Source organism: Hibiscus syriacus, unplaced genomic scaffold, assembly GCF_006381635.1.
Source record: "Hibiscus syriacus cultivar Baekdansim isolate YM2019G1 unplaced genomic scaffold, ASM638163v2 tig00009942_pilon, whole genome shotgun sequence".
In the NCBI taxonomy this organism is placed as follows: Eukaryota; Viridiplantae; Streptophyta; class Magnoliopsida; order Malvales; family Malvaceae; genus Hibiscus; species Hibiscus syriacus.
In genome coordinates this window covers 779,169-923,347 of record NW_024062205.1, presented here as the reverse complement: position 1 = coordinate 923,347, position 144,179 = coordinate 779,169, and the positions used below count along the sequence as shown (strand labels likewise).

The window sequence follows — 144,179 nt, the reverse complement described above, 5'->3', positions numbered from 1 at the left end:
ATATCATAATTATATATGTCATAGTTTATTAAATACATGTACATTGCAATGTTATTATGGATTGATAGTAGTGCATGTTCATGAATCTATTGTTATATGTTCATTTTATGCCTCACTAAGTCTGTGACTTAGCGTGTAAGTGATTTACACGTAGGTACCAAGAAACCAGAAGATCAGAATTAGGAGTGGCAATGAAAACATCACTACTAGAAGATCAGATCAGAAGTAATTGGCAAAGTATGTGTTTTGTTGTATTTAGTATGTTGGCATGTGAACAATTTGTTAATTACGAATGCTCTGATCGGTTTTGTATTGTTCTGGTCAAACTTTTGTAAGTTAACAACTTTTATTTTAATGAAAGTTCAAAATTTCCCTTGATTTTCTTTAAGAGTCAAAGTTTGAAAAGTCAATGTGACACATCAGACTCGTATCCGGGTCGGGTATGGGTTGGGGGTATTACACGATGGCACACAATAAATTGATGAATTTGATATCGTTGAGGCTCCTTTAGAGGGACAAGCCTTGGATATAGAGGGTGATGTCTGGGAGGCAACAGTTTCTCGTGGCCAAGCAATGTAGAATGCTCTACGAGTTTGGGCAAATCCACCAATATTCATGCAAGCAGAAAGTTCACAACCCCAGTGCCTCAATATCGTCATACAGTTGCAATGCATGAGATAAACTATGATGCCATGAGGAATCTTGATATTCTTGATATGTCATATATATGCCCAACCCACTAGGGGACCTAGGATGAAGGATCGACGGAGTTTGGAGTTGGGTCATAATTTGGGAGTAAGAAGGATGCACAACTAGCTGTGAAGGAGTTTTGTATCAAAGATCATATGGAATTCACTGTTGTGGAGTCTGACCAGAAGACATATTTTGTCAGATGTATTAACAATAATGTTGGCTGTAAGTGGAGGATAATTGTCTCATTCCTACAACGAAATATGTTGTGGGAAGTCACAAGGTTCCACAACCAAAACAGTTGCATGTTCATCTCCTTGACACAAGACCGCAAGCATTTAGACTCTGATGTCATATGTGCATACGTGAAGCTACTAGTGGAGAAAAATCCAAGATCCCGATATCAATGATTATGGCATCAATATAGAATACATTTGGTTATATTTCATCTTATTACAAGTCCTGGATAGTCAAACTCAAAGCTATGACACTACTGTACGGTGATTGGGATCAGTAGTACAATGAGCTGCAACATCTGTTGCACTTAATGGAATATTTCATCCCAGGAACCATTGTTCGCTCCTACACTTATCCTGCAACCACATTTAATGGACAAGTTATCCCTGGGTAAAGAGTTTTCAGAGGCTTGTTTTGGGCTTCCAAGTCACAAATTGAAGGCTTTTGTTACTGCAAACAGATGGTTCAGGTGGATGACACTTTTCTGTATGGCTTATACAAATACATCCTTATGATATCTGTTGCAGAATATGGTGACAAAAACATCTTCTCCATTGCCTTCGCTATTGTTAAAAATGAGTATGAGGAAAAGTGGAATTTCTTTTTGTCAAACTTGTGCTCCCATGTTGTTACCTAAGATGGGGTTTATATGATATCAGATTGTTCACCTGGGTTGTTGGCCATGATTGACATACATTATATTGCTTCAAATATTATGATGAGGTTCACATGCGTAACTTATGTAGTTTTACCTTTATTTTTTGGTATTGGTCTTCATTTAAAATTATTAAACTTACACCTAACTATTTTTTCAGGATACGCATTACTACAACTGAGCTTCCATGCAAGACTGGAAAATTTGAGAAAGTATGGAGAAAAGGTGTATAACTTTGTAGCTGAGATACCTCGGGAAAAATGGGCACATACATATGACAATCAAGGTCGACGTTATAGTCATATGACAATCAATATTACCGAGTGTATTAATTCAATGCTAAAATGGATTAGACATCTTCCAATGGTAAGTATTGTTCAGGAGACATACTTCAGATTGAGTAAAGTTTGGGCAGACAAATGTGCCCAGGTAGAAACAATGTTCAACAAATGTAGAAATTGGGCTCTATGGAGAAAACAATGACCAAAAATCAAACTCATGCAACATCAATGTATGTTCGTAACTTCACCAGACTGGAATCTGATTATATTGTCCAAACACTTGTTTGACCACTTAAGAGTGGGACTTATACTACTTATACTGATAATCTGAATAGAAGATGGTGTGATTATGGTCGATTTCAAGCCTTTAGATACCCATGTGCTAACGCGGTTGCTGCATGTGAATTTTAATACCCAAACTTTGACTAGTGACTAAAATGTAAAAAAGAAGAAAAATCGAGTAAACAATCTTGTAAAGGAGTTAACAAACAAACAAACAAACAAACATATATATGAATTTGTTCGTACACATAAACAAATCAAAAAGTTATGTTCATGCTCGTTTATTTAACTTAATAAACGAAAATTATACAAACAATTAATCAAATGCTTTGTTCATCTACCCCTATTTTATTTTCTCAATAAACACACCGAAGAAAATCAAACAAAACAAAAGAACTAAAGAGCAAATTATGAAATTCAAATTATATTACGATGATAGATTGTGGAGAGGTTCATATCAAACCCTCTAAAAGTAGAAGACAATAACGCTTAATAACAAAATAACCCTAAGACAGTCAATGTTCCTCAAACTGAAAAACCTACTGGTAAACCACAAAAAAGCATCAGGAACTATCGTAATATCAACATCTAATTTAAGAACTTCCTATCATTCAAACGCCCACTGGTTCTCCCTCCTAACCTCCTCCTCCTCCTCGGGGGTGAAATCGTTCTTGATGTTGAAGGTCTTGCGAATCTCCTCCGGCGTCTTCCCCTTTATCATGTCAGCCACAGTTTGGCAGGTCAAGTCCAACAAGCTCTTGATATTCAGATAGTTCGCAGCCTGCAAATCCCAATATCAAAATATTAGGAGATTTAGAACACATATAGAAAGTAAGCCGGACAAAATGAGCAATTAATCATCAAGATCAACAAGCCATTGTTATAGGGACGTGGATCTTCTGATACAAAGAAGAAAACAATACAAAGCAAACTTAATTCTATACGACAGTCTACGTTTCTAAATAAATAAATAAATTTTGAAGCTTCTGAATGATTTGTTTTACTCAATAAGATTATAAGATAGTAATAAACCATTTATTAATGAAATCTCCAGTCTCTCTGAATTCGATTGTTAATGTTCCCTAATTCTATCGTGAGAATAAATTCGAAAATCGCTATGGTAATCATGATTTCTGCTAACAGAGCAATAAACAGGACAATTAAACCCAACAGCCCAAAAGCAGTAAAACTAACAGCATTGTGATGATCAAATACATTGCTTGGGCATCAGCAAGAACAAGAGATCGTCAAAAGAGGGAGAAACTAACCAAGATGAGGTCAAAGAGGGTATTTTGGTCAACTTTGACAAAATCGGCATCCCATGCCCTGATTTCATCCTCGGAGTTGTTTTCCTTGGTGGCGGCTTCGACGTGCTTCCTGCAGTACTCAATGACCTTAGACAAGATCTTGCTGGTAACGTTCGGGAGAGGTATCGCGTTGTCGGCGCAGTCGTCTTCGATCATGTGTTTGATCGTCTGCGACTCAACCGCCACCGCTTCCTCCACCTCGAAGGTCTCGCCGTCGGAGCTCCTCAACATTATCTTCTTTGACGTCGACGCCATTATTTGTCCAAAAGATTCCTTCACTGGCGGTGATTGAAACCCTAACCGAGTATAAGGAGGAAAGAAAACGAATTGCAGAAGACGGCCGTAAAAGCCAAGTAGGATGATGATTTAACCATGATTGAAACCGTGGGAATTTGTAGAAGGATTCATGGCGCTGATACGGTGTCGTTTCCGATATAATATTCTGGAAAGGGTTTTCGTTTCGGATTTTATTAGAAGTGTTTTACTTAAAGTAAGATACTCTTTAAAATGCCCTTTTCTGAAACAAGTGAATAATTGGGCATGAACGTCATAATAGAAAGTTTTAAAAAGTGATAATTAAATTTATAATAAAAATATTTAATCTAATTATAAATATTTTATTATAAAAGTATCTTTTTAGTTCTAATTCGTTTTCTCTTTTTTTAATAATATAAGAAATATATCAAATTACGGTAAAAATATATAATTAGGAAAATATCTCATAATCATTAAAACAAAACTAGCAACTTAAGATCATATAGGAAGCATACAAGGAAATATTAAAAATCTAACCAAGAAACTCGAACAAAGATAAATACAAACAGATCTGATCGCATAGTCAAACGAACCACAAAAGATGATCAAATTATTGAAATACCATTGACAAACCACAAATCAGCTCGAGAGACGTGAAAAGTTATCCACGAACGCAAATCGAGAATCTAAATCCAATACGAGGGTCCAAAGCAGGGAAGATCAATGAGATATCAGATAATCGTCATCTTGATCAGTCATGACGATGTCAAATCAACCATTCGAAAAAAGATAAATGAAAAAAAGGCCAAACGATTGAAAAACATGTCAAAAAAATAAGAAAAACATGTCAAAAAGACAAATGAAAATGTGTGTCATTCAGGCAGACTTATTGAAAATAAAAAATTAAAGAAAATATAGATACAATATAAAAAGGAAAAAGACAATACAAAACACGGACGGTCGACAACCAACATTAATGAAAAAGAAAATAGATAAACACATATCGATGAGAGAAAACTAGTTTATTAATGTTAATTTAATTCTATGAATTATAAGTAAACATTCCTTTAGAGGAGTGATTAAAAATTGATTTAAATTCAAAATTAATCCGTACCGAAATACTTGAAAATTTTACGTATACAATTTAAAGTTGTATAATGGACAGAGATGGATGGATCTATGGGAGCAAATTCATACTGTCTGACGAAATTACAGAGCTGTTCTTTCATACATACAAGACAGCAAACCATACGTCCATAAAAGAGTACCTTTCACAGGCAACACATACATGGCAATTGCAATTGTCATTCTAACATGACCTAAACTTAGTATAACCCCGTACGTCATATTCATAGGAGACACTACTCGGGACCGAGGTCAACCGCTGGTGCTCATAGCTTCGAAACCGGTAGACCTGAGGCGGAAAACACGATGGATCAATGAAGATGAAAGTTATAGACTCGTACATCCTGACACCTGCAATGCTCGGAGGGTGATCATGTTTGGAAAATGGATATTACCTAATGCTTTTGCATTGACGATGCTTGGACATGCTGCAGGAGGTGGAGCGTTCTCGTTCAAGAATGGTTCGACTTGGTTCGGGTTACCCCAGACTGGATATCCTTTGATCTTGCCCTGTGATGCAGATACAGGAAGTGCGGCAATGCTTAGAACAGCGGTTATCGCGGATGAAAAGCACAATAACGAATTCTAACATCTTCGATCCTTTTTCCGAATGAAATGACAATCATATCTGAACTTGAATAAAGTTAGGAGCAAGTTATTACCAAGACATTTAGAGCGGCTAATGTTGCCATCCCCTCACGAGTCCACTGCATAAACACGAAGAAAAAGAAATTTACAATCCGATAGGCGAGTCCAGCCTGATATGTGAATCCTAGCAAACATTACCTTCGAAGCAGAAGCAATGTGTGGCACGACGACAGCGTTCTTTATCTCGGCAAGCCCGGGTTTCATGAAAGGTTCATCCTAATGCAACACCATTAATGAACAATTTATGTACTAACCCGAGGGTGGTTTTCATGTGGTTCGTTGATTCGAGATTCAAAAGTATGTAAGCTCACCTCAAAGACATCGAGTCCAACTCGGAACATCGGATTTTGCTTCAGATGCTCAACTAGAGCTACTTCATCTACCACAGGGCCCCTGCTACAATTCACAAGGATTGCTTCCTGCAAAAAATTTAATCCAATTCATATTTCCCTAAGAAAAAAAAATATATTTTTGACGTTAAAGACAAAGAGAAGCTCTTAGCCACCTTCTTCATTGTTGCAAGACTTTCTTTGTTAATCAAATGGTAGGTTGTTTTATCCAAGACCGGGTGAAGACTTATCTACAAAGGGAACCAATAGCAATCCCTCTTAATTTGCAGCAAAATCCAAACCTGGATTTGGAAACAACATTAAATGTTCTAAGCAAAGATAAGCCTACCACATCTGCCTCCCGAAGCACCTCGTCCATACTCGAAGCTCTTTTCCAGTAAACGGGTTGCTCGCCATTGCTTTTCAAGAACTCGCCATAAGCTGCAATGAGGAAGCATATAAGCTTCGCAACATACAAATCGAAAACTCAGCAGCTCGCACAAAATGTTCCAACGCATACCTGTGACGAACTTCTCTAGCCGCGTTGCTTGGTAAAGATCATAGTAAATCAAGTTCATTTTGAACCCTTCAACCTGTTATAAGATAGGAAAACAAAAATGACTCCCATTAATGCAGCAAAGTAAGACCAAAAGTAGAAGATGACATGAAAAAGATGCTCATCTACATCAAAAGCACACTAACCCAAATGATCATTTCTATCTATACATGAGGTTACCAAGATCAACGTGTTCAATAATTTTCGATAAATCATCTATTCTGAACAATGCATACGGAATCTGGTTCGTAATTTATTTAGTAAGCGATTACCATCATTCTGGCGTATGCAGATCCGATACGACCGGCTCCAATTACACCAACTGTCTGTCCTTTAAGCAAGTTTCCCACAAACCTGCAAGAAATACGAGTGGAATTGGACAAATATGATGTAAATGACGACTCGATTTCATCATATATGCTATAGACATTAAAGAAAACCGAAATATAAGGTATGTTAGAGGACATACAGATGAGGAAGCCATCCATCATATAAGCCAGCCCTCATGAACTCATCGGCTTCAACGATTCTTCTAGCAGCTGCCAAAGAAAGAGAAGCTGCTAGCTCTGCGGTTGTTTCTGTGAGTACCCCCTGCACCAAGTTAACAATAACATTAGTACAAACTTTGTAACTATTCCCCACGTGGTAAAAAGCTTCCATTACTGTTATGAACAAGAAAGGTGGATTAGTAACTATTTATGCTGCCAGTTTATTTATTGTTTTAGCATGTACAGAGCACAGTCTGACATATAATCGAACACATGGGGCTTAGCACTTACCAACGTCATGAAAACATACCCAAATATGATTCAACAAGCCTATCGAAAATCAGAGTACAAAGGGTAAGAGGATAAAGCCATTTGCAATGAAGAGTGTATGACTGTTTGTGATTGTTGTATAATTTTCATTTATTAAACTAAAAAAACGAGAATAAATAAAATTCTTACATTCATTTAATAACAAAGGTGTGTTCCATTTATATATATGTTCACAAACAGTATCTTATAAACTTGTTATCGATTTATTTATAACAATAAATGAACAACAGGTAAAATAAACAAGTGAACACGAACATAGTAGTAAAAATTTAAATGAGCACAAAGCACATCAAAAAATAAATAACCGAACACGAATATAACTGCATTCCTTCAAGCTATATTCATTTACATCCTATGAAAAGGGAACTTACAGGAGTATTGCCAACAGAAACACCATACTTGTTCGCAGCATTAACGTCAACATTGTTGTAACCAACAGCCATGTTACTAAAAGCTTTGCCTCCTGCTCTGCTTAAGGCCGCGAACAAAGTGTCCCCCCAGTCTTCAGTTAACTGTCCAATCCCCCATCACACTTATTGCCGATCAAAGCAATGATATCCTCAACGGACAGTATTGTTTTCTTCTCCGTACATATCTGGAAAAGGGGGAAAAACCGGGTTACATCAAGAACAGGGAAACAGAGATTTCACAAACGAAAACGGAGGATTTAGAGAAGAGAAGTTCATAATTACTTCGACACGGCAATCCTGCTGGATCAAGAGGTTGATCCATCGAGTTCCAGGCATGGGTTTTGTGCTGATAACTCTGTATTTCCCATTGGGGTTCCACACTTCAATCGAAACAGGCTTCGCCATTGAAAAACAGTGTGTAACTATTGTGTGAACATAAAACAGAGCAGGAAACTGAGCTTTTTAAATATCAGTTTACTCTGTTTCTTGCTTTTCATAGCGATGGTTCGGTATGGTGAGGAGCACTGGTTTAAAATGGTCAGCAATTGTGAAATCGAGAGATTTGTAACATTTGTTGAGTCTAAAGCGTTGATGTTGGGTGATAATCATGTAGCGCAAGATAGGAGTGTTGTTTTGTGGAACATGTGATTCTGATCCTTTTGGATATATGGATGGATTGGTTGGAGGCTGTGGTGAGTTTGGGATGATGCTTTGGTTTTGTGGTACAAGTTCATTGCTGACATGTCATCTGTTCAGGGATGACACGTAAGAGAAGCCTTTATCCAATTCTCAAATGACGGAAATAGCCTTTAATACAGTGGACAGAATTAGAGATGACCGATTGAGAGTGAAAACTAACTTATGGGATCTACTTCTTACACATTTCGGTATATTATATAATGAGAAATTTAATTTTTAAGAATAACATTTCTTTTTCAGTTTAATTTTTAACTAGATTTTATATAAATATTGCATATATTTAGGATTAAAGTGATAGTCATTTGGCACGAATCAACTTATTTTAGTGGTTAAAGTAATTGTTGTTGTTTTTAGAGATCACGGGTTCGACCACCGGTAGCTGCAGCAAAGTGTTTGAATGTTTATTGTCAAATAATTGAGAGTATTTAAAACAGATATTTTTTCATAATCACCTTATTTTAATAAAAAAATAAATCATTTGAGTTGCATAAAAATAGTTTATTTTCTGGTCTTAATAGTTGTTGTGTTAGGTAATTATAATTATCTAAATGATTATTATGGTTATAAATAAATAAAATATTAATAAATAATTATATTTTTTATTCATGTGTAATTTTAATTTGTCTATATTTTTTTATTAAGTTAATAAAAAAATGAGTGGGTATTTTATTGTTAGATGAGTTAAGGATAAATTATAAGATTTATCACTTTCATTTATGTTTTATACATTTTTCTTCATGAATTTAAAAAATTATAATATTTGATTATTTTCATTTAATTAAGATGTGGTCGTTAAAGATTTACTATGGTTAGACTTTTAAAGAATTGTTGATGCGACACAATAAATATATAAAATTAAAAATGATAAATTACACAAATTATCATTAATATTTGGATAAATATTTGTTTTCTCTAATGAAGTTTCAAAAAGTAACTAGTTAAACCCATTTTACAATATATGTCTAAGAACGATCCTAATCGATCGGGAAGTTCTACAGTGTGGCACCCCTAATATACGGCTAAAAAAAGGTGTTACTGGAATAACATAACCGGTAAAAAATGATCTAAAACATTATTATCTCTATCGATTTTGTTATTATTGGGTACTTTACCAAGCTTGATAATATATCCCGTAAAGCGCTACCTAACATTTTTTTTTCTATTGTATATATTACCAAACCCGGTAAAGCACCCAATAATAACAAAACCGATAGAAATAATAATGTTTCTGGTAATTTTTTTACCGATTTTGTTATTTAAATAATAACAAAACCAATAACGCATTTTTTTAATCGTATATTAAGATTGTCGCACGCCATCATTTCTCCAATCGATACGGAACTCACCAGCACAAAAAAAAAAAAAAAGTCAAAACATTACCAACTGTTGCTATTAAAGACAATTTGCAGTGTTTGGTATGTTTGGATTAATCATTTCCATCTGTAAAGCTTTGCATTCCACCCCTTTACGAGAAAGAGGGCATAAGTAACCGAAGAACACAACGGATGGTAAACGGACGATGTATGAGATGGTGGAAATGAACAGTTGTAAGTGTGTGCTAGCCTTCTAGGAATATGGTTTTAATTAAAATGAATATAGAAAGACTGTATTTTGAAGGAAACAGATTACAATTCATCATATTAGTCCACTTACATCTGTTGGGTTTATATAACCCAAACTCGTAACCAATTATTGACAAACCTAACAAAATAATCAAGCAACTAATTACAGATAATCGTCTAACATTCACCCTACTTCTTCAACCTTCTTGATTCTTAAGCAAGAAATACAATCATGGTGATAGTGAGTTGATACAAACATTACACTTGAACTGATTCTTGAATACATAAGTCGATTATCAAATCGAAAACAATGCACTTCTTCCATGCTTTCCAGTTTGTTTCATCTTCACTGTCCTCCATCACTTATTCGAACCTTGTTTTTATTAGAAGTAAGGTGGCTAAGCTACGAGCTCCCGGGTACAATCTAGAGTCTCTTGGACAAAAAAATACCGTGTTTTATCGAGTTAAGGAGGATAAGGTTGTTAAACTCTTACGCCCTCCCCTAGAATTTTCTATGATGAATACTTGACTATTAGACATTTAAGTTCCATACTACACCTCGGAGAAGAAGCAACAAACGATGAACAAACTTTTTTATTCTAAAGAAAATCTTCATCTAGAATTCCTCATAAACTCTTTTTCATTCACACAACCATATTTAATCACTCATATTTTTCTTGGAAGCAAGATTGTTAGGCTTTGAGCTTCTAGATGAATTTGAAGCTCGTTTTAAGCAAGAAACATCTTATTTTTATCTGAATAACAAAAAGTATGGCGGTTAAGCTATATATCTCTCCCCAGAATTTTCTTTTCCTCCATGAACACCTTTGAACTGGTGCGTAAACTGAGAACCAAATAGTGAATGCAGTAGCCAGTAATAATCGAAAGCATAAGCAGGAGTAGTGAAACCAGAGATGTATCAAGAACCATACCCAAACAATGAGCAAACAACGATCACTAAACCAACCATACCCAGGATAATGAAAAATAGCAAACTACCCTCAAAGTAACAGATGTAAGAAACACAAATTTAATATATCACAAATACACCATCTATCAACCATGATATTAACCACCAAACGTAGTACGGGTAGCACAAAGTACAACCGAAGAAATCAAGAACAGAATAGCATAGGCTCCAAATTCAATGATTTATAGCGTCAAAGCTACAGAACTAAACTCCAAGATCTCAACAAAAACTAATTAACTTAACAAAACCAATAGCGGCAGAGGTATATCATATTAAATTGAAGCAGCAGCGCAGGTTCAACAATCGAAAACTTTTCATATCAATATGTAGAATCTGAATCAACAGTAATCGAGGAAACAAAAAAGGTTAACTTGTGACAACAATAATAGAAAAAAAAAGGCGTAGACACGCAATTGAAGTCCATCACTGATGGAGAAAGTATCACCAGGGCTGTCGGAGACAAGGACATCGACGACGTTTGATGATCGGAACATGCATCAGTACCAAAGGAAATAAACAGTGACACGTGTGAGACTTGCAATAAAGGAAGCGTCTATTTTGGACTGAGGAGGAGGCAACGAAGGAAAATTTACTGAGATTGAGGAACCCGATCGAAAAAAATGGAATGTCAACAGCAAAAAAAAGAAAACATCAGTATCTTTGGCTGAAGATCTCGAGATAGTATTTTGTTTAGTTTTATGCAAAAACCTGTAATAGATCTCCTAGTCATCAAGCAGGTTGCCCAATCAGCATCACAGTAAGCTGATAGTTGACAATTACCCTTTCTTTTCAACAAGATTCCTCTTCCAGGATCCTTTTTTAATGTATCTAATGATTCTATAAGTAGCTTCCAAATGGGACTTCTTCGGTTGTTACATGAATTGACTTAAATAATGCACCCCATAGGTGATATCAGGCTTGTATGAGTCAAGTATATCAACCTTCCAATCAACCTCTGAAATACTCCCTTTTTTGTTTCCAGCAGTTCATCATCACAAGTGTTGTCTTCACTGTTTTGCTGTATCACTTCATCATAATCCTTTGTGGTTAAGTTCACATTTTCATGACAGGTTTGGCCCTTGCTAAACCAGTGTCTTGTATAAGTTCTAAAGTATACTTTCTCTGGTTTAATATGATTCCTTCGTCAGATCTTAAAACCTCAAGACCAAGAGAGTATTTCAACTCCCCAAGGTCTTTCATTCTGAAATTGCAATTCAGGATGTGCTTTAGTTCTTCAATCATTGACAGATCATTCCCGGTCAATAGTAGGTCATCCACATAGATCAACAACACAACAATCTTTGAACCAATCTTCTTAGTAAATAAAGAATAATCAAATCTACCATGCACATAACCTACTGCTAGCAAAGCTTCTGTGAGTTTCATATTCCATTGCCTAGATGCATGTTTTAGGCCATAAATGGATTTTTGCTATAAACACATGATTTTCCCCCTTACTGCAAAACCCCTCGGGTAAGGTCATGTAAACTTCTTCCTTAAGGTCACCTTGAAGGAAGACATTATAGACATCCATTTGCATAACAGGCCATCCATACAAAGCAGCAAGAGAAAGAACAGTTCTGACAGTAACAGGTTTGGCAGTTGGGGAAAAAGTATCAACATAGTTCACTCCTTCCCTCTGATTATAACCCTTAGAAACCAACCATGCTTTGAACCTTTCAACTTCACCAGAAGCTTTATACTTAATTTTATAGACCCACTTGCAGACAATAGGTGACTTCCCTTGAGGCAAAGTCACAACAGTCCAAGTGCTATTTGACTCCAATGCTTGAATTTCTTCTTTCATGACCTAGACCCATAAAGAATTTTTGATGGCTTTAGAATAAGTGGAAGGCTCAAGGTGAAGAGAAGTGGAAGAAATGAAAGCTTGTGTGTGTGATGGAAGATGGGAATAAGAAAGAAAAGATGAAACAGGATAGGGGCATGAAGAGTACTGGCAAGAAGCAACAAAATCATTCTACCAATGAGGAGGAATTCTAACTCTAGTGGAATTTTTTAAGACACTTCTGGTTGTGAAGGAAACTAACCAGGAATTTCTGTTGAAGCAGAAGGATCTGAACTAGAAGTAGAAAATAAAATGGGTGGAGAACTAGATTCTGAAACAGGGGGAACAGTAGAATCTGGAAGAACATGGATAGAAGGAATATAATCATCAGATAAAGTGACTGATGAAGGATTTAAAACCAAGAAATCAGATTCTGGAATATGTGAATGAGAAGGGAAGAACTTAGTGTGTAGAAGAAAAAGAAGAGTGAAATGGAAACACAGTTTCATTGAATTTAACATCTCTATTGACAAAAAAAGATTTAGAAATGAGACTAAAAAGAAGATAGCCTTTTTGAGTTGTAGAATACCCTAGAAAAACATAAGGGATAACTTTAGGTGAGAATTTATCAGAATAACGGGGTAGACCGGTAGAGTAGCAAAACACAAACATCCAAAGGTTTTTAAATGAGTAGGTGAGGGAGGTTTATGAAAGAAAACTTCAAAAGGACTCTTCCAAGCTAAAACAGAACAAGGAATTCTGTTTATAAGGTAGCATGCTGTCAAAACACTTTCACCCCAAAATTTAAGGGGAACTTGGGAATGAAACCTAAGAGCTCTAGCAATTTCTAAAAGATGGCGATGTTTCCTTTCAGCAACTCCATTTTGCTATGGAGTATCTACACAAGAACTTCGATGAACAATTCCTAAGGAAGAAAAAAGAGGAGACAAACAGAACTGAAGAATTCAGAACCATTATCACTTCTAACTATTTTAATAGTGGTACTATTTTGAGTTTGAATAAAGAGAAAGAACTTTTTTAATGTTAAAATTGTATCAGACTTAAGCTTCAACAGAAATACCCATGTCATCCTAGAAAAATAATCAACAACAGTTAGAAAGAATCTCTACCCACTGTAAGTAGAAATCCTATAGGGTCCCCAAAGGTCCATATGGATAAGATGAAAGGGAGTATCAGCTCTAGAGGAACTCTTAGGAAAGGGCAATCTACATTGCTTAGCTAAAGGACATCCTGAGCAACTATGAATTAAATCAGCATCAACATTAGAAACAAACAAAGATGGAATTTTGTTAATAGTAGAAAGAGATGCATGGCCCAAACGAGCATGCCAATCAATGGTTTTATTAGAAGCAACAGAAGTCATATAAGTCGTGCTAGTAATATCAGACTTAGGACTATCAACAGAAATAGTAGACAAACCAGAAGCAGAACAAGATGACTGTAAAAAAATAAAGACCCCTTGTCTTCCTACCAATCCCCTTCATCATGCCACTTGAGAGATCCTGTAAAAGGCAAAAGTCAGGGTAGAAAACAACAGCACAATTATGCTCAGAAGCTAATTTTGAAACAGATAACATGTTATGTTTAAAATGTGGAACATAAATAACATGTTATGTTTAAAATGTGGAACATAAATAACATTATGAAGAACAAAATCAGAATTAAAGGTAAAGGAACCAGTATGTGTAATGGGAACAGTCTTACCATTGGGCAAGTGGACAAATCGAGACTCAAAAGCACATGAAATAGGATTTTGCAAACATTGGAGACCGGAGAGCACATGGTCCGTTACACCAGTATCAAGGATCCAAGGGACAGAAACAGAAGCAGGACAACTTCGAAACACCATACCTGCAAGATTAGCAGCAGCATCAGTAGGTGGCCCACGATTTAGAAGGTCCAAAACCTGATTGTACTGCTCAGCAGTGAGCATGGAGTAGAAACAGGAGAGGTCGAAACACAATCTGGACTAGGAGATGAATGAACAGACCCATCAACACCATCAGAATTGACCACCAAAGCAGCCTGAAAAGAAGAACCCTTAACGTTTTGTGAATTTGAAGTCAGCAGGGTAACCAATTAAACGATAGCACTGCTCACGTTTATAGCCCCGAACATTACAATAGTCACAGACGCCATTAAACCTACCATGGCGAGAAGATGAGGAAGAATACAGAGCAGTCGAATCCAAAACAGGTGTGAGCCCAGAAGCACCGGACAAGAAAAGCCTCTGAGATTCTTCCTGAACAATAAGGGAATACGCCTGATTGACAGTTGAAAGTGGCTGCATAATCAAGATCTGGCTACGCAAGGCCGAATAAGTCTCATTCAGTCCCACTAGGAACTGAAACAAACGCTGCTGCAAAACATGCGGAAGATTATGTTGAGAATTCGCACAGTCACTGTCATAACCATTTTTTTTAAACAATTAATTTATATTTTAAAAACAATTATGAATTTTTATTTTGGAAAAATAGGTGATTTTGGATTAATTTGGATTAAATTGAAAGGAGTCGCCATCGATATTTGGATTAGGTAGGTCGAATACCTAAAAACGTCTTTTAAAAACAATTTTACAAAAAATAGTTTTTAGACAAAAATTAGTCTGCGTTTACCAAATATTTGATTTAAAAGGATTCGGGAGTCGGTTACGCCTGAGTTTTATTACTCTGAAGATAATGAATGAAGTGAATGATAACAAATGAGGGGAAGAGCTCTCTATTTATAGTTGAGGCCCTCAAGATCCAACGGTCTAGATAAAAGTACATCGACAGCTTACATTGAATCCTACCTTAACTAGAACTCTATCTCTAAGGTATTTGAATTCAAATAAAACATTATTCATAATTAAATCCTTAATTATTGGATAATAATATCCTTTCTAGAATCTTCCAAGGAACGGGCCAGGTCTGATGGTTCTAGGCAAGCCCAACACTCTGTATTATTTTTCTACAGAAATCTGCGCACACATGTCTCGGACCGAATCCACGAGCCTCGACAAAATTGCCCCCATCGAACATGTAACACCCTCGTCGCTTCTCTCGGACGCCTCAGACTTGATCCTTCATGAACTCGAGCCTTTACGGACTCGTAAGCATTCTTCAAGAACCAAGCTAACTCGTCATGCCCAACAAGCCCAAAGTCTGCGCAATAGAACCCCTTCTGTGAACCTTTGCGCCAATGTCCATGGACCCAAAAGTTTAGTCCGTGACAATCTCCCCCACTTGATCTAGCGACGCCCTCGTCGCTAGGTGAGAACACTTGGTCTTGATCACCTTGGACGCTTTATCAAAACACCTTGGCTTCCTCGCCTTGGTTAACACCGTCATGTCTTATCACCATCTAGCACACCGTGGCATTAATCTCGAAAGTAGGAAATCCATCCTACCCGTTTGCATTCACCCCAAACAAGGATACTTTTGATCCAGCGACAAAGAATTGGATAATCCGACAACATACAATACGACAACTCAGATTCGTCGGCAACACTCGCTTATCCTTAAAAACTCTGAAAGTCTTAGATGTCCCTTCCAACCTTTGATAACTCCGCAAAAAAGATGGTTAGGTCCTCGACCTATGCTCATCAACGATGGTGAATCAAACTCAACACTTGGACTTTGTTTGAGATGTCCCTCGATTTCCCTCAGCACATTTACTCTATGTGTCAGCCCTTCTTACTCCACGAAGTCTGGCAATCCATACACCAACACTTCTATCCGGAAGTCTGGTGTTTCTACTCGCATCGGCACTTCTTCCCTTGAAGTTCGGTGCGACTTCCACCCTCTTATATGAGTGGCAAGCTCTCGCTCATCATGTCTCTGGAAAGCTTGGACTCCATCAACCTCTTCTCGATTGTCTCTTCGATGGTAGTCCCCAAAATAATGTTCATCTCACTTAGAACCTCTTTGGAATTGACAGTCTTGCTCGCCCCCTTCGATGGTTCGGCTTTCAAACCAAGATTATCGGCATCCTTCTTTGACATGAATAAATCAGTTGCCCCTGTATCTACTAAGGCAACTCCCGATGGGTCGGTAACGTTGATGTTCACACACATCAACCCATTCTGCTTTCGGCCACTACTTGCCTTGGCAGAACTCAAGTTCATTGAGCCAAGTCTCGTAGCCTCACTGACCTTGTCTTTACCCATGTCCTTGGGTAACTCGATCCTGGGATTCTCCATCTTCTCGGACCACTCGACTTTATCCAGGCAAGCTTGCAACTCTTGTGGCCCCTTACTTCGGTGACCCTTCGTCTGCTCCTTTCTTGCCTTCGGTGTAAGGCACTTATTCGCTTTACTTGTGCCAACATCATACATGTCTTTTCTAGACATGTGTTCACCACTTGAACGATCAGTGCTCAAATACTTACAATTCGAACAAACTTCACTCGAACAAGCATCACTCGAAGAGCCTTGCTCCTCATCATTGTTGGACTGACCCTCATCTCAGATACTTTTGCCATTACCCCCGGCTTTCAACTTTGGCTTGGACATCTTCTTGACTCCAAGTTCTATGATGGACTCTGCGGCTATCAAGGCTTTAAACAACTCCTTGATTCCCCTTCTTTCCATCGTCGCCTTTGCTCATGGCTTCAATCCATCTGTGAAGGTAAAGAATGCATCTTCTTCAGTCAACTCTGAGACTTGGAGCATGAGTTCCTTGAACTCTCTCGCATACTCCTTCAACATCCCCTCATGTCTAAGATTCATCAACTTAGACCATTCGTCACTCTCGGCATGCACTGAGCTCGATTGCTCTTGAAATGTCTAGGACTCTTTTGGTTCTTTGCCAACTCCAGCTTCCACAACAACGGCTACCTCCTCGGCATCCTTGGCAATATTGGGTTTGGGCAACCCGTTCTTCTTTTGGTTCTGACTAACCTTGATAGAAGTAAACACCATTGAACCAAGCTTGGCAGGCTCGCTACTCTCGGCCTTGTCCTTTCCCTTAGACTGCTTGATTCGATTTGGGTATTCCCGCACTATGTGTAGACCTTTTCACCAGAAACACTCCAGTTGCTCTTGTTTCTTTAGCCTCGGCTTTCTTGCTTGGCCCTTGGCTTTCGCACCAAGCTTTACTTCATTGGTGCAATCTCGCACCTTGTGTTTTCCTCCACACTGGAAACACTTCAATGGCTCTCGCTTCTTTACCCTCGGCTTCCCAGCTTCGCCACTTGCATTGGCACCGAGCTTTTCTACATTTGGGCAACTCCTGGCCCTATGTGCTCCTTGACATATGAAACACTTCAGTGGATCTCGCTTGTTTATCCTCGGCTTTCCTGCCCCACTCGCATTCGCACCGAGCCTTTCTCCTGGCTTGACTGCTTTGACTCCCGCAATCGCACTATCTTTGGCTACTTCCCCTTCTGACTTGTCTTCTCCTCTGACAATGGCAGCAAGGCGATTCTTCTCGGGACATCCTCTTATCATGTGAGGACCATCACAGAAGTAGCATTTAAGAGGCTTACTACTCACCTTCTTCTTTGACACGGACTTGGCATTGCCATGATTCCCCGGTGGCTTTATCTGACCACGATCAGTCGATGCCACTTCTTGGCTACTCGAAGAGTTTTCTCTGACATCTATCCACTTTCCCTTGTCATGGTCTCCCCCATTTTCACCACTATCTTCGGGCATGGGTCTAGATGACTCATCATTGATTGGCTTGGCTCCTGCAAGCTCGCACCTTGACTCGGCTACAACTTCGGCTTCCGAACAACTCTGGGTATCACCTTGCTCACTGGCAAGCATCACCCCTGGTCTAAGTCCTTCGACGAAGGTATTACACACACCACCATCACTCATTGTTGTTTTGCACATGAGTATCTCACTCTTGAGCCCATCTATCTCTTCCCTCAATGTCATCAACTCAACCTTGAGCGCATTACTCATCTCTATCAACATCCAACCGTAGAGAATTTGAACCCATCCCTCATGGATTCTAACTATTCAATACGGGACTCCACAACTCGTTGGACCTCCTTGGCTTCTTCTGCGAAGCTCTCAAGGTTATTGATCCTCACCTTCAACGATCCTGGGGTAACTCCCACACTTTGTTTCTCTAGCTCAATCCCAACACCACGACTCTCCGAGCCATTCTTTGTGGGAACAACTCTTTTTTGTTGTACCATCTCGTTTCCTTTCCACAACCTGTCTGGAACACTCGTTGAATCCACAACGGCTTCCATCAACTCGTTAAAATGCTTCTTGTCACAAGACAAGCTTGGATCACTGTTGAATCCACAACACCTACACTCCGACTTGCTTTGACTCGCTTCCACCAACCACATACAAAACGATCGTTGTCTGCCTCCAACAATTCGCTCTATCACTTCTAGTAGCGGGGCTACGTTCTTCGGCTATGCAACACGCTCTGATACACCCCACAACGCCCAAAAACTGATATTAAATCGCTTACTCGTTGTCATAAATGGTATAACTTATAAATCGAATATAAAGTTAATTTATGATCCATTTATTAAATTGTTTAATTTGCTTCGAATTAATTAATTAGAGAAAATTTCTTAACTCGAAAAGAAATCTCGAAATTAGCAATCCTCCATTGGGAAAGTTAACTTGACTATTTCTTGTCAGTAAAAGAATATTCTCTACTCATTGATTTTAAAAAACACAAATCAAATATAAAATGAAAATCGATCTTTGCATAAAATAAATCGTTATTTAATAACATGCATCGCATTGTTCAACTTAAAATAAAAAGAATTAATTAGCAAAATAAAATCAATTTTATTTCAAGTTCACATTTGTTCGAACGTCGTATCGGATTACACCACTTCGATCAAACGATGTTTTTCACGCCCGTTCTACAAATATGTGTTCTTGAAAGCATTCAAATAAACGACATTAAACATATTAGTCATTAAAATGAGCATTTGAGATTGTTCAAAATATCAGTTCTAAAAAGTACATACATAAATATATGAAGATCAAAATATGTTAAATAAATATATACATAATCCTAAAAATTAAAATATATTATATGCATATAACTATTCGATATATAAAAAAAATCTAAATGTTTGGTAAGTATATATAATACACGAATGCATGTAGTAAAATGTATAAAATACATCACTATATACAGACTACAAAACATTAATTATATATATATATATATATATATATATATATATATATATATAAGTCATGGATATATTCAAATATATGTATATATGTAAAAAAAACCAAAATAAGAATATGGAATCCTTAAACGATACCACAAATAAAGGTAATTACAAATACATGGTAATTAAGAGGGCTAAAAGATATTAATAATAATTTGTAATTCTAAACTGCAAAATCAACAACAAACCGGGACAATAATCAAATATATCGAACAATAGATATACTAAAATGAAAATAAACCACAAAGCAATTTTCAGAATTAGAACAAAATACCATATTGTCATCATAAAAAAACCAAAATCAAATAATGCGAAAAAGAGGACTAAAGTGAATTGATAAAAAAACATACAATACCTAAACATGAATAAATTAAAGTAATATGGCTAAATATCAAATATAAGCATGATGGTTCACATAAGCAAGTGAGGATGGAATCAAAATTCTCAACAACTTATAAGCTCGAAATGAAAGAAAGTAAAAACTTCATTAATGATTGGAATGAAAAACTTACAAATTAGAGGGACCTACACTGCTATTATACCATTTCCAAAAAAGCAGCCCCTCTCCTTGGCAAAATGGCGTATTTTCACGTCCTGAATATATGTGAAACACACGACTAAAATGGCCCCAAAAATCATTTGCTTCCCTCCCTCTACAGCCCACGAGAGAAAAGAGAGAATAAACTCTCTCTATAACCTTAACTCTCAAACCCTAACTCTCTCACTCCCTTACGACAGCCGACAGACACAGAGCCTCTACAGTTGATCATCGGCCACCTTACTTCACAAAACGATGGCCTAAACGAACCCAGGAAAGGTAAACTCTCACCCTATCATCTATATTTTTTCTGTTTTTTCGTTTGAATGTTGCCCCGAAACATTCCCTTCAAATACTCTTTTCCTCTTTTTGTTTTTTTGGTTCCTCACTGAATCCTTCCTTTAATCTGGTTGCTCTGCTTTATTTGGTGAGAAGATGATATCTAGGTTGTAGGGCATGGCTCTCTGACTTGGTAGGATTAAATCTTGATTTTTCGGAATTTAATTTGGTTTTTTAAATGGGTTTTTGATTTTAGTAGATTTGTGATTGATGGGGTTGCTGTTTAATTGATTTTTCACTATAGATGACGATGGTGGCGTGGGAACAGTGGCTGGATCGTCGAAGTGGGCCGGAACAGTGGCGGCGACATGACTTTTCCTCTGCCGAGGCGACGACTGAGCTGATTAGGGTAAAAACCCTAATGTGTTGGGCCTTTTTGTTGGGATCGGGTCAGATCCAGTCATTGGGTCTTAACCGGGTCTGGGTCGGATCTGGATCTTGGGTCGGATCTTGTATTGGACTTTGTTCTTATGGGTTGTTGGTTGTAATTGGGCTTTTGGGGTGGGTTTACTTGTAATATATTGGGTCCACTTGGTAATATGGGCCTTCAAAATATGTAAAATAAAAATTAAATAAAAATAAAAATAATAATATATTATTAATAAATTAATAATATTTTTGTAGACCCGAAAAAAACGAGTGTCTACAGCTGTCCCTCTTTGCACATTCTTGTGTTAACAAGAATAGGGAAAAGACGAAAAAGACAACAAATTTTTGTATGGTTCTCATTTTTTTGGTTTAGAAAATGGATAGTGTTTTATGTTGGGGGACGACACGGCTCATAGTGATAAAGAGGTCTGGTCGTCTAAGGGTGACACGGTTCCTACATGATGAGGAGATCTAGTCGGTGGATGACACGGCTCATACGCGATGAGGACGACATACCATCTTTAAGAGGGTGATAACACGGTTCCTACATGATGAGGACGGTAGGTTATATAGGGTTGATGCGACTCCTGTAACATCTCAAACTACGTATTAGTGACTAAATTGTAAAATTTTAGAATTTAGGGATAAAAGTAGAATAGTTGAATAGTTCAATGATTTATTTCAAAATATTTCCTGAAAGTTGTTAGTAATTATCAAAGGAATTAAAGGGAAAAATGGTCATTTGGCAAAAAAGATATTTTCCCCCATTTATATGAATGATTCACGTAGGGTGGGGGAAGAGTTATCTACAAACTCTTCTTTCTTCTTCTTCTTCTTCTTCTTCTTCTTCCTCCTTCCGTATCTCCAAGCTCAAAGGTAAGTTTATGATTTCTTGATTATTTGTTAAATTAAAGGTTGGGTTTTGATCCTTAGATGATAATTAAGCTTAAGGAAAGCTTAATTTGTCTTAAAATCAAAGGATAAAGGAGTTAGAGAAGATTAAAGATTTTGAGTTCTTGAATGAAATCTTGGAATAGAGTTCATAATTAGGAATGAAAGTTAAATTGACTTGTCATAAGTGAAATTAAGAAGTATGAAGTGTTAGAATTGAATTTAGAACATGTGGAAAATTTGGTATGATTCTTAATTTTAAGAATCATAATGAGTTATGGAAGATAAAGATGGTTTATATGGATATAAGTTGGTTTAAGTAATGGTAGTTGAGTTTAATGGTATGATAGGGGCTTAAAATAGAAGAATTGAGTGAAGAGTTGATGATTTTTCGGGTTTAAACAGTAAAATTCTGGGTTTTACAGATTATGCAGAGGGTACATATACCCCTTGGGGGGTATCGATTCTCCCCTAAAGAAAAAATGGAATGTTTATTCATTAAACTAGCTTAAGTTATTAACATCAAGTTTAAGGTTTAGGCTTCTGATAATTGTTTTGAAAATTTTATTTATGTAGATATTGAGCCTAAACAAGTACATGAACAATCAAAGAATTAGGATCGAATCAAAGTAAGGCTAAGGTGAGTGCAATTTAATTGTACTTATGTTATTGAACATACATTGGCTTGCGATAAGCCAGTGACGGAGTTACTATGGTAAGAAGTGACTCCTAAAATGTTATATAATTAATGGAATTCTTATATGTGTATGAGTACATGAAAATAGGTATATGTTATTATATGTGATCATAAGAGAAATAAAATGAATACATGTATATGTATCTAGAGTAAGTGCATTTCTAGGGGTGATTTATGTGAATATATGTATATGAGAAGACATAAGAGTAAAATATAAGCAAATGTAACAAGAAGTGTGAAATGACATGATAAGTGATAAAACAGTGAGCCTATATGAATATATGATATGAATGTGATAAATGTGATGTATGTGATGCATATGAGAACAAGAGATGACAATGATTTACATGTCATATGAACACAAGAGAAGTGTTATAAGCTAAGTGGCATATGATTATGAAATCATATGAAAAATGAAATGTGCATGTGAATGTGTGAAATGATATAAATGATAATGCTCATGTTATGTGATATGAGAACTAGTGGTATAGTTGGCATGCCAAGAGTCGAGGGTTTACCTATGTTCTACGGGACATATGGACAGAATTACCTATGTCTTTCGAGACATATGAACAGTATACCTATGTTCTAAGGAACATATGGACAATTTACCTAGGTTCTTCGGAACCTATGGACAGTTGTCGAGGTTCTTTATGACCTCTGAATAGGTTCTTCGGGACATTTATACAAGCTGTGGTAACAGCATAGTGGTGCACAACCTCAATGTACTCACATACCTTAAGTTCTCAAAAGTATATATGGGTTAATGATTATTATAGAGATCATGATAATGATGGTATATGTGCATGTATACATTTTTTTTATATGAAATGTTTTATGGTTTTCATTATATGTTATATGTCTCACTAAGTCTATGACTTAGAGTGTGATTATTTCACACATAGGTTTGGAAAGCGAAAAAGAGAAGTAAAGAGGAACAAGACATGTTAGTTCTTCTTACCAAAGATCAGATCAGGAATGTAGTTGAATTACATGTATTTGGTTATATAAAATTTAGTTGGCATGTAATATAAAAAATTTGAATATGATATGCTCTGAACAAGTTTTGTAATGTTTTAAACGTATTTTTGTAAATGGTAAATGTATAGAGATGAACGTTTTAAATTTTAAGATAAACGTATTTTTGTAGCGGGGGAATCGGTTCCCTAACAGTAATCTGGAAAATTTTGGCATTTGGTACTGTAGCAGGGTATTGTTCATGGTATTGTTCTAAACACAATTCAACAATATATGATCGTATTTTCTTAATATAAGTTCAAATGTTCTATTATTTTGTAATAATAAAGGTTTTGAAATGTTAATGTGACATCTCGGACTCGTACCCGGGTCGGATACGGGTTGGGGTGTTACAGCTCCTACGTGATGAGGAGGTCTGGTCAGGGGATGACACGACTCATACGTGATGAAGAGTTCTGGCCATCTTTAGGAAGGGCGAAAACACGGTTCCTACGGAATGATGACGACTGGTTATCAGGGGTGACACTATTCCTATATGATGAGGAGGTCTAGTATGGGGATGACACGGTTCCTACGTGATGAGAACGGCTGGCCATCTTTAGGAATAATAAAACGGTTCCTACGTGATGAGAGCGGCTGGTTATCTAAGGGTGACATGGCTCCTACGTGATGAGGAGGTCTGGTCGGGGATGCCACGGCTCATACGTGATGAAGAGTTTTGGCCATCTTTAGGGAGGGTAGATAACATGGTTCCTACGTGATGAGGATAGCTTGTTATCTAAGGTTGACGCGGCTCCTACGTGATTAGGAGATCTGGTCGGTGGATGATACGGTTCCTACGTGATGAGGATGACATACCATATTTAGGGATAATGGTTTCAAGGGAAACCGACTCAAAGGTGATATTTCAAAAGAAACAGACTCAAAGATGATGATGTTTCAAAAGAAACAACTCAGATTTTTGTTTCAAAAGAAACGACTCGAAGAGGAGATCTTGCCTTCTGTAGATCTTCTGTGTCGGTCTTTGGTGTCTTGATGAGTATTGGTATTACAATTTGTTCACCTTATTCAATGTTGTTCATGTTTGAGTCAACAATGGCAAAAACCGATGGAAGACTTTAAGTGAATTAAGACGCGTTAGAGTGGACAACCAGACTCTAATGGTGCATCGATGTGGGAAGTATGTTTCTGTAAACATCAGCTTATTGTTTCGTATAGTGTGTGTGTATTTTTTATTGCTATTAATGTTACTACTATTTTTAAGCTTTTCTAGAGTTTTAGATTTATCATTTGAACTTTGGGAGTTGCAGGTGGGTGAAACTATCTGGAACTGATTTATTGCCTGGGGATGTTGTCTCCATTGGTCGCTCATCTGGTCAAAACGAAGAAGATAAGTTTGTTCCAGAAGACATGCTTATACTATTGGGAAGTGACATTGAGAATGAAGCCATTCTCACAGGCGAGTCTACTCCCCAATGGAAGGTGGATCTCTTCTTCTTAATTCCTTTATTTTTTCCCTATTTTGATATTCAATATTGATCCCTTAGTCATCTGGTATTTATGTTTAGTTGTGTAAAATCATTTTTTGTGGAAATTCAATTGTTGAATGTAAAGTTTCTGTCGTAGAACTAATTATATTTCTTTTTAATAGTCAGTATTGCAATCTTCTAAGTTTGACTTGAAAATTTTGTATTGTCTAAGCCTAGTTCTGCTTTTGCCTTTAAATGATTTCCCTATGTTTTTCGATTTTATTTTAGGTTTGTATGTATGTTGCACTTCATATGGGGTTGTTTTCTACATGAATTCTATCATAGAAGCTGACTAGAGAAAAACCTTGTTCAGTGGCATTTGAACAGTAACATTTTATCTGAGGTAAAACTTTTTTGCTAGGTTTCTATAGCAGACACCAATTATAAATGCTATTAACAGAGCAAGAAGTGATTTTCTATAATGTTTTATTCACATTTAAATGAATTGATTTTCATTGCCTTTTTCCAGGAGTTCTCTGGAGTCGTTGGGTTAAATGACAGTTCAGAATTAGAATCTGATATGACTAAAGTTCCTTCCCGCACAGTTGAGATTCTGGCTTCTTGTCATGCCTTGGTGTTTGTAGACAACAAGCTGGTACATGAATTTATTAAGCAAATATTGTAATTCCCTTTTTTTTCTTCTTCCTTGTAATTACTTTTTCGAATGCTATTTTATCTTCTCTATCTGATGATGAGTAGTTTTCTAAATTATGATCGGAGGTTATGATACGCCAGTATTTCTCGTCTAATGCCTAATTTGTGGGGGCAGTTTTTTCCACTGTTACAAAGAGGTTATGTAGTTGTGGAATGCTAACTGGATTGCAGGGTATTACGTATGTGATACATATTAAAAATTTTAGAACACCACAATATCAATGGAACTTATTACTTCTAAATTTGGCATTTATAAAAATCCTGCAATTTTTTACATTTTAGCTTTATGTTACTTTATATAACTATGCAATTCATTCTCATCAAGATTACGAGTTTTGATATATCTGCTCCTGGAGTGAGCATATTAAATGTCTTTGAGTGCCCTGTGTTAGATTCTCCTTTATGTCATCAATTACACTTAGGATTTTGGTTGAAGCAATGTGTATTTTTCGATTGTAAGTTACTTTAGTTTCACAAATGCTCGTAGGTCGGTGATCCTCTTGAGAAAGCTGCACTAAAAGCAATTGATTGGTTTGTTTGCCCTTGCTAATGACCCTGCAGCAGAAGTGCGGAAATTGGTGAATAGTTTCTGCTGTTATCTTTTATTTTTATTGTATTGATAATCTAATATTTTCCGTGGAATACTCCACTGTAAATATTTCCTAATTTTCCTTATAATTTATTATTGAAGCCTATAAAAGCTTGACATGTATTACTTATCATTTCTGATTTTTTGATTTGAGCACTTATTTTGAATGCATGCTAGAATCATAAATGTTTTGTCATCTAGTCTTCGATATTAATGGTTCTTTTTTTTCCTATCATGAGCTCTTTTGCGGAGTTTGTATCTAAAAATGTCGTTATAGATCTGACATTTTGTGGCGTTTGAATCCAAAAATGTCGCTATAGATCTGACCTTTTGCGGTGTTTGTATCCAAAAACGCCGCTATAAATCTGACCTTTTGCAGCGTTTATTCCAAAAACGTTGCTATAGATCTCAACCTTTTGCGACATTTTTCCAAAAACACCGCTATAGATCTGATCTTTTGCGACTTTTTTTTTCTTCCAAAAACGTCGCTATAGATCTCGACCTTTTGTGACGTTTGTTCAAAAAACGCCGCTAACTTTAGCGGCGCTGGTATGTCCGGAGCTTCTTGCGGCATTTTTCCTACCGTCGCAAGTGCTTTTAGCGGCGTTTTTATAGGACGAAAAAAAACGCCGCTAAAACTATGTTTTGTTGTAGTGTCTTAATGACATAAAAACGAATGTGACCGGATATTATGTTTTTAAAATTTAATAAGGAAAAACATTTTTTATAATGTAGTTCAATATTATTTTATAATATTATTTCTAATATTTTATTCTTTTAATATATTAATTACATCCAATAAAAATATGATATGTGCCATCATCTATAGAAAGCAATCCGTAATTACTTTTAGGATAAACTACATATTTAGTCAGTCACCTAACTATCACTTGAATTCCATTTTGGTCGCACAATTATTATTTTCTCAAAATCATACCTAAATTTCTTTTTTGCCACTTGCTGTTAAAAATTAATGGTAATGTTGACATGTCATCATAAAGTAATTGAGTGACCAAAATAAAATTAAAATGATAGTTGGGTGACAAAAATACATAATTTACCCTAACTTTTATAATACAAATATAGAAGGTACTCCTTAGTTTAACCTCAGTATACCAGAAAATCTTTCCACTTTGGAAGCAAAATAAGAATAATGTAAAGCTCCACATTTACAGAAGCTCTTAATGAACGATCAAGATTGCAGGTAGTTATGTTGTACGACCGTCAAATATAATGTTAAGGAAATTCGTTACCGGAAATATTTGTTTAACTCTTTAATTTTTATATGCACCATCCAAAAATTTTTCACATACTTAATGATAAAGGAAGTATTTATATTTTTTAGATATTAAGTTCGAATAATTATATTTATAAGGTGTGTATATCATCGATAATTAAAATAACTATTAGTAGATATTATTTTATAATCACTTTAAATTATTAAAAAATTATTCATGTTTATTTAAAACACGCTACTAAATCATTTAAAATTTGTTTATTATTTTGACTAAACAAGCAGCAGCCTGCACGTGTGCCAAGTCCCTGGGGAGGGAAAATTCTACAATGCGACACTCTTAATATACAATTAAAAAAATGTTATCAGTTTTTTTATTATTTAAATAACAAAATCGGTAAAAAAGTATCTAAAACATTATTATTTTTACCTAAAACATTAATGTTTTTTAACATTTTCGGTAAAATGTCCAACAATAACAAAACCAATAGAAAAAATAACAAAATCAATAGAAATAATAATATTTCTAGTAATTTTTTAGTAATATCTTTTTTTAACTGTATATTAAGACTGTCGCACGTGATCATTTCTCATGGAGGAGTGGGGAAATGCGAGGGTGTGTGTGTGAGGCAGGAGATGAGCCGTAGGGGTCCACAATCGTTATTTAAAATAAAATAAAAATTTGTATAAATTTTTTCAAATAGCATGAAATGATTGTAATATGGTATATATTCAAAAAAAAATTAAATTTATTGATAATGCACATGTTCTATTTATATAATTGTTTAAATTTAAAATTTATAAAAAAAAAAGAAAAAATAATCATGATTACACGATTAAAAAATGAGGCGTTAAAATTATTAGTCGTATAAACCAAACGATTTTGATAATAAAAGAAATATTATCATTAATTAATATCTCGAGTTTAAATATTAAAAATATCATACGTATAAACGTTTACCGAAGTGATAAAGATTTATCTAAATATTATACGTACTTAACTCATATTAATAAAAAAAATTACTGCAATCTCCCTTCACCTTTATCCCGGTAAATGAAGGGATCAAAATTGAAAATAGGGTTTAGACAATTTAGAAACTAAATATAGTTCACATTTTCAATTTTCTGTTAACCCCCTTGTTTTCTGCCTTCCAAAACTTTATCTTCAACTATTTCTCAAATCTCTCTGCCAAAATCTTCACCTTTTTAAAGCCTTGAACTTTCCAGGGAAGCCATGGAAAGGCTTCTGTACTCTTCTTCTCCGACCTCCTTGGAGATCTCTCTAAAGCCCTCTCCTTTTCTCTCTCGGCACGGCAGATTCGACTCTCCTAAACCCAGTTTCGTTACATCACTCACTCGGCCACAACTCAGGCGAATCATTTCAATTTCATGCAAAGCCGATAATAACCCGTCACATTTTTCTTATCCTCAATCCAATCCAATCAATGAATTGCCTTCACTCGGTCCTCATCGAGTCGACTCAGCAAATGGGCCAACACCCACTTCCAATTTTCTCAAGCTTATTGCAATTAAAGCTTCTGCACAAAGAAAGGTATGGCGTCTATGCAAGTTTTTAATAAAATTATTGCAATTGATTTTTCTCCTTCTGCATACCGATGAAAGAAAAGACTATAAATATTTGAGGAACTTTCAGTGGTTTGTTGGTCAACAATATATACTTCAATTCTGCCCAAGGATTCAGAAATTTTTGTTTAATTATAATATTGGAAATGTTTCTGCTTTAAATTCAAAGTTCGAATTAGTCAATACTCGGTTAAGGATTTCTAGTTATAGGGTTAAGAGATTGTATCAGAAAGTAAACTATCAACTGGGGAGTTTGGTGTTCAGTGGTTAAAAAGATGGAATCTTTTTTGAAGAAGAATGATTTGAGAGTGATTGCATGCCTTGCGGTAAAATGCAATTTAGCTGAGTTACATACCAGTATCTGTTCCATGTGATTTTTCCTCTGTTACTGTACTCTTTTGGAGTATTATTTTCATTTGCGGTGCTTAACTGAGCCAAAGAAAAAGTGAAGAATCCTAAACAGGGAATTGGATATTGAGTTTGTATTACCTCATTTTTGGGGTAAACTATGCACACATTTGCAAATTTCGTCCAATCATTTAAATAGATTAGAAGATTGGAGTGGATCTAGCTTTCGTAAGAGTTGACTATTTTTGCATCTTGTTAAATGAATCAGGTGTTGCCAACTTCATGATAAACCATAGAAGAGTTTTATATTGCTCATGTACAGCGGTATACGGAAGCCAGAAAAAGAAAAATGCATCCATGTTATTTGTGTAAAGCTTATCATACCATGACCAATTCGTCTAAAATTTTATTGCTGTTAGCATTACAACCACTGATACTGCTAGTGATTGAATTTTGAATCCTTAATCATTTGTAGAACTGAGAGAACTCATGCATTTGGAAATATTGATTCATCCACCGTTGCTGACTAGCGTGTATAATATGAATAGATGTAATTTGATCTTAACATCCCTGTCAAAGCAGGTATCCTATGGCAGTGGGACACTTTTGTTATGCGTTTTGTTACATTTAGCATAGCATTTTTCAGTTTATCAAGTATTAAGTTCTCAGAAATCTTTTCAGGCAATCACAGCTGGGACTTTTCTAGCACTCTCTTCCATTATCATGTTCTTAATCCAACCAATCTTTGCACCAGCAGCTTTTGAACCTTTCAAACTGGTGCTAAAGTCAGTGGAACTGCAGCTGCTGCAGTTGTGGAAAGAGTAATACGTGTCAAGTTACTTAGTAGCGCGGTGCCTGGTTTATTTGCCGGTTGCTTACACACCCTATCAGGGCCTGACCACCTTGCTGCTTTGGCTCCACTATCAATTGGCCGGACTCGAATGGAAAGCACTGCTGTTGGAGCTCTATGGGGTTGTGGCCACGATGCCAGTCAGGTTATTTTTGGTTTATTGTTTCTACTACTAAAGGATCGTCTCCACATTGAAATTATCCGGACTTGGGGTACAAGAGTAGTGGGCTTGACATTGCTTGTTATTGGGGCTATGGGTATAAAAGAAGCTTCAGAAGTTCCTACGCCTTGTGTTGCCTTAGAAAATGGCCAGTGCGATGTTAGCATTTACGAGGCACTTGAAAACCCTACAGTCGGGAAAAAGAACAGTTTTTCTACATTTGCTACCGGAATTGTTCACGGACTGCAGCCAGATGCACTAATGATGGTTTTGCCAGCACTCACTTTGCCATCTCGCCTGGATGGGGCCGCATTCCTTATTATGTTCTTGCTCGGAACCGTGGTAGCAATGGGAAGCTATACAGTGTTTATAGGCTCATGCAGCCAATCATTAAAGGATAGAGTTCCCAGAATTACTGAGATGCTTACATGGGCTTCTTCTCTTGTAGCCATTGCTCTCGGAGTAGCCATTATCGTAAGTCAATTTTTCGGATTTAGTCTCTATTGATCTGCCTGACCCGACAATCAAGACATTCACTCCAGCTTCTTTAGCACTTCATGAAGATGTTAGAAAGGATATTCGGATTTAATTTCAGCAATATTTCATCTGAGCAGTATCTTTGCCCCAGTTACCTTTCATTGCTTCCTTGTGAAACTGTTTCGAAACACTCTTCTATTACCATGGTTAGAATATCATATTTGTTAATCTTATAAGTTATACATATATTGCTTGAATGGTAAAGAACACTAACATGCGCATGTTAGATCCGCAACATCGGATGATCGCAGTTCATCAAATTTTATACGCAAAACACTACATATTCATATTCGAACACAGCTAAATTTAAAAATTAAATCACTTTAGTTTCATGAAAGCTGAATCTACATCTCAAGTCCCAATCCAAAAGAAGCCAGAGAGAGAGAGACAGAGAGATGATGTAACACGATTAAGCCATAGATCCACATGTTTAATACTCTGTCAACACCAACCTTATGACTCTGGGATAAGCAGGTAAGCCAGGTGATTCGGTTGCATCAATGATTTCTTAAAACAGAAGTTGGGATGCCGTGTCATCCTGAACAAATATTTATTTGGAATGCTGCGAGACACCGGTGTTACCATCTATACCATAATGTCACGGATTCATGCACTCGATGCCAGAAACAAAACCCTGCTCCCGGAGACTCGAAGTGATTATGGCTTCTGCTTTTTTTCAGTGTCGTAAAGCACACATGCGTCTGCTGCTGTCTTCATCTGAAGAAACAAACAATTACCAACCTTTCAAACCCAAATTGCCATTACAACAATGTCATAGGATATGCAGAATTAAATTTAAATCAATGCAAGTTTGATTAAGTTACAAGACATATATGGCTACCTGTATAATATTGATGATCTGCTTGATTGAGCATCCAAATAAACTTATGCCAACAAGAACTGAAAGAGGTGAACCCTCTTTCAGGGTAGTCACTACAACCTGAATCGAGAAAAAAATTAAGCAATAAGAAATCAAAATGCAAAGGAATCCGCTCTTCAAATGAGAAAGGAAGCATTACACGAGAACCCAGACTTACATCCATCAAATCTTCCGTATGGTTCTTTGAAATAAGAAATAAGGCTATATAAAGAACCTGTAAACTCATGATAACTTGATCAATTTACAAGTACCAAAAGCAAGGTACTGCAGAGGACAAAATGGGTTATATATTTATAATTACCTCACAAGCCACACAACAATAGCCCATAAACATCCGGTTCCCATAGTAAAGCTTGAAAAGCCAATTGGAGCTGTCTTTCACATCTTTATGACTAGCCTTACCCGCTAGAAATGAACTGCAAAATAAATATGAAGAGTTAACGACGAAAAACATAGCCTAGTAAAAAAAAGGGAAAGAAAGATGTATTTCAAGGAAAAAGAACTACCTGTACATCTGCAGCCAGTGGCTAGCAATATCTAGCGCTAGCAAAGACAAGAAAACCAAGCTAGGCCTGCAAGGAAATGTGACAGATATGGCATGACACAAGTATATTGGAATGCCAATATAAATACAAACGGATGAATGAAAGAAAGCTCACCTATACACTTGGGAAAGTATAACCAGTAGACAAGCAGTGCTAATCCTGAATTACAGAATTGAGAAGAATCACTAAGTAGACAACCATGTAATTCAAAATTTCTACTGGCATTATTTATGAAAAAAAAAGTAAAACATACATGAAGGTATCCTAAAAACTTAATGTCTATCACAGATAGAGAGACTGTGTGTACCTATCTGTTACCATGTCCAGAACAGCTCCAAATGTCGACGCTGAGCCAAGGAGAACGAAGAAAAAAATAAATCAGATTTTGTATATTAGCTATGCCGGTTCAACGTGGCATGCCTTCCTTTTAACATTCCACAAAGAATGACAAATGAAGTAATTAAGTTCCTCTATATGCTATATTTGACCCTAAATTTAGAAAGCATACATGCCACTTTCACATTATTGCTTGGACTGATTTCATAACTTCTAAAAATAAAAACGAGTACAAAGTATACCTTGGTCAAATTTTCGAGCACACCAACCATCCACAGCATCACAAACAAAGCTGCAATTCCAAATTTAGTCATATTCAAGCCAATAATTTCTCAAAAGGAGACAAAGCTTCGTATGTTAGATACAATTCCCACCTCAGAAAATAGAGGGCAGAAAAAAGCCTTTTGCTGGAAAAGCATATTGCAAAAGCATAGCAATTCAAGAGAATTCTTATATAACCTACAACCACAAAATTGAAAACACTTTAAAAAGTTCAAAACTTGAAAGAACCCAAGATTGAATTGGTCATGCACAGCCACCAAAAAGCTTTTAAACTCAAAACCCATTCAGAATTCAAAAGTTGAGAAGAAAAACCAACCAATAATATTGGGGATGTAATGGTAAACAGACAGATGGCTTGGTTTAGGCTTAGGTTTAGACTTGTTGGCCATTGGAATTTATCCGTAAGAATCAAACCTGCAAGAAAAAACAATGGGTTAAAAGAAATTGAGAGCAATAATTAGCTTAAATATGAAGAAATTGGATCTGGGTACGACCTGGAAGAGCAAATAGTTGAAGCTTTTTGGGTGAAGTGTGGATTTTTATTTAAGGAAAAAATACGAATCTGAAAACTGTGAAAGTCCTCACCTTTTGCAGCAAAAGCTTTGCCGAATATAATTTTTTTTTCACAGCCTTTGAACCGATTCCTTGCTTAGTTTTTGTTTAATCACAACTGCGAAAACAATAACCTTTAAGATTTACTTGCAGAATAATGAGATAATAAAATACGGTTCTTCGACTTCTTTCGTATCTGGCCCACTTGGGAAAGGATTATTCTGAGTAAATTACCTAAATAATCCTTCATCGATTCTTTGATTATTTTGTTATAACATTTTCTATAATTAGATAATGAAAGGTTCCAGTAAACACAGCAACCAATTATCGTAAAGTTGCACAAACCAAATTAATTCAGCAGTTAAACTGTTAAAAGAATTATTGTTATTCATAAAAGTTTCGAGTTTGAGCATCAATAGTTATAGGATGTTTTTTTATGATTTGAAGTTATTTTTAAGAATTTTTATATGTTATAAAATTATGAAACATATTCAAAAATTAAAACCATATACTCTAATTTTTAATTCATGTAAATGTTTGTTCAATTCATTTCTCTATTTTTGCTAATTTAATTACATCGTGATCATCCTTCATCCGTTCTGCATTCTCCAGGAATTTCGTTTTCCTAGGAAGCCAATGCCTCTATGCTACCTTTCTTGGCTGTTCTACAAACGGGACAAGAATCAAGAAAAACCGCGCAATCCTCGCAGGAACAGAGGTGCCTGCACGGGAGGAACAAAACGGACGACCGTCGATGATAGCAGCATCTGCAAACCATTCTTCTTTCTCCGTCGTCATCGGCGGCGACCGCCGGGAAAACCATGGCTCCTTTCTCCTCCTCCTCCTCCTCCTCCTCTTCGCATTCGCAGCAAGACGCTGCATCGTCGAAACGGCAAGAGGCCTGCTCTCGTAGCTCTTCGATCCGGTTGTTCAAAGAGAAAACCATCGCTTCGTTCTCGTGCGCCACTCTTTGCCGCGCCCGGCTCTCCATCTCCAGTCTCTTCAAAATATTTTCCAGCTCCATCGCTTTATTCCTCGCCTTCACAATCTCCTCGTCTTTTTCTCTAAGCAAAACGCAATCCCTCGATTCCATCTTCTTCACCAATACATCGAATTGTCGCTTCCTTTGCTCTTGCAGCAACAATCTCAGCCTCTCGTTCTGCAAAAACAAAAAAAAACACAAATCAGCAAAAGACAAGACCTTTACAAAGAAAGATTATTTTTATTATCATCATTTGCTAACCTGTGATTTGATGAACTGATCAATCTCGTTTTGGCTAAACATCATGGATTCAAGATCCTGATTTCTTTGCTGCTGGTTTTGAAGATACTGAAACTGCTGTTGCTGTTGTTGTTGTTGTTGCAGTTGTAAGTGATGTAACTGCTGAACACTTAAACCGTATTGATTGAAACCGCGGCCATTGTTGTCGATCAAATCCAAAGAACCGCACAAGGGAAAGCCGATGTTATCAGAATACAACTGCGCCTGTACAGCCATTCTTCTCCTCTATTTCTTCTTCTTCTTCAACAACAGAACAAAAAACAAACAACTTTTTCTTTTGATCCACAAATCTCTTCCTTCTGATCAAAGAAACTCTCAAACTCCCCAGTGGACATAAGAAAACAAAAAAGATGGTAAAGTGTGTTGGTGTGTATTTATAAGACACAGAGGGTTGTATATATATATATATATATATATATATATATATATATGAAGAAGAAAAAACTGGGATTTGATTTGGATTATAATTTAAGTACCGAGAGGGGGCTGATGTGAATCAGTTAAAATACGACTAAAAAATGATGTGATTAGTTAAATAGGTAACTGATTAAAAGTATTACCATAAATGTAATATGTTTTTACCGAAAATAATATTTGTGTTGATAATAATATTGGTAATAACTGGTAATATTATTATTGTATGTAAAATGCGTAAAAAAAATCGACTTTAACATAACTGGTTAATTACTAGAAACATTATTAACCATAATAACATAACAGATAGCGCTCATTTAACGTAATAGGTAGAGCCTTTCTAAAACTGATGGGGTCTTAGAAATCTGACGATAATAAAATAGGTTAATTACTTAATTTGTTATCAATATTATCAACATATTAGGAAACGCTTAAAATGTTACCAAAGTTTAAGTTGATAAAGACTTAGAAATCTGACAATAACAAAATAAGTTAATTACTGAAAACATTATTAACCATAATAACATAACAAGTAACGATTATTTAATGTAATAGGTAGCGCCTGTTTAAAGCTGATGAGGCCCTAGAAATCCGACGATAACAAAATAGGTTAATTATTTAATTGGTTTTCAATATTTTTAACATATTACCGTGTAAATTGTTAATTTATCTATTACTTTAAAGTAATAGGTTTCGAAATTATAAGTATCGATATTTGTACATTTACACATATTTTCATTATACCGGTAGAAACGTTTACCGTGTACTTTGTTAGTTTATCTATTACTTTAAAGTAATAGGTTTCGAAATTATAAGTATTGATATTTTATATATAAGTATCGACACTGTAACACCCTAATCTATCAGTTAAAATTTCATATGATATTTATTGAAGTGATCTAATTAAAATTTTGGTTATCAAGGAATTTTGAGAAGGTTGATGACTCTAAGTATAATTTTATCTTTCTTTGGATTTAAAGGACTCTAAAATTCAAGTGAATTCTATCCATCATATAGTGATGTGAATTTATTTATTATTATTATTTTATAATATGGAAAATGGAAAACCACATGTTTGAAAGATATTTTTGGGATGAATTGATTTTAATAAGAGGATTTAGAAGCAATCTGAATGACTTCAAATAAAAAAATTATTTCTTCCCTATCTTGACAGAGAGCATGAACCAGTGAGTTCACCGGGAATAATAGAGCAAACCAATCGATCAAAAACAGTGTAAACGAGAGCAAAGTTCGACGAAGCTTTTGGGTTTTGGTCCCGACGATCTGGGCCACCGTCGGGAAATTACATCGGTGAAATTGTTCTTAACAACTAGATGACCATCATACCTCGAAAGCAACACCATCCAACGGTAAAATCAAAGAACGAATAGTTTGAAGCTCATCGCATTCAATATTTTTTTTATAGATCTACAATCATATATCGTGAGTCTTGATCAATAGAGGCAAGATCCGTGACGAGAAGGGTGAGGCGAGTTTAATGGTGTACTTTGGGTCCCGAACGGCGATCAATGGCGTTAAGCTATATGGTGGTCATCGATATTTTGATTTTCAGTCGGCCATTTTCGTCCTATTTTCAAAACACTGGACGAAGAATGTTTAAGGGGGTGTTACTTGAATTATAATAAGGGTGTGTTTGGTTGGGGGAATGTGAGATTCCCATGGGAATGGAATCCACATTCCCCCGTTTGGTTGGCCGGTAATGTCATTCCTGGTAATCTTACATTACCAATAGTGAATTTTTGGGGTATATACCGGGAATGTCATTACCTCCCTTTCCTTAGGTATTGTTGGATTACAGCGTTTTGGACTAAAATGCCTTAAAAAAATTTTCTTTAAAAAATATTCTTATTCTGTCATGAATAATAAAAATTCTACGAAGGTTCAATTACAAAATTTATCCTTAAACTATTTTAGATTTACAAAAAAAAAGTCTATAATTAAATTTTATATGAAGTTCAGGGGTTAAAATAAAATTTTACCATTTTTAAACCTTATTTTGAATTTTGTAAAAAAAATATATAAATTTTATGAATTTAAATTTTTTAAAGAAATATATAAAATATTTTCAACTTGTTAAAAAAATAAATATATAATAAGGACAATTTGGTAAATATATATTCCAATAATCTTTTATTCCTTAATAAAACACGGTAATCTTACATTCCTACTAACCAACCAAACACAAAAACACACATTCCCAGTAATCCTATTCCCTGGTAATCTTTTATTCCCATTGGTAATCTTACATTCCATGAACCAAACGCACCCTAATGGTAAGGATCACGTGGGTTGTGGATAATGAATGAAGGATAAATTGCAGCTTCAGTCATCCATTTTGGTATGGTTTCAACTTTGTCCACTAGTTTTAATAAAATTTCACACAAGCAATGATGTTTAAATCAAATCGATTTAGTCCCTGATTTTAGTAATTAAAAATTTTATTGACTCTTAAAGTTTTTAGTTTTAACAATTAGGTCCCCAAATTATTAATTAGATTCTAATAAGTTATTTTTATGGCAAAGAAAATTATTTGAAGTCGTATTTGTACGGTGGATGGTTCGTGTTCGTGAGAAAAAGATTGGAAGCTAGAAATCAAGTTGGTGAGATTAAATTCAAGAGTCATATTTTGGGTTTGTTGACGTCCTGAGTCCGATTCTGAAGTCCGTATTGCCAAATTAGAATCTGGTAAGCTATTTTTCATTGATTAATCACCCGATTCGACCCGTTTTTCACAATTAAGCCCCGTTTTTGATGAAATTTCTATTGTTATGTATTTGAGGAATTATTGGAAGTTGAATTAAAGATCGAGGGTGTTCGTACGAAATTTATATGATCGATCAGTATGTCACAAAAATCAAGGTAATACTTTACTACCTCTTTATACTTTATGGAACATGTTGATTGGTAAATGCATGAATAGGATTGGCCACTTTGTGGAGTTAAATAAATTATACATTGTAATGTAGAAATTCGAATACTAATATAAGAGATTGAGGAATTGTTAGAATTAAATTACAAGTTTGTGATTAGTGATAAAGAAATCAGCTCTGGATTTGTAACTTATATTTTTATCATCAAGGTTAATGTAAGGTACTTGGATGAGAAATTGTGAGAATACTCTTGGTAGGGTAATTATGAAAATACCCTTATGTTGTAGGATGACAAGAATTATCCCTCGAAGTTGGTTAATAATGAAAACATATTGAAATATATTACGATGTGCATAAGAAATGATAGTTTTGTTTAGAAAATTTGGATAACTGATTTTTAATGCCAAAAAGGGTTTGCACAAGATGCTAGAAGTTTGTTAAGGAATAATTTCAAGATCAAAGAATGTTTGGGAAAGCAATTGACCATAGGATCTTTAAATTATAATTATTTTTGTTAAGAACTAATATCGAAATTATCTGGTTAGGAAATTATGAAAATGCCCCTGAGAGGTAAAATAGTCCGAGTTGACCCTGAATGAGAAAGTACTTTGAGGATTTGTACTTAACTGGATTAAATACGAATTTGATTGTTAAGATCCTGACTTAGTGCAGAAAATTCTTGATATTCTGTTGGTAAAAATCGGAGAAGGCACTTGACCCGAAAATATCCGAGTTTAGAGTAAATAATGAAGAACAATTTATCGGGTGCTCTTTTATCAGAATTGTTCGAAGGGACTGAAATAGATGATAAATTGGAATACTAAGACATGATGGAAGGAAATGATTGAAATGCATCTGTAGAATTACCCCTATAATGGAAATGACCCAATAATATCACCAAGCTCAGATTGATTCCTCGAGCTCTGAAATAAATGGAATAAAACTGAACACCAAAATTACCAAAATAACCTTATGGCCTAAACTAAGTAATATCTTGGATTAATTAAGGAATCCAAATAAGCATAGGTATTGGACTACCTTTAAAAGTAATGGAACACAATTTAAGTGAGTAGATCAACTCTAAAGATATGTCAATACCTGAATGGCATAGATATTATTGTAATGCGTGTTCGTCTTCTCAAGTTTAGCTCGATGATAAATTTTAGAAGTATTCAATTCAACTCAACTCTAGATCACATTCAGTACTAAGAATTGGACGTTTGCTCGACAAATCAACCACGAAGACCAAATTGAATGGAACAGAAGTACAACATGTATATGAAATTCAGGAACGTTTGAATTACTCTGGAAAATCCTGAAGTAACTGGAATAGACTTGAATGCTAAATAAATTAAGTAACCTCAAGGACTGAGGATTAAATAAGTGATTTGAATGGGTCTGGAAACGTTAATGAACATACATGATGTAATGTTCTTATAGAACATGCACTACAAATCAAGCACGTTAGCATTTCATGATATCGTGGAAGCGTGGAAATGAAATAAAGAGCATTAAAATATCTGTTAGTTTCCTTAAGATTTATTCAGCGATGATTTCGAAGATTATATATGGACTAGAATTTGTGGTATTAAAGTGTAAATACCATGTAAGGACATTGAATTGACCAGTCGATAAGCATTAATTCTGGGAGATATTCATCTGAAGTTGTTTGATAATGAAATCAATCGACATAGACTATAAATGTCCTGAATCTTCATTTCTTCCTTATCAACCCAAGTCATATTCTGAATAACTGATGATTCCGTCAGTTTTTGAATTCTTCTTATAGTGATTCTAAATTCACACATTCTATCAGTATACTGAGGATTTGTATGTCTCTGTCGGTTAAGATTATCCTGTACCTCTAAATAATATCCATAAACTCTGGTGTGTTCCCTAATTATATAAATATTTTATCTGATCATCGATCTGAATTCTGTTCTGATTTCTGATTTGGATTCTGTTCTGATATCTGATCTGAATTATGTTTTGATTTCTGATATCTCCGTTTACAGACGGAGAAATGTTTTATCTGGGGGCTTATTGTTAGAGGAAGATTATCTGCAGACTTCTCGGCTTTGTGCTTAGGGTCTAAATGGCATGTGCAGTTGGGTGTATGGTTCTGGGAAACATACATATTTTTTATGTGAACGAATGGGGGTATATATATATATGTGTTTTAAAAGAATCTGTATCTTTTTATTGGTTTTACGGGAACACACTAGATAACCTATTCTGATCTCTTGAACCTAGACATCCGAAAATATTCCCTGAACTAAACGTTTGATATCTGTTACTACCTGAAATATCCGTATGATCTCTGCTCAGCATAAAGATCTGTAGATGTCTGAACCGACAAGGAAATATATGTTTATATGTAAATGCATGTTCTTCAGCATCATCTGGTAGTTTTGTATTACTGAGCTTTCCGAAGCTCACTCTATTACTCAACATTACAGGTTAAAAGAATTGTACCAGTGCAACTATCGTCATCAGTATGGGAGTTCTTCCGGCGTTACTTCCAGAGAATGGTACATGTGATTAGGGGGCATGTAATTATATTTTGATTTATATACGAGTCTGAAAATCTATTTTATTTATGCATACTGATAAATCATTTTATAAGTTACATGTTTTAATAAAAGTTTTAAATTTTCCGTCATTTTTACAGTGAGTCGCTCCGGTGGCCCTAATGTGACACTCCAGACTGGATCGAGTTATCTGTATCGGTCTGAGAGGGTTACATTTAATGGTATCAGAGATTTGGTTTGAGTCAAAAAAAATTTATGATAGACCGACCGGTCGAATGTCAAAAGATGTCTGATCAGTACATACCCTTATACTACAATCGTACTTCTCTGAGCCGGAACTCCAAGGTTGAGTCACTATTTGTAACGAGCAAACCTAAGTTTTTATTCGTTAAGGTTCTACCTTTGCATAAAAGAATATTAGTAACGTCTATCTAAATTATGTAAAGTACTTCATGAGCCATGTGATAGTTACTCATTTGAGAAATTTCGAACCAACTCTAGAAATGAAATTGGGATATGTTACAGCTCTATGAGCCTATTTTCGTAACCAAGACTGGATTGATTCCACAAGGATAATTCTGTTCTGATTCTTTTATTGGAATGAGAGGGGGTTCTGATGAGAATGTATACTCAGCTGGTTAAGGATTAGTGAAGAACACGTATTTCTGTAAAAGCTACTTGAAGGTATGATAGAACAGATGGAAGTTTCATTTCTGTATTTCTGTGACTTGAATGAATTTCGAGGACGAAATTCTTTTAAGGATGGGAAAATTGTAACACCCCAATCTATTAGTTAAAATTTCATATGATATTTATTTAAGTGGTCTAATTAAAATTTTGGTTATCAAGGAATTTTGAGAAGGTTGATGACTCTAAGTATAATTTTACCTTTCTTTAGGTTTAGAGGACTCTAGAATTCACGTGAATTTTATCCATTATATAGTGATGTGAATTTGCTTATTATTATTATTTTATAATATGGAAAATGGAGAACCACATGTTTGAAATATATTTTTAGGATGAATTGGTTTTAATAAGAGGATTTAGAAGCAATCTGAATGACTTCAAATAAAAAAAAATTATTCCTTCCCTATCTTGACACAGAGCATGAACCAGCGAGTTCACCGGGAATAATAGAGCAAACCAATCGATCAAAAACAGTGTAAACTAGAGCAAAGTTCGATGAAGCTTTTGGGTTTTGGTCCCGACGATCTGGGCCACCGTCGGGAAATTCCATCGGTGAAATTTTTCTTAACAACTAGATGACCATCATACCTCGAAAGCAACACCATCCAACGGTGAAGGCAAAGAACGAAGAGGTTGAAGCTCATCGCATTCAATATTTTTCTTATAGATCTACAATCGTCTATCGTGAGTCTTGATCAATAGAGGCAAGATCCGTGACGAGGAGGGTGAGGCGAGTTTAATGGTGTACTTTGGGTCTCGAACGGCGATCATTGGCGTTAAGCGGCATGGTGGTCATCGGTATTTTGATTTTCAGTCGGCATTTTCGTCCTATTTTCAAAACACTGGACGAAGAGTGTTTAAGGGGGTGTTACTTGAATTATAATAATGGTAAAGATCACGTGGGTTTTTATAAAGGTGGATAATGAATGAAGAATAAATTGCAGCTTCAGTCATCCATTTTGGTATGGTTTCAACTTTGTCCTCTAGTTTTAATAAAATTTCACACAAGCAATGATAGTTTAAATCAAATCGATTTAGTCCATGATTTTAGTAATTAAAAAGTTTATTGACTCCTAAAGTTATTAGTTTTAACAATTAGATTCTAATAAGTTATTTTTATGGCAAAGAAAATTATTTGAAGTCGTATTTGTACGGTGGATGGTCAGTGTTCGTGAGAAAAAGATTGGAAGCTAGAAATCAAGTTGGTGAGATTAAATTCAAGAGTCATAATTTGGGTTTGTTGACGTCCTGAGTCCGATTCTGAAGTCTGTGTTACCAAATTAGAATCCGGTAAGCTATTTTTCATTGATTAATCACCCAATTCGATCCGTTTTTCACAATTAAGCCTCGTTTTTGATGAAATTTCTATTGTTATGTATTTGAGGAATTATTGGAAGTTGAATTAAAGATCGAGGGCGTTCGAATGAAATTTATATGATCGATCAGTATGACACGAAAATCAAGGTAATACTTTACTACCTCTTTATACTTTATGGAACATGTTGATATTGGTAAATACATGAATAGGATAATATTGGTCACTTTTGTGGAGTTGAATAAATTATACACTCGATATGAATGTGGTAGAAATTATGTAACTGAATACGGATCGAATGACTAATATAAGAGATTGAGGAATTGTTAGAATTAAATTACAAGTTTGCGATTGGTGATAAAGAATCAGCCCTGGATTTGTAACTTATATTTTATATCATCAAATGTTAAATGTTAAAGGTACTTGGATGAGAAATTATGAGAATACTCTGGTATGGTAAAATTACGAAAATACTCTTATGTTGTAGGATGACAAGAATTGTCCCTCGAAGTTGGTTAATAACTCTGAAAAGACATATTGATTCGATATAATTACAGATATGCATAAGAAATGATAGTTTTGTTTAGAAAATTTGGATAACTGATTTTTAATGCCAAAAAGGGTTTGCACAAGATGCTAGAAGTTTGTTAAGGAATAATTTCAAGATCAAAGAATGTTTGAGAAAGCAATTGACCATAGGATCTTTAAATTATAATTATTTTCGTTAAGAACTAATATCGAAATTATCTGGTTAGGAAATTATGAAAATTCCCCTGAGAGGTAAAATAGTCCGAGTTGACCCTGAATGAGAAAGTACTTTGAGGATTTGTATTTAACTAGATTAAGTACAAATTTGATTTTTAAGATCCTGACTTAGTGCAGAAAATTCTTGATATTCTGTTGGTAAAAATCGGAGAAGGCACTTGACCCGAAAATATCCGAGTTACGAGTAAATACCTAAAGAACAATTTATCGGGGTGCTCTTTTATCAGAATTGTTCGAAGGGACTGAAATAGATGATAAATTGGAATTAAATACTAAGACAGGATGGAAGGAAATGATTGAAATACATCGGACCTGTAGAATTACAAGAATACCCCTGTAATGGAAATGACCCAAGAATATCACCAAGCTCAGGAATGATTGGATATCCTCGAGCTCTGAAATGAATGGAATAAAACTGACCAAAATTACCAAAATAGCCTTATGGCCTAAACTAAGTAAATATCTTGGATTAATTAAGGAATCCAAATAAGCATAGGTATTGGACTACCTTTAAAAGTAATGGAACATAATTTAAGTGAGTATATCAACTCTAAAGCTATGTCAATACCTGAATGGCATAGATATTACTGTAATACGTGTTCGTCTTCTCAAGTTTGACTCGATGATAAATTTTAGAAGTATTCAACTCAACTCAACTCAACTCTAGATCGCATTCAGTACTAAGAATTGGACGTTTGTTTGACAAATCAACCACGAAGACCAAATTGAATGGAACAGAAGTACAACATGTATATGAAATTCAGGAACGTTTGAATTACTCTGGAAATCCCGAATTAACTAGAATAGACTTGAATGCTAAATAAATTAAGTAACCTCAAGGACTGAGGATTAAATAAGTGATTTGAATGGGTCTAGAAACGTTAATGAACATACATGATGTAATGTTCTTATAGAACATGTACTACAAATCAAGCACGTTAGCATTTCATGATATCGTGGAAGCGTGAAAATGAAATAAAGAGCATTGAAATATCTGTTAGTTTCTTTAAGATTTATTTAGCGATGATTTCGAAGATTATATATGGACTAGAATTTGTGGTATTAAAGTGTAAATACCGTGTAAGGACAATGAATTGACCAGTCGATAAGCATTAATTCTGGGAGATATTCATCTGAAGTTGTTTGATAATGAAATCAATCGACATAGACTGTAAATATCCTGAATCTTCATTTCTTCCTTATCAGCCCAAGTCATATTCTGAATAACTGATGATTCCGTCAGTTTTTGAACTCTTCCTATAGTGATTCTAAATTCCAACATTCTATCAGTATACTAAGGATTTGTGTGTCTCTGTCGGTTAAGATTATCTTGTACCTCTAAATAATATCCATAAACTCTGGTGTGTTCCCTAATTACATAAATATTTTATCTGATTATCGACCTAAATTCTGTTCTTATTTCTGATCTGGATTCTGTTATGATATCTGATCTGAATTCTGTTTTGATTTCTGATATTTTCGTTTACCGACGGAGAAATGTTTAATCTGGGGGTTTATTGTTAGAGGAAGATTATCTGCAGACTCCTCGGCTTTGTGCTCATGGTCTAAATGGCATGTGCAGTTGGGTGTATGATTCTGGGGAACATATACATTTTTGATGTGAACGAATGGGGGTATATATATATATATATGTTTTAAAAGAATCTGTATCTTTTTATTGGTTTTACGGGAACACACTAGATAACCTATTCTGATCTCTTGAACCTAGAGATTCGAAATATTTCCATGAACTAAACGTTTGATATCTGTTACCACCTGAAATATCCGTATGATCTCTGCTCAGCATAAAGATCTGTAGATGTCTGAACCGACAAGGAAATATATGTTTATATGTATCTGCATGTTCTTCAGCATCATCTGGTAATTTTGTATTACTGAGCTTTCCGAAGCTCACTCTATTACTCAACATTACAAGTTAAAAGAATTGTACCAGTGCAACTATCGTCATCAGTATGGGAGTTCTTCCGGCCTTACTTCCAAAGAATGGTACATGTGATTAGGGGCATGTAATTGTATTTTGATTTATATATGAGTCTGAAAATCTATTTTATTTATGCATACTGATAAATCATTTTATAAGTTACATGTTTTAATAAAAATTTTAAATTTTCTGCCATTTTTACAGTGGGTCGCTCCGGTGGCCCTAATGTGACACTCCAGACTGGATCGAGTTATCCGCATCAGTCTGAGGGGGTTACAGATACTCGAACATTTATGACTATTTTCATTATACGGTAGAAACATTTACCGTGTACATTGTTAGTTTACCTATTACTTTAAAGTAATAGGTTTCAAAATTATAAATATCGATACATTATATATGAGTATCGATACTTGGACATTTACGCCTATTTTCATTATACCGGTAGAAACGTTTACCGTGTACATTGTTAATTTACCTATTACTTTAAAGTAATAGGTTTCAAAATTATAAGTTTCAATACTCTATATACGTGTATCGATACATTTTGCGTGCAAATTGTTTGATAAATATACTCGAATAAAAGTATACATACCTATATAAAAGTATCGATACTTTTGTGTAAAGTATGGATACTTTCGAGACGTTTTTCTTTTTTTCATTTCTTTTAGATTCCTAAAGTACTGATTCTATGGTATATATACTTATAAATGTATTGATACTTTCAACAATTCCTGTAGCACTTTATTAGTTTTGTCAAATTTCAATATGTTATATTGTCATGTATCGATACATGTGTCTAAAGTATCGATATTTTATAGGCGCTATTATTGCAATTCTTTTAAATTCCTAAAGTACCGATACTTTAGTACATATACTTATAAAAGTATCGATACAAATTTCAACCATTACGACAACTCTTTACCGAATTTGTCAAATTTAAACATGTTATATTGTCATGTATCGATACATGTGTCTAAGGTATCGATACTTTATAGCTGCTATTATTGCAATTCTTTTAAATTCCTAAAATATTGATACTTTGGTACATATACTTATAAACGTATCGATACAAATTTCAACAATTCCGATAGCTCTTTACCGTTTTTGTCAAATTAAAATCGGTTTTGCCAAATCTCAACATTTTATATTGTCATGTATTAATACATGTGTGTAAGGTATCGATACTTTATAGCCACTATTATTATAATTCTTTTAAATTCCTACAGTACCGATACTTTGGTACATATACTTATAAACGTATCGATACAAATTTCAACAATTCTGGTAGCTCTTTACCAGTTTTGTCAAATTGAAACCGGTTTTGTCAATTTCCAATCGATTTTATTAAATTCGTTACCTGTTTTGTCAAATTGAAACCGAGTTTGTCAAATTTCAATATGTTATATTGTCATATATCAATACATGTGTGTAAAATATCAATATTTTATAATTTTGTAGGCGCTATTGCAATTCTTTTAAATTACTAAAGTACCGATACTTTTATACATATATTTATAAAGGTATCGGTAATGTATACTTTTAACCGGCTTTCTTCAATTTCTTATATATGATCCCAATTTTTTTAATATTTCTTTATGTTTTTCACCTGTAACATTATTACCAATCAATATTTTTTATGGCACTTAACCGATTTTGTTAAATATCTTATTAAATTTTCGATTATACTGTTTCTTAGCTGTATATTAGTTTGCGTTATGCTATTTTCTGCCATAATAATGATGCCGATGCCACGTAGGGGACGCGCTATGCATCCACGTACACATGCAGATTTTGTGACTACACCTACTGAGTCACAGATTTAGACCGGATTCCTTTTTTTATTATACTATTTTCTTTTTTATTATAAATTTTTGGGTAACCTACAAGTTTAATATCCCAATTATAACTATTGTTCCGTTTTGGTCATCATACTTTTTTTATTTCAAAATCATACTTTACATTATGTTTTGATTTCATTTTCATCGTCTACTATTACAAAATTAGTGGTGATGCTGCCTTGACACAGTAAGGTAATACTATATCATCATTGAAAAATTTCAAAAAAAATATCACATCTACCGTTCTATTAATTTTTTAATAGTTGGTGACCAAAATAAAATTAAAACATAATATTAAATATGATTTTAAAAATAGTATAATGACCAAAACATAATAAAAAAATACTTAGGACACATGTGGTTTACTCTCCTTTTTTAGTTTTATAAGATCATATTTGCTCCGAATTTACTTAATCAATTTATAATAAATACACATACAACGTACAAGCACATTTTCTCAAACTTAAAACTTTTAAAACAATAACAAAATCATTTAAGTTGTGAATCTAATTTCTACTATGATATACATATTACATAAATATAAGTGTATTTTCGTTCGTAATAATTAGCTTATAATAATGATTTTTAGTTCTCAATATTATTAAAATAAAATAAAAATAATTATTTTTTATAGATTCGTTTAATAAATGGGGATCATATAATTATATTGTAGGATTGAATTTTTATTCTATGGTTAAATTCAGTACATATCTTTAAAAAAAATAGCATATAATTCGTATACATGCGGAAAATAAATGCTGTTAGGTCAGTTATGGGACTCTATTAAACTTAATTGCCTCAAAAATCAAAGTAAACTTGAGAACGTGTTTAATAATTAAATTGGAATTAGGCGTGGGTTTAGATTTTTAAATTGTTTATTAAAATTAAACTGTTTAATTAGATTTTATAAAATAATATTTACATGCATATTTTAAAATTATTGAGATTTTATTGTTTAATCAATAATATTTGTTATTGTTGGTATAGAATATGAAAATTGAATATAGAATTAAATTAACAATTAAAATATATTTAGGTAAAATCTACGCTTAATAAAATCTAAATCACTATAAAACTATATCCAAATTGACATCTTATTTTGCTTAACAAATTTAAAATCTAACGATCATAAGTTTAACACAAATCACCCTATAATCAGGATAATTATATCATTTAACAATGAACGCTTAATCACCGTGCTACAGTCGTTGGTGCTCAAATCCGTGACTTCTAAAAATAACAACAATTCCTTTAATTATTGAGATAAGTTTAATCGTGCACATCTAATTCACACTTAATTCAAAAAACCAAATACAAAATGTAAAATAAAATTAAAATAATATATTATACAGAATAGGTTTTGATTGAGTAGATATTTGATTTAGAAGAGAGAATCTGAAACCGACTTGAATGGCAGAGGACTAATTGTTCATGGAAATGTAGAAAGAAAAAACGGATTGATTGGCATCCAGTATATTCAAACTTCTATCCCCCTACATCATCTGTCACTCCTTGTCTCTGCTACTCCTCCACATGCACCAATGGATCCTAAATCGCGGAAAATTTGTCCAATGAAAGAGAAAACAAACAAGAAAACTCCATGAAAAAATAAAGAATACACAGTTCCCAAGGGCAAATGCAAGCACTGCTACATTTACGTGTACGTGATTGAATACTGTTGAGGCAAAATCTTTAAAATGAAAGCGTTATTTCCGTCTGCGTTCGTGAAACAACGGTGACTGATGATGCTGAGACCAATGGGGATGGCCCCTCCATGTGAAAACTGCGTGGGAATTTCAAGATCCACTCTTTAAAGCAAAGGTTATTATTAGCTTGCTAACTTCACTTCATTCACCATAAAGACAAGATGGATTCCTTTTCTTTTTGGGTGTTTTGCAAATATCCAAACCCTATTTTCTCGTATCTGATCCCTGCAGCTTCCCAACTGCCACTTCTCTTTGTTTTTATATTTGCTTAATCAATGGTGATAATCAGTAATTTAAACAGTCGTTGGTTATTGGAATGGTGTAAAAGTGTCGTTTAATATGGTTGTTGTATGATTGTAATATCTGTAATGATCATAATAATATATATTTTGGATTGGAATAGTTGTATAATAATTTTATTTTCGATTAGTTTATTATTTTATCATAAAAATGAATTATATATAAATCAGATTAGGAGCTTTTACATAAAATATCGAGTGGGGAAACTTCCTAAAGATAGGTCAAGTCAAATGCGGATGTAGGACTTCAATTTTTAAATCGTTTAAGTGAGTTAAAAATCCGATCCAGTCCAACTCGTTGTGATCCCTATTTCTACGTGCCTTACTGCATTGACTCAATTACCCCCTTTAATTTCGCATCACCATTAGCTTATCCTGCACATGAATCGGTGAATGATTTAGAAAGTTGTTCTATTAATGGTAGACTTTGAAAGAGACGAGACTGTGAGTTCGAGGAGTTGTTGGTTTAGACCATCGAGGGCTGCTGCTGCACCGAGCTGAGCCCCGTCCCCTGCTGTGACCCACCGACGCATTTAAAAGTCGTATCTTGTGAATGAGTGGCACTTTCAATGACTCTCGTCACTTCTTTTTGCCCACAATTTGAGACTAAAAAAGGCTAATAATTAGACCATTCACTGCAAAAAAAAATAAAAAAGAACGGTCCTTTTGAGGACCACACACACCCCTACTGACCATCTCATTAAATTTTAGGAAACAAATAAATGAATAAATTCAAAGGAATGGGTTGGTTTTGTAAGATATGATATCAATAACTCCTCGAATTTGTTCATATGACACCAGCATGATTCATGCATGAACCGAAGATGATGGTAACGTTTTAACCATAGGCACACATCAACACCCAATTTACCAAGTACGAACATCTAGACATTTGTTCGTACATACGTCTATTTATCTATCTAACTAACTATATATATATATATAGGAACGATTGAGAGAATCGGAATAATAATCCTTTAAAATTTTAAATTATTATGTATTTTAATATTTTATTTATATTTTTTATTGACAATAAATTTTATTCCTAAAATTTTATAAATTTATTTCTCTCTAAAATTTTAAAAGTTTACCTTTAACATAAAATTTTGAGTTTATCCTAACGTAATATGCATGTATGTAAGAGGAGGATATTAAAGATGATATCTGGGTATGGTCTAGTGTTTACACTTCACAGCAAAACCTGCTGTATTTGTTGCTTTCTTCGTATGTGTTTGTGCAGCAATCATACATGCAACCTTCCAACAATTAACCATTAACAATATATAAATATATATACTGCTACACGTGGGATCTTGTGGAACTGCACAGCAAACATATATATATATTATATATTATTTATGCAATTATCCATGTTATAGGGTACATGATATATATATATAATAATTGGAAAGACTGGATCCACAATGTACACATTTGCAGAATGAGATGCATTATTGGAAGGCTATTATTGGATATTTCGACGAAAAAAACAATTAATATTAAATTTTATGAAGTCGGAGTCTTGTGAATAAAAAAATCTATAAAAGATGTTGCAGTTGCAGATGGGGAAATCCGAAGTAAATGAGCAGCTAGCAGTTAGTTTGTTTCAACCTTATTTTGTCTGGTTTCAGTTGGGGTGGCCATGTTCATCAAGGCAATAAATAAATGAGTAGTTAGTCATGTTTGATATCTTGAAATGTCCATCTTCATCGTCATCAAGGAGGAATAGAAAGAAAAATGCGAGTCATGCAAGATGTCAGCTGGGTTTCACATGGGAAACCGACACACGCAACTCAAGTTTAGACTCCCAAGCCCCTCGGCTCTGGTCCTTTTTCAATTCTGCTCTCAACATAAAGAAAAAAGAAATTATTGGCAGGAGTGATTCTCGTGAACTTTGACTGCACTATACGTGGATGACTCGTTCTCAACCGACAATAACACTCATCTCTTTGGTTTGGTTTTTTGCTGATCTGCTTTTTTTTTTTTTGCTTTCTAGATTTGACTGCACTATACGTGGATGACTGCAGGAGTGATGAGTGCTGGTATGGGGTGGGCAAATTCGGATATCGGACAGATCTGAAAATTTGAATATTCGTAAATTTTGGATACTTAAAATAGTGATTCATATTTGATCTAAAAAATTAATTTGACAAGATAATTAATTTTAAATTTTATGATTTAGTGTAACTTATTCGATACTTCTACTATATTATATATATATATAATCACTTGTACATAATAAATAATTAAATATCCTAATTTTTATTAGGTTAGAGCTTTAATAGGTTAATGAGTTATTCATTTAATGTGCTAAAAAGTATCTAAAATCTAAAAATCCATTATATTTTCGGATTTTTGAATAATCCGAAATTAAAATTTATCTGCCGTATTTGATCAGGTTATCTAATTTTTTTTTGGATATCTAATCTGAAGTATCTGAAAATCAAAAAACAAATCGGATATCTGAATTATTTGATCGAGTCATCGAATCAACAAATCAGATCGATCGAATCAAATCTTTTTGCAAACACCTAGTGCTTAGAGGGCATTTAGCGTAAATTATCGTTACAAAAAAATAATCTTTTCCGTAATTATATTTCTATGTTTGGTTCACGAAAAAGATTATTATCATGAAATAATTTCTGATAATAGTATTTTATTTGATTAAAACAGTATAAATATTATTAACTTCAAATTCTTATGTATTAGACAATTCCCACAACTTTGGACAAGAATATCCCTAGACTAATAAATTCTTCTTATAATGATCATTCTCAATTATTATTTTTTGTACTTTACTCAAAATTATAAACATAATGATAATATACAAAGAGTTTAATTTAGTCAAATATAAATGGATTTGAGTTTTTAAAATTATTTTATATTTTTAATATTCAACATATTCATTATTAGTAATTTTATGAGGTGAAAAATAATATTATTGTAAAAACATAGTTAATATCTAGCTTGAACTTATTAAAAAAACAGGTCCTATACATTGAAAAATAATATCTTTGTCCACCCAAAACCATAATATTATTTTTATATTATATTTTATATAAATAAATATGATACTTAATAAAATTATTTAAAAATGTAAGTATAATATACTAATTATGAATTAAATGTATTTTTTTCTGAAGTTAGATAATATAACGACTAAAATATTTTCATGAATTTTCATTAAAATATTTATAATTTAATATTAAAGTTTAACTTTTTAGAAAGAAAAAAAACATATAACACAATGATAATTTGATAAAATATGTATTGAATTAATTTTATATTCTTCTAGTTAAATATTATAATTTTATATTTCTAATAAACAAATCAAATAAAATAATACAATATTCTCGTAATAAGGCAAGAAAAGATTTAGATACAAAAAAATTCTCAAAATCTCTAAACTCAGAAATGTGTCCTTTAATTGCTGCATGATCTAAAAGCATGAGTTAAAAAGGGGTAACGTATTCAAAGGAAACCAACTACCCTTTGATCAGTCAACGTGGTGCTAAATTTATAATAGAAGTACATGAATCTGTGAAGCGGTATTCCAACGAAGATCGGGCCTTATTCTACTGCTAGATGAGTGGGGTTATCTCATAGAAAAAAACCTAATTTTTTTTATTGGTGTATCGCTCGTCTTTTATTTATTTCTTATTTTTTATCTTTATTGATCGATATGGTATTAGTTTTAATGTTGGTTATTGATTATTAATATTTTTATTGTCTTTTTATTTTTTATATCATATCTCTATTTTTTTGTTTTTAATTTTTAATAAATCTACCTATATAACACGTTCTCATTTATCTTTTATGACACATTTTCTTATATTTTTATCATATTTTTCGGTTGTTTGACACTTTTTCATTTATTTTGTTCATAAGGGTTGATTTGATATTGCCACGATTTATTAAGATGCCGCTTATCTAATATCTTGTTGATCTTTCCTGTTTTATTAGACCCTCGGATTGAATTTAAATACCCGATTTGCGTTAGTAGATAGCTTTTCACGTCGCTTGAGTTTGATTTGCGATTTGTATGTGGCCTTTCAATAGCTTGACCCCTTTTGTGATTCGTTTGCTGATACGATCAGATCTGTTTGTATCTATCTTTGTTCGAGTTTCTTGGTTAGATTTTTAATCTTTCTCTGTTTGATCCTTATGTGATCTTAAGTTGCTAGTTTTGTTTCAATATTTATAGAAAATTTTCCTAATTATGTAATTAAATTAAGATTGTTATTGTAAATCTTTGTTGTAATTTGAGATATTTTATATTTAGAATAAAATTGGTTAATTCCTTAAAAAAACCTTACTAGTTAGTGACTTATATAGGGAAATTGTTTCATTAAAATTCATGGGCTATTGGATCCAACGGACAAAAGAAACATTTTTCATTCAACAGTTTGGATCTAACCAAGTGGCCGTCCATTTCTCCGTTTGACGTTGGTAATCAAATTGTCAGAGGAAAAAGTGGCCGTCCATTTTGGTGAAGTCAGACGAGGGAGAGCACAAAAATGGGTGTTCTGGATCATGTTTCTGAACTGTTTCTGTTCTCATAGCAGTTCCAAGCTCAAGAACGAACGTAAGCAGCTGCAGGTATAAAAGCTGTCTCTTTGTTAGTAGATCAAGAAATTCACTGTTTCTGTTGTGTTTTTAAGTTTTTTTGTCCCTTTCTTCCAATTTGATTAGATTTAACTGGTTTGGGTGTCGGACCGGATCTACCCATCAGCATGCTAATATTTTATGTTTTTGATGGGTTTTTCTTTGTTGATCTAAGCGACAAAACTCCATAGGGACGTTTGTGGTTATCCGTTTTTGTCCATATCAAACCGACTGTAATAATAATTTTGTTTCTCAGACGATGGTAGAGATGGACGGCGAAGGATGCGAGCGCAAAGTGAAGAAATCAGTGGAAGGGATGAAAGGTGTGACGCAAGTGGACGTGGATCGCAAGACCAGCAAGCTGACGGTGGTCGAATACGTGGAGCCATCGAAGGTGGTGGCCGACGCCGTACGTGCCGTATGACTTGGTGGCTCACCCTTATGCCCCAGGGGATTACTACAAGGCGCCGCCGGGTGGATACATTCACTACGCACAGGACTCGCAGGTATAGTTGCAAACCAGACTGGAAAACTTTTGGAGATGATCTTCGCTTGAAAACTCAGTTTAAAATTTTTAAGTTTGATTCGAATTAGAAATTATGAATTAAAACTCATAAAATCTTTAAAAAAAAACTTGAAAAAAAATTAAACAAAACTCAAAGTAGAATTTAACATTAAATATATAAAAAATTATAGTGTACTCTTTTTAAAAAATAACACATTAATGTCAATATTATTAATAATTTATTTTATAAAATAAAATTTTAATTTATTATATTTTTGATTTATTCATATGATTTTTATGTCGAATATAAAATAATTTATTTTAACTTATTAATAATTCAAATCGTATTAATTCGAATTAAATATTTATCAAAATTTGATCGAATCAATTTTAAGAATTTTCGTCTCATTTATCGTATTCATCGCAGGAGAGATATCTGTCTGATTTACCGTCCTACTCGCAAGGGACGTTTCTGGCACGTGCGAGCTCGAGTGAAGATAGATACACCACTAGGGATGGCAAACGGGTATAGTTTCGTGGATTCCGCACCGCATCCGTTCCAATTGGAGTGGGGATGAGTATAATTTTAGCGTGTAGTGGGCGAGTGTGGATTTATAAAGTGATACCCATCGTGGGTGGTGGGCGGGTAATGGGTTTGAGACATTACCCGTCCCACATCCGCCCGCCCCGCATCCGCCTGCCCCACATCCGCCCGCCCAACTAAATATCTATTAAATTTTGGACCATAATGAATTTAGGTGTAATTTTAGAGACTAATTTATAAATTTTAATATTGTATAATATATAATATATAATTTAACCAAATATTAAGGATATTTAGTCTTTAATCTGGTCTTTAATTAGGGAAATATTCGGCTCTTTAATTAAACTCATAATCTCACTAACCATGTCACTTTCCATGTTCTTTAGCCCATGCTGCCCATACAAACACAAATTAGCCGTACTATAAGCATTAATATCAAAAGAAGCAGTTTCCATGTTCTTTAACCCTTCAAAACCCATATTAGGCGCATTATGAGCATTAACATCGAAAGCAACTCAACAATCCAACTCTGCGACTACATGCTCCCTACAATCTGTCTTCATAACATTCGTAGAGCCACTCCTCTGACAAATTGAAGCATGCGCTGCTATCCCATCACGAACTGTCTGGGAACCAACTCCAACATCCCATTAGTTTGCTGTCAGGCGAGTCTAGATGGATATGTCGCTAGTGGGTAGTGGGTGTGGGGATGGATTTGAAAATGTACTTGCGTGGGCGGGTGTGGATTTGAAAATTTGTACCCATCATGGGTGGTGGGCGGGTGGTCAATTGAAAAATATTAGGTGGGTATGGGGATGGGGGAGGGGTATCCGCACCCGACCCGCCCGTTTGTCATCCCTATACACCACCACTTGTTCTATTACGTGATTCGATTGAGACAAAGAAAAAAGAGAAAATATATTTGGTTGTAAATCTTTTATTTTTGATCTAATCTATGCTTTTTACTCGACTTATTTGGGATTGGGTGTTATAAGGTTAAGTATCTAAGTACTATATAGAGAGATTGTGCAATCAAAACACAAATTTTTACTTTAAATATATTCTAATCATTACTAATAAAACTATCTCGAACTTAACTTCCAACAAGATGATCACGTGCTTTTTTTAAAAAATCAATGTACTCAATTTACAATATTATTTTCCTCTATATTCCATTTTCATATTAGAAGTTTTAATATTACGATCAGGGCTGACTTAGAAGGAGTAATCGTCCCTTATAATTTTATAACCTTTAGTTTTTTTATGTCATAAAATTTCATATTCATCGTCGATTATGATTTAAATTTTATCTTGTTCAATTTTAAAAATATAATAAGATTTTTTAATGAAAAAATAAATTAAAAAAAGAATTTCTATTGAATATAAATACTTTATGATTAATAAATTTAAAGCCGAAATTCACCGCTAATTTCATCCATCCCGTTGTACGATAATATTTTATTTAATTAAAGATATTACGTAAGTTCAACTATATAAAGCCACAGCACTTTGATTTCTTATTTTCTGTCTTGGTCTTTTTTTTTTTCTTTTATTAACATACCGCAATACCGGCTTTAGTATTGGTTGGCGTCGTCAATATCTCGTATTTTTGTTATTTTTTTTTGTTTTTAACAATTTTACTTTTATAGCACGATTTTTTTTGCTTTCATAGTACGTTTTTTCTGTTTTTTGGTAAGTTTTTATTTTCTTTTTAAATCGTTTGTCGTTTATTTTCTCTCGGGGTTGAATTTAACGTCATCATGATTAATCAAGATGGTGCTCATTTGTTATCTTATTGATTTTTCCTATTTTATACCCTCGAATTAGATTTGGATATACAACATGTGATCGTAGATAATATTCTCGTGATATTTGGCTATGATTTACGTTTTGTCAGTGATTTTCAGTATTTTAAGTTCCCTATCGTGATTCATTTTCCATAGCACCCAGATCTGTTTGTATCTACCTATTGTTCGAGTTTTTTTGATGAGTTTTGGAACTCATCTATGTTTTTTATCGACTTATTTGGGATTGAGTGTTATAAGGTTTCTTTAAGTATCTAAGTAATAAGGATGGAGTGAGAGATCATACTTATAAGAATTTCAATTTCTTATATAATTTAAATATTTATTTATATTATATTAATAATCTAATATTTACCCGATATTAACCCGAACATGATGACTAAACTTGATCTTGAATCCAAACCATACCCGACCCAAAATTTAGTTTCTGTTCAAACATCTTTGTCTGAAATCGCCAGCAATAAAGACAAGAACAAGTCAACAGTTGAAATTCAGGATCTAAGAATGCTTGAATTACCCAACCTCAAACACACACTTTCCTTTCTGTTTTCGTTCCAACTCCAGCATTGTAGCATTAGCAAGGTAGACGAGGGATAATCTCTGGGGTCCGTTATCACTTACAGACTATAATTTTCGATTGAAGGACGGCCACTTCACTCTCGAGTAGGCAACCCCACAGCTAAAGAATGCTCATATGCAAAAGGCAAACTTCCTGTGCTTTGTCAATGCCATGCAAAACCGGAATAGGAAAGGCCGAAACCAATGCAAGCTAATTCATAGCTTCCTATGCGAATCACAAAGCATGACTGCAAGGAGTGGAACTTGTAACTCACCTGGTAAGGGCTCACACTTTCGAAACATCAAAGTTATTCCATCACTTATTCTGTCGTTCAGAAATAACAGAGCTCATATACCTTAGAAAGAAGAAAAACACCACAGAGAACAGCATCATTGATAGTAATTCCCGATGAATATCATACGTTGTGAGTAAGAAGATGGGATAAGGCGTTTAATTGAGCCAAGTTTTAACTTGATGGAAACCAGACCGTCTGTCACTACTCATAAATGCTACATATTATAAAAATCCAGAAGTTTCAGCTTCCCAAGTTTGTTGGCTTTAGACCATAAACTAAAAACACCCAAAACCCACCTCTAATAACCTATAAGTAGGGTTGAAAAAACAAAAAAAGAGAGCAGAAAATGAAAAAATAAAATAAAAAAAAAAGCAATGCAACCTGACTGAAGAAGGTTATGCATCCAAAGGAAACTGCTTGTTAGAACACAAATATGTACCCTCTTCCGCATGTTCATCAACCTGTTGTAGCTGGATGACACCTCGGAATAAAATAAATGTCAGTATCATAGCCAGAGCACATTCAAAAGCAGAGTTTTACACATTGTAATATTGTATGCAGCTGTATTCATTTTTGAAACAACCATGGATCATAGTATTCCGAATATTGCAAAAACAAGTGACCTCCCTATAAGTATGGTTATAAGGACTTGGACAAGTTAGACATTCGACAACAAATATACTGTTTTTCTCTATACCATAAACATAGCCAAGTAACATGAGAGAAAGAAAAACCATAAACATAAAGAATTTTAATTTTCAACATTTTACGTGGTTATAAAACGACGACTAAATATTCAAATAATGTTTCACCACTGATGCTGGTCTCTATATCGCAAGTAAAGTGTAAACTCCAATAACAAATACGAGTTATTAATTAGAATTACTGGATGGTTGACATACTTAGAACAATCATGGACGCTTATAATAGTAGCTAGCAATAAAAGTAACGATTTCATCAAAGACACAAGAAAAACTACTTCTAGCAGACCTAATAAAGTAGAAGAAGCACAAACTGTGCCAAAAAAGCTGTAGAATTGGAATTCAAAGTCAGAAATTAGTTAATCAAATAACCATAGTCAACATGCTAGTTACAATTGACAATAAAATATCGATAAACCAAATCAGGAATTAATGTTCCATCATCCAACATAAATTATATGAAGAAATAAAGATAAAGACTCCTAAATTTATACCTTTCCTCCTTTTAGCGCTAGAAGAATTGCCATTGGACCCTGCAATTCTAACCCCACCAGTAGAAAGTTCATTTGCTCCAGAGTTCTGATTCACCAAGCACTGAATATTGTCAAAGCCGCAACCATTAAATCCTTGTCCATTCAGCGCAGCAGCTTCTCCTGTTTTATCTTCTCCTCCAGGATTAAGGCAATACATCTGATCATTGCATTGCACATTGCAGGGATTCGTCGCATAAGCACCACCAGGCACATTCATCATGTTAACATTAGTTGCTGGTTTCTGATAAGGAAATGATCCAATCTCCCCTTCGATTCTTCCTCGAATATCAACAAGTAAACACTTAAGCCTCGCGACCTCAGCCTCCAATGCAGCCTGACCTTGTAATCTCTTCACCAGCTGCTGGTTCACAGTCCTCAATCTAACAACCTCGTCCTCCAAAGAGGCAGCTCGTGCCTTAACCTTCTCCCTATACTTCCTAACAGCTTCTCGATTACCTAACGGACGTTTCTTCGATTTCTTCTCCCTAGACTCGGCCGTATCATCAACAGCAACATTATCTTCACTTGAGGCAGGCACGATTTTGGTGTGAAAATGAAAACAGGTGTGCGTATGAGAGTTATCGGGGCCGGGTGGGTTGCAAGTGTGTGTATGGGTACAGGCATGGGAATCGTTGAATAATTCATCAAAGAAACTGTCCATCGAGCAACTGCTAGGAATATCACCTATGTTATTGCCGGAAATCATTTTTTGGTTCGAAAAATCAAGCTCCCCATCGTCCATCACAATACAAATCCCACTTAAATCTAGTGAGAAGAGATCAATTCACAATTTTGAACCTGACCCAATTAATAAACCGCGCTCAATTAGCAAGTAGCAATACCAAAGAAGCAAATTAAGGTATTTAAATATTCTAACAATTCTCACATAAATGCTTACACATACAACCAAATTAAAGCAATTCAGTAACGACCTAACACTGTTTTCAAAGAAATCATTGCAGTATATGAAAAAGAAAGTTCCCAATGGAAACGGATCAGACAATTATCAACGAAAAAATAGAGGAAGAGTCTTACTCGGGAAAAAGACCACAGCAAGTGGAACAACCTGAGACGACCCGAACAAGTCGATACAACTTGAGGCTCAACGGGAAATCAAAAGTACAAATACTCGGAAAAAGGGCATCGTTATCATATATTCGACGAACAGATTTGCTGGGAAAATAAGCGGTGGCTGTTTGTTTTAGAATAAAAAGCGTATGAATTAAGAAAAGATTCTTTATATTAATTTTTTTTTAATATTGCTGAAAAGGTCAGTGAAAAATGGTAGATTGATGATTTATGGCATTTTGAAGATTCCCAAAATGGACGTACCAGAACCAAAGTGGAAAACCAAGAGCCGCTTTGGTCTTGGTTTCAGAGATTCCAAGGTGATTCAACGGCTTCACTGCAAATTAACAAAAAAATAAGGGTCAAGTCTAAAAATATAATATTTTTTAGGTTATATTTTAAGGAATAAATTATGTGTTTAGTACTTAAACTATCAAATTTTTTTTTTCGTTTTAATATCTAAATTTTTATTTTTTTAAACTATACATAATATTTAGTTTTTTGTTTCATTTTAGTATCCATTAAAAACTTGACGTTAAGTTTAAAAAAAATTAAAAGTTAAGATACTAAACAGATCAAAATTGATAGTTTAGGTACTAGACGTGTTAAGTTTTTAACGGCGGGATTCTAAAATGAAACAAAAACTAAAAGTTTGGTATGATTTTGAAAAAAATTAAAAATTTAGATACTAAAATTAATCAAAATTGATAGTTTAAGTACTAAATATATACTTTACGTTATTTTGAGAGTTAATTGTCAGATTAATTATTTTAGTTTTATGTTTAAATATTTTTATTTGATTAAGTTAATGCGATTACAATGTAGTATATGTTATAAATACTCTCAACCATTTAACAATGAACGCTCAATCACCCTTCTGGCAGTTGTTGGTGCTCGAACTCATGACCTATAGGAACAACAATTATTTTTTTAACCACTAAATTAAATTGGTTTGTGCATGTTTAAATATTTTTATTCACTTGCATTTCAATCATTTATATTATTAATATATTAAATTTTAATCATTTATATCGATTATTATATTTTATTTATTGATCTTTCAATTCATATTAGTTTGATGACGTGACACGTTTATCAAAAGTGGTTAATTTTTAATTAATCATTAAATTTTAGATAAAAAACTAATTTAACCCTAAACTTTAAGTAAAATATCAATTTGACTTTTAAATTCAATCAAAATATTTCATTATCGACCGCCACTTATCGATTTCCAGTTGTCGTTAGTTGCCATCGAGTATCATCGTCGATGAATGTGAAACCTTAAAATTTACGATTCACTTCTTTTTGATATCTTGAACGTAGATTTTCTATTATTTCATTGTAGGTATAATTGTTAGTATTTAATTTATTTATCGACCAATTCAAATCAAATATTACAAAAGGTCTATTATGGAAGGACATAATGTTAAAGTTCTGAAGCTTAACCTTACATCTTTTTAAACCAACTAATAATTAATATTACCCCGTTGTATGTTAATAAAGAATGTTAAAGTGTTTTCTAAAATTATTATGTGATTTCGTTTATTCTTAATGCACTAAAATTCATAATTTTATAATGGAGAAAATATAACATTAATCTTCGAATAATTATTTTTTGATGATTTTAATTTCGTATAACTATTGATATCTAATTTGGTATTCTAATTATTGATATGTGATTAATCTAGATTGAATAGAACAAAGGTTTACTACGACATAATCCTTCCAAGTTAAATTTATCATTTTAAATTATATGTAAATTTATAATTTTGGATTATGGGTAAAAGGGACATGAGGAAGAGGGAACCTGGGCAGGTGTCCCTAGGGATGGGTATGAGTCGGGTTAGATCGGATTTTTGGTCCACCTGATCCGAGAATAAGGAATCCTCTACCATAGATATGACCCGATCCGATATATAACATAAAAACTCGACCCGACCAAAAATAATAATAATATTATTATTTTTATTCAATAAAAACAGTTACTTAATTGAAAAAAATAATATATAGAGAGATATTATTGTAATTGTTCCTAAATATATAAGGTAAAATTATATATTTTTTCGGGTCGGGTCGGATATTTTTTACCCTAAACCCAAACCCGACCTGAACATCACATTTTAAAAATCCAACTCGACCCGAACATGATTTTTTTAATAAAAAAACCCGGACCGATCGGGTCAGAACCCATTGAGTTCAGGTCCCATGCCCACCCCTAGGTGTCTCTCCTCTCCAGGCTCAAGAACTGCCCTGATTTATCGTATATGTAATATTTGTGTTACACATGAATATGTAATATTTGTGTTACGCATGAAACTATTTTGATAATAATTAAAATTTTAAGATAAAAATCAAATACAGAAATTATAAGTTTTAAAATGATTTCTTTAATTAACCTGTGCTTATTTTCTAATTGAAATATGGCTGTGTTTCTTAAATTAATATAGATAATTTCATATTTTTTTTGCTCATGATGATTCAAATTTCCAAACATTTATTTTTTTACAATTCTCCGGATTTTGGCAAATCTCAAAGATTTACTGTAGATTATCGATCAATTTATTTATTAAATACTTAACAGTTATGGTGGGAATATCATATCAATTTCTACATCATTTACAATTACAATGTGATGTACTTCTTATAAGATATTTTTTTGTCAAAAGATAAATTATAATAATTTAATTTGTAAATAATTTTAAATATTTGATATTTTTTACAGTTTTAGATTAAATTTGAATTAATTATTTGATTAATAAAAAATAGATTGAATTGAATAAAAATAAATAAATAAAATTATTTCTATTGATTTTGACTATGACTGATCAGATGAAGAATGTCTGACATAATTTTTATTTTAATTTATCAATAATTACATGTTTAAAAGAATTCAAACTCTACCTTATATGAAGGTGTACATGATTTTGATCATAATTTACAAGAATATTATGATTTTGGTCATAATTTACAAGAATATTATGATTTTGATCATAATTTACAAGATATCACATTATTCGAAGACGATGTTGTCGAATGAGCCTTTATAATCACATGCAAAAAATAAGATTATTTATAATATAAAATAATAAATTTTATCATAGGAACAATTCATCCGGTTCAATTTATTACATCGATAATGCCAGAATTCAAACTTTAGATGATATTTAAGATTTGTGTATACGAGTATTTTGATAAGCACAGAACATCACCTAAATGAATAAGATAAAAAGCTCAGAAATGACTTGCGTTTTATTCTAACCAGAGGGGCTTATGTTATATTATCAGAACTTGGTTTCGTTAATGGCACCTACTTATTCACCCCATGGCATATTTCTGGGTCCAGCTCCGAGCTGTCCATTCATACTTGCACTTGTCGGTTTTGAACATCCGAGCAATCTCCGGTACCAGCGGATCGTCCGGGTTTGGGTCCGTTAGCAGTGAACATATGGACAGTAAAACCTTAGAGATGGTGAGCGCAGGACTCCATTGTTCTTTGAGTATGTCTAAGCAGATATTGCCATTGCTGTTGATGTTCGGGTGGAAAACCTTGGTCTTGAAGGCAACCTGAATAATAGACCCGGATTTGATCATCGAAAGTCAATAACTTGGACTTGTTCGATTCAAGTACTAGAAATCGATGGTACCTTGGGAGGTTTAAAAGGATAATCAGGAGGGAAATGGATGGTCACGAGGAAAACACCACCGGCATACGGACTATCATTCGGACCCATGATGGTTGCTTGCCAATGGAACATATTCTCACCCACAGGACCTGCACACAACTAGTAATTTATCATGCAAACAAAGAATGTGCAGATATCGGATTTTGGTTTTATAACTCCAACCTGCGCTACACGAAGCTGGTGGATCCCTCTGCAAGTCCTTCAGCTCCTTCAGTATCCTTTTCGAGGCCATTAAGAAACGATAACTCAAGACAGGGAGAACGAAAACTGTAATGGAGGACAATGGCTTCTTTGGAGAACTTCAGGAGAGGGAAGATAGCTTATTTAATGGAGGAATTGCAAAGTGCTGGGAAAAAGAGGTGTGAAAATAGGTCCACCAATTCTTCCCATTTTGATCAAAGTGGGCACAGTACATATTCCATTGAAAAAAGGTTGGTATTCTATGGGCGTGGGAGTTGATATTGACCATCAGATGCTTAAAGCCACAAACAATGAATGGAGAAGATATTGTTGGCATCTCGTGTATACTTATAATTGACGTTTTTCAATATAAAGATTCCATGTCTAATTCTTCCTTCTCACTCCATCTGTAAAGAGAATCATTTGGCTCCATAATCACTTCAATTCATGTATCTATGCTGCCATTTTGACATTTTCCAGCAGAAAGACGCATCTCGAAGTTTGATACTATATTTTTAGCATGATTACATGAAATTCGTGAACCAACTAGACTAAAACCGAGGATCGTGAAACCGAAAGGAGGATGAAAGTAGCAAGATGAAGTAATCAGGTAAGCAAAAGCAAACCACAAATAATATTAGATGCTCCTTAAAAAAAGCACTAAAGATCAGATTACATCACAAAGATGCCAGAGGAAACAATCTGGTGGTTCTTACATATAGTTCATCTCCATGTTTCAGTTAATAGATCAACCATATGTAAAACCCAAATTCAAGACATAAAGGGCCATTAACATACAAATTTCAAAAAACAATCCCAGGAGAAAATGAAAAAGAAAGGGTACATATTTAGATGATTATAGAGAGTTACCTAGTTCAGTTAGTTCAGACTACATACCACAAAAGGAGGCTATTTTCTCAAGGTGAGAAAGATAATTGACATGGTGAGAGATAACAGATTTTTATGTGCCTAAATGGGTCACAGTATCCATCCCGGCATCCATAACTGTTTCCATGGAGTGAATCACAAAATCGAGCAGGCCTTTTGTGACTTTCTCTTCTTTTTCTTCTTCTGCTTCGGAGGCTGGAGAACCACTTTGATGGCTGCATCGAAGACCGCTTTCACATTCTGTTTTTTTTTTATTATTTTCAAGAAGCCATTAACATAAATCACTCCTGCGACTCGAAAACAAATAAATTTCCCAGATTGAAATGAACAATATTTATGTACCTGCTGTGTCTTTGAACTACACTCAATGTAAACAGGCGCTCCAATTAGCTTTCTCAACTCCTCCCCCTTTCAAAAGTAAAAGAAAATAGTCAAAATTAGGCTTCGATATTATCAAGCATCAACCAAAATGGCATTCATGAACAAACAGCTGCACGATGAGACAATGGATACCTGGGCTGTGGTGATGGGCGTGGCACCAGGGTGATCTATGAAGAACTGCTTATCTTCCCGAAGGTCTGCATAAAGAAATGTAACAGCTGTTGATAAATCATAGACTGCCAAATTTTAAGGAAAACTTAGCAGTTGTTGATGCCATATCTGCATAAAGAATCGAGTTACAGGTTGAAAAATGGATTGCTTCCTTGACCCCTAAAACCATAAACTTCCACTAGCAGTTGCTTCATTCCTTTGTTATTCATCTGCCATGGGATTTGTATTTTTTCCTTCCAAAATTTAAAATTATTCGTTCCTCCATGATGAATGATTCAAACAACAGTTTAACTAACTCAAGATGGTATGATAGACTATACAAAAGTAAAAGTGGGTGTACAATTTCAGTGAAAGAAAATAGACTAGGCCCCAGTTTAGAAATTTTGGGCTCATTTTATTTCCCATTTTCTTCAAACGTCTTCCTCTAATATGAGGAATATTATATTCAGTTCATATTCTAATTTTCTTATAGGTTTGGTTAACATCAACTTTCGTATAATTCCTGAAGAGTGGCTTAAAACCAGTAAATAGTGGTCCCAAACAGATTTTTCAGACATGAAACTTTAGTTTAAATCTTGCTTGGTCCCTGAGTTGGTAAGGGGTGGGACTCGGGAGGACATAAGAGCATCTAGATTATTCCATAGGCTTCTAATATATCGAAAAAGATTACATTTGACGATTCACTAGGAGAAACGATAGTTCTGCAGGACTAAGCTAGTATGTATCCCAAAACTTGTCCTATTAAAAGCATTCTTTCAAATGCATAAGAAAACATACTAATTTGAGGCAAAATCAGAATGGACATACTGGTTTCAACTTTCAAGTTTTTGCAACTACGGAGCTTTATCCTTACTTCAAACCATGTTAACAACCACTGCGGAAGACGAGAGTAACATCAACTATTTAGAAAGAAAGAAAAAAGACAGGAGGAATGTTTGGGTAAGGAAAGAAGTAATTGAACCGTAAAATATCTAATTGTTTGTTTTTTTAACAAGAAAACTGAGAATATGGCCATAGTTATAAAAGTTACGGTAGATTTATCAAGAAAAATCTAGCAACCAAAACACTATTATATTGAAAAGAAGTGCTACAATGGACTCGTTTTACGAGGCAGTGGTAAATACACAGGAGGAGTCATCTAAGGCACTACACTACTTCAACCTTACCTGTAACATATTACAGGAAAATAAAATAATACTGCATTAAGAATTTAAGAGCTGATTGAAAGGAACAGATCAAGCGACCTGAAAGTATAAAAAAAATTGGAGTAGAATCTAACCAAGCTTAGTCCCAACAAGAATAATTGGAACACCAGGTGCATAATGCCTCAACTCCGGGATCCACTGAGAGTTCGGAAAGAAGCGAATGCATTAGCAGGTCAAGCAATCGGAAGTATCTTATTCAAGAAACCCGATGAAAAGCCTCTAAATTCTAATAAATAATAATCTTACTTTCTTAGCAACATTTTCGTAGCTGGCTTTGCTAATGAGAGAGAATGCCAACAAGAAGACATCGGCTCCACGATAGCTCAAAGGTCTTAATCTATTGTAATCTTCCTGGCCTGTTACATGACCAAAAAATAAACAATATAGTCGAACCTACCACAATAAGCATTCGAAGATATTAATAAGGAGAATTTAGGGAATCGAAACCTACCAGCAGTATCCCACAATCCCAGATTAACAGTGTTCCCATCCACAACCACGTTTGCACTAAAGTTGTCGAAGACAGTCGGCACATAATCCTTTTTCACAAAACATGAAAATGTTATCATCATCTCCAAAAGTCATCTTTTTCCCCCTAGATTATAAATCACCAAAACACAAACAGGCAAAATAATAGGATAAACTGCAGAAGGCAGTAAAATTTCTGCAAATTTCTGAAACAATAAACCCTAAGAAACTGCTCACTTGAACACAATTTATGAAGAATGGTTCAATTATTCGGTAGGACATTCTGTATCGAATTTAAGATTCCAAAGATAAGTATAATCAAAGCTAAAAAATAAACAAATACCCAATAAAGAAAGCAACTTCCTTAAAAGTCACATTGACCACAAAAAACCAGTGTAGTTTATGACTGGTAGCCACGAACATCGAGGAAACAAAAAAGGGGAAACCTCCATGAAAAATCAAAGTAAAGGGTCTTCGACTTTCTTTCGATTCCCCATATTTTCCCAGGGACCAAACAAAAAAGGGAAAGTTTTTATTTTTTATTTTTTGAACTTACAGTTGGGAAGGTATTGCTGGTGTAGGAGATGAGCATGCAAGTCTTGCCGACGGCACCGTCACCAACGGTGACGCATTTGATGAACCTCGAAGCACTCATTTTGCGCCACGCGAAACCGGAAAAAGTGAAGTGATTTCACAGCTGTTCCCCTCCCTCCGCCCCTCGGCTATCCTTTTCTTTAATTATTGTCCAAAACAGTAGAGAAAATCAAAGCAAAATCTAGTTACTGTTGTTGAGGAACAACATTTTTTTTCTTGGTTTATGCTGGATTTTGAGAGAAAGAAATGGAGAAGAAGACGAAGAAACGGAGTTCTAAGTAAAACTGGAAGACATCAAGACATAGTCCGAAAGGATGAGAGAGAATAATTAGGGGAAAGGAGAGTAAAGACAGCTCTTTGACAGCTATCTGCGTACATTTACAACTTGAATATATTTTCCATAAAACAAAAATTTTACTATTTATTAATTTCTTTCCTTAAAAAAACATATATTTGAAGGTGTTTTTTATATAAATTAAATTAAAAATTTTGAGAATAAATCAATAAAAGTATATATTTATTAATTCGAATATAGATTTAAAATCATACGAAAATTCAGTTAATAATAAATTTTTGTCCCTCTATTAAAAATTACTTTTGATTATATTATTTCTTTAATGATAATGACTGATGACTTATTTAAAGAATTTGAGGTTTAATTTTAGGAAATAATAAAAATGATTAGACATTATACCTTATTTTGTTGTGTTGAAATGCTTTATTAGATCTTATATTCAATCTTTATCAACGTGACAATGTCATTATGTATAATAAATTAAAAGGAAAGTCATATTAAATTAAGAAAATGCTGGATTTTTATGTTTTAGTTTAATAAAATTATTATTTTTAGAAGAAGGTGAAAATGATTTTTTGGGATTAAATTTAGAATTGAATATCAATTAAAATTAAAATAATATTTTTACAAGTACATTGGTTAAATTAATTTAATAAATTTGTTATGTCTTATTTGAAGAAATTTAGTGCTGATTAAGACCTAAATAAATAGCAAGGAAATGGGGGGCAACATGCCTAAGCTATCTGCATGTGAACCGTAGAGCTCATTTGTTTTATTCTGAATTTTTATTATTATTTCCAACTTTTAATTAATTAATAATTTAATGGTAATAATAAAATCCATAGAGGTGGATTAGATTGGAAGATTTAATGATTATTTGCCTTTATTTTCCCCCCAAAGTCAAACGAAAACCATGTATTTTTATTTAATGCTTGAATAAATTATTATTATTTATATAACAGATCATCCACCTACTCCCGAGAGTCAATTTTTTAAAAATTAATTTTGAGTAAATATAAAATAATATATATTTAAAGATAATTCAGAATTATTTGGTATTAAACGTACATATATCTGATATTTATGGTGTTCAAATTCAGAATCATAAGGAATAATAATAATTTTTTTTAAAATCGAGGTCATTTGATACGTGACTACATCAACATTTTAGTAGAATATTTAATGACATCAAGTATTTGTAGCAACTAATGAAATTTTAATAGTAGATGACCAAATTATATGAAATCAAGGTGTGGTATTTAAATCTTGAATCTGAACACAATAGAAGTATCAAAACCATAATTTAACCCTTGATATTTTAACACGGTCGGTCAAATACATAAACACTATTGCTTGTGTCATCAGCAAGCTGTGTAAATTATTTCCTTCAACGTAACTTTGGACTTTCACTCTCACATGCCAAATCACAAACAGGTGGGCGACAGCTTCACTTGTTCACGAAGCAAAGCTCTAAAAGGGAAATCAGAACCTCGGGAGTCAGATTAGAAAGATAGTTATTTAACATAACTGACACTAATTTTTTTTTAATTTTTTTTTCTGATATCGTTTGATCAATATTTTCAGAAGTAGCACCCTTTATGTTGAGTTGGTAAAAATGTGTCTCCGGGGACGCGCTTTACCCGTGTTTTCGTTGAGTTGGATGTCATGTCTGGAAGGCGCATCCCCGGGATGCGCCTTTGCCAACTCAGCAGACACGTGTGGAAAGCGCATCCCGGGGACGCGCCTTCCATTAAATGTCATAAATGTCCCCATCCGTTTTTCCTAACTATCCCTCCTCCTCCCCTATATAAACCCCCTCAACCCTCCCTCATTCTTCACACCAAAATCATATTCTCCTCTCTTATATAACTCAAATTCTCCAACTATTTGAGTTTTAAATTTATTATTAGTGGTAAGAAATTTATTTTTATGTTAGTATTTTTTTAAATAGTTATTATTTTTTATATTAATATATTTATGTAAATATTTTTTTTATTAAAATAATATTTATATAATTATTATTTATTTAGAATTATTAATTTTTTTTGCTAATTATATTGTTTTGTCTACAGTTATAATGGAAAACGAAATGCTGTTGCGATTGGATATTGATCATATCTCCAGACATTTTAGCGATATGGTAATATTTTTTTATAATTAATGTTAATATTTAAATTTATTTTTATTTTAAAGTTATTATGAATTTATATTAATGTATATTATTTAGGATGCTGATCGTATTTTAGAGACTTTTTATTAAAAATCCACGTATACCGACACCGGAACGTATTTTGCCATATTTGGCTTCTGCCGGGTTCGGTATATTGCAACAATTATAGGCGGTTGCAAACTCGAACCTGTCCTAATTTCTGCACTGATTGAGAGGTGGAGGCCCGAGACACACACTTTTCACCTTCCATGTGGAGAGGCGACAATTACATTGGAGGATGTCTCTATGCATCTGGGGCTTCCCGTCGACGGAAATATGATGTGTGGTATGGCGGATGGTGATTGAAAATCAATGTGCATTGATTATCTTGGAGCTGCTCTGCCAGAGTTTAATGGAGGTAGAATAGCTTTATCTTGGTTGAAAGCTAATTTTGAGGTTTTAAATGAAAATGCTTCAGAGGATCAAGCAAAGGCATGTGCTCGGGCATATATTTTACGAATAATTGGAGGAATATTGATGCCCGACAAATCTCGCAACCAGGTGCATTGTATGTGGTTGCGGCATCTGATCGATTTTGATGAAGCAGGAAGATATAGTTGGGGTGCTGCAGTTTTGGCATTTCTCTTTAGAGAAATGTGTCGGGCGACGAATTATAAGAAAACTGATATCGGTGGATGTCTTCTGCTTCTACAATCATGGGCGTGATTCCGCATGCCTTTCTTATGCCCGATCGTGAATGAACCATACGTATTCCCCTTATTGTTGAGGTAATTTTCGAACTAAATTTTGATTTAAATATTTTCAATTAAATAGGGTGATATTTAGTTTATATTATATTTCATATGTGGTCGATGAAAAGAAAGGACCATAAAAGTATACCTACTGGGTTAGAGGAAATTCGTTTACTTATTGATACGAAAGCTGGGTCTGAGGTATGTTTTTAAATTTGTTTAATTATTAATATTTTAATTTAAAATGTTAGATATAATTAGAATATTTTATTTATTTGAATTGTATATTTATATTTCAGTTTCAGTGGATACCTTATGCGAGCGATGAAGTGAAAGCTTGCATCCCACCCCACCTTAGTGGGTCATTAGAGGTATGGATATCGGTTATACCTCTTATATGTTATGCTATTATTGAGTGGCATCTAGTTGACCGCGTGCTCCGTCAGTATGGTTGTACGCAATATATTCCTGGAGCTCCTAGGAATTTAGACGACGTGCATAACATAGATAGACGAGGAAAGAAAGATGTTAACTGGGTGGTGAGACACAGAGATTGGATTGCGCTTTGGGAGAACCGATATACACTGGTGGCCCCTCGACAATATTACGCTGAAACTGGTCATATGGTTACGGATAACTATATGGACTGGTTTAATGGAAATGGGAAGCTGTTTCTACTTTCTGCGGAAGCACGAGGGGTTAACATTCCTAGGCGCCGAGAAAGACGTCAACCGTCTCAATATCATCGTCCCCCGATGCGTGGATGGAGAGAAGGCGCTACCGGTTCTGCATCAGTCCCACCACAACATCCTTATTCGTCGATGCCGCAGGGGTACATGCCCAGCCCTCCACTTCATATGCCAAGCCCACCAGTTTATATGCCATCTCCGCAGGGTTACATTCCGAGCCCGCAGGGTTACATTCCTAGCCCGCCAGGTTACATGCCTAGCCCGCAGGGTTTTATACCATATGGAGGTGCATATACGACTATGTTTAATGATCCAGCATATGGTTCATATGCATCTTATTTGGCTGGTGGTGATTCTCCGCAGACACCTCAATCTCCATCTGGATCACAGACATCGATGCCAATGTTTCCACAGTTTTCACAGTTCCCGGGGAGCGGTGGGATTGTTACTAGCACTCCTCCAGGGTTGTTATTTTATACAGGCCCTTCAGCCCCTTCAGCGTCATCTACACCAAATGAAGAAAATGCTGCTGATGATGATAGTGAAGATGAGGAGACTGAAGAACAAGTTCCACGAAGAAATCCTCCACGAAATAGACAACCACCGCCATGTGGAACTCATTCAAGAAGACGACATCAGTGATCCAGTTATATTTAATGTTATTTAAATAATTATATTTCAGAATTTTATGTAATTTGGTTATGTTATTTAAATGTTTCATAGTTGTTACATACATATTTTTTAATGTTATTTTTTATTCACATTTAACATTAAATGTTTGATAAATGTTTTTAAAATACAAATTATATTATTCGAAATTTAAAATAAAAATAAAAATAATATTATTCAAATTTAAATTTAAAATATAAATTATAGTATTCGAAATTTAACATTAAATTTCAACTTAATATTCCAATTGTATTCGAAATTAAAAGTTATATTCCAATTATAGTTCACAATACTTAAATTGAAATTAAATTTATCCATACATATGATTTTATCATTAACGTATATATTAAAACGTATACATTAAAATCAACTTATGTTGAGTTCATCGATCGACGGAATCGACCAAGAGGGGGGTGAATTGGCAATTTATTCAATGTCACATTTCAATGCTCATTCCATACAATTTCAATGTCACAATCAACTTATCACTTCACATTTATTCAATTTATCCATAACATTTTATCTAATTTATTCAAACTTCACATAACGTTTTAATTTAAGTTATTCTTAACTTGTTGAACTTTCAAAAGAAGTTAAATTTTGGTTATAATTTACCTGATTTACTGATATATCTAGTGTCCCCGAGGGACATGAGTGACATAATAGGGCAATGATAACATATTCTATGACAAAATAATGGAAGGCGCACCCCCGGGAACGCGCCTTCATGTCCCCTGAGAAATAATAGGTACTGATATATCTAGTGTCCCCGAGGGACATGAGTGACATAATAGGGCAATGATAACATATTCTCTGACGAAATAATGGAAGGCGCGCCCCCGGGAACGCGCCTTCATGTGAATAGTGAAATAATATGTACTGATATATCTAGTGTCCCCGAGGGACATGAGTGACATAATAGGGCAATGATAACATATTCTCTGACGAAATAATGGAAGGCACGCCCCCGGGAACGCGCCTTCATGTGAATAGTGTAATAATAGGTACTGATATATCTAGTGTCCCCGAGGGACATGAGTGACATAATAGGGCAATGATAACATATTCTCTGACGAAATAATGGAAGGCGCGCCCCCGGGAACGCGCCTTCATGTGAATAGTACTCCGATTATAGACACTATTATATGCAACGTATTATAAACTTTCAAAACAAACTTCAGTTCACAATCTTTCAAATTCTCAAATTCCCAAACTCTAAATTCTCAAATTCTCTGAAAATGAGTCGTCTTTCTGCTGTTGTTTTGAATGATGGAGAAATTAAGGAAGCTGAAGAGGGGGTTGTTTTTGAGTCAGATCATTATATCCCCTTAACCTTGAAGATAAACATCACAATTGAGGAGTTAATCACAAAAATTTCGTTAAAGATTCGTGTAGCAGGCCAGAGAAGACTATCTTCACTTCAGTACAGATTTCCTACTGAACTTTTTCCGCTCACGTATACATCATTTCAGCTTTCAAACGATGATAATGTTTCTATGATGGTTGATGCTCATATGGGGAGTTCACAATCTCTTATTGAAATGTATGCCACTTTTATTGAGGTTCGTGCAACTCGTGGTCTCTCATATTCCTCTCACTTTGGCATTGCATATCAAACTGATCAAGTTGATAGCCCGACACAACTGATCTGTAATGATTTCACATCATTAATGGCGGATCCAACGCCATATACCATGCCATCAAGTTCAATAGGAAGACATTCATCTGCAACTGCTTATGATCTCAACCCACGTGGCTTCACCAATAATCCATATGGCAACATCTCTTATACTTCAAGGGGCAGACATTCATCTGCCAATGTTTTCGACTTACATATGGAAATGCCAACGAGATGACAGTCTATTCACATCCCACATGATACAATGGCCTCAAGTTCAAGGGGAGGACACGCAAGCGGGAACTTATTTGACCTCAACATTGGATTATCGGAGGAACCCTCATCTCCACCAGAAGAACCTCTTCGGGAGCCAGGTGCAGATGGTACTGAAACGGGATTATTCGTTGAACCTGACTCACCACAGTTTAACGTACATTCTGATGATGACGAGGATGACGTTCTGATAAATACAAAACCAGCCGAACTTCCTGCACATATGTATGAGGCTGATTATGATGCAATGTATGAGCCTGAATTTCCAGATCTTCCTGATGTTGGCAACTATGGACTTCAATCATCAGTCAATGACGATAATTTACATATTGGAATGGAGTTCGCATCGAAGGAGGAAGCAATGATGGCAATAAAGAGTTACAATATTCGTAACTCAGTTCAGTCCCGAGTTGATCGATCTAACACGGAGAAATATGTCTGCTACTGCGTCCAACGTGACAACGGATGTCAATGGATGGTCCGTGTATCAAAGAGGAAGAACAACTTATGGGAACTAACCAGATACAACGGTCCTCATACATGTTGTGCAACAGGTATAAACCAGGATCATCCCAACTTGGACTCCAACATTATTTGTCAAGCAATCATGCCCATTGTGAAGCAAAGCTCTCATATAGCTGTTGCAGTGTTGATTTCTGCTATACAGTCACAATATGGGTACACTGTCTCATATAAAAAAGCGTGGTTGGCAAAACAGAATGCCATTTGCAAACTTCATGGCGAATGGGATTCCTCTTACAACGAGCTGCCCAGTTGGTTTCATGTTGTGCAAAGACTTAATCCCGGGATAATTGTTGAGTTCGAAACTCAACATCATTACGTGAATGATCGAATGGTTCGCGATCGCTGCCAATTTTACCGAGTCTTTTGGACTTACCCTCAGTGTATTAATGCAGTCAAGTACTGTAAACCAATTGTCCAAATTGATGGTACTTTCTTGTATGGGAAATACAAGCAAGTTTTATTATTGGCTGTGGTCCAAGATAGAAACCGCAATATTCTTCATGTTGCTTTTGCCCTCGTTCAAGGAGAAGACACTGAGTCTTGGGCTTTTTTCCTTAAAAAATTACGTTTACATGTTGTCACCAGGGAACGAGTATGCATTATTTCAGACCGAGGAGCCGGGATAAAAGCAGCAATGGACTCTTTGGGTACAATGTATAGACCTCCACATGTTCAACATCGTTATTGTGTCCGTCATATTGCTGCAAACTATTACGGAAAATACAAGAAGAACGATGAACGTCAGTTAGTCGTGCGGATGTGTATGTTACTTTTTCCCAATTTTTCTATCAATTTCTTATTACTTATTTATACTTCATATTAACTATTACATATTCCTAATGGCTTAGGTTACGAACTCTTACCTCAAAGGTTTGAGTCGATGCTACAAGAGTTGTTTGGCAAAAATAAGAAGTGGTGCGAGTACATTATGGACATCAGCAAAGAAATGTGGAAAAATGCATATGACGGGGGGTATCGCTATGGTCATATGACAACAAACTTGGCTGAAGCAATAAATTCAACCTTAAAGGGGGCACGTCATTTACCAGTCACGGCGTTGGTTAAAACAACTTATTTTCGTTTGGGTCAACTCTTTGCAAAGCTCGGTGGACAAGCTCTTACTTGGATGCAAAACGGACATATTTACCACCCAAGACTAGTAGTTGATTTACAGAAAAAAGTGGTTGCATCAAATGGGATGTTAGTTACAAATTTTTCTCCCACCCGTGAATTGTTTCGTGTAACCGAAATGCCACGTCCACTGCAAGGGATTGAAGCTAACTCTTTCAGAGTTAATCTGCAAGAGAGGTGGTGCGATTGTGGTTTCTTTCAAGCACTCAAATATCCATGCTCTCATGTCATTGCTGCTTGCTCACATTCGCATTTGGACTACAAAAATTATGTTGATCCCGTATACCAACTTTCACAAGTATTCAAGGTATATGAATTTGAGTTTCCGCCCATAGGAAACGAAAGAGACCCAAATGAGATTCAAACTTGGCTTACAATTGTACCAGATTCATTGCTATTGAGGGACTCAGGTCGTCCAAAATCTACTAGAATACATTGTGATATGGATATTCGGGAGAAGTCAACAGAACAAAAACGATGTGGGCATTGTAGAAACATCGGGCACAATAGAAAAAAATGTCCAACTCTGTTATCATCATATAACCGTTAACTCTTATGTAATTAATATTGTATTTAAATGAATGTTTTTGTTTCTAATAATTTAATGTTATTGCATTTATATAATTTGTCAATGTATGTACACCTAAATAATTTTTTTAACTTTTAAATACATAAATATATTTAATATATTTATTTAATATAATAATTAATATTATTAGTTATAATTTTTTTAAAATATAATAATAATTCCACCTTCTAAGTAGAGAAAAATATTAAATTAAACAAATTAAAAGTTATTAAAAAATTTATGTATACGATGACACATTTCATGTTCTGATTGGAGGATTAAATTTATTAAATTAAATTTTCAATAAGACTAATTTTATAAAATATGTAAGTCTTGAAGATTAAATATGTAATTATACTAATTTATTAATTTATGCATCAATATTTTCGTTAAATATTGATATGAGATGACTAGATTGATAACATTTAAATAATTAACTGATAAAATTAATAGATCGATAATCAAAATCAAAAATAATAATATAACCATATGTGTAATATTATAATTTCATACATTTTTCCTATAACTACAATAAAGTCAAAACTGGTTTTCATATATTGTTATATCATATTAATGTAGATAATTCACTCCACCTTTAACACACATTAACAAAATACATTTGATAATTCTTACATTATAATCGAAACATTTTACATAATATATTATTAATTTATAATAATAATAAAAATAAACTATTTATTATTAAACAAAATACGTGTCTGCTGAGTTGGCAAAGGCGCGTCCCCGGGGATGCGCCTTCCACACGTGGCATCCAACTCGACGAAAACACGGGTAAAGCGCGTCTCCGGAGACGCGCCTTTGCCAACTCAGCAGAAAGTGTGCTACTTCGAGAAATATTGTGTCAAATCCCCTAGAAAGATGGAATCTTGGGTTTCAAGTAATAAAAAAAAATCTTGCGACGCACCCAAAAATGGGGTAATCCCAAATTTTGATCCAAAAAGAAAAGAAAAAAGAGATTATGTTTCCTCGATTTCTCGTGACGCAATGGCCGTCGCGATCTAGTGGAGAACCCACAAGTAAGGTTGATTCGTTAATGGTGGTTGTTAAGTTGGTTAAAAGGGGCACCTAATCAAATGCAACATTGAAGCATCAACTACGACATCTCAACAAAGTTATGGCTGCATCATCATCGTTCATTATTGTTATTATTTAGTGTTTTTGGCCAATGGTTTGAGAAGGTGACACACTCGCTTGTTAGTTGCTTCTAGGGCCAGGATATGACCCCATGGTTATACAAGTAAGGATGTGTATTTCACTTTAATTTGATGGGTTCTAATCTTACCTAATCTTATAGAGTAGTTTTATTCTTTAAATTTTCGAGTTTCAATTGGGTCGGGTTTAAGTTTAAGGTATAACTCGGTTTAACTTGATGTAAGACGATATTATAATTATCTATTATATATATAGTTTTAATTACAATAATATATATCTATATTATTATTTAACTAAATCTTTATTTTACCTAATATATATATATATATTTATTTATTTATTTATATCGAATTATGTTACATCATATTTTTATCTCAAAAATCATATCTAAATTCATATCAAATACGAGCCTCATAAACATGTTTGCACTACTGTACTTATTATAAATTTGATGAGTCGATCAAGATTTTTTTCAGATTAAAGGACTGATGGGTGTATAATGCAATCAATACTATAAAAAGAAAATCAAATTTGGATAATAAAAATCCAAAATCCAAGCAAACACACCTCAGCATAAATGTGCTACCAAACACTCTCGGGCCCCTCCCCTCTACAGGTCAATTAGTATTATTTTTAATTTCTTTTAAAGGCACAGCTGGTTTAAGGAGTGGGTAAAATTCATCACCAAACACTTTGTCTTGGCTTCAATATTGCATTAGAATTGGCCTAATAAGACATTAATTTAGGGGACAAATTAACCTACCTACATGGGTTCTTGCTGCCTGACATGTCCTTTTTAGATACCTCCTATCCTGTACAGTACCCATTGAGGCAACCTTGGTCTTCTTTGTAAATTGGTATATAATTTTATTCTAATAAGACGATAATTAATCATTAAGTTAAATCATGATTATATGCGAGAATCAATTTTATTTTTTATAGGATAGGGTAAACCACCCTGTATAATCACCTACCAATTAATAATTTCTACTTTAGTTTATCAACTATTTTAAAAAAAAAAATCATATCTAACATTACGTTCTATTTCTATTTTGTCCATTTAATATTAGAAAGATATTAATACTAACATGTCATTTTTAATTGTTTTCAATACTAATATGACATTACCTTATGGTATCACGTTAATATCACTATTATTTTTTTTAACAACTAACCAAAATAGAAACAAAACATAACATTAAGTATAATTTAAAAAAAATAATAGTTAGTTTACAAAAACAATATAAATTTATAGGATGTCTAAATCAAGGTAGTTGTAGTAGGGATACATAGTGGACAAAGTGTAATTGTGTTTTTTTAATGATTCCAAATCATATAAGTATAGAATTAGGCCAACTAACAATATAATTACTATATTTGTACACGCATATAGAGAGAGAAGAAGCATTAAAATTCTCAAAGCACATGGGCCATTCACCACCAACTCCATGTGCATGGATAACCAACTGCCCTCCTACTGTTTTTCTCCCTATGGTATCCCATTAAATTCTATTCAATTCAACATCATTGTATCTGGCACTGTCCTGAGATGCCGTGCCCCCCACTTTGTTCCCTCCCTTCTACCAATTAGCCCTGCAAATCCAATCAATTCCTTACACATAAACATCATTCTTATGTTGGTTGGTCAATCATTTTTCCTCACGCAATACCCCATTATGATGTCTTTTTCCCCTTTAATCACCTAAAGTTTATGGTTACTTTACCATGTACCTGGATTTGGGATCACATAATAATTTTGTTCAATGGAATAAAACTGGCTTATATTGCATCCAACTTACGCCTACATAACCTTCAGCCCAAAAAAATCATAAGTTAAACAGTTGTTGGAACTTATAAAACAGGAATTAGCCTGCATGGTCAACTCTGCAACATGCTATGGAGCTATGGAGTACTTAAATCAATATATAGGTTAATCGGTTTCCCATCGCCGAGTCCAACTGAATTCCAGAGTTTTCTCCTGCTCAACTTTCCTTCTTTTTGAATCCGGATGTTTGTTTCTTTGAAGAGATGTGTCTTGTTTCATGGTAGATTCTTTCCTGAAAAGTGATGAACGGATTTTTAAAGTATAGGAAAAGGAGGACGAGAGTTACAAATCACCGACGATGACAAAAAATAATTATGATTTACCTCTTCTCTGAGCCAGCCATTTTAGATGCACCATTTTTTAATTTGGAACCCATTTCCCCTGGCATTTACAACATAATTATCAATGACGCGATATTGCATAGATATGCAAGTGGCTTGAGTAGAGATGGTTTATAAATCAAACACCTGCAACTGCATTAAGAAATCTTATGCCTTGGGAGTGTCTGTTTGTTGTCACCTTATCTCCATTGCTGTTCATTCGAGTACATTTCAAATTGATCAGTTGATTCTCCTCTTTGTTATAATATCTCTAAATGGGCTTCTAGTTGCATAAGAGATATAATTGATGCTACCAGTCACATACCTTAGTGCCCGTTTGAGTGCCTCTACAGACAGTAGTTTAGCCGGCTTAGAGGGCTTTTTCGAGTCTGTTCTATCAGATAGAGGATCAACCATGTATATCCCTTCTGATCTAGGAGGATTTCTAAATGCTGTTCTCAAGTTTCTGCAAGAGGAAAACAATGCCACTCATGAAAATTATAAAAGTAATGGATTGAACCATTTAACTTGACAACAAAAGGATACAAAAATGAAAAGGATCATCGATCACACACCCTCCCATTAGCTCAGTTCGCTTTGTGGAATATTTTTCTGATGCTTTCTACGTGACATAACAGAAAAGAGTTATCTAGGGATGAATTACATCCTACTCCAGTGGTGTTGGTAAAACAAGACAAAGATAAAAGTAATGTCATGCTTACCGATTTGTGATATTGGCAGTAAGCACCTTTACGTCTGAAATAACATAACACATTAAAAGTAGATTCAGAAAGAGATACACTACACAGACAAACATACAAACATACAAAGAAAACTGGATAGCATGGCGCCTCTATATTCAAATGGTTAGAAAGTTGTTTAACAAGCTGCATGATAAAACATAAGATACCAAATTGCATTGGATGAACAAACATAAGAATGAAAGTTCATGACACAGCTATTTTTGTATCAAAGATTCTCAAACGTTCTTTGCTTCTTGCTTAACTACATAATTCATCAATCCACACTGCAAACATTCAGCACATTACCATGCAGTGCAAAGAAACTTCAAACAAGGTAAATATCAATATGGCAAGCATAAGTGGAGAGATAGACCACAATCATTCATTCAGAGAGCTTACTAACATCTTTCTGAGAAGCTTGTTGTTCTTATATTACATCACTCAGATCATTCTATTACGCATACCATTTAGTTCAAACTAGATGTCTGTCTCGATCCCATTTCTAGAGTCTAGACCATGAAAAGTATACAGGGCCCATTGAGCAAAGACAGAATATATCGAAAGAGCCTTAATGAATAGATGTAGCATACTTATTTACAATGACCGTACAAGCTATCCCATCCTTTCTTTTTCCGTTACAAACTCCATAGTCAGCTGAAGTGCCGATCTTTAGCATTTGGTTGGATGCAGTAGCACTCAAGGAAAATCCCAATCCCTACAAAATGATACAGAAGATATTACTTTCTTCATGAAGCGTACCCAACATAAGCCAATCAAAACATGACAAAGATGATACCTTGGGGTCTTTACGAACACTGCAACTGAACAATGCAAAAACTGCTCCAACCTGCTCTTTACAATTCTGCTCATAAGCGTCACCGAACAAGAAAAGAGAAATGGTATTTTCATCCAAGCACCCAATTTTCCATATGCTATAGCTCTTCCCAATGGAACTCGTCTTCGGGGTACCCTTTTCAGTCAACACTCCTATGGTTGCCCAACAACCATAAAGGGTGTCTCCCATCAACAAATTCCTGTAAAACTCCAAATATATATATCTAGTAATCTACCTCATGAAGTTTATGTATAGTTATACGCTTCATTCAGGCCTTTGCAAGTAATAATCTAGGTAAGCCAAACTTAAAGGGAACTTAACATCCAAAAACAATAAAATACCTAGCAATAAAAGCATAATTTACAAGGAAAAGTAAAATTACATACTTTATAGTAGATAATCGAACAAAACGAATATCAGACAAACGCTCGCTAAGCTCCGCAGGACTGATCAATTGCTTCCTAATAAACAGAAGAAAAGATACCAGTCAAGGCTTTTCTATTTGTCACTTGGCTCATGATTTTCCCTACAATAATCAGAATAGTCAACCAAATCAATGTCAGCTGGAACTTGGATTTACCTTATACGCAAACCTGAAAATTTCTCAACTTGAATATCATTTGAACTCAGTGGCTTCGACTTGGCATGTTTCTCAACTGGTTTGGGTTCATAATCAAGGCAATCTTCCACAAAATTTTTAAAAACAGACAAGTCTGATTTCCCTCTCTGCCTAGACGATCCATCATCTGATAGGTACCCTACAAATTTAGACCCAAACAAACTTGTGAGAATAAACCGAGGGATACCCATTATCAGATTCGAAAGCAAGAACAAAAATAACCAAAACCCACATGTGAAAACTATAAACAAAATTGAACACAAATAAAAAGGTAAACAGAAGGGCTTTTCAATGAGCGAAGCCGGAAGAAAGCTAAAGCGACGATTAGAGAAGATATGAGAAAATGTTAACCTGGAGAATGAGAATGGGGGTTTGAAGGGGAAGCAGGAGGAGTTTCCAAAACCCTTTCTTGAAGAGAGAGAAGGAGGTCGAGATCGTCTTCATGGCTTGTCATTGGTAGTGTTGTTTAAGTGAAAGGGATTTAGACTACAGGGAGACAGTTCTGAAGCTCTCTGTTATCAGATTAAATGAGATTAATGAAAGAGAAAAGGAGGGTTTTTTCATAGATAAATTGGAGGGAGACTAGAAATATGTTTTGGAGGGAACCAAAGAAGTTCGCGGCTTGGCCGAAACTTCAACTAGCCGAATCCAAATTTTAGCGTTTTGCTCATAAATATTACGAAGTTCAATTTGATACTTCATTTTGGGTAAACTACATATTTAGTACCTAAACTACTTGTTTTGACCCATTTAATATCTAAACTCAATTTTTTCAAAATTATACCTAAAGTTTAGTTTTTGTTTCACTTTAGTACCCCACCGCTAAAAATTTTAATTTTTGTTTTATTTTAATATGACGTTCAAAATTTAATAATAAGTTTTGAAAAACTTAAAGTTAAGGTATTAAAATGGAACAAAACTGATAGTTTAGGTACTAAATATGTTAAGTTTTTAACGATGAGTTACTAAATGAAATGAAACTAAACGTTAGATATGGTTTTAAAAAAATTTGAATGTTTAGGTACTAAAACGAATCAAAATTGATAGTTTTAGTACTAAATATATAGTTTACCTTCTTTTTTAGGGTTAAATAGGTATTTAAATTTACTTTATGGTTTCAAGGTAAAGTACATAAAATGGTATTGGATTATTACAATTGCTTTATTGAATCTCTTGACTATTGAAAGCTACAAATAATCACTTGATTATAGGGTGTTGCTTTGTTGAGTCCTCTGATTATTTAAAATTACAAAATGGTCATTCGAGTACTCATATGTTTCAAACTGTCATTTTTTTGTTGAAAATTTGACGACAATATGAGATGAACATTAACCTATTGACTAAGGTATAATAAAATATGATCTCAGAATCTCAAATAACAATACAACTAAAGCGGTTCTGGCATTATATTTTGTCATATCTCAATTAGCGTGTTAACGTTCAACTTAGACAACTGTCAATTTTTAAACGAAAAATGACAACTGTAACAACCCAATTATTGTAATTATTGAGGGTCACTCAATAAGAGATATTTTTTTTAAGTAAAGATAATGACAATAGGGTTGGAATCCATTGCTTTTCAGCTTAGAGGAAATTTTATATTATTTCCTGTCATAGAGTGTATATACGTAATGGAGCAAAACATTGTAGTACTGATCATTTTGAAACCAAAGATAAAAACCTCGACCTGTTCACACTTGATTTTTCTTTTTACTGTCTGTCGGTCATGGAAGAACTAATAATCTCACCATCTTCATCTTCTTTATTAGTTTCCTTTTTCAAATGAACTCCACATCTGATTCTCCAGCAGAGGCTTCAACATGTAATTGAAAGACAACTGGATTGATGGGCATACGCTATTTTTTTATAGAGCAAGCGTTGAACGATGGCCAGGTCGGTTGTTTTGGCTTGGGGAGATGATCATTTTCAAGACACCAAAGATACGTCCCCGAAATTATGTGCCAACAAAAGTTCATACATTCAGGGGTTACAAGATGAACGAAGAAAGGTGATGGAAGGAATCCAAGACCTCGTCAGAGATAACCACGACATCGATATGTCGATGATCGATGGGACGGATATCAGTGATGCTGAATGGTTCTACATGTTGTCTTTGACACGGAGTTTCTCTGCCGGCGAAGGGATCCGGGAAAGTCTCTTACGACCGGCTCTTTGGTGTGGTTAACCGATGCCCGCGAGTTGCAGTTTTATAATTGTGAAAGGGCTAAAGAAACACAGTTGAATGGCGATCGATGAAGGTGGTCGGCGTGGTGGTTACCAACAATCAGCGGTGGTCAGAGATCGGTTGAATGAGCAGCTTGCTTGTTAGCTTTTTGGAGAGGAGAACGAAACAATGTGGGAAAATAAGAAATGAAAATTTGGTTCAGAGAGCACGTGGGTTTTGAAAATATTGATAAAGTGAAAAGAAAATAGAAAATCACAAGGTGAGTCATCCAAGTTTTGTGAGATCTTTACCTTGTTTATTAGTTTCCAAGTGGTTATAGTTATGACATAATAGCTTCTATAAGATCAATTTAGTCCCTAATTTAAGTAATTAAATATTTTGATGGCATCATTAGTTTTTAGTTTTACCAATTGAGTCTTCAAATTATTATTTAAATTCTAATAAGCTAACTTTATGGCGAGGAAAATTATTTAGATACGAGTTAGTAATTTTGATGGCATGGATCGTGAGGAAATTATTGGAAGTTGATTTCAAGATCGAGGACGTTTGAATGGAAATTAAATGGTCAGTCAGTATGACACGAAAATCGAGATAATACTTTACTACCTCTTTATGTTTTATGGAACATGTTGATATTGGTAAATGCATGAATAAGATAATGTTGGTCACTTCTGTGGAGTTGATTAATTTATACACTCGATATGAATGTGGTAGAAATTCGATAACTGAATACGGATCGAATGACTAATATAAGAGATTGAGGGATTGTTAGAATTAAATTACAAGTTTGTGATTAGTGATAAAGAAATCAGCCATGGATTTGTAACTTATATTTTATATCATCAAATGTTAAATGTTAAAGGTACTTGAATGAGAAATTATGAGAATACTCTGATATGGTAAAATTACAAAAATACCCTTATGTTGTAGGATGACAAGAATTGTACCTATAATTTGGTTAATAACTCTAAAAAGACATATTGATCCGATATAATTACAGATGCGCATAAGAAATGATAGTTTTGTTTAGAAAATTTGAATAACTGGTTTTTAACGCCAACAAGGGTTTGCGCAAGATATTATAAGTTTGTTAAGGAATAATTTCAAGATCAAAGAATGTTCGGGAAAGCAATTGACCATAGGATCTTTAAATTAAAATTATTTTCGTTAAGAGCTAATATCAAAATTATCTGATTAGGAAATTATGAAAATGCCCCTGAGAGGTAAAATAGTCCGAGTTGACCCTGAATGAGAAAGTACTTTGATGATTTGTATTTAACTTGATTAAGTACGAATTTTATTGTTAAGATCCTGAGTTAGTGCAAAAAATTCTTAATATTTCGTTGGTAAAAATCTGAGAAGACATTTGACCTGAAAATATCTGATTTACGAGTAAATACCTGAAGAACAATTTATCGGGGTGCTCTTTTATCAGAATTGTTCAAAGAGACTGAAATAGATGATAAATTAGAATTAAACAATAAGATAGGATGGAAGAAAATGATTGAAATACATTAGATCTGTAGAATTACTAGATTACCCTTGTAATGGAAATGACCCAAGAATATCACCAAGCTCATGAATTATTGGATATCTTCGAGCTCTGAAATGAATGGAATAAAACTGAGCACCAGAATTACCAAAATACCCTTATGGCCTAGACTAAGTAAATGTTTTGGATTAATTAAGGAATCCAAGTAAATATGGGTATTGTATTACCCTTAAAAGTTATGGATCACAAATTAAGTGAGTTGATCAACCTTAATGATATGTCAGTACCTGATCTGCACGGATATTACTTGAATGAGTGTTCATCTATTCAAGTTTGGCTCGATGATAATTTTTGGAAGTATCCAGCTCAACTCAACTCTAGATCGCGTTAAGCACTAAGAATTGGATATTTGTTCGATAAATCAACCACGAAGACCGAACTGAACATAAGTACAATATGTATCCGAAATTTAGAGACGTCCAAATTAATATGGAAAACTCTGAAGTAACTGGAATGGATTTGACTACCAAGTGAAATAAGTAACCTCAATGACTAAGAATTTAATAAGTGATTTGGATGAGTTTGGAGACATTAATGAACATACACGACGTATTGTTCTTATGGGTCATGAACTACAAATCAAGCACGTCAGCATTTCATGATATTATGGAAACGTGAAAATAAAATAAAGACATTGAAAGATCTATTCAGCGATGATTCCGAAGATGATCTCTGGACAAGAATTTTCGGTATTAAATAATAAATACCCTGGAAGGGTAATGGATTGACCAGTCGATAAGTATCAGTTATGGGAGTTGTTCAGCTCGAGTTGTTCGATATTCTGATAGATCGACACAAACCGTAAATGTTCTGAATCTTCGTTTCTCCCTTATCAGCTCAAGTTATATTCTGAATAACTGATGATTTCGTTAGTTATTGAACTATTCCTCTAGTGATTCTAAATTCCGACATTCTATCGGTAAGCTGAAGATCCTTGTTTCTCTACACAATAAGATTATCCAGTATCTCTGAAGAATATTTGATAAATATTCTGATCCTCTAGTGTGTTCCACATGTACTACATGACAGTTTTATATGTTTCAAATGAGTTTAACGAAAGTATTGATTTATTGGTTTATGAACCATGGCAACATGGTATGTGATCTCCGATTACGGTTTTCATCGAAAAGTATGAATTGTACATGATTTATGAAATAATGGAATTTACTGGTTTATGAATTATGGTTACCTGAAATATGTTATCTGGTTTCATGTTTTCACTGGAAAATATGAATTGTTCCTGATTTATGGAATCATGGAATTTAGTAGGTGTGTAAGTGGGTGTAAGGTTCTGTGGAACCTACACATTATGGAATGTTGGTTGGAGGGAATAATATGATTTTTGATAAACGTTTTATGGGATGGTGTTGTTGGAGGAAGTTATCGTTACTGCAGGCTCCTCTGCTTTGTGCTCAGGGTAAGTCCTTACTTGGTGTGTAGGTGGGTGTATGGTTCTGGGGAACCTACACATTATGGAGAGTTTGGTTGGAGGGATTAATATGGTTTTTGAATAAAAATATGTTTTTAAACTACTACTGTTTAAAAAGAAAATATTTGTATTTCTTCACTGGTTTTACGGGAACACACTAGATAACCTATTCTGATCTCCTGAACCTATACATTCGAAATATTTCCCGAACTAAACGCTTGCTATCTGTTACTACCTGAAATATCCATATGATCTCTGCTCAATATAAAGATCTGTAAATGTCTGAACTGATAAGGAAATATATGTTTATATGTATCTGCACGTTCTTCAACATCATCTGGTAGTTCTGTATTACCGAGCTTTCCGAAGCTCACTCTGTTACTCACATTTTCAGGTTAAAAGAATTGTACCAGTACGGTTATCGACTTCAGTAAAGGAATCCCTCCGATGTTGGTTGCAGAGTGTGGTACATGTGATTAGGGGGTATGTAATTTTATTTTGATTTATATACAAGTTTGAAAATCTGTTTTATTTCTGCATACTGATAAATCATTTTATAAGTTACATGTTTTGATAAAAAGTTTTAAATTTCCCGTTATTTTTACAGTGGGTCGCTCGGGTGGCCCTAATGTGACACTCCAGATCGGATCGGGTTACCGCATCTGTCTGAGAGGGTTACATTTAGTGGTATTAGAGCTATGGTTTGAGTCAAAAAATTTCAAGATAGAGCGGCCAGCCGAATTTCAAAAAGATGTCTGATCAGTACATACCTCTAGACTACATTCGTACTTCTCTGAGCCGGAACTCCAAGGTTGATTCCCTATTTGTAATGAGCAAACCTAAGTTTTCATCCGTTAGGACTCTATTATTTTATAAAGGAATACCAGTAACGTCTGTCTAAATTCTGTAGAGTATCACACGAGCCATGTGAGAGTTTCTCATCTAAGAAATTTTGATTAAACTCCAGAAATGAAATTGAGATATGTTATCGCTCTATGAGCTTATTCGTGTAACTAAAGCTGAATTGATTCCATAAGGATAAATATATTTTGATTCTTTTATTGGAAAGAGAGCGAGTTTTGAAAAAAATGTATACTCAACTGGTTAAGGATTAAGAGAGTATCGATACTTCTGTAAAAGCTACTGAAAGATATGAAAGATCTGATAGAAATTTCATTTCTGCAATTCTGTGACATGAATGAATTTCGAGGACGAAATTCTTTTAAGGAATGAAGAATTGTAACAACCCATTTATTATAATTACTGAGGGCCACTCAATAAGAGATATATTTTTTTAAGTAAGGATAATGACAGTAGGGTTGAAATCCATTGCTTTCCAGCTTAGAGGAAATTTTATATTATTTCCTGTCATATAGTGTATAAACGTAATGGAGCAAAACATTGTAGTACTGATCATTTTGAAACCAAAGACAAAAACCTCGACCAATTCACACTTGATTTTTCTTTTTACTATCTGTCGGTCATGGAAGAACTAATAATCTCACAATCTTCATCTTCTTTATTAGTTTCCTTTTTCAAAAGAACTCCACCTCTGATTCTCCAGCAGAGGCTTCAACATATAATTAAAAGGCAGCTGGATTGGTGGGCATACGCTATTTTTTTATAGAGCAAGCGTTGAACGATGGCCAGGTCAGTTGTTTTGGCTTGGGGAGATGATCATTTTCAAGACACCAAAGATACGTCCCCGAAATTATGTGCCAACAAAAGTTCATACATTCAGGGGTTGCAAGATGAACGAAGAAAGGTGATGGAAGGAATCCAAGACCTCTTCAGAGACAACCACGACATCGATATGTCGATGATCGATGGGACGGATATCAGTGATGCTGAATGGTTCTACATGTTGTCTTTGACACGGAGTTTCTCTGCCGGCGAAGGGATCCCGGGAAAGTCTCTTACGACCGGCTCTTTGGTGTGGTTAACAGATGCCCGCGAGTTGCAGTTTTATAATTGTGAAAGGGCTAAAGAAGCACAGTTGAATGGTGATCGATGAAGGTGGTCGGCGTGGTGGTTACCAACGATCACCGGTGGTCAGAGATCGGTTGAATGAGCAGCTTGCTTGTTAGCTTTTTGGAGAGGAGAACGAAACAAAGTTGGAAAATAAGAAATGAAAATTTGGTTCGGAGAGCACGTGGGTTTTGAAAATATTGATAAAGTGAAAAGAAAATGGAAAATCACAAGGTGAGTCACCCAGGTTTGGTGAGATCTTTACCTTGTTTATTAGTTTCCAAGTGGTTATAGTTATGACATAATAGTTTCTATAAGATCAATTTTGTCCCTAATTTAAGTAATTACATATTTTGATGGTATCATTAGTTTTTAGTTTTACCAATTGAGTCTTCAAATTATTATTTAAATTCTAATAAGCTAACTTTATGGCGAGGAAAATTATTTAGATACGAGTTAGTAATTTTGATGGCATGGATCGTGAGGAAATTATTGGAAGTTGATTTCAAGATCGAGGACGTTTGAATGGAAATTAAATGGTCGATCAGTATGACACGAAAATCGATGTAATATTTTACTACCTCTTTATGTTTTATGGAACATGTTGATATTGGTAAATGCATGAATAAGATAATGTTGGTCACATCTATGGAGTTGATTAATTTATACACTCGATATGAATGTGGTAGAAATTCGGTAACTGAATACGGATCGAATGACTAATATAAGAGATTGAGGGATTGTTATAATTAAATAACAAGTTTGTGATTAGTGATAAAGAAATCAGCCATGGATTTGTAACTTATATTTTATATCATCAAAGGTTAAATGTTAAAGGTACTTGACTGGGAAATTATGAGAATACTCCGGTATGGTAAAATTACGAAAATACCCTTATGTTGTAGGATGACAAGAATTGTACCTGGAATTTGGTTAATAACTCTGAAAAGACATATTGATCCGATATAATTACAGATGCGCATAAGAAATGATAGTTTTGTTTAGAAAATTTGAATAACTGGTTTTTAATGCCAACAAGGGTTTGCGCAAGATGCTATAAGTTTGTTAAGGAATAATTTCAAGATCAAAGAATGTTCGGGAAAGCAATTGACCATAGGATCTTTAAATTAAAATTATTTTCGTTAAGAGCTAATATAAAAATTATCTGATTAGGAAATTATGAAAATGCCCCTGAGAGGTAAAATAGTCTGAGTTGACCCTGAATGAGAAAGTACTTTGATGATTTGTATTTAACTTGATTAAGTACGAATTTTATTGTTAAGATCCTGAGTTAGTGCAAAAAATTCTTAATATTTCGTTGGTAAAAATCTGAGAAGACATTTGACCTGAAAATATCTGATTTACGAGTAAATACCTGAAGAACAATTTATCGGGGTGCTCTTTTATCAGAATTGTTCAAAGAGACTGAAATAGATGATAAATTAGAATTAAACAATAAGATAGGATGGAAGAAAACGATTGAAATACATTAGATCTGTAGAATTACTAGATTACCCTTGTAATGGAAATGAACCAAGAATATCACCAAGCTCGTGAATTATTGGATATCTTCGAGCTCTGAAATGAATGGAATAAAACTGAGCACCAGAATTACCAAAATACCCTTATGGCCTAGAATAAGTAAATGTTTTGGATTAATTAAGGAATCCAAGTAAATATGGGTATTGTATTACCCTTAAAAGTTATGGATCACAAATTAAGTGAGTTGATCAACCTTAATGATATGTCAGTACCTGATCTGCACGGATATTACTTGAATGAGTGTTCATCTATTCAAGTTTGGCTCGATGATAATTTTTGGAAGTATCCAGCTCTGCTCAACTCTAGATCGCGTTAAGCACTAAGAATTGAATATTTGTTTGACAAATCAACCACGAACACCGAACTGAACATAAGTACAATATGTATCCGGAATTTTGAGACGTCCAAATTAATCTATAAAACTCTGAAGTAACTGGAATGGATTTGACTACCAAGTGAAATAAGTAACCTCAATGAATAAGAATTTAATAAGTGATTTGGATGAGTCTGGAAACATTAATGAACATACACGATGTACTGTTCTTCTGGGTCATGAAACAAATCAAGCACGTCAACATTTCATGATATTATGGAAGCGTGAAAATAAAATAAAGACATTGAAAGATCTATTCAGCGATGATTCCGAATATGATCTCTGGACAAGAATTTTTGGTATTAAAGAATAAATACCCTGGAAGGGTAATGGATTGACCAGTCGATAAGTATCAGTTATGGGAGTTGTTCAGCTCGAGTTGTTCGATATTCCGATAGATCGACACAAACCGTAAATGTTCTGAATCTTCGTTTCTTCCTTATCAGCTCAAGTTATATTCTGAATAACTGATGATTTCGTTAGTTATTGAACTATTCCTCTAGTGATTATAAATTCTGACATTCTATCGGTAAACTGAAGATCCTTGTTTCTCTGCACAATAAGATTATCCAGTATCTCTGAAGAATATTTGATAAATATTCTGATCCTATAGTGTGTTCCACATGTACTACATGATAGTTTTATATGTTTCAAATGAGTTTAACGAAAGTATTGATTTATTGGTTTATGAACCATAGCAACATGGTATGTGATCTCCGATTACGGTTTTCATCGAAAAGTATGAATTGTACATGATTTATGAAATAATGGAATTTACTGGTTTATGAATTATGGTTACCTGAAATATGTTATATGGTTTCTTGTTTTCACTGGAAAATATGAATTGTTCCTGATATATGGAATCATAGAATTTAGTAGGTGTGCAAGTGGGTGTAAGGTTCTGTGGAACCTACACATTATAGAGTGTTGGTTGGAAGGAATAATATGATTTTTGATAAACGTTTTATGGGAGGGTGTTGTTGGAGGAAGTTATCGTTACTACAGGCTCCTCTACTTTGTGCTCAGGGTAAGTCCTTACTTGGTGTGTAGGTAGGTGTATGGTTCTGGGGAACATACACATTATGGAGAGTTTGGCTGGAGGGATAAATATGGGTTTTGAATAAAAATATGTTTTTAAACTACTACTGTTTAAAAGAAAAGATTTGTATTTCTTCACTGGTTTTACGGGAACACACTAGATAACCTATTCTAATCTCCTGAACCTATACATCCGAAATATTTCCCTGAACTAAACGCTTGCTATCTGTTACTACCTGAAATATCCATATGATCTCTGCTCAATATAAAGATCTGTAAATGTCTGAACTGATAAGGAAATATATGTTTATATGTATCTTCACGTTCTTCAACATCATCTGGTAGTTCTGTATTACTGAGTTTTTCGAAGCTCACTCTGTTACTCACCTTTTCAGGTTAAAAGAATTGTACCAGTACGGTTATCGACTTCAGTAAAGGAATCCCTCCGGTGTTGGTTGCAGAGTATGGTACATGTGATTAGGGGGTATGTAATTGTATTTTGATTTATATACAAGTTTGAAAATCTGTTTTATTTTTGCATATTGATAAATCATTTTATAAGTTACATGTTTTGATAAAAAGTTTTAAATTTTCTGGTATTTTTATAGTGGGTCACTCCGGTGGCCCTAATGTGACACTCCAGATCGGATCGGGTTACCGCATTGGTCTGAGGGGGTTACATTTAGTGGTATCAGAGCTATGACTTGAGTTAAAAAATTTCAAGATAGACCGGTCGGTCGAATTTCAAAAAGATGTCTGATCAGTACATACCCCTAGACTACATTCGTACTTCTCTGAGCCGGAACTCCAAGGTTGAGTCCCTATCTGTAATGAGCAAACCTAAGTTTTCATCTGTTAGGACTCTATTATTTTATAAAGGAATACCAGTAACGTCTGTCTAAATTCTGTAGAGTATCACACGAGCCATGTGAGATATTATAAGTTTGTTAAGGAATAATTTCAAGATCAAAGAATGTTCGGGAAAGCAATTGACCATAGGATCTTTAAATTAAAATTATTTTCGTTAAGAGCTAATATCAAAATTATCTGATTAGGAAATTATGAAAATGCCTCTGAGAGGTAAAATAGTCCGAGTTGACCCTGAATGAGAAAGTACTTTGATGATTTGTATTTAACTTGATTAAGTACGAATTTTATTGTTAAGATCCTGAGTTAGTGCAAAAAATTCTTAATATTTCGTTGGTAAAAATCTGAGAAGACATTTGACCTGAAAATATCTGATTTACGAGTAAATACCTGAAGAACAATTTATCGGGGTGCTCTTTTATCAGAATTGTTCAAAGAGACTGAAATAGATGATAAATTAGAATTAAACAATAAGATAGGATGGAAGAAAATGATTGAAATACATTAGATCTGTAGAATTACTAGATTACCCTTGTAAAGGAAATGACCCAAGAATATCACCAAGCTCATGAATTATTGGATATCTTCGAGCTCTGAAATGAATGGAATAAAACTGAGCACCAGAATTACCAAAATACCCTTATGGCCTAGACTAAGTAAATGTTTTGGATTAATTAAGGAATCCAAGTAAATATGGGTATTGTATTACCCTTAAAAGTTATGGATCACAAATTAAGTGAGTTGATCAACCTTAATGATATGTCAGTACCTGATCTGCACGAATATTACTTGAATGAGTGTTCATCTATTCAATTTTGGCTCGATGATAATTTTTGGAAGTATCCAGCTCAACTCAACTCTAGATCGCGTTAAGCACTGAGAATTGGATATTTGTTCGACAAATCAACCACGAAGACCAAACTAAACAGAAGTACAATATGTATACGAAATTTAGAGACGTCCAAATTAATCTGGAAAACTCTGAAGTAACTGGAATGGATTTGACTACCAAGTGAGATAAGTAACCTCAATGACTAAGAATTTAATAAGTGATTTGGATGAGTCTGGAAACATTAATGAACATACACGATGTACTGTTCTTATGGGTCATGAACTACAAATCAAGCACGTCAGCATTTCATGATATTATGGAAGCGTGAAAATAGAATAAAGATATTGAAAGATCTATTCAGCGATGATTCCGAAGATGATCTCTGGACAATAATTTTCGGTATTAAAGAATAAATACCCTGGAAGGGTAATGGATTGACCAGTCGATAAGTATCAGTTATGGGAGTTGTTCAGCTCGAGTTGTTCGATATTCCGATAGATCGACACAAACCGTAAATGTTCTGAATCTTCGTTTCTCCCTTATCAGCTCAAGTTATATTCTGAATAAATGATGATTTCGTTAGTTATTTAACTATTCCTCTAGTGATTCTAAATTCCAACATTCTATCGGTAAACTGAAGATCCTTGTTTCTCTGCACAATAAGATTATCCAGTATCTCTGAATAATATTTGATAAATATTCTGATCCTCTAGTGTGTTCCACATGTACTACATGACAATTTTATATGTTTCAAATGAGTTTAACGAAAGTATTGATTTATTGGTTTATGAACCATGGCAACATGGTATGTGATCTCCGATTACGGTTTTCATCGAAAATTATGAATTGTACATGATTTATGAAATAATGGAATTTACTGGTTTATGAATTATGGTTACCTGAAATATGTTATCTGGTTTCATGTTTTCACTGGAAAATATGAATTGTTCCTGATTTATGGAATCATGGAATTTAGTAGGTGTGTAAGTGGGTGTAAGGTTCTGTGGAACATACACATTATGGAATGTTGGTTGGAGGGAATAATATGATTTTTGATAAACATTTTATGAGAGGGTGTTGTTGGAGGAAGTTATCGTTACTGCAGGCTCCTCTGCTTTGTGCTCAGGGTAAGTCCTTACTTGGTGTGTAGGTGGGTGTATGGTTCTGGGGAACCTACACATTATGGAGAGTTTGGTTGGAGGGATTAATATGGTTTTTGAATAAAAATATGTTTTTAAACTACTACTGTTTAAAAAGAAAAGATTTGTATTTCTTCACTGGTTTTACGGGAACATACTAGATAACCTATTCTGATCTCCTGAACCTAGACATACGAAATATTTCCATGAACTAAATGCTTGCTATCTGTTACTACCTGAAATATCCATATGATCTCTGCTCAATATAAAGATCTGTAAATGTCTGAACTGGTAAGGAAATATATGCTTATATGTATTTGCACGTTCTTCAACATCATATGGTAGTTCTGTATTACTGAGCTTTTCGAAGCTCACTCTGTTACTCACCTTTTCAGGTTAAAAGAATTGTACCAGTACGGTTATCGACTTCAGTAAAAGAATCCCTCCGGCGTTGGTTGCAGAGTATGATACATGTGATTAGGGGGCATGTAATTGTATTTTGATTTATATAAGTATTTGAAAATCTGTTTTATTTATGCATACTGATAAATCATTTTATAAGTTATATGTTTTGATAAAAAGTTTTAAATTTTCCGCTATTTTTACAGTGGGTCGCTCCGGTAGCCCTAATGTGACACTCCAGATCGGATCGGGTTACTGCATCGGTATGAGGGGGTTACAACAACTTTATATCACATGAATACTCAAGACTATTTTGTAACTTTTAATAGTCAATGGACTGAACAAAAAAAATTCATTTAGTCAATTGATTATTTTATAATATTTAATAGATTGGGGACTGAACAAAGCAATGCTCTATAGCCGAAGATTATTTATTTACTTTACCCTTAGTTTAATATCCAAATTCATTTTGTTTAGTCTAATTAGGTATTGGGACTTATAAAATTGATATTTAAAACATTATCTTCCTCCACTAATAAGTTATTCAAGTTTTGTCACTTTTTCCATCAATCTCTTTATTCCAAATAAAATTTGTAATTTACCTTTTATTTTATTTTTTCTGACCTGTTATAGCATCTGTGGCTTTTAACGATTAAAAAATTATTTCTCTAAGACACGTCATAACGACGTGAGAAGTTTAACGACAAAGTGACAAAAAACTCAATCTATAAAGTTGAGTGAGCAAATTAAAATTTTTGGAAGTACAATGAGTAAAATAAGAATCGTATGAAAGCTCAGTTACCAAATTTTTAATTTACCCTTATAATAATTCCCGAAACTTTCCTAGCTTAACTGTCGTAACCGGTTTTCGCCCGGGCACGAATGTTTCTTAGCGGAAAAGCGAATGAATAAATAAATGGTTTTTAATGAAATGTTTTGGAGTCGCCATCGAACCTTTTGGGTTAGGTAGGTCGAATACCTAAAAATCACCTTTTAAAAGAGTTTTTAAGAAAACGTCATTTAAAAGATAAACCAGTCTCGTATAACCAGAAATTCATTCATTTTGGTAATAAAAAGGGATTCGTGGTCGATTACGTTTGGGGAAGGATTAGCACCCCCACAACGCCCAAAATTGGTACCCGTTGATTATAAATTGTCTCTATTATTGGAAAAGAATTCGAATATAAATTTAATTTACGATCCTGTTATTTTAAATTCAATCAGATAATTATAAGGAAAAATATATTAAAATATTTTTTTTATAGAAATAATATATATATATATATATATATATATATATATATATATACTTAGGGTTTGTTTTATAAATAATGTATTTATTTATTTAAAAATATCAGAAAATGACATCTAGTTACTTTAAGACAACCCTTTTATTTGATATAAAAAAATAAATAAATATGAATGAGAATATGATATTTTTTCCTAAAAATCAATTTAAATAAAAATAAAGTAAATATATATATATATATATATATATATATATATATATTTTAAACAGGGCCGATCCAATTAGTTTTAATGCCCTGGGCGAGATAACAATTTTATGCCCCTATACTTGTATCGTATAATAGACAAAACATAAATAATTCTTTTAAAACAAAATTATAATAGAAATTATAGTCAAACAATATCAATACTAATACAAACCAAAACCTACAAGGATACAAATATCACCTAAAACGATGTTTTCGTGTATTTTTTGAAGCAAAAACATCTATTATTTTACGATAGGGGGACCTGGAACATTGTCTAGAGAAAATGGATATGATCTCTTCATGCCAACCACCTACAAGTTGTAACCAAATTTACATAAGTCCGCTCATGCATATACTTTTTAAATGTGGTAGTTGGCAAATTCAAAGTTCGAATCTTAACATAAGTCAGTCTCTACCGGAAAAGTTTAACGAGGTAGTCGAAGAATAGGAAAATAGATTCCAGATGCTAAATACAAATCCCGGGCCGATTCGATACTACACTTCGAGGATGGGTTTATCATAGGATTAGTTCATGCCAACCACCAAATTCACACACTATAGAGAAAGAATAAGCATTCCTAAGTGAACTCGAAACTCAAATGGTTAATGCAGTCATCTTCAAAAACTGACATCTAATAAATTCAAAGTTCGAATCCAAGCATAAATCCTTCCCCTATTAGATAAGTTTAACCGAGTAATCTAAGAATAAGAGATGCTAAATGCGAATCTTGGGCCTATTTGATTCCACATTCGGATTCATTTGGCATAAAATTCAGAATATAAACATCAAGAATTTCACAACTAACAACATAGTAGTAAATGGAAAGAATTGAAGGGAAATTGTGCACAGGTAATAAGTTTTCGACAAGTTTTCGGTAGAAAAAACCTAGACCAAAGGTAAATATGGTTCTGTAGTGTTTAATGTTAGATTTATGATTTAAAAAGATAACTACTTTGTTTAATCAAGTTCTTGAAGCAAGATCAGTCGTTGGAATCTAAAGATCAAAGTGCAAGTCAAAGTGCCAGTCGAGAACAAGGTACTGATTTTATATCAAACACATGTTACACATCTTTAATCATAACAAATAGAAATAGATTAATCAACAACTAAATCATGATTTAGGAATACATAACAAGAACTAAAAATCTTGAATGCACTAAGCTTAATGTAGGAACGATTATCCAACAAGTACATTGATTGGGTAATCTTATGAAAAAGAATGAGAAGGATATGATTTTTAGTTCGTTTTCATTGAAAGCTTGAAGCTGAAACACTAAAAGAATAAGATTTTCTTACGTTATATAGCCATATATATCAGATGTGATCAAAGAGTTCTTCACCATTAACAACTCCCCAATGCACACCTTCTAAGTTAAGAACCAAATGAGAAAACTACCCTGGTTGACAATGGAGTAGGAAACTACCGATGAAAGTGAAATACAACTTGGTACTCAAATATGTACATAATTAATGAAGAAAAATGGTAAATCATTCAATTCCCAATCTGCTCAACCAGAGACTTCTTCAACTGGTTTAGGCGAGTAAAACCATGTAACATAGAAAAGCCCTAGAAAACTGCCCCCAACATGCTGCCCTAGGCCGTCGCCCATGTGGCACATGTATTGGGCCGACCCTGATTTTAAACATGACTAATAATTACCAATATATTCCCATCTTGAATACATTACTACATGTGCGTGACTAATAATAAAATATAAAATAAAATATATTCCAATAAAGTAAATATATATATTTTAAACAAAATCATCTTTGAATACATTACTACATGCGTGACTAATAATTTAAAAAGTCAAAAGTAGTTGAATAGCTTTAATAACATACTATTCCCAAGTTGATTTTATTATCAATATATTTATATAATATAATTTTTATCACCTAACATATGTAATCAATAAACAAAACATTTAATATAGGTATTAATAGTAATTTAATCATAATTAATTATAAAGAATTAAAATAAAAATTATTAAAATTATAGGGGATAAAAATTAAAATACTAAATTAAAAATATTGAAAAATAAAGGAGAACTAATAAAATATAAAATAAAATAAAATAGTGACCAAAATTAAAATTATAGGATTGAATTAAAAAGTAATAAAACTTATAGTAAAAATAAAAATTACTGACATATCAGTGATTAAAATGTAAAATATTAAAATTAAAGGTTCTAATTCTAAATATTATAAAATATAGATATTATTAGAATAATTTAACTTTAATTAATTATTCAGGATTAAAATAAAATATATTAAAATTTAAGGGACTAAATATAATATTTTATCCTATATATATATATATATATATATATATAAATATTAATTAATGACCAAAATAAAGTATATTAAAATATAAAGACAAAATTAAAAAGGCTTAGAAATTCAATTAGGTGACTAAATTAAAAATTTTACAAAACTTTAAGGACTACAGACATAGTTTTCCCATTAGTAAATTACGAAGACAACCATCACCCAAAACGGCGTCGTTTTGGTGAGGGTATAAATACCCAAAAATCGGCCTTAATGGCCTATTCTTCTTCATTTTTCCATTTCTGTCTATCTCTCGCCCCTCTCTAGGATTCCCTCACCGGAGGGAATCCGACCACCGGTCGACCGTCATGCACTGACGATGATAGCCATCGCCGGCCACCGTTGATGATAGCCACTGCCGGCCACCGTTGACGATAGACACCGCCGACCACCGTTGATGATAGCCACCGCCGGCCACCGTTGGAGTTATAGAAAAAAACCCAAATCATAGATCTAAAAATACTAAAGCCTATTTCGAACTCCTTTCTTTCTAAAACCTACTGGACCGATGTAGATCTGAGTTTAAACCTTCGAAAACCCGATAACTTTTGATTTTCTCTCTCTCTAAGAGAGAGAAACTGAATTCTCTATTGCCTCTCTCTAGGATTCCCTCACCGGAGGGAATCCGACCACCGGCCGGTCGTCATGCATCGACGGCGATAGCCATCGCTGGCCACCGTAAACGGTGGCCAGAGTTAGAGAAAAAAAAACCCAAATCGTAGATCTAAAAATACTAAAGCCTATTCCGAACTCCTTTCTTTCTAAAACCTACTAGACCGACGTAGATATGAGTTTATACCTTCGAAAACCGACGACTTCTGATTTTCTCGATAAGCTTTTCCTTTTTATTTCTTTCAATTTGTTGTTGGCTATGTATGGTTACTTTCTTCCTGTTCTTGCTCTCTGTTCCTCCTCTTTTTCTCTGCAGGGGATGGCCTTTTTATAGGCCTCATCGACGTTGCTCTCAAACCATTCACAAAGGTAACCCTCGGTGAGTCACCAAAGCTATTGTGGTGACTCACCATAGGGCAACGACATTTGCGGCTGACCTAGCATCTTCTAGAGCCTTCGGAGTCGTGGCAGCATCTGGATGGGGAGACATAGCGGCGGAGTGGTTGAAGTAGAGCCGATGGAGCAGTTGGAGTGGTTGAAGGTGGCGCCAAAATCACCATAAGGTTCACCAACCCTAGGGTTTCTGCTGGAAGAAATCCGGACCATTGGATCGTGCCAGATCCAACCGTGCCAGTTGGAGAAGATGCTGAAAACCCTAGATGGGTGTTGGGTTGTCTGGGCATGGACTGGGTTGGGCTTCTCGGATCTGGGCCTGGACCTGGGTCGAGTATTTTGTAATTTGGGCTCCAGGTTATTGTATTCTGGCGTATAATAATAATATTATTATTTATAATAATAATAATATTTATAATTATTATTATTATAATAATAAATTAATAAAAACGGGACAAATTTAATGTCTAAAAAATATGTCAGTTTGTGCATATGTTAATCAAAGTAACAAGTAGAAGAGTAGCCTCCCTAAACCCCAAGAATCCAAGTTAATAAGATGTTGTCAACAGGGTTTATGGTTCTACAACTAATTGACATTATATTTCTGGGATTAGGAAATATTGTAATGGATTCTGGAGAAAAAAATAATAAATTTAGACATAGCTAATTTAATTCGATTACTGATATAAATAGAAAAGCAATGCGCATTCAATTCATTTGACTCTGCCAAAAATTCCAAAAAGTAGCAGAATTTTTCTTGAGAAAAAGTCGCAAAACCAGTAGTGTTCAAAGGCTAAAAACTCAATATAAATGACGGACATTATGTTCGTTGTTAGATGAGCTCCTCTTTCCATGCCAAAGAGGCTCCTAATAAAAAGCTAGGCAGGCTCCTTGCATTATCCCACCCCTTTCCCTACACCCCCTTCAACTGGCATAAACCACCATGGTGAAGCCCGGACATTTACTGTCGACGACGTTCTTTCTGTCGATACTGCTGGTCGCTTATTGCGCCACGGATGCCGGAAACGCCGAGGCAGAGGAAGAAGAGGAAAACAAGGCCGAGGGTCCGGTGACGTACGACGCAAGGTCCATTATCGTCAATGGTAAAAGAGTGCTTCTATTTTCGGGTGCTATTCATTACCCCCGGAGCACCCCGGAAATGTGGCCGGATCTGATTCTGAAGGCTAAGCGTGGAGGCATCAACACAATCGAGACGTACATATTCTGGAACGGACACGAACCGGTTCAGGGTCAGTTCAACTTTGAGGGACAGTATGACTTGGTGAAGTTCATCAAGTTGATTCATCAGCATAATATGTATGCAGTCCTTAGGTTGGGACCCTTCGTCCAGGCTGAATGGAACAACGGGTAATGATAAATTTTTCACAAATTTGTAATCTTTTACCATATTCTTACCGAAATGAATCTTGTTTTCTCAAATCAGAGGAATACCATATTGGCTAAGAGAGGTCCCGAACATTATATTCCGATCCGACAACGAACCATACAAGGTAATAATCCTGTTTGTCGTTTAAATTTAGACTACAGGGTGATGAACCGTACAAGATTTCGTATCTGACAAGAATTTGTACTTGTGCAGGAACACATGCAAAAGTTCATCACACTGATTGTGAAGAAGATGAAGGAGGAGAAGTTGTTTGCTCCGCAAGGAGGGCCTATTGTTTTAACACAGGTTGAGAACGAATACAACACTATTCAGCTAGCATACAGAGAAAAGGGCGAAAGCTACATTAAGTGGGCTGCAAAAATGGCACTCGGCTTGGATGTTGACGTCCCGTGGATCATGTGCAAGCAGATGGATGCCCCAGATCCCATTGTAAGTTATATGTATGTATGTAATTGACAAAAAATGGAAAACAAAATAGTAATATGTAAACAATTGGTTTTGCAGATCAATACATGCAATGGAAGGCACTGTGGAGATACTTTCCCTGGTCCGAATAAGCCAAACAAGCCCGCACTGTGGACCGAGAACTGGACTGCACAGTATGTAGTGTAATTTAAACAAATATGTTGGTTTAGATTGGCTAATGCCGCGGTTGTCTCTTGATTCAGGTTCCGAGTATTCGGGGATCCACCATCCCAAAGATCAGCTGAAGATTTGGCATACTCAGTCGCTCGCTTCTTCTCTAGAAATGGAAGCATGGTTAACTATTATATGTACTATGGTGGCACAAACTATGGCAGAACAAGCTCTTCGTTTACATCAACTCGCTACTATGACGAAGCCCCTCTCGATGAATATGGTAGGATTAAGAATATATGTATATGGATAATCAATTGATTGAAGTCATATCTACAGCTAACTCTCACATCTTCTTGCTGTAGGTCTTTTCAGGGAACCAAAGTGGGGTCATCTCAAGGATGTTCACAAGGCCCTGAATTTGTGCAAGAAGGCTCTGCTTTGGGGGGTTCCTACTGTTGATAAGTTGGGTGCACAACTGGAGGTAAGCACGCGTTTTTGTAGATTAATTGAATCGATTTTCGGTAGGGGAAATCGATACGGTTTAATGTGAAATGCAGGCTATAGTGTGGCAGCAACCTGGAGCTCAAGCTTGTGCAGCTTTCTTGGCCAACAACAACACTCAACAGACACAAACAATGAATTTCAAGGGCCAGCAATACCGGTTGCCGCCTCGTTCCATTAGTGTCCTCCCCGATTGCAAGACCGTGGTGTTCAACACTAATCAGGTACACTCAATTCTTCTTCAAATTCCATACATTTTTTTGATTTACTTGCACTGTAAATAACTTATCTCTCTTGCTTAACACAGATTACAACTCAACATAACTCGAGAAACTTCGTGATATCGGAGATTGCGAACAAGAACTTCAACTGGGAGATGTACAGGGAAGTCCCTCCTACTGAAACTGCAATGCAGTCCCCGGGGCCAAAGGAGCATTGGATATTGAGCAAAGATACAACCGACTATGTATGGTTCACGTCTAAACTCGAATTGGAAGAACGTGACTTGCCGTTGAAGAAACAAGTTCTCCCTACTTTACGAGTTGCAAGCGAGGGCCATGGAATCCATGCCTTTGTCAATGGTGAATACATTGGCACGGACCACGGAAGCAAAGTGGAGAAGAACTTTGTTTTCCAGAAACCTGCACCTTTCAAGGAAGGGACTAACCATGTCGCGATCCTGAGTTTCGTGGTCGGGCTTCCCGATAGTGGAGCCTACATGGAACGTCGATATGCCGGTCCACGTTCGATCACCATCCTCGGTCTCAACACCGGTACACTCGACCTAACCGAAAACGGTTGGAGCCATCAGGTCGGAGTTAGCGGAGAAAAGAAGAAAATATATACAGAAGAAGGCTCCAAGTCTGTTACGTGGACCAAGCCGGACCAAGGAGGAGCCATTACATGGTACAAGGGACATTTCGACGCGCCAGAAGGAAACAATCCGGTTGCCATTACAATGACTGGTATGGGGAAAGGTTTTGTGTGGATAAACGGCAACAACATCGGCAGATATTGGATGTCTTATCTCTCTCCTCTAAAACAGCCTACTCAATCCGAGTATGTAAACCCTAAACCTTAAATTCTAAACCCTAAACCGGATACGGTGACGCTAAGATTGTTTTATAATGTCAGGTACCACATCCCACGAGTATTCATAAAGCCAAAGGACAACCTGATTGTCATCTTCGAGGAAGAGCAAGGTAGCCCTAAAGAAGTCTACATATCAACAGCTAACAGGGATTTAACATGCAGTGTCGTGTCCGAACTCCACCCGCCGTCACCGAGGTTGTTCGAGAACAAAGGCGGCGGCATCCGACCACTGGTGAATGACTTGAAACCGAAGGCTGAGCTAAAATGTCCGGACCAGAAGGTGATCTCGTTAGTCGAGTTCGCCAGCTTCGGCGACCCTTTCGGAAGTTGCGCAGCCTTCGTTCAAGGAAACTGCACCGCTCCGGCGACGAAGCAAGTCGTCGAGAAGCTCTGCATGGGGAAACCAACGTGCAAGATCCCGGTGGAGGCTGCGGAATTCGGTAACATGAGCGGTTCATGTCCTCCTAATACACCCAAGATTTTGGCTGTCCAAGTGATTTGCGGTAAATAAAAGGCTAGACAGGGTATAGCGAGAGGGCTTGAATGAATGGAAACGCTTGAATTTTATTTATTTATTTTTACCATTTTTCTTGAGCTAGGATCAGCCAATGTTAGTGTTCTCAATAAACCCGATATTGCAGTATTTAAGCAATTAATTAATTAAGTTTACTAGATCATGTAGAATCGTAGCATCCTGAATAATAAATTTCATCTATGAATTAGTATATCTATTTTAATTTATTAAGTATTTTGTTTTTAATGAATTAATTAAAATAAAAAGTTGCCATGTTCTTAATTCTACAACCATTAATATATGAAAAAATTAAAAATATAATTAATATTTACGTCTACTTCAAATATATTACAGAAGATAATTAAGATATGAATTTACAAAAAAATATTACAATATTATTTAGTTAATATTTTACACACTATTTTACTCACTATGTCTCAATAAAATATTACAATATTTTTAGTTAATGTTTTCGAATTTTGAATATAATTATTTTAATTATATTAATCTTCTAATTAATATATTTAAAAATCATTTTATTTATAAATTTTAAAATATGTTTTTATACATTTTTATCGTTAACATATTTAATACTCCATAATAAAACTTATTTTTTCCTTAGTAAATGACCATTAATAAGTTTTCATCTTTATCATTAAGATTTGAACAGTGACATTCACATTTATGAAAAAGGGTAAACTACACCAATAGTCACTAATGTTTGAGTAAGTTTTTGTTTTTCTCACTAAAGTATCAAATGTTACAAATTGGTTACTAACGTTATTGATTTGTAATAAAATTATCACTCCACCGTCATCCCTATTAAATTGATGATGTGACAATATTAACAAAAAGTTTAATACTTATTTTTACCCCTAAACTACTGTTAAAATATCAAATAGGTCATTGAACAATGATTTTATATCTAATTTACTCCTAAAATTTTTATTTTCTATTATTTTAAACATCCTACCACCTCCACTATATTCCAACCACCCTACTTACAAAATAAAAACCACAGTTCAACAAACTCTATCCATGTAACGCTTGTTCCCAAATTCCTTAAAAGCTACTAACTTTGTCATATGATAATGGTGCATGAATGTATGAGTCTTGGCGAGTTCGCATTTTAGGCCACCATGGCTCCTCTTGCTTGTCACCATGACTCTAAGTGTGGGTGGAGAAGCTTATGAATTAGATAAACAGCACTAAGTTGCCGATTCGTCGCCACAAATGGCTCTATTGTTGCATGAGTTTTCAACCTGTAATAAAATTATTTAAACCATATTCATAAGCCCTCCTCTTATCAAAATTTTGAAGCTAAGCTTAACAACGCATCTTATTTGCTAGAATGAATTAGTAATGGGTTATGAGCTCATGAACACCAGAATCATTTAAAGCAACGTAAGTTTTAGCCAGCAGCCATAAGAACCTTCGATCTAACCAAAAAAAAAATGAAAATTAGAAAATTTTTGGGGGTAAACTAGATACAAAATCATTGTTTAAGGGCTTATTCATTGTTTTAGCAGTAGTTTAAGGGTAAAAATAAATACTAAGAACCACCTTGGGATGTTGCAACTTTGGTACTGCAATATGCTACTGAAATTCAGTAATTAAATCGTTCACTGCTCCATTATTGAACCCAACGTTAATGGTAAAAAAACACCATTTGACCTAATTAAATAAATTTAATTTAATTTAATTTAATGGTACGTGAGAGTGAGACTGTTGAACTTTCTTTGAAAAAAATAATATAATCTTTAAATTTAAAAAAATAATCTAATCCATTGACTAAAAAAATCAACATTGATTGTTACGATGTTAATTTTATAGTTTATGGTACCAATGTAATACTTCACGAAGATGATGTCGTAATTCATGATGGATGGTAATATGCTAGATGAGCTTAATTGATTCTTTTAGAAAGTCCAATAATTTAATTATTATTATTTTTTAAAAATCAAGGGTTTAACTAATTTTAATTATTTTAAATATTTGAATTTTAAATTATTTAAAAATAAAGAATTATTAAATTATTTAAAAAATGATTATTAAAAATTAAAAACAGATTATTAAAGGTTAATAATATATAAAAATTATTAAAACTTTAAACACTTCAATCGAAAAAATCTTTGACTGTCTTCCTTCAATCTAGTCTACTATTATTTATAATATATTTTCAAATAAAAATAAAATAATATTCTTTTAACATTTTGTTTTTTAATATTTTAAATATACGCCAAAATAAATGTAATACCCCAAACTTTGGTTATTGACGAAAATATAAATTTTGAAAGTTTGGTGATCAAAGTACAAAGATTGGAAAACATTAGGGACAAAAATGGTAATTTTCCAAAAGTTTAGGGACTAAAAATATAATTTTCAAAATTTATGTATTTTGGCCCGCAAATGAATAGTTCATCTCCAAGAATGGCGTTCGAAAAATCAAATTCTTGATCCAAAATTTTGTTAAAATCTATAAAGTGTTAAAGTCTGGTAAAAATTCAGTAAATCAGATCGAATAAAACTTTTGAAAATTTTTGAAGGTTATTAAATTAAGATTAAAAATATTATTTACACATGTTAAAATGATGGAAAATAATATAAACCATTGGATTTGAGAATTTATCTCCATATTCATTTTGGATTGTTGGATGAAAAATGATAATATTGAAATTTTGGAAAGATTGCATTGGCAAAGTTGTAAAGGGCAAGAATTTTGGTTCGTCTTTGACTTTATAAAGATGATAAGTGTTATGCGGCATGATATGGATGTAAATATAAGGATTCATTAATGGCAAAATTGTCATTTCTCAATTAAATGATTTTTTAAATTCATTTAAGCTTAATAAATGATACATTAACATGAAATTACTTAGAAATTTCATGAGACAAGCTCATCTTCAAGCCTCCATTTCGCGCTCCCCATGAACTAGGTAAGAAAAATTTTATTTTTCATTTTTGCCCAATTTCCTTTGGATTTTGGATCGAGTTGTGAAATAGAAATTTGTTCTATTTGAAAAACATTATCATTTGGTACCATTATTGCATGCTAATTTTGCTTGATTTCAAAGACCCCAAATTCTAGGGTTTATGTTCATGTTAGGGTTTTAAGAATTGATGATGAATTATGTGGTTGTAGATTCATTTCCAAGTTTAATTGATGATTAAAATCACCTATACATGTGTATATAAGTTTTGACCTAAACCTAAATTTGGGGGAAAGATGTGATTTGATGAAATTAAGTTAGGGGTTTAGTTGTAGAGGTTTTGAAATGTTGAATAGAGGTTGATTTCATACTCGAATCGAATTAAATCAAGTGAAATCACGAAACCCTACACTCTTGATATTCGGCCTGAGCTTTAAGAAGTGAGAAAAATTATAGAAAAATTATGTAAGGGTTGGAAATAAAGTAGAAATGATTCTTCAAGCCTTAGAAAGTTATAGGGACCCTTTTGTAATTTTATAAAAGTTGAGGGGACCTATTTGAAAATTCTGAAAATTTATGGGGTTAATGTGTAATTATTAAATAGTTGTTGTACTATGCTAGAAATTTATGTTAGAGTGTGAAATTGGGTCATTTTGGGAAGTTAAAAAAGTTGAGGATAAAATCATAAATATGGAAAAATTAGGAACTTAAATGAAAGTGTTATGTGAAGTTTGGATAAATTGGATAAAAAGGAGTTGGAATGGTCAACTTGAAGTGATAAAGTCAACATTTATGTTGTGACATGAAAATTGTATCGAAGGAGCATCGAAATGTTGTTAGGAATTTATTTTCAATTGTGGGCCTATGTTAGTGAGATTCTAACATGTGGTTTGAAATGTATATATTTTATAATGATGTTCATTTACATTGTGTGTTTGAAATCAAGATCAAACATTATTAAAACTAATGAGTAGTTTAAGGATGAAATGTGAATCTCTAAGAAATGTCTACAAGATAAGGACACCAAGTGAGTGCATATTTAATTCGTATTTATGCTATCTGTCGCAGCCGTCTTTCGGGTGGGCCTAGTATTGGGCTTCGACTTGAAATAAAAGTGTTAGAACCGACACCAGTCATTTAAAAACAATATTTAGGTTGATCGTATACCATCTTATCTGATCTGCGTTTTACCAAATATATTTCGGATTCGGGAGTTGATTATAGTCAAGGAAGGATTTTCACCCTTGAACTGCCCTTTCGGTACCATTTAATTTGCCAGTTGTCTTAGTTGCGAAAATTAAAATTGAAATTTAAAAATTCAATTCAAAATAATTACCTTTGTTTGATTGAAATTACCTCTAAAAGATAAAAAATGGTTAAATTGAAAAATAAATATTAAATAAATCGAAAAGAGGAAAAAATTGAGAAAATAACAATAAAAAATGTTAAGAAGAAAAAAATAAAAATAAAGAAAAGTGAAGAAAAATGTTCAGTCTTTAAAAAAAATAAAAGAGTGTAAAAAAACAAAGAAAATATATAAAACAATGTTAAAAGAAATAAAAAAAATATTAAAATTAAAAGAAAATAATATGTATATAATAAATAAATAAAAATGTAAAGGATCAAAATAGTAAAAACAAAAGATTAAAGAACTAAAATGGCAAAAATAGAAATTTAAAGGACTAAAATAGTTAAAATAGAAAGTTAAATCACTAAACCCTAAATATACATAAATCAAAGCTAAAAACGAAAAATATTAAATAACACAGGTACTAGAAATAAAAATAACCCACAAATTAAGAATAAGGACTAAAATGAAATAAACAGAAACATACAAGACCACACAATCATTAAACCAAATACTGAACAATGACTAAAATCGAATAATTACAAATCCAGTGACCAAATTCGAACACTGCCCAAAATTAACAGTACAAATTCTAAATACTTAATAAATATAACAACAAATGTAAGGGACTACAATAATACATGAAACAAATAGAGAGGTCATAATAAAAGAAAATAAAAGTTTCATTAATAAGAAAAAAATGGAAAGCTTATAAACTGCAGGAACCAATCGAGACATTAACCCTGAACGAGCAAAACACGTGGGTTGAATTGACCTTGATCGACGTCGTTTTGAGTCCAATTTAAATGCCCCTTTTACGGGTATGAAAACCCCTTACCTTTCTTTTTTTCTTTTTCGTTTCAGAGAAAGAGAGAGGGCAGGAGAGAAAGCTCTCAAGGGCTCCAATGCTTCCTAGACTCCGGTGAGCCTCTACAGCGCCGACCGCCGTTCACCGAAGGCGTAAGAGAGAGATAAATATGTCGCTCAAACCGTCTTCTCGTCTGGATCAAGAATCTGAGCCTCGTTTAAGCAAATAACACCTCAAATGTTGTAGATCTAAAGAGATCTTTTCAACTTCCGTATTTCAGACGGTCCTCGATGTAACCAACAAACACCGAGACCAGGTAAATTGCCTTTTTTATTTTGATATCCATTTCTCTTTTTTTTGTTTCGGTGTTGTTATTTTCCCCTTTTTTTGTTTTTTTCCTGTTCGACCCCGAATCCCTCTCCTCTCCGTTCTCTTTCTCCGAATCTCCCCCTTTGTTTCCAATGCTTTCCCCAATATATGGTTGCATGCATGTGGGTTTAGTGGTGGAGTAGGTTGGATCAAATCCCGATTTTTCCGGATTTCTTTATTATTTTTAGTGGGTTTAGTGAGATTTAGTTGATTTGGGTACTGGTTTGAGTGTTGTTTGACAGTTAATGACGCAACATCTTCGGGAATCGTCGTTGGTGGCTCACGTGCCGGTCTGGAGGGGCGCGTTCGGATCTCCTTGTTGGCGGCGCTGAAAATAATTTAGGGTGAAAACCCTAATCTGGAGGGTCTTCAGGTCGGCTGTTGGGCCTCTGGGTTTGGGTTGGCCTCATTGTGAGCTTGTAACTGGACTGGACAGCTTGTACTAGATTGGATTTCAAGACCTGTAAAGTTTTTAATTTAATTTTATTATTAATAATAATAATAACAACAATAATAACAATAATATTTTTTAAACATAGACAAAAATGAATGTCTACACTATCGTACAAATATTGACTTGCGATGAGTTAGTGGCATAGTTACAATGGTAAAAAGTGATTCTTGAATGTTATGTGATTTGTGGTTCAAACATGTATGTTCATTTGATGAGTTAATAGAATTAATGAATAAGCTGAAAATGTAAATCGGTGAAATTTGCCTAGATTTGTGTTATGAACAGTAAGTTTAAAAAATCACCATAAATTTTAAAGAAATGATTAGATGATGAATCTTATACCTTTGGATTTGTATACCAATATAATTTTGTTTAGAACAAATGGAAATTAGGTTCGAGGAGTATAAAAAAAGATATCAATTTTTAATTAAGGATAGGTCATAAATAAAATGATTATTGATTGATTTTGTTTAATGCATTATTGTATTTCCGTACCAATACTTTGTATACTATGGCAGTATGTGTGTAATAATGGTGTTCATGATGAGCACTTGTTAATACCTTGAATAAGGTGGTTATCGATCGATTTTGTTTAATACATTTGTTGCATTTTCGTATTAATACATTTGCGTACTTTCGACACTATATGTGCATTGATGGTATTCATAATGAGTTTGTGAATTACCATTACGATATATTAGTATAGTGTTGTTGTTACTACGATACCTATACTTTCGTTTAACACTTATGTGCAATTTATGCACCTTGTATTTTCATCTGTCAGTCATTAGGTTGTGAATGTATATTCTTGAATAGACCGATTGATAAGTATGCTATGCATATGAAATAATGTTTTGCATGTTATTTGACGAAAATTTGACTTATCAAGTCAGTTTTATGAGTTTATATATATTTTGATATTTTATGACTTTTTTATGCTTTAAAATGTTTTACTTACTCTTTTTATGTCTCACTAAGTGTATACTTAGCGTTTGATGATTTTCACGTGTAGGTAAAAAGGATGAGTAGAGTAAGAAGCTGAGCTTGACATCAATCATCGAAGATTACTTACTAATACTATTAATGACCTACTATTGTTATTTTAAATTTCTAGTTGATATGTATACGTGCAAAAACAGTTCATATTGTTTCAATATGGGTTTTGACATGTTATAGTAGATATATAATTATTTATTAAACCGTTTTATTTAAAGAAATCAAATTTTATTGATTTTCAAGTACAAAAACATTTTAAAAGACATGTGACATTTACGATTCGTGTACGGGAACATATTCAAGAGGTGGATGTTACAATACCAATGCACTACTCATACCATTTAAATCATAAGAGAAGATAAATATATTATTCATTTAAATACACAAATAAATCAAATATAAAGCATATAATTATTTTAACATATAATTCATATTTCGATTATACCATATATCAAAAGCATCTGATACATCATTTAACATTGATGTCATATGATAACCACATAGTTATAAATAATATATACAAATAGCATAGAAACGCATATACATAATATATATAAATAACATATTATCGCAAAGACGAATTACCCAGAATATTGTATGCTTTTTTGGGTCTAAAGGTATGTTCCTTTGGAGAATATTTTTATTAAAAGCATAAAATTATGTTTTGAAGTAAAAAGTTAAAACGATGACTTACAAGTCATTTTTTAGAAAATGTAAAAGAAATTTTGTTGATCAAGAAAATGAATTACATTGATCACTTTGTTTTCCACCAGCCGAACACTGAAAAAATGAAGAAAAAAAAACAGAAACAAACAGACCCTAATACGCCACCTCAAAACATCAAAAATGATAGCAGAAGGTGAGAAAAGTAGACCAACATTGTGGTTATTCAGAAATATACCAACTTCAGTTCCTGATACCGGGGGATCACGATAAATCAAAAGATCCTTGCCCTTCGCTGATTGCATAAAGCAATTTCTTGTACATAACTTCCTGTTCAGACAGCAGCAGTGGCCGATTAGGAAATAGGATGCGATAAAATCATTTGCGTATGAATATATAGATAAAATGGTACCATTGATAATACCTTGGTTGAATATGGAGGAAGCTTCAAGTAATTAGCGCAAGTCATGACGCTGGGCAAGTCATCATCTGCTGTTTCTGAAGTTCCACTTCCATTGGAAGAAGCAGGAATTGCAGAAGAGGAATGCTGCAACCAGATACCAGACAAATACAACATTAGAACCGCAAACAAGAACCCAGCTTAATGTACACCTGTATGAAACATTTACTGTTAAGACAACAACAATACTCACCAATATCTGTGTTACTCGAACTTGGAGGTGTCAATGCGACAGCAAGTGTACAATATTCTTAATTTTGTTTCTCAAGTAGTTTACATTTGGAAGAGTATACCTATGCATCCATTTTCTAATGTGTCAAGCTCAGGTGCCAAACATGGGTACTCTCCCTTGAGGGGCAACTTCAAAATAATGAAGCCATTTCCATGAGCACTTAAATGATTGGCATAAACAAATTAATATGTAAAGCTGCTATCAGCCGTATTTTGATCTTAATATTCAAAGCCGGATGTCATGTTATATGTCGACAACAATGTAAATGAGAAGAAACACTGATATTAAAGTTCCAATGTAACGCCAGTTACCTTTCTAACAATTGTAAGCTTTGGATTCAGCACTGCCAGACCACCAGGTGGAAGTCTAGGTGCACCGGTAACAAATTGGCAGAATGCCCGCTGCTGCTCTGGTGTAAATTCTCCCATAATTTCAAGTAACTGCAAAATCACAAAACCAAAAATTCTCATGAGTAGAATATAGATCTCAAGATACTTTAAGAAGTGTAATGAAACAAACATACATTAAGAATAGCAGGGCTCTTTGCAGTATATCCATGATCGAATTTTATGTGATCAGCAAGGGTCTCAGCCTGCAGTGTTTTAAGTTACATCAAAAATCAAAATAGAAAACCAGTTCTAACAAAAGAAATTAGCAATATTATCACATTAAGTGTCAAATTACCTCCCACAGCTCTCTACGACCGCACAGCAAATAGTCCAACTCTTGTGGGGTAAATATTTGCAATGATGCAATATCAAAAACCTGCTTGTTATATAAAGCATTTATTAACATTGCAATGAATCTCAGAAACAGCTCCTCATATGCAGATAATTAACAAGGAAATCCCACAAAAAAAAAGTTGTGAACAGACAAGAAAACTCAGAACAAAGAAAGCAACTGTACCTGATTAAATCCAGCCCGAAATGCTTCCATTTGCCGAATAATTCCAGCCTTGACAGTTGCATCAACCACCAAGGATATGTAGTCTTCTAAGTTATTGATATCCACCTGATGCATTTAACAGGATTTTGGAATTGTCTATTGAAAAAAGAATAAAGAAGGGAATAGAATTAAAAGTTGACATACAGTTCCATCCCCTGGTTTCAGTATATAATCTGGATAGCCCGGAAGTGTAAAATCCAAACAGAGATCTTCTATTGGGGCCCCACGGAAGCATATATCGGCAATTGCGGAACTATTTTCACCACCTGTTGATTCCAAGTATTGCTTTCGACAAACAAGGAAATGCAATTCTTGCAAAATTTTCCCAAAGTCAGCATCAATAGACAGAATATCATACAAATCAAGCTCCTGCAATATTATATGGAAAGTAAGAGAGAATTGACACAATAGTTGAAATGTTATAGGCATACAAATATACAATTTAAGCTTAAATAAGATTCAAGTTGTTCTACAAGTTAAAACAAGGCAATCAGCTTACTTGACCAAGCACAAGTTTATAAAATGGTGTTGATAAAGGCAGGTCTAAAAGTCGTCCATCCTGAAGAGCTTTAGCCATCACACGTCCAAGTAGCTGGAAATATTCAATTACTTTAGAAAACTGGCTTCCTTCAGAAGCATCGGCATTTGGTGGCCAAGGTCGAGGGAACAACCCCAGAGGACCTTGAATTACATCTCCCCCATTAGTAACAGAACCAGCGTTTTTTTCATTTTTCTCTTCATCTCCATCAATTACCATTGTTGACTTATCCCATGTAGAATTAGACCTCCACATTCCAAGACCAACCTTTTGCAAATCATGACTTAATAGTGTATAGAACTCCAAGGTTGGACCCAATCCAGTGCCAACTTCTCCAAAATATTCAACTTCAAGCACAGCTTTTTGGCTAGAATACATCTCCATTACTTTTGCAGCAGAATCCAAGATGCGATTTCGAGAGACACGAACTTTCTGCCGCTGTAATCTCCCAACCCTCACCTCTCTCTCATTAGTTGATCCATGGCCATCAGCACCCTGCTGCTGCTGCAGACGATATAATGCACGAGACAACCCAAAGACAGTTGAATAGAAGTACTGCCTTCTTGTCTCAAAAGGAAATAAAAAGGGGCATGCCTTTGTCAACTGATAACACCAGGAAGGAAGGCTTCCGCTGCATAGAGCAAGGGCATCCTGTATTTGTCGAGCAAGTTTTGGAGTGAGCTTACCATTAATAAATTCCTCATAAGGCACTCTAAAACTAGGGGTACTCAACTCATCCAGATTTAAATTTTTTCCTTCAGCAAAATTGTTGGAAGCTATCTGAGCTCTCAAACGAGGTGCCAGCTGATTCAACCCCTCCAACACATACAACAGTGTCAGGATAGTATAAGTAGGATTAGATTTCTCAAGATCACAAGGAAGTTCCCCTTGCAAGATGCTATCTAACAGTGACATCCTCTGAGTTTGGGGATCAGAATTGGAATTGGGAGAACAAGATTTAGCAGACTTAGGCTCTGTAGCAGACCCTGAACCCCCTACTGAAGTTCGGTCAGGTTGGCTCTCTGCCCTCTGATATGTTATTGTGTAGATACCACTCCACATCCCTCTTCCATCACTAGATGTGAAATCACTACCACCATATCTCTCATCATCATCCTCGTCCAACACAAGCTGTCTTTGAATGGCTTGATAGATGGTCATCTGCCTGTTCAGCTGCTTATTACCAACAGTAAAAATTAACTTTGGAGCCTCATTAGAATTGCCAAATGGAGGTCGTCCTTGTCGATCTCTACCTCCCCTAATACCTCTACCATTGGCAGATACAAATCCAGCCATGGCAGCAGCAGCAAACGACATTGCACCCCTTGAGCCATAGCCACTCCTAAAATCAGCAGAGTCTGAACCACTAACAGCGGCAGCTCTGCTGCTAGATCCAGAAGCAGCATTAGTTTGGTTATCACTTGCTGATGGCACAGGTGCGCCATCTTCAGCTGAATCACCCAATTTAACATCAAGCACTTTATCCGGCATGCAAACAGGAAGAGAATCATCTCTAAGCACCTGGAAAAGAATGATGGTTCCATCAGACAATGGTAAAGATCAAATGAAGTTTATAATCAACAGGAAATGGCTTCCCATTTCAAGAGACTCAATATGACTTACATCTTCATGATCATCATCATCATCATCATCATCAGAAATACCATCATCTTCAATCACCAAAGCATCATCAATCTCCACAGGAGACATATCCAATTCTTCATCCTACCAAAAAAAAAGCGGCACATGACCATTTTCAAACAGAGGGTGGAGTTCATAGTTACATATACGACTTAAAAAAGGGTTGTTAACAAATGATCATCAATTTAAACTATATTTGGCATGCAAGGTTATAAAATACAAATAACTAAATCACATCATACTTCCATATCTTATAATCAAAACACATACCTCAGAAGTAGAGTCACCATTTTCAGGTTTAATTGGAGAATCTTTATCGAGAGCAGCCCTTCTACGAGCAGCATTTCTTGTTTGAGGTCCTCTTGACTCCACTTGAGAAGGCTTCAAAACAGCCTTACCTTTTCCCTTTGAAGAACTTGTTCTTTTCTCCTGTGATGATTCCTTTTTGGCAACATCTCCTATATTAACCGATGATGTTGACTTTGAAGAATGACGACGAGTTGTTGAAGCAGGAGTTGAGGTAGATATTGAAGAAGTAACAGCCCCACTAGGTGATTTCCCAGAGTCAGAATTTCCTACAGATGCAGAGAGTTTTTTAGCAGTGTCACTTCGTTGAATACGCGGCCAAAGAAATTCTTCCACAGCTGCTAGACTTGCTAATGGATCAATCAACACAATATTCGAAGAATAATCACGGATAGACTTCTCTCCTTGGACTCGACAGAGCCGCAACTTAAAAGGCTGAGATAATGCACTTAATCCAGAAGAGAGGCGTGCACCCCCACCAGAAGACCTCGATGAATGGCTGAGAACTACAGGGAAACGCTCTACAGACAATAAAGCATTTTGAAGCTTCTGAACCAGGACAGTCATAGGAGCGATACTTCCTTGATCAAAACTTGAAGGAAGTGCAACATCAATAAATGATTTTAATCTTTTAAGGGCTTGGTGTCGAAGCTTAGGCAGGTTTGCATCTGAAATCCTCTCCTGGGAGAAGTACCCACAAGAAAAATAGTTCAACAAGGCCGCAACAACACCACTACCAATAAACTCAAACGTGGATACCCCATCTCCCTTGCTCAGTTCTGCCAGTATCTCAGAAATCACATCAATCAAATAATCTTCTTTGCTAGTAGAAATGTCAGCTAAACGAGACCCTAAAGCTTTGGATTTTCCTTTTGCCTTAGTCTTTTGATCGTCAACACCGGCATTTAATTTCATGCAAAGACTTTTTAAGTGTATAAGATCATCTGTTACACCAACTTCAACAGCTCCAGGATCAGAGGGGAAATACTTATCTTTAAATGTTTTAGCACATGCACTTACTGTAGTACGAAGATTGGAATTGGCTGTAGGAATTTCAACCGTACTACGAGGTGAACCAATATTTAAAGATGCCTGATTCTTGGACTCCTCAACAGAACCTACTTCAAGTTTAGAGTTACCACTGCGTAGTCTGTAACGCCTGGAACGTGATGATGTTCCAGATGCAGAATCATTATCCTTCTCAGGGGGAGATAATTGGACAGGAGTGGCATTTTGATTACCAATTAAGATAAGCTGGTCCACGGCATGAACCACGCCCTCTCTAACAAACATTTTGGAGAAGGTTCCAGGAAGTTTTTCCATTAGGATCTCAGCTATTTGGAGGGAAGGAACCAAAACATGTGGATCTTTCCATGCTAAAACACCAGCCAGGAAGCTACAACGTCAAACAAAGAGTAAGTTCCCATAAGCAAACATGCACAAATATGTAAATTGCTATCTTTTACTTAAGATGGATACCTTGATATATTTGTCACACTCAATAAATTCTGAATCATTTCTGCACTGCTGAAGTACATTAGTTTTCCACTAACTGAGAGACATTTATGGCGGACAGGGCTATTGACGCTAGAACCATAGATCTAATGGACAAATAAGATAGGACAAGAAATACAAGCACAACAATAAAACATCATGGTAAAGACTAGGGATAAGTACCAATAATCAAGAGATAAACAAGGAAAGGCCCTCACAAAGAAAACTTACCTGAATGAGAACAGGAAGGAGATCCACTCCAAACTGCTGAAGAAGTTCGGGTTGATCTCTCAACAATTTCTCTCGGGCTGAAACTTCAGGAGCATTTTCATCAGTATTTTCTTGCTTGTTAGAGCTGCTAGCAGGAGACTTCATCACAAAAGAGCCTTTGACCAATATACTAGAGCTGGCAGGGATGGAAATGGTTCCTTGGGGCAACGGAGGAAGAAGTTCATTTGCCAAATTGACAATTTCAAAAATCTACACAAGAAAATAAGAATTACATGACCATCAAACAAATGGGCATAACATGCAAAAGCTATTACAAACTCACTAAGTCCGCGCAATAATATAATACACAAGAAATATGCAATATATTCAAAACAACTTATTTACCAGGGGCAACCCCAGGAATCTTATGTTTGCGGGGCAAAGCAAAAAATTGTGTTGAAGTGGCTTAAATTGAACCATTTATTTCTAGGAAGAGCCAAAATGCAATCTTTTTCAATTTATTTAAGGTCTAAAAAGGACTAAATTAAATATTTCATGTTTAAGAGGGGCTAAAATAGCAATTGCACTATTTAACCAAGCCAAGGCCCCTGCCTGCTTTAGATGGCCATGCCCCTGACTTAGATCAACAAATAAATAAATAAGGAACTGGCATTAAGACTCGTATTAACAAATCTAAAACTATGACTTGATACCATTACCATGTGTATTAACGGTTAAACCAATTTTCAAAGCAATGCAGGTATTAACAAAATATAGCAATTATTCAACACGACACATGCAGTGGCAGAGCCACTGTGAGAATGTGGGTTCAATTGACCCCACAAAAATTTTGAAAAATTACTTTATATACATAATAGTTTGCATAAGTACTCAATTTAGACCCCACATTTTAAAAAATACTTCATAAAAGGTTAATTTATCTCTTCACCCACTAAACTATTAAAAATCCCCAATATTTTTATTTTATTTAATCATTCATCACTTCTGACCTAAATTTCTCTTATTCAACTCTCTTTAGTATTGTTACAAGATAGGTAATCAAGTTCTCCTTAATTTGACAACTCTTCTTTTCTTTTCAAGCTTTATTGATTAACCTCTAGAAAATTAGCATTATGGTTTTGGTTGTGATAGATTAGGGTTTTATGCAATATTAAGCTTTATAGATTGGATTGTTTTGGGTATCGTCTTCACATGAGATTTCTAAGATATAGATCGGAAAGTGTCATGGACAATTGTGAAAATGGTACGAGCTATGAAATTTATGTTATGTACCTATATTTTTGTTTACAATTTTAATTGTTTTGTAATAGACTTAACTTACCATATTATACATTGATTTATCAAGTGTACTAATTTATAATGTGTTTTTAGATGTTTTAATTCCTCAAAGTTTGACCCGACAATCAAAACTTTCTGACACCACCATTGGTCACATGTACAAAGTTATATACGAACAACCAGCAGTAAGAACTACCATCACTTCGGCTTGAATTAAAATCAGTTCAAAATAAGTAACTTTCACCCACAAAAAAAAATCACCGACACACTGACATGCAAGGTTTACATAACCCGATTCTGAAACTAAGAGTTGGTATTTAATGAGTTAGTGTATACTTTCGCCCCTGCTTGTTTTAATATAAAATTGCACACGTCACATATCACATGTTCACAGGTAAACAACTAAGAAAAGACAACTACCATGTTTTCAGCTTGAATAAAATTTGTTACCTGCTCTGCTGGTCTGCTTAATGCTGGTGGAACTGATGAGTTATTAGAAACACCAGAACCTGATAGTATATCTTTAAGTATGCCACTGATCCCAAGAAGAAGTAAAGTTTTTGCTCCTAAAGGAGACCCACTTGCACATGTTGAAAGCAGTCGAATTAAGCCCTAAATTCAAAAAACCCAACTTTCAAGATGTTGCTCATAAAATGCATTGGCATATGGATAAGTAAAGGAGCCACAACTCACCGTATATGTCGGCGTGCTTAATGACGCCTGCCCACCTCCAGATGTACTTGTAGAAATGAGAGATGCAGCTTGAGTAACCAGTCCATGATTGCATAGCTCATCTAATTTATTCGGGGAAGATGCGAAGGCATCAGCAATGCGAGTCAAACAAACAGATGCATGCTCCAGCACCTATAAACATAATAACGTGTACAAGATGAAAAAGAAACACAATTTACAACAAAAGAATCTTCAAATATGCATGTTCAAGTCACCTTTGAATCATGGTACTGCAAAAGATTTGTTAATAGAGGTAGAGCTTCCATGACATAATCAGATGCATCTGAAGGGAGTTTCTTACACATATTTGCAGCAGTAGATAGTGCCACTCGCTGGAACATGGGATTAAACATAAGAAACAGATCAAACAGATTCAAAATTGCCAGAAATTCTTCTTTATAAATTAACAGTCAAAACTTTAACAAATTAATTACCTGAACCCCAGTGGAGAAAAAATCCAAGTATGAAAGCACAGCCATGAGAGCACCAGCTCGTAAACAGGCGGTTGGGTGCTCCAGAGATATCTTCTTCAAAGCTTGGAGAGACTGTTTCCAGCATTTCAACCGGAAAGATAAGAATGAAGACTAAAGCAAATCTACAATATTCTACTTTCTAATACGAGTCTACAGCTATGAACAATGTAGTAAACTCTTCGTTATTAGAAAACCAGAAAGCAGATAATTTTAATGGTTAGTTAGAAACAAGCCAATTTTCCACGACACAGGCCCTCAGCGAAATGCTTAAACATCTCAAATTTATCTCCATTCATACCAATTGGACCTAATTTCTAATAGAATTAGCTTGTTACACTCTAGTTTGCAATGAAATACAAGATATCATTCACTAAAGGAAGCTCATGTTTAATCACAAAAAAAAATTCTCATTATCTAATAATAAAATTTTTTGAAAGTAACCATATAAAAACCAACCTGTTCAGCCAAGTCCATAAATTCTATAGTGAGCAACCTAGCACAAAAACACGAAACTGCACCATAATGCACCACAGCAGCACATGAGGAAGGCAAAACATCACATAAATGAGTCAGTGCCCTAGCTGCAAGAAGCATGATATCAGGATTACTCCCATGATTAAGCAACCCAACGAGCACGGGAACAAATGAATCCACAGAAAATGTGCTCAAGGACTCCTCAGTCCCAATCGAAAGCATCTCACACAGCTGCGTCAACGCCTCCACTTGTTTCCCTTCCTCTCCATCAGCACGCAACCCGGAAAGAATCTTCTTCAACCTCCCGCTTTGATGAGATGAAGATGCAGAACCCATACCCGATGACGGAAGCAAATCATCAAGCCCGGCACCAAGCTTTCTCAACAAGCCTTGTAACGCGCTGCTCGCAGACGTCAGATTCTGGTGCAAAATACCTACACCTCCTTCGCTATCATTATCATCGTCATCGCCTCCGGAGGTATCCATAATCGACCCTAAATTTCTCTCAGGGTCGTTAGAATTGTTATTGTCTCTATTATCCCTATCTCTGTCACGAACACTTGCATCACGTTCCTTCTCTTTGCCCCTATCGGAGGCGAGATTCGGACGGTCACTTGTTGTGGTCTGATTAGCTTTGCTGGAACGGCGACCGCGGCGAGAACCAGAAGAAGATTCGGTGGTGGTGGGGTCCATTAAAGTAGCGGCAGCGCGGGAAGAGGGAGAGCGAGTCGTGGAGGTAGTTGCAACGGTAGAAGAGGAAGAAAGACGTGCGCGCTTGTGAGAACGAGTGGTTGGTCCAGAGGGAGAAGATGAAGGGGCAGCTGAGGAGGCCTCCGCCCTCTTCCGGCTCCGAGTTTCCATACAAAGGGACCACCGCCCCTGGGTTAATCGGAAGGTCACCGCAACAAGATCAAGCGATTCCTGATCCGATTGCTACCTGCGTCTAAAGAAAACCTAATTCGAAACCCTATAAATGAAATTAAAGCAAATCACAATTCGGATAAAAGTGAAGACCCTGTAATAAACGATCAAGTAAACGAGGCCTCAATCTTAGTTTAATTAAAGAAATTAGATTTCGATGATCAATTGAGGATGAATTTGTGAGGGGTGAAGGTTAAAAGGCAGAGAAAACTGAAACCCTGAAGTGAAGAAGGAATAAAGATGCGGAGGCTTTTTAGATAGAGAAAAATATAGAAAATGTATTCTAATATATCATTTTAATCAATTTTTTCTGTATTTACGAAAATAACCAATAAATTTACTACACGAACTCTAATTTCGCAACACAGTTTTTAAATTCGTAACTCAGTTTTGAAATTTTCAATTCGAATTTCTTTTCCGCAACGCGATTTTCTAAATTCACAACGCGAATCTGTAATTCCTAATGTGAATCTGTAATTCGCAACACAGAAGTCAAATTCGCAAAGCGCGTTTATTTTCGCAAAGCGAATTTTATTTTCGAATTCGAAACACAATATTAATTTCGCAACACAAATGTAAACAATATATCCCGTAAATCGTAACTCACAACTTAAAACCCTAAATCGCAACTCAATCCCATCTTCATCTCTCACTCTCTACGACGACATCAGTCCCCATATCTGACGACATCTGTCCCCATATTCGATGACCCCCCTTATCTCCATCTCTCAGAGCCACTCTCTCACAACCATTCACGATCACAAATGGAAAATCAACCACAGAGGGTTAGTTTTTTTAATTATTTTTATTTTGAAATTTTTGTATTATTATTAGATTTTTCATATTTAAATTGATAATAAATTTACTGGTAATTTCAATATATAGATTAACCATTTCACTTAGATTGCTTAGTAAATTCATTCGGTTGCTGTCAATATTGCTAAACTGTTTTAGTCTTTAACCCTGTGAAGTTAGTATTTTTTTGTTGAAATAATGTTATTCATTCAAGTTTCAATTTGCAGAAGAATAGTTTTTGAAACTTAAATTCGCAACACGAAAATGAAATTCGCAACACGAAAATCGCAACGCGAAAATGAAATTCGCAACGCGAAATTCGCAACGCAATTTTAGTGTTCGTGTTGCGAATTTCATTTTCGTGTTGTGAATTTAAGTTTCAAAAACTACTATTCTTCTGCAAATTGAAACTTGAATGAATTATATTACTTCAACAAAAAAACAAAGACAAATACTAACTTCACAGTGTTGCGAATTTAAGTTTCAAGAATAAACTACTACTCTTTATGTTGTCTTGAACCTGCACTAAACCTATATGTTGTCCTTTTAAATGTTTATATAAGTGCTTACTTCTGGAATGTTATCTGATGCATTTTGTGAACTATGATAGAATAATGACTTGGGTGAATACCGGGCTAGTTTGAAACATATTTGGCTATATTTTCCCTGTTTAATATCATGTCTGTTTATTGTGTATAATTTGTAGTTTTTGGTATATCTAACTTGGTATGTTTATTGTTTTGTTTTTGTTAGGAATTTTTTTCGGCTGTATTGACTTTAAGGAATAAATTAAGCCTAGCCACTACAATTACGTCGACACTTACACCTGTACAAAGAAATTTGTTTGAGAATACTTGTTTCGGGCCATGTTGAAAGTACAACATCTAGGTGGAAATGCTATATTGACTCATTTGTTTCTTCAGACCATGACTAACGATCTATCCGAGGGGATACAACGTGGTGATGAAGAGATATGGTTTTATTTTCCACTGGTGTATACTCGTTTTGGGCGGGAGGAGTTTTGCTTAATCACTGGTCTACGTTTCGGACGACACGATGAAATAGGTTCGTACACTAGTTATATCGCCCGCCCATCATGGTTATTTCAGGTTTTTCCTGAGCAGGCAAAGGTGAAGCCCAGTTTACACATCGACGATTTGAAAAGATTACTTCTTAAATATGGTTTTACTCGGATGGATGACATTGATGTTGTCCGAGTATGCCTTTTGTTACTTTTGAATGCCAGTTTTTTAGCCAAAGAGGGCATACAACCTATTTCTTAGTATTTAATATTATTGGTAGAGGGCCTAGATGCATGTAACATATTTCCGTGGGGTTCATATCTATGGAAAGCTACCTGGAAAAAGTTGTCGTCTGCCTTTGAGGACCGTCGTAGTTTGCGTAGCCATGGTTCCAAATACACTTTGGTAGGCTTTATTTGGGCCTTTAAGGTAAGAATTTCTATATAATGTTTCCAAAATTATAATTAATTATTTAATAATTACTGAAATTAATGTTTGTGTATTATATTGTTTGTAGATTTGGATATTTGAGGCTTTTCCCAGCATGCAGACATATGCCATTAAAAATTCAAATGATATTCCTAGGGCTATTACCTGGAGGAGGATCCGGCTGTTAGATTGAGAAGATTTGCTACCATATATGATGATAAATGATGTAAGTTAACAAAAATACTACCATATATAAACAAGTTATTACTAGTAGACGTTTGATTATTATGCCTTCGTCTTTTCACGCAGCTCACTTGAAGGATCAGAGAGACGCTTCATATGCGTTGGGTAATGGCAAAGCTATCCTTTATCATGCATGGTGGGAGGTCGATAATGTTATTATTAGATTTTGCATATTTAAAGGTGTTTATAACATTTATTTGATATGCGCATTTGAATTATTATTTATTATATTGTAGGTGTTTATCCCTATTATGGAACGTCGTCATTGTATTCTCATCGAGCTTCAGCTCCCATCCCTGAAGACGATAGTATATGACAACATGTTGAATTACATACCATTATCTGATTTGAAAGATATTATTTGGAGGGGATGGAGTGATCATTTGGCTAAATACTTGGATGCAATTAATTATTGGACTAATTCAGGAAACAAGAAGTCAAATAAGTTAAAAGTTATAATGATGAGAGACGAGACAACGCCACAACAAACATCGGGAGCCAGAGAGGATTGTGGTCCTCTCGTATGCATGTGCTTGGAACGTATGACGAGAGGAGGTAAACAATTTCTACCTCCCACAGATAGAGATAGAGGTGCAGTAGGGTTGTGGTTTCGGTATTTTATGGCTAGAGAGATATATGCGAGACGTGTCTTACCTACATTCGGGTGCTGAAAGTGTGCATAAACAAAAATTTGTTATTGGTAAGTTTGAGCAAGCATTGTTATCATTTATTCTCTTTGTTTTAGATGAAATATTGATCAAAAGTAGTTTGAAAATGTTTGGTTAAGTACCTAGAATTCAATGATTTCAGCTCATATTTGTTGGTTTTAGATGTGTAGAAAATCTCATGGCCATAACGTTTCTGTAGGTTAATCCTTCAAGTGAGCTGCATGAAATTGATGTATTTGTATGTAAGCTCCCTATTGTTAGGAGCATTTGGATGTACTGTCTAGGGCTAATTGATGTATCAATGTGTTGTCAAGTGTAAATAAGAATTGTTTTTTTTGTTTAATTGATTTGTTGTTTAATTTCAATCTGCATTATGTTGAAGGCAAAAAAGATCTGTTGAAGGTACATTACCTTTAAGAAAATTGAATTCGCAACGTGAAAGTCAAATTCGCGTTGCGATTGTTGCGAAAGTCAAATTTGCAACGCGAAAAAACAAAATCGCGTTGCAATTTTTATTTTCGCGTGTCGAATTCGATTTTCGTGTTGCGAATTTGACATTCAATTCAAAGAAAACAATTTCAAAAAGATAACATACAACAATCTGATAAGTGATAACAACTGAACATATCATAGCAATGTTCAAACTCAAGTTACTAATGCATGTCTAACTGAAAATGTATGTATTAACACATAAAATACACATAATACAACGTTTGCATTTAAAAATCACCTAAGTTAATAGTCCCAAAAGGTGAAGCCGGTTGTGATTGGGATTTTGATTTTGATTTTGATTGCGATTTTGATTTCTTTTTGCTTGGCACCATATAAGCTTTGGATTTTGATGAGGATCCATATTTTGGTAGAGGAAAAGATGATTGTGATGGCACTGGTGATCCACAGGTCAACTTTGTATGACAATTTTCCTTGCACCGACTACATGTCGATATCTTCTTCTCTTCACCCTTAGACGGTATACGATCGTGATTTTTTGGAGTCATCTGGTATGTCCCACTCAGAAGGATGTGGAATAGGGTAGACAATCTCGACATAAGTATGTCGATATACTTATGTAGTGTAGCAATCCATAACGTATGTGCTTGAATCATCTTGGTTTAGATGAAAAGCAACTTTTATAACATGGCCACACATATAACTAGATGTTTGTCATTTCATACAACTACACGTCTTTGCATTTAGATCGACAAGTTCATTTAAGTTATTATCCAATACTTCAAACAAAGTGTTTGAACATGGTTCAACTGTCCATGACGTTGACTTCACAACACGTTTCGTTATCTTTTTTTCAGTCCATGGTGTAACACGACGTTCCAATGTTCCTGTAAATTTAAATAACTAATACTTAGTAAAATCTATTAAATATGATAAGTTACGAATTTAAAGAAATAATACCTGCATGGGTTCTTTTCTTGTAGTACCACTGTTGAATAGAGGCTCGAAAAAACTCCATTAACATAGTAATGGGTAATTTTCGGGAATGACAACTTAGAGTGTTGATTGATTCTGCACTATTAGACGTCATGAAACCATATCTTGCTCTAAGTTGATGTATTCTTGACCATCTTTCAAACCTGACATCTTCTAGTTTTTGAGCACATTGAGGCAAAACACGTCTTAAAAAATTTATATGCTTATTAAAATCCACTTCCCGATAAGCTTTTACAGCCTTCCAGTATGTCCATTTGTGATTTTTTATACCAGCAAACATTGATTTTAGATTTTTGTACAAATGAACACCACAAAGTCCATGAAAAACATCTGGGAAACACCTTCTAACAACATTGTCAATTGAGTTTTCCCTATCGGATATGATTGTCAGATTGCTAATAGGACCTATGCAATCCCTGAGATACCCCATAAACCATGTCCATGAATCAGAGGTTTCAGATTTGCCAACCCCATAAGCAATTGGTAGTATCCCATTGTTAGGATCCATGGCTACTGCTAATAAGTTTACTCCAAGGTATCGACCTTTCAAATGTGCTCCGTCAACTATAATAAATGGGCGCATGCAAGTAATAAACGAACAAATCTACAAAATAATATACACAAGAAATATAATCATTTAAATGTGAAATGCATGTAAATAACAAAAATGAGTCAACAAAATTATATTGATTTACTAACCGCAGCACCAATGGCGATAAACAACAACTCAAAACGTCTATCTTTATCTTTTTTGATATTAGTTACCGACTCAAGATTTTTCAGCTTTAAATTGTGACAATAAGCCGGCAGTTGGGCAAACGATGCTTTTGGCGACCCCCTCTGTAACATCCCAAACTACGGGTTAATGACTAAATTGTAAAAATTTCAGAATATGGTGATTAAAGTAGAATAGTTTAATAGTTTAATGATTTATGTGGAGATATTTCCTGAAAGTTGTTAGTAAATATTAAAGGAGTAAAAGGGAAAATGAGTAATTGAACAAGGAAAATAATTAAATAATAATTAATGGGTATTATAATACCCATGTGGAAAATGATTGAAGAGATAAGCTTCAAAGCAATTCTCTTCTTCATCTTCTTCTCTACTCCACGTGAAAACTCAAAGCAAAGGTGAGTTCTCTAATTTCTTGATTGTTTGTTGATTTTAAGCATGGGTTTTGATCCTTAGATGATAACTAAGCTTAAGGAAAGCTTAAGTTATCTTAAAACCAAAAGATAAAGGAGTTATGATAGATTAAAGAAAATGGGTTTCTAAGTGAAATTTTGAATAAGAAGGTTTAAATGAATTTGGAGGATAAATTTGACTTGTCATCTATGAGAATAAGAAGATAGAAGTGTTAGAATTAAGTTTGGATAACATGGAAAATTTAGTATGATTATTGATTTTTATATGGAGAATAGAATTTTGAGGTTTAAGATGAAATAAATAGATATAAATGAGTTTAAACATGTATATTTGAGTTAAGAATATGAAAGGGAATGAAACTTGAAGAATTGAAGTTGAAAGAGTGAATTTTCGTGCAATGAACAGTGATTTATGGGTAGGTGCATCGATGCATTAAGGGGTGCATCGATGCATGGATATTTTGAAGCTATTTTGAAGCTATTTTGTGTACTGATGCACCCATAGTGCATTGATACACTCCTAAAGGAAAAGCTGAGATTTGGTTTATTAAATTAGCCTGAGTTATTAACATCAAGTTATAAGGTTTAGGCTTCTGATAATCGTCTCAGAAATTATGCTTATGTAGAAATTGAGCCTAAAGAAGTTAAGGAACAATCGAAGAGTTAGGATTGAATCAAAGCAAACAAGGCTAAGGTGAGTGCAATTTTAATTATACTTATGTTATTGAACGAACATTGGCTTGCGATGAGCCAATATTGTAGTTACTATGGTAAAAAGTGACTCCTAAAATGTTATTTGATTTATGATTCTGATATGTGCATGAATACATGAAATAGATATAGGTTATTATATATGTTACATGATTATATGCATGTGTGATATATGCTATGAGACATGACCAATGTGAAATGAAATACGCTAAGTGACTATATGAAAATGTTACATGATATACATGCTTACATGAATATGAAATATGGATTATATGTTATATGATATGAAATAAATGTTTACACATACATATGGTATGTGACAGAGGAAAAGAAATATGTGATTATAAGATCAATGATTACACATACATGTGGTATGTGACAGAAATGAAATGATATGAATAAGTAATATGAACTGTTATAAATTACAATGCCCATGTTATGTGATATGAGAGCTAGGGGTATAGTTGGCATGCCAAGGGTCGAGGGTTTACCTATGTTCTTCGGGACATATGGACTGTTTACCTATGTTCTTCGGGACATATGAACTGTTTACCTATGTTCTTCGGGATATATGGACTGATTACCTAGGTTCTTCGGAATCTATGGACTGGTCCTTCGGGACATTTATACGAGCTGTGGTGACAACATATTGGTGCACAACCTCAATGTACTCACATACCTTAAGTTCTCAAAAGTATACATGGGCTAATACATGGTCTTTACAGAGAGTAAATAAATCAATTAATTTGCTACTATGTATGTATTGTTGTGAAATAGTATATGCGTTCCATGGTATGTATAGAAATGTTCGGTATATATATATTTATACGATAAAAAGGTATTAAAAGTACTTGCATTATCATATGTTATCATGTATACTGAATTATATGGGACACGATTGAATTCATAGATTGAATGTTTATATTTATGAGAAATGCATTATTATTATGTTTATGCCTCACTAAGTTTATGACTTAGCGTGTAAGTGATTTACACGTAGGTACTGAGAAGCAGAAGGATCAAAGCTAAGTTCAAAGTAACAACATATCTCTGCTCAAAGATCATATCAGAAGTAAATTACACAGTATGTATTATTATGTGATAAATAGGTTGGCATGTAAATAAAGTAGGTAAATTAAGTATTTATGCCCTGATCGAGTTTTGTAATATTTTAAACGTATTTATATAAGTATAAATGCAAAGAAATGAACGGTTAAATTTTTACGAGTGTTATGTATAATTTACGAAAATCACTGTAGCAGTGCATCGATACACTGTAGCAATGCATCGATGCACTATAGCATTGTAGCAGGTTACTGTAGTACTATTCATTACTGTTCACGGTATTGTTCATACCATATTTCACTGTTCATAAACACGTTTTTATCTCAAAATTTTATACCAAACATAATTGAACAACATATGATTGTATTTTCTTAATATAAATTCAAATGTTCAGTTATTTTACAAGAATAAAGGTTTTGAAAATGTCAATGTGACATCTCGGACTCGTATCCGGGTCGGATACGGGTTGGGGTGTTACACCCTTAACAATTCCAAGGCATAACATTTGGCTCTCCAAACTTGAGAATATGAGATACTAATATTAAACCGAGCATTCATGTTAGTTATAATTTCATATCCCCGATATACCCTGCCATTGAAAAACATTAACTCAGCCAGAAAACCACCCAACACCTTTTTGTTTGCCTGTCTGTGGTGAGGAAAAACTTGTGTTCATGAACATGTATGTTTATCAATAAAAGTCTTAACTTGAAACATTTCGCAATCTTTTATCCTCTTTGCAATTATATGCCACGTACATTTTTTGTTAATCATACACTTTATTTCAAAACGATATTTGCTTGATTTGTTAACTTTTAGTCGATAGCCATCTTCCACACATTTCGTATACAAAGCTATCTTCAAGTCTTCTTTTGTATAAAAACAATCATCTTTCTTGATACGAATAACTTTTGTATAACAATCATCTTTCCAGTTACACTCCCGCGTCATTTTCTTATTTTTCTTTTCTTCGGGGACTTCTTTTTTTTTCTTCAGGGTTATATGAATTACAGAATGGATGTTCAACATGTTCATTCACAGCCGTAACTTCCTCCTAAATATCATCAACAATATCTTCCTTGGCAGCGGTTGTTTCATCATCAAAATTTGGGTATTGACCAATATCAAAATCATTACACGCAGGGTCTGTTTCTTCTTATGAAACATCATCAAAATCCGAGTATTGACCAATATCAAAGTCTGGGTATTGACTAAGATCAAATTTCAAATACTGACTAGTACTCACATTTTTTTCTGTTGGCTCATCATCGTCTAATTGGTCAATGTGGTGAAACAAAATTTTCTTGGTGATGAAATTGTGGTGGAACCATTAAATTTTGAGGTTGATAACAACGTTGTACATTATGAGCACCATAAACTGGGGCTGAAGAACTTAGTTGATTACTACCCGCTACTGACCCAACTTCACTACTTCTAGGTTCAACAACATACAACGTAACATCATCTTGCGAAACACTAATGTAAGCAATGAATCGTTCAATATCTTTATTGTTGGTTAACAAATAAACTTTACATTTTCTCTGATAAGATAGCTTAAATCCACTTAGAGGCTCTAAATTCAATTTTTTTGAAACACGTAACATTAGAACTTCATAAGTTAACTTTTTTAATGACAATTTTAGTTGAAGATTCATGAGTAAAGACATATATTATAAAACACCATTAACATTCTCCCATGACTCTCCAAAACACAAATCTATCCAAACATGATCAACATTAGATGATTTTATTCTACAAATTGTAAATTAATTTACTAAACAAACGATATATAAACTAGATATCATTACTAACTTAGAGAAAAACATACCTTTATTAAGTTGATATTTGATAATTTGGGAGAGAAATCATTGAAAATTATATAGAAATAAAATTATGTAAAACAAATTAGAGATGGGGAAGGATGTCGTTGGATATAGGAACGGATGTCGCCGTAGAGAGTGATAGATGGAGATGAAATGAGTTATGATTTAGGGATTTAGGTTATGAGTTGCCACTTCTGCGTAGTTTATATAACCAAAACATTTGTTTTGCGAAAATAAAAGATGTTGCGAAATTAAAATTCGTGTTGCGAATTCAAAAATCGAGTTGCAAAAACAAAATTCGTGTTGCGAATTAGAAAATCTTGTTGCGAATTCAGAAATTGAGTTGCGAATTTGAAATTCCGTGTTGCGAATTTGGAAATCGCGTTGTGAAAAAGTAATTCGTGTTGCGAATTTGGAAACTGTGTTGCGAAATTGGAGTTCGCATTGCGAAATTGGAGTTCGCATTGCGAATTTGAGATCGCGTTGCGAATTTGTTGGTTATTTTCACAAATCCAAAAAAAAGTTGGTTAAAATCATATATTATAATACATTTTCGGTCACTGAAGTTATTTTCTCTTTTAGATATTTATTTTTAGGCTTAAATGCACCTTTGCCCCCTTAAACTATACACTTTATGTCGAATTGTCCCTGAAAGTTTTTTTTAAGACCTTTCATTTGCATTAAATTAGAGGTGAACATTTGATCGAGTCGAGTCGAGTCGAGTTAAATAATTTTAAGTTATTCAAGTTGATGAGTCATATTTTGTAACTTGAACTTAATTAATTTTTTTTTCAAGCCAAGTGAGTTTAAGAAATTCGCGTCGAATTATTCGAGTTTCTATACAACTTTTATTATAATTATTTATAGTATTATATTAAGGATTGATTCCAATTTTTTTAACCATATAATATATATGTATTATTTTCACATTATAATGTTATTTAATATATCAAATACAATCTAAAATTATAAAATATATTTAACATATCATATGTTAAATATGAAATGGGTAAAGTATTCATGAGAGTGTGAAAGAGTCAAGGAATTCACGAAAAGAAATAATTTGCAAACAATTGCAGTCAAAAGATAAAATTGCATAAAATGGAAAGTTAAGAGACTAAACAAAAATGATAGTATATTTTTAGTAAAAATAGGTATTGAAGTTACAAAGATATTTTATAGTGTTATAAAAGCATGTGGTTTAAATTTAGTAAAAATAGACTTAAAATGAAGGATGAATTGAAGAAATAAGGAAATCATGAAAAATGTAAAAGTCTAATTCTAAAAACAAAAAATTGTTATTAAAAAAATATGAATTGAAAACACATAGGTATTCTAAGATGGTCTAGGAACATGTGGTTCAAATTTGATAAAAATAGACTTAAAATGAAGGAAGAATTAATGGAATAAGGAAATGAGAGACTAAATCACAAAATAGTTAAAATAGTCAGCCAAGTTTTTAGTTTTTCGAGAAACTTGAAATTTCTAAATTTCAACTCGACTCAAACTCAAAAATCAAATTGATAATTTGAGTTGGCTCAAATAACTTAAAATTGAAAAAAATAATTTTTTAAGTCGAGCCAAGTTGAATTTTTATCACCCTTACCTTAAATTATTAACTATGTTAAAAAATGATAAATTACATATCTAATCACTCAATTATTCATACAATTTTATTTTGATTACTAAATTATTATTTTTTCAAAATCATCACTAAACATAATCTTTCATTTCATTTTGATCACTTAGTTATTTTGATTAGCATCATCACATTTACTCCTAAAATGTTAGCTTTATCAATCAACCGAAATGTGTCGAGAGAATGAATTGACCTTTAAAAAATTATGGTGGAAGTAACCAAAAAATAGAAACTTTGCACAATGAATTTAGAGGGGTTGGGCTTCTAAACCAAATCTACATCCACTATCTTAGCATCCACACTAAGGATTTCTCAAATCCACTAAATTTGCTAACCTCTGAGGACAATGTGTAACTTTACAACAATACACTAGGTTTATACCCCAAAACTTTACTTACATTCTCCCCACAAGAGAAATTACAAATTTAGCAAACAAAAGAAAACCTCACAAAGATAAATGTGTCAGCAGGTGAGATTTTGCATGAACTACAAAGAAAAAAAGTTTTCAATGAGATGACAAATCCAAGTGAGAAAATATGGCGGTGGCTCTGTTGAACTTGGCTTGTTGTGACATTGAGAATGAGAGGAAAGAAGTTAGAGAAATGAAGGGCAAAATGGATTAACTACAAACTTAGTCCTTGGGGTCTCTAGAGTTTTTAAAATTGAAAACTTTTAAAGTTTAGTGATTAAAATAAAAGAGAAGAAAATAGTTGAGTAATGAATGATGTAATTTACCTATTTTATAACAGCAAAAATTAATGGAACTGCTGGTTAAAGGGTCACATTGGATTCTTTTTTCGAGTTAGAGGGTCATATTAATTGAAAAATAAGATGAGGGTCACATTGATATTTTTGGAAAATTCAGAGACTTCGGGTGCCTTTTTGCTAAAAAACAAAACAAAACCCTAGTGTATGAATGCTTGTTGTCGTTATTCCCCCTCTTTAACAAAGGTGGACTTTTTTTTGAAATTTTGAAAAGAGACAAGCTTTTAACGTGATCCATCTTTTAAGTAAAACAATTAATGAACACCATCTCATCTATCCAAGTGAGGAAACTAAACAAACTTAAACCTTTGGTTGAGCCTAGATCCAAGGGCTTCAGATTTTGTCATGTCGATGATCCAAGTGAGGAAAACACAAACCAACTTGAACCCTTGATGGATATTTGATCTAAGGGCTCTATAGTGTGTCATGTCGCCAATCCAAGTGGGAAACCACAAGCCATTTTGAACCATTAGATCTAGATTTGATCTAACATAACAGCTAAGGAACATCTCGTCACCCATGATCTTCTGACACATCACCAATGTGTCGTCGGTGCATATGGTACATGCTGGTGTCGGCCGTCTCCTCCGTTCGCCAGTCGCAATTTCATGTAGAAAAAATTATCAAAAAATATGGAAAAATTAGTAAGTGGAAAGGAAACTTTTAGCATATGACATAAAGCAAATTGATCAACCATTTTTACAATGGATTTGAAGCGAGAAAGTGTAATACCCCCGACCCGGATACAACTCTGAGGTGTCACATTAACTTTTAAAACACTTTGACTCTTTTAAAATGAAATTTAAAAGTTGACAAGAAAAACAAAACTTAATAAATCTTAGTAAAAATACATATCAGAGCATCTAAACTTTACATTTACAATACATACCAACCACATTCCCAAAACATAATCACATACAATTCAAATATTTTCTGATATGATAATCTTCAAGGGTATGTTGTCCTGCCCATGCTTACTCGGCTTAATCCTTGCATAACTTTGAACCTACGTGTGAAACAATCACATGTTATGTCTATGACTTAGTGAGGCATTATGAGTAATATAAAACAATAAATCATTTAAATAATTTACAAAAGAAATGTTAAATTACAAAACACCACACGTCTTATAACTTATAACATATCTTATTAAACATTGATAAATTTATATCCATGTTACTCTTGTGTGTACATTACATATCATTAACAATATAGACTTTTAAACAATATATACTTTCATAATCAGTTTTAATTTCATATAAACTACATATAACTTATACACTTTTCATTTAATATCTATTTGTTTAATTTGCCCAACGCATATCACTGAGAACTCAAGGTGTGTGAGTATATTGAGGTTGTGCACTAATGTTGTCACCACAATTCACATAATTTGCACCAAAGTGCCACATAGAATTGCACCGAAGTGCCACATAGTTTTGTCCCAAAGGACTGCGTAGAATTTGTCCCGAAGGACCACATAGAAATGTCTCGAAGAACCACACATATTGTCCCGAATGACCGCGTAGAACCTTAGACTCTTGGCATGCCAACTATACCTCTAATTCTCATGCATATACCTTGGGCTTTAACTTATAATTATTTTTAGTTTCACTATTTAAAATATGTCTTATTCTAGTAGTATTCGTTCACATAGGATATATTCGTGTAGAACTTTTTCACTTAGCACATTCACGTAGAACCTTTTCACTTAGCACATTATCATATATATATATATATATATATATATATATAACATTTTCAGGTAGAACCCTTTTCACGTAGAGCAGTTTTATGAAACATTATCCAAGTCTATCATTTATTCACATAGAACTTGTTCTCATAACATTTAATTTTACATAACACTTATTCAATATTTATTATATATTCATAGTTCATGCTTATTGCATATTACACATCATATTCCACTTATCAATTTACTCATATGAAGTATATTCACATATACTCATAACATTTTATTTTGATCAATAACATTTAAGATTGGCTCATCGCAAGCCATTCTCCAATCATTAATAGAATAAGTAAATAACACTCATATTTGCTTCACTTAAGCCCTAAGCAACACATTTTCACTTTCACCTTATCCTTAAGTGAAATGAAACACCAAATTTAACATTTTAGACTGAGTAGTATCGATACCCTTCCTATAGTATTGATACTTCTCTTCAGGGGTACCGATAACCACTTCGGTATCGATACCATTTTAGCATTATGAAATTCCCATTTCAATTACATTATCGATACCTTCCTCTTGGTATCGATACTTCCACATCAGTACCGATACTAATTCAATTGGTACCGATAATGTTCATCTAGTTCATACAAAATCATTTCATTTTAACCTAATATTATTGATACTGTTTTTCTAGTACCGATACCCTTTCCCAGAAATCACCTATTTCACTTCGAAATTTACCAAATTTTTACTTAAATCTCATACCCTTAACTCTATTCATATCTTCAAACTCATATTCACTTATTCCCACTAACTTATCTCCAATAAAACCTCTTTAACAATAAAAAATCTTCCATAGAACTCTTAAACTAAAATTCATTCCTCTTTTTCAAACATGTTCTCAATCCTTTCTAACACTTCAAATTTCCTGTTTACACTTATGACAAGTCAAATATTCCTTTATAATCCAAATATTCATCATTTCCTAACAATTCCCTTAAAAACCCATTTTACTAATTCACCAGTAATTTATCCATATCTTAGTTTCAACTCATCTTTAAGCTTTATTAAGCTTCTATATCACCCGAAAAAACAAAACCAAATCAGAAATGAAAGAAATAATCAACTTTGAAGTCTCTTATCTTAGCATGGAGGTTCACGGGGAAGAGGAGAATAGAAGAGAAAGCTTCCAAAGTTTTCCTTCTTTCTTCTCTATTGATCACATTTTAAATAACCCTTAAAATGTATTTTTAATTCATTTCTTGTCAAAAGACCATTTTACCCTTTTATCCTTCAATCTTTAATAATAAGTCCTATACACAAATTCCAAAAACCAGTCCTTAAACTTTTTAATTTATCAAAATTAAACCAATAACTTTAAATCCTTGCACTTTAGTCACTGACCCGTTATTTGGATGTTACAGAAAGTGTAAAATCTAATAAACCAAGCCAATTTTTGTTGCTCTAAGTAACTAGCTTTAATTGTCATCAACATACGAAGAATCAAGGCTATTACTCGTAAAAAAACTAAGAAAATATGAAGAAGGTGAGATTTTCCACCTTTTGTTTTGTTGTTTTTTGGAATCATCGATTTTATTTGGTTTCGAAAAAGGAAAAATTGAAGGGCGGTTTAATCGTTTAAGAGGGTCGTTGGTGTGAAAAAAGGTTTTTGGGTTTGGAGATAGGTGAAGAAGATGAAAGTTATGAAGTGTTCAAGGGATTAGATGTTAAAAATGAAAGTTGGATAATTTTTTTGGTTTGGATCAAAATGGAAAAGAATAATGAACATGTTAGATGTTCTTGAAAAGTTTTGGTATTTGATCTTAAAAAACGATTTTGATAGGAAAATGGAGTGTTGTTTTGGATCATATGGCTATATATATATAATTATAAAGTATATAATATATAAGTATATGTATATATATAAGTATATACATAACTAAATATATATAATATATGTACACACATATATATATATAAGTATATACATAAGTTTATATATATATATATATATATATATATATATATCATTAAACATAAGTGACTCAAATAAAAGATTCTAAAATTAACATTCACATTTAATGACTAGAATTAGAATGTATACGAGACTAAATTACATTAAATTGAAAATTAAATAAGATATTTACAATTAAACCATGACTAAAAATGAAAGAAATCAAAAACTAAATAACAAAATAGAAAATCATTGATTGTTGGAGGAGCGTAGGCCTAACCAACACAAAACATTTTATTGGACACTAAAACAAATCCCACCAATTACCACTTCTAAATTCCAAAAAAAATCAATTTTCCCTCAAAAAAGAAATCTTTCTTTTAAATTTTTTCCACCACTCATGTGAATATATATATATATAATTATGTCGCTTATTTTAAATTGATGCTTAAATTTTAAAATTATAAATTTTCAATATCAAATAAATTCATCTTTTATATATTTTAAAATTTTAAGTTAAATTATATTTAAATTATTAATTAATTATTACATAAAAATAAATTAAACTTATAAATATTTAAATTAATTTTATATAATCTAATGAAATCATGTTAAATAAATAAATTATTTAATCAAATTAAATAATTTATTATTATTAAGATTTATAATATAAGGATTATAATTAATGTGGAACGTAAATTTATTAATTTAATTATCATAACTAATAATTTGTTTTAACTTTTAAAATATAGTCATATTAATTATCGTAGTTTATTATAAATTTCAAATCTTACAACTTCATCAAAATTGTAACTTATAAGTAATATAATTTATTATAAATTCAAAATCTCACAACTTCATCAATTGTAACTTATAAGTAAGGTAAATATCAAGTCAAGTAAATATCAGATCAGTTCAATAAAAAGTCGAATCATTTAAAAGTTGAGTCAATTTCATGTCAGGTTCATAACACATCATGTTAATAATAGGCCGAGTAATATCGATTATTCACTAGGTTAATCTTGGGTTCGGGTTCGAGTTCATATCAGTTGGATGTAAGTCGGGTTCGGTTATCATATTATCAGTTTAATTCGATTTCAGGTCGTTCTCAAATCGGATGCAGGTCTAGTTCAGATCCATTGTTCCCAAGTCCAACTTGGGTTCAGGTCAACACCAGTTTGGACTCGGATCAGTTTCGGATCACCACCACTCGGATCACAAATAGTTTTGACTCAAGTCAGTTTCAATCAGTTTTGCAGGTCGAGTCAGCTTTTTGCATCCATAATAATCTTCATCCCTTGCCAGTAGAAATAAAGTTTCAGTCGATGATAAGTGGCTTGAATTCCCGAATGGCCACCTTAAAGTGTGTCATGTAGTGTTTGAATAAGTTGTTCTGGGAGATTACCGTGAGTTCCAATGTATACTTTTCATTTGTAGCATAGGATACTCTTATAATAGGACCAATTTGGGACATAATCCTTTGAAACAGTGAGTTGAGGAATGATATCTTCAACAATAAGGTCTCTAACATAACTCTATTCCACCGCATGTACACAAGATAGAGTCACAACTGTAGGTACTAACTGGTAATTTTCAACAACATCTTTATCTCTTCTAGATAAGACACCAGTAACCATATTATGCTTACCTTATATTGAATCTCATAGTCTAGGCCCAATAACTTGGTTAGGGCTTTTTTTTGAATTGTAGTTGTTAACTTTTGTTCTAAGAGGTGTTTGAGGGACTCATGATCCGTCTTAATGATAAAGGACACCCTTCTAGATAGTGACGCTATTTAGAAATTGCTAAGAGTATTGCGAGATTCTCTTTCTCATAGATTGATAGGTTTAAATGTTTTACCCCTAAAGCTTTACTCAAATAAGCAATATGTCTTCCATCTTGAGTTAATACAACCCAAATGCCTTTAGAGTTGGCATCAGTTTCAAGGTAAAATTTCTTTGTGAAATTAGGCAAAGCAAAACTAGGGCCTTATACATGGCTTTCTTCAAATTTTCAAAGCCAACTTAGCTTCAGGTGACTATGTAAACTTGTCTTTCTTCAGCACGGTAGACAAAGGTTTACTAAATTCCCCGTAACCTTTAGTGAATCTTCTATAATAGCCCGTTAAGCCCAAAAAACCCTTAATGATTTCAAGTTTCGAGGAAGGGGCCATTGTTGCATGGCTTGCACTTTAGCAAAATCTGTAGCAGATTCTTAAATTCAAATAAGTCATTCATCAGTGCTTGAAAGGTTGCAGGTGCATTGGTTAAACCAAAAGGCATCACCTTAAATTTAAAATGGCTATGATGAGTTCGAAAGGTTATTTTAGGAATATCCTCTAGTGTAATCCTTATTTGTCAATAGCCTGACCTCAAATCCAATTTTGGGAAATAAGTTACCCCAACCAATTCATCTATGGGATCTTTTACCATCAGAATAGGAATTTTGTTTTTCACCATTAGGGCATTAAGCTTTCTATAGTCAATACACATTCTAGAGCTCCCATATTTCTTTTTGGCCAGCAAACAAGGTGTGGCAAACATACTCTTATCGATCTGAATTACAAAAGCATATAACATTGCAATCACTTTTTTTTTACCTTGGTTTTCTAATGATATGGCATTCGATAAGGTCTAATGTTAACTACTTCAGCACTGGATTTGAGGATAATAGAATTATCATGCTTCCTCTTAGGTCGTAGGCCAGTAGGTTCCTCAAAGACCATTTGATATTCTTGCAATACTTTTTGAGCTCCCAGGAATACATGTCTCATAAGTATCATTTTTCAGCATAAAAATTTCACCACAAAGTTCTGCATCATTCTCCACCAGTTTTTGCATCTTACTACCTAAAATCAATTTGACCATAGTAGTAATTTGTCTACCCCTCAATGTGATTTCTTGACCTGCACTTTGAAAGGTAACGGTCATGTGATTAAAATCCATACACATGGGGTTATATTTTTTAACCAGTCCACACCAAGAACCATGTCACTGTCCCTGAGAGAAAGAACACGAAAATCATGCTCAAACTGAAATCCCTGCATTTTCCACTTTAATTGTATATTTTTAGCTGTGTTATACAACTTTTTACCATTCACCACAATGATTGCTAACGGATTAATTTGTTCTAATTCAATACCCTCCTTAGACCATCTGTCCGTAATGAAACTGTGGGTGCTACCACTATCAATTAGAATATTCAATGGTTTACCCTTGATATACCCATGAATGCACAAGGTACTAAGATATATCTGACCGGTTAAGGCATTAATTGATATCTCAAAATCAAGTTCAAACTAAGGAATATCTCCTTGAAGAATATGTTCCTCATCAGAAGCAACCAATTATTCCTGATTGTCCAGGTCTTACATAGAATTCAGTTGCTTAACTTTGCACTAATGACCCGAAGAGAATTTATCGCCACATCGGTAACACAAATTATTTACTCTTAGAAATTCCAGCAAAAACTGTTTAGGATGTGGTGTAGCTTGAGGTGTACTCCTAGAGGAAAGTTGCACTGGCGTAGGAGTGGTCCTGGAAGTAAAATTCTGAACAGAAAAATTGGTTTTGGAAGAATATTTGAATTTTCTATTTTCAACTTCCCAGGTGAGCTCATACATTTTAGTTAATCAAAAAGCAACATCTAGAGATTTAGGAGCATTTGCCTTAACTCGGTGTTTAATATCACCCTTCAATATGCTCAAGAAGCTTGAAACAAAATACCCTTCCTCCAAAAAAAGAGAGGCTATACTCCAATATAAAATATCTGAGCTCTTCAAGCTTATCCTAATACTCATCAATCGAACCCTTTTAAGCTAATTTATTAAAATCATCTATAGCATCATTGTAATTCCGATAAGAAAACCGATGGTAAATCTCTACAGAAAATCATGCCAAAGAACTATAAAATTAGCTGACCCTATTCCCATATGTAATGGGGTAAGAGGGAGGTAAGGTAGTAGGCTACCCCCAACGCCAGGTTGAGAGCAGCTTCCGTGGTAGACCCCGTGTTAGACCTCATGCCAAAGAACTATGTTTTTGCAAAATATAACCGTCCAACCAAGTAGTAGCCCTGCCAATTAGATACATTGCAGCTATTTCCAATTTTTGATCATCAAAAACACTAAAAATTAAAAAATATTGATGGTATTTTCCCACCCATTCTCCAGGATTCTCACCATTAAATGTAGGTAATTCAATCTTAGGTCTAGGAGGAAAAAAATCAATGGATTGTTTCAAAGTAGGTTTGCCCTTTTGTTTAAAGACAGTCACCAAGTCACTTTGACTAGCTTCCCCTGAAGTATTTCCCCCTTTACTATGCTGATTGTCTTGAAATAATAATGGTTTAGAAGCCAATAGCTTAGGTTCATTAAGATTAAAAAGGTATTTTTCATGTTCATTAAGAACAATAATTTGAGTTACTTTCTTACCTTCACTCTTAGTAAGGGCTTTTTCTTCCACCTTATGACTGTTCTCAGGTGTTAACTACTCCACATCGTCAGCACTCTTAGCCATCAGTACCAAGATTCGTTGGAGGTAGCCCCGTGTTTCCATAGAGCTAGCCACTAGATTAGCAAAACGGTCTTCCCAACGAGCATTTTGTGCAACCCACCACTGTGGAAGCGCCTCCTTTGCAGATTCAGCAGATGATGGACGGGTATCGATTGGGTTTGTTTCCCCCATCTTTTATGTTTTCTTCTGGTTCCTTAGCTTGAAAAGAGAAATAAATTGTCAGTTGTGGATCAATAAATCTGATCTGATTACCAATTTGTCATAGATGAACTTGTAGATTCAAGAAATGATTTAAGATATTTGAGAGAAAGAGGTTTGAAAGAAAAGAAATTTGCTATTTCATTCATAAAATTTTCACTTTTCTGTTACAGTGCATATATAGTATGGATATTTTGAACTAATCTTATTATTTATTTGAAAGTTGAACTTCCTTTGTTAACTGAATATATTCTACTAGTACTATTGATTGTGGGTGACATCTCACTTATAGGTCATCGATTTCTTCACAGCTCACTCCTATATTCTTCTAATCCGTGACACTGTCCACATGATCTTCAGGTCCATCTTTGACATCCACTATCCTGCCCTTTTATTTTCAATCTCAATTCTCAATTCCTCAATCGAATTCCCCAATTCTAAACTTGAATTCCCTAATTCCTCTCCTTATGACGTGACATATCCCTTATTCTTCAATTGGAGGTAATCAAATTTCACATGTCCCTTTTTTGGCAATTGTAGCATATGATGGGATCTTTTTCCTTCTGACTTATGTTTCATCTCTTTATCTTTGGATAACATGAATCGTTTGAATCTCTTGAAGAGCTTGACCATCTCTTCATCATTTGAATTGCATTCTTTATATGTAGAGGATCTTAAAGCAACAATAACTTACCTTTTGTTTTCTTTTATCTCTTTTTTCTTTTCTTCTTCATGGTCGTTCTTTTTTACCATCAACTCATGAGTGAGTAAGGAACTAATAAGCTCATCAAGAGTGAGAGAATTTAGATTATTTATTTTGATGATCGTCATCTTCTTTGATTGTCAAGACTTTGGAAGAGAGTAAATCGTCTTCCTCAAAAGCTTTTCATAAGGGATGATTCCTTCATATCCCTTGAGATCGTTGACAATCACGAAAAATTTGTTCGTCATAGCTTTGATGTCTTTGTCCTGTTTCATATTGAAATTCTCATAGCTATGGTTGATAAGATCGATTTTTGTTTCTCTCACTTCATTGGTTCATTCATGAGTGACTTTGAGCTTGTCCCAAATTTCCTTGGCATTTGAACAAGAGGAGACTATTTTATATTCATATGGGCCTAATGCACAAAATAGAATATGAATATTCTTGGCATTTTGTTGGAACTTCTTTACTCCAATATTTCATCTCATTGGTTGGAGTAGAATGACCTTTCATAATAGAGTTCCAAGCTCCTAGATCGTATGCGTGAATAAAAACATTATTTTATTCTTTCAATAGACATAATTTGCTCCATTGAAATGAGGTAACTTATTAATTGGTTCTGAATCTTCAATGTAGTAGGAGCTGGAGGTTGAAGCCATCTTTCTCTGTTGATTGTAAAAGTTGATAGAGCTCTCCTAGGACCTTCTCGAGGTTGTTAAACCGATGATAGAGACTCACTCTGATACCAATTATTAGTTTTATTAATCAACCGAAATACGCTAAGAGGGGATGAATTGGTCTTTAAAAAGATTATGGTTGAAGCAACCAAAAAATAGAAACTTTGCCCAACGAATTTAGAATGGTTTGACTTCTAAACCAAGTCTACATCCACTATCTTAGAATCCACATTAAGAATTTCTCAAATCCACTAGATTTGCTAACCTTTGAGGACAAGGTGTAACCTTACAACAACACACAAGGTTTATACCCAAAACCTTATTTACACTCTCCCTACAAGAGAAATTACAAATTTAGCAAACAAAAGAAAACCTCACAAAGGCAAACATGGTTGCAAACAATAAGCTCTCACCCAAATCACACTTAAGCAAATTAAACAATAAAGCTTACAAGTGTGTTACAATGAAAAGATTAAAAAATTAAGCACAAGAGACTTCTTTGATGTTGATATGATTGTTCAATATGGTTTTTGTTGACCTTGGGATGCTTTGACCTTCAATTTATACCTTTTCCATAATTATACCCGTTTGGAGCTGTTGGGGATTATTATAGTTATTACTTACAATAAAAACCAACATTTAATGCACAAGTAATCAATCCTTTTTGTGAAATGGATCGATCATTTTTTAAATAATTTGATTGTTGCAAAAATTGATCAATCTATTAGGAGAAGGGATCGATAATTTTCATCGAGGGATCGATCCTTCTAGAGAAGGAATCAATCATTTTTATTGAGGGATCGACCTTTTGTGAAGGGATCGATCATTTGCGAACCGGAGAACTTCCTTAACAAGAACTTCAACAGTTGGATCTTGGACAATCTGAAATGTAGAAATCCTTCAGCAAACGGGACCATAAACTGGAGCACATTATTCAGTACAATACTATGGACGCTTTGGGATAGGAGGAACCGCACAGTTTTTGCCTCATAAATGATTGAATGGAATCGATTATAGACAGAGGAAAAATGATCGTCCAAGACATCAGCAACGTAACGAACGCGAGATCCCGAAGAACAAGTCAGAAACTATAATCTCTTATGATTTAAAACCCACCCGACAATGGATGGTGCAAAATCAACACTGATGGCACAAGAAATACGAGCATGAGTGAATTAACGTGTGGAGGATTAACATGATACCATGAAGGATAATGAGTGTGGGGCTTCGCCGGGAAAATTGGATACTGCTTAATGCTGGAAGCTGAGATATAGGAAATACTCGAGGGCTTCCGTAAAGCTTGGAAAGGAGCTAGACAAGTAGTTTTAGAGACAGACAATCCGGAAGCAGTTTGGCTAATCAAAGAACGGTCGAATAGGGAGAGACTCCTCACTATCATGCACCATATAGATGTCATACTGGAAAAAGAGTCGA

The 144,179-nt window shown here is 34.2% G+C and overlaps 10 protein-coding genes, 1 long non-coding RNA gene and 3 pseudogenes across 12 annotated transcripts; 4 read left to right on the top strand and 10 right to left on the bottom strand.

The window, feature by feature from the left end:
• Positions 1–2,553: 2,553 nt before the first annotated feature.
• On the bottom strand, positions 2,554–3,747 carry LOC120203450 (SKP1-like protein 1A). Its single transcript, XM_039203743.1, has 2 exons — positions 3,414–3,747; positions 2,554–2,926 (listed from the first exon to the last, which is right to left on the bottom strand). Exons 1-2 carry the CDS (start codon positions 3,705–3,707, stop codon positions 2,753–2,755), a joined length of 468 nt encoding a protein of 155 aa, XP_039059674.1. The 5' UTR covers positions 3,708–3,747; the 3' UTR covers positions 2,554–2,752.
• A 1,136-nt stretch (positions 3,748–4,883) lies between these two features.
• Positions 4,884–8,036, bottom strand: LOC120203449 (annotated as a pseudogene).
• A 5,975-nt stretch (positions 8,037–14,011) lies between these two features.
• Positions 14,012–14,989, bottom strand: LOC120203399. Its single transcript, XM_039203700.1, has 3 exons — positions 14,678–14,989; positions 14,336–14,482; positions 14,012–14,133 (listed from the first exon to the last, which is right to left on the bottom strand). Exons 1-3 carry the CDS (start codon positions 14,919–14,921, stop codon positions 14,099–14,101), a joined length of 426 nt encoding a protein of 141 aa, XP_039059631.1. The 5' UTR covers positions 14,922–14,989; the 3' UTR covers positions 14,012–14,098.
• A 13,711-nt stretch (positions 14,990–28,700) lies between these two features.
• On the top strand, positions 28,701–31,213 carry LOC120203448 (annotated as a pseudogene).
• Positions 31,214–31,382: 169 nt separating this feature from the next.
• Positions 31,383–33,744, bottom strand: LOC120203380 (probable CDP-diacylglycerol--inositol 3-phosphatidyltransferase 2). 2 transcript variants are annotated; one of them, XM_039203688.1, is made up of 11 exons: positions 33,609–33,744; positions 33,431–33,528; positions 33,207–33,291; positions 33,075–33,124; positions 32,804–32,843; positions 32,611–32,655; positions 32,458–32,523; positions 32,253–32,367; positions 32,109–32,165; positions 31,913–32,011; positions 31,383–31,788 (listed from the first exon to the last, which is right to left on the bottom strand). In XM_039203688.1, exons 2-11 carry the CDS (start codon positions 33,501–33,503, stop codon positions 31,729–31,731), a joined length of 690 nt encoding a protein of 229 aa, XP_039059619.1. In that variant the 5' UTR covers positions 33,504–33,528; positions 33,609–33,744; the 3' UTR covers positions 31,383–31,728. The 2 variants fall into 2 exon arrangements, with proteins under 2 accessions (XP_039059619.1, XP_039059618.1); XM_039203687.1 differs by lacking the exon at positions 33,609–33,744 and having other exon boundaries at positions 33,431–33,602.
• A 547-nt stretch (positions 33,745–34,291) lies between these two features.
• Positions 34,292–35,260, bottom strand: LOC120203530 (probable BOI-related E3 ubiquitin-protein ligase 3). The gene is made up of 2 exons (XM_039203807.1): positions 34,910–35,260; positions 34,292–34,825 (listed from the first exon to the last, which is right to left on the bottom strand). The coding sequence occupies exons 1-2, from the start codon at positions 35,162–35,164 to the stop codon at positions 34,292–34,294; spliced, it is 789 nt and encodes a 262-aa protein (XP_039059738.1). The 5' UTR covers positions 35,165–35,260.
• A 2,653-nt stretch (positions 35,261–37,913) lies between these two features.
• LOC120203400 lies at positions 37,914–40,307 on the top strand. The gene is made up of 3 exons (XR_005523815.1): positions 37,914–38,068; positions 38,163–38,242; positions 40,269–40,307. It is a non-coding gene; the product is annotated as an uncharacterized LOC120203400 (long non-coding RNA).
• A 13,418-nt stretch (positions 40,308–53,725) lies between these two features.
• Positions 53,726–54,466, top strand: LOC120203398 (annotated as a pseudogene).
• Positions 54,467–57,342: 2,876 nt separating this feature from the next.
• Positions 57,343–60,111, bottom strand: LOC120203447 (basic leucine zipper 23-like). Its single transcript, XM_039203742.1, has 3 exons — positions 59,922–60,111; positions 58,848–59,684; positions 57,343–58,122 (listed from the first exon to the last, which is right to left on the bottom strand). The coding sequence occupies exons 2-3, from the start codon at positions 59,626–59,628 to the stop codon at positions 58,109–58,111; spliced, it is 795 nt and encodes a 264-aa protein (XP_039059673.1). The 5' UTR covers positions 59,629–59,684; positions 59,922–60,111; the 3' UTR covers positions 57,343–58,108.
• A 2,977-nt stretch (positions 60,112–63,088) lies between these two features.
• Positions 63,089–63,998, bottom strand: LOC120203446 (ubiquitin-conjugating enzyme E2 5B-like). The gene is made up of 3 exons (XM_039203741.1): positions 63,800–63,998; positions 63,599–63,726; positions 63,089–63,518 (listed from the first exon to the last, which is right to left on the bottom strand). The coding sequence occupies exons 1-3, from the start codon at positions 63,867–63,869 to the stop codon at positions 63,270–63,272; spliced, it is 447 nt and encodes a 148-aa protein (XP_039059672.1). The 5' UTR covers positions 63,870–63,998; the 3' UTR covers positions 63,089–63,269.
• Positions 63,999–64,666: 668 nt separating this feature from the next.
• On the bottom strand, positions 64,667–85,166 carry LOC120203445 (rac-like GTP-binding protein ARAC3). Its single transcript, XM_039203740.1, has 8 exons — positions 85,154–85,166; positions 67,487–67,750; positions 66,914–67,001; positions 66,709–66,818; positions 66,537–66,600; positions 65,219–65,283; positions 65,048–65,113; positions 64,667–64,945 (listed from the first exon to the last, which is right to left on the bottom strand). The coding sequence occupies exons 2-8, from the start codon at positions 67,583–67,585 to the stop codon at positions 64,841–64,843; spliced, it is 597 nt and encodes a 198-aa protein (XP_039059671.1). The 5' UTR covers positions 67,586–67,750; positions 85,154–85,166; the 3' UTR covers positions 64,667–64,840.
• LOC120203444 (protein MCM10 homolog) lies at positions 79,082–82,231 on the bottom strand. The gene is made up of 11 exons (XM_039203739.1): positions 82,060–82,231; positions 81,670–81,847; positions 81,476–81,550; positions 81,051–81,288; positions 80,845–80,969; positions 80,234–80,267; positions 80,087–80,133; positions 79,837–79,977; positions 79,659–79,723; positions 79,515–79,572; positions 79,082–79,423 (listed from the first exon to the last, which is right to left on the bottom strand). The coding sequence occupies exons 1-11, from the start codon at positions 82,160–82,162 to the stop codon at positions 79,297–79,299; spliced, it is 1,191 nt and encodes a 396-aa protein (XP_039059670.1). The 5' UTR covers positions 82,163–82,231; the 3' UTR covers positions 79,082–79,296.
• Positions 85,167–100,793: 15,627 nt separating the features above from the next.
• LOC120203443 (beta-galactosidase 13-like) lies at positions 100,794–104,006 on the top strand. Its single transcript, XM_039203737.1, has 9 exons — positions 100,794–101,233; positions 101,310–101,376; positions 101,466–101,702; positions 101,778–101,872; positions 101,942–102,132; positions 102,215–102,333; positions 102,410–102,577; positions 102,661–103,412; positions 103,488–104,006. Exons 1-9 carry the CDS (start codon positions 100,809–100,811, stop codon positions 103,954–103,956), a joined length of 2,523 nt encoding a protein of 840 aa, XP_039059668.1. The 5' UTR covers positions 100,794–100,808; the 3' UTR covers positions 103,957–104,006.
• A 7,659-nt stretch (positions 104,007–111,665) lies between these two features.
• LOC120203442 (E3 ubiquitin-protein ligase UPL3-like) lies at positions 111,666–121,438 on the bottom strand. Its single transcript, XM_039203736.1, has 17 exons — positions 120,314–121,438; positions 119,819–119,929; positions 119,600–119,716; positions 119,346–119,516; positions 119,103–119,264; positions 117,375–117,623; positions 117,129–117,250; positions 115,614–117,045; positions 115,326–115,427; positions 113,664–115,223; positions 113,309–113,533; positions 113,126–113,230; positions 112,904–112,984; positions 112,743–112,811; positions 112,531–112,659; positions 111,952–112,074; positions 111,666–111,857 (listed from the first exon to the last, which is right to left on the bottom strand). The coding sequence occupies exons 1-17, from the start codon at positions 121,190–121,192 to the stop codon at positions 111,792–111,794; spliced, it is 5,703 nt and encodes a 1,900-aa protein (XP_039059667.1). The 5' UTR covers positions 121,193–121,438; the 3' UTR covers positions 111,666–111,791.
• Between the last annotated feature and the right edge of the window lie 22,741 nt (positions 121,439–144,179).

Excerpts from the sequence above, each read along its gene's own strand:
- LOC120203450 (XM_039203743.1), bottom strand. The coding sequence starts at position 3,707 with ATGGCGTCGACGTCAAAGAAGATAATGTTGAGGAGCTCCGACGGCGAG. Across the intron at positions 2,927-3,413 it reads CCCTCTTTGACCTCATCTTG|GCTGCGAACTATCTGAATAT; the intron begins GTTAGTTTCTCC and ends TGGGATTTGCAG.
- LOC120203444 (XM_039203739.1), bottom strand. The coding sequence starts at position 82,162 with ATGACAAGCCATGAAGACGATCTCGACCTCCTTCTCTCTCTTCAAGAA. Across the intron at positions 81,848-82,059 it reads CCCCCATTCTCATTCTCCAG|GGTACCTATCAGATGATGGA; the intron begins GTTAACATTTTC and ends CTAAATTTGTAG. Across the intron at positions 79,573-79,658 it reads ATTTCTTAATGCAGTTGCAG|GGGAAATGGGTTCCAAATTA; the intron begins GTGTTTGATTTA and ends TGTAAATGCCAG.
- LOC120203447 (XM_039203742.1), bottom strand. The coding sequence starts at position 59,628 with ATGGACGATGGGGAGCTTGATTTTTCGAACCAAAAAATGATTTCCGGC.
- LOC120203446 (XM_039203741.1), bottom strand. The coding sequence starts at position 63,869 with ATGGCCTCGAAAAGGATACTGAAGGAGCTGAAGGACTTGCAGAGGGAT. Across the intron at positions 63,727-63,799 it reads ACCAGCTTCGTGTAGCGCAG|GTCCTGTGGGTGAGAATATG; the intron begins GTTGGAGTTATA and ends AGTTGTGTGCAG. Across the intron at positions 63,519-63,598 it reads ATCCTTTTAAACCTCCCAAG|GTTGCCTTCAAGACCAAGGT; the intron begins GTACCATCGATT and ends TCTATTATTCAG.
- LOC120203399 (XM_039203700.1), bottom strand. The coding sequence starts at position 14,921 with ATGCAGCCACTTTCAACTGTCAATCAGGCGTATTCCCTTATTGTTCAG. Across the intron at positions 14,483-14,677 it reads TGACTTCAAATTCACAAAAC|GTATGGTGTTTCGAAGTTGT; the intron begins GTTAAGGGTTCT and ends CTAATCTTGCAG. Across the intron at positions 14,134-14,335 it reads ATTTGTCCACTTGCCCAATG|GATCTCTCAAGTGGCATGAT; the intron begins GTAAGACTGTTC and ends TGCCTTTTACAG.
- LOC120203380 (XM_039203688.1), bottom strand. The coding sequence starts at position 33,503 with ATGGCCAACAAGTCTAAACCTAAGCCTAAACCAAGCCATCTGTCTGTT. Across the intron at positions 32,524-32,610 it reads ATACTTTCCCAAGTGTATAG|GCCTAGCTTGGTTTTCTTGT; the intron begins GTGAGCTTTCTT and ends ATTTCCTTGCAG. Across the intron at positions 32,012-32,108 it reads ATACGGAAGATTTGATGGAT|GTTGTAGTGACTACCCTGAA; the intron begins GTAAGTCTGGGT and ends TTCTCGATTCAG.
- LOC120203445 (XM_039203740.1), bottom strand. The coding sequence starts at position 67,585 with ATGAGTGCTTCGAGGTTCATCAAATGCGTCACCGTTGGTGACGGTGCC. Across the intron at positions 65,284-66,536 it reads TCTTGTTGGGACTAAGCTTG|ACCTTCGGGAAGATAAGCAG; the intron begins GTTAGATTCTAC and ends TTCTTTATGCAG. Across the intron at positions 64,946-65,047 it reads GTAGTTCAAAGACACAGCAG|AATGTGAAAGCGGTCTTCGA; the intron begins GTACATAAATAT and ends AAAAAAAAACAG.
- LOC120203530 (XM_039203807.1), bottom strand. The coding sequence starts at position 35,164 with ATGGCTGTACAGGCGCAGTTGTATTCTGATAACATCGGCTTTCCCTTG. Across the intron at positions 34,826-34,909 it reads ATCAGTTCATCAAATCACAG|AACGAGAGGCTGAGATTGTT; the intron begins GTTAGCAAATGA and ends TTGTTTTTGCAG.
- LOC120203443 (XM_039203737.1), top strand. The coding sequence starts at position 100,809 with ATGGTGAAGCCCGGACATTTACTGTCGACGACGTTCTTTCTGTCGATA. Across the intron at positions 101,234-101,309 it reads CAGGCTGAATGGAACAACGG|AGGAATACCATATTGGCTAA; the intron begins GTAATGATAAAT and ends TTCTCAAATCAG. Across the intron at positions 101,873-101,941 it reads ACCGAGAACTGGACTGCACA|GTTCCGAGTATTCGGGGATC; the intron begins GTATGTAGTGTA and ends CTCTTGATTCAG.
- LOC120203442 (XM_039203736.1), bottom strand. The coding sequence starts at position 121,192 with ATGGAAACTCGGAGCCGGAAGAGGGCGGAGGCCTCCTCAGCTGCCCCT. Across the intron at positions 119,265-119,345 it reads TAAGCACGCCGACATATACG|GGCTTAATTCGACTGCTTTC; the intron begins GTGAGTTGTGGC and ends TTTTGAATTTAG. Across the intron at positions 117,624-119,102 it reads TAAGCAGACCAGCAGAGCAG|ATTTTTGAAATTGTCAATTT; the intron begins GTAACAAATTTT and ends TTTCTTGTGTAG.